This window comes from Cyprinodon tularosa, unplaced genomic scaffold, assembly GCF_016077235.1.
Source record: "Cyprinodon tularosa strain WSP-4 unplaced genomic scaffold, ASM1607723v1 ctg104, whole genome shotgun sequence".
Taxonomy (NCBI): Eukaryota; Metazoa; Chordata; class Actinopteri; order Cyprinodontiformes; family Cyprinodontidae; genus Cyprinodon; species Cyprinodon tularosa.
In genome coordinates, this window is record NW_024037827.1 from 1,361,205 (window position 1) to 1,501,627 (window position 140,423).

Below are 140,423 nucleotides of genomic sequence, written 5' to 3' on the forward strand. Positions count from 1 at the left end.
AAATCTAATCTAATGGATTTAATGGTTTCCAGAGAGTAGCGGCGTAAGAAGTGAAAAAAAAAATCTACAGTTTAGAAAACACCAAATTAAAAGTAATATAAAAACATATATATTAAAGCGGTATAGAGATAGGACTTTTTTGTGCCCAGTACAAGAATCAATGTTCCTGGTCTTATTTTGCTGAATTAAATGTGGAATTTTCAAGTATCCATTAAAAACACATGATTATTTTAAGAAAAACTGCAGACTGGTTAATAATTAATTGTTCACTCATTCACTGTAGGTCAACTGCATGGTGGTTCGACTCAAATCCTAATATAATTCAGCTAGAAGATTTCTAATTAGTGTGCAGAGCATGTGATTCATGGAAATAGAGTAAGAATATCAGCAGCCATTGTATGCAGAGGTCAGGATTTTTCAGCTAATGCTAAGGTTAGCATTTTGATCGACAGAGTTCACAAAGACCGCCATCACAACCTTAATTTGAAAAAAAAAAATAAAATAAAAATGATTTTGTTCAAAAGCTTTTAATTTTAGTAATCAAAAATGGTCATCATTAGGTCACAATTTAACAAATATATATGAAGAAGCTACCTATACTAAGAATTTGTTTCATTTTTTCCTTGATCCCACATAAAAAAAAAACAACAACTTTTAAATAAATATATTAGTAATAATCTATTTATTTATTATAAAATACTAAGATATAGATGTTATCCTCTTGTATTTAGTTTTAGCTTTTAAACAGGAGCTTTTTTGTTATTTTCAGTATTTAAGACGGTAATAACTAATGAATTAAAAGAAAAGGAGCATTTAATTTAGCTTGAGCGAAACCATTTAATTAAAATAAACATAGGTGCATATTTTGACAACATATACTTTCTAAATGCTGCTAACCTATACTCTGTCAATGGGCCGCTAACTAAATCAGATGCCAGCTTTAGCATTAGCTTGGCAATGATAGCATTAGCATGTTTTTGCTAATAAATCATTAAACATTTAATGTTTGTGGTAGTTTTGATAACTTTTGTAGAAATTAAATAATAGAAACAGAAATAATAGTGTCATTAGCATGTTAGCTGCTAATAGTATGAGCTAACAGTAGTGTCTAGATATTGCTAGCCTTAATGTAGCTACATATTCAGGCTAAGTGACTGAAACTTTACGATGAAAGTCTTTAAACAAGAATATTTTGAATAAATATTAAATACAGCCAGATTTACTCAAAAATAGTTAGCATTTGGTTTAGGGGGAGTGGCGGCCTAGTGGTTAGGGCATTGCGCTTAGGCCCCAGAGGTTTTAAGTTCGAGCCCCACACCCACAGACTGCCACTGTGGGTCTCTGAGCAAGACCCTTAACCCCAATCTGCTCCCCAAGCAACGCCCAATGGCAGCCCACTGCTCCCCAAAGAGATGGGTTAAATGCAGACTGAATTTCATTGCTTTGTAGTTGTGACAGTATAATGACAACAACATTGAATTATTTTCTTTCTATTCTCTATATAAACAGTAAAACTAACTTAAAATACCACTACTTTAACTCAATGTTGAGCAAAAACAGCTCATTTGTAAAGAAAATATGTTTAATTTTGAACAACCTATATTACTCAACATAAAAAAGGACCAGAGTATCCTTACTATAGTGTCAAAGAACGTCCTTGACCCATTTTGACTTTATTTGCTTAAAGAACTTTTACTAAAACCAAACCCAGTACCATTTTTAAAAAACAATACAACTATCCTGTTGAATCACAAATTACTGGACTTCGCCACAACAGTTCAGTTTGCAACCCAAATCTGTCGAACCAAGAAGACACCAGAAGAGAACGAGTCTGAGAACACAAAGGATCTCGAAAAAGTAACTCGTGAGGTTCCTGATCTATAGAAATTGATGAAGAGATCAGAAACTCAGTTTTTGACATCTCTCAGTCCGGGTTAAAAGTCTTCTGAAAATGGCCCTAGCCAAGTCACTTGTAAGGCCTTTGGTGTTGGAGTAAGACCAAATCATCAATTTATGCACAAGTTCCAAAAAGACATTAGCAAAAACATTTAAAGCTCCTCTGGCATCACTTGTCTCAGATAAAAGGAGTTTGTGATTCAACAAGAAGAAAAAGAGATGAAGCAAAAATAACTTCTGTAAAAGAGATTCAAGACCAAAACCACTGATTTTTATTTATCGTCTACCAGTCCTCAAAGAACACAAAGGCCTGTCTCACATTTTCTAAAAGACATCTTGGCAAATCAGGATTTCTGGGAAAATGTTTCGAGTACAGACGAGAGAGAGTGGAGCTTCTCGGAGGGTTTGTTTCCTGTTATATCTGGCAGAAGGCTAGCACAACGTAAAATAAACTATGTCATACCAACAAACATGTTGCTGGCGATGTAATGGTTAAAACAAAAAGGTTTTGCCGTGGCCTAGTCAAAGCCCACCCCTGTGGATCGACATGCAAATTACAATTTCTCCAATTTGACGCTGCAGTACACATTTCCAAACATATGCGACTTGTATGTGATCTCCTGTGTGAACTGGAGTCATAAAACGCAAGTGTCCCGCATGTGCAGTAGAGGAAGCAATGACATCACAGGCCAGCGTGCTCTGTGTTTATGGAAGTAAACATGGATGGTAGTGTCGGAGCGCATCTAGCGATCTTTTCCAAATAAAAACTCAATCTTTTCAAGATGGTTAAACATAAATACTGCTCTCCGCATCATCATCTGCCATGGTTGTTGTTTTTCTTGCCGCTTCTTTATAGCAAGAACCAGAATAGTGACCTTTGTCGGGTATTAATGGCGTTCAGGTCGGATGAATGCGACCTCGCTGTTCAGACACAGATCGCATTTGAAAAGATCGGATTCGTATTGGATTCAGGACCACATAGCCAAGTGGCCTGGGTCGAATGAAAAAAAAAAAAAATCGGATCTGTGTTGTTCAGACAGCCATGAAAAGATAAAGATTCAGGTCACATATGGGTCAAAAAAAGTAAATAAATCGGATTTATGTCACTTAACGTTGCAGTGTGAACGTAGCCTTAGATGCATCCAACATTCTCTTTGTTATATAGTTTGTCTGATGTCATCACCAGACTTAATCATTGCAGTCTGGCAAAATTTAATTACCGTACATCATGTTTATATGTACCTTAGTTGTATCTGACTTTAGATTATAAACTATATAGTATAAAAGTAGAACAAAACAGAAACATAAAAATCCAAATTAGTACATTTATTTAAAACATCCAAAGTCAACAAAATGAGTTGCCAGATGCAGCATGAGAAGTCGTTATTCATCAAGGAAAGGTTGGTACTAAACTTTTGCACTTAACAGTTTAGTAGACTTTATAATCAGGGAGAGAAAAAAGGCAGTTTGTCTTTTTCTTTGTTAAATAAAATTCAATCGAGGGTAACCCAGAAGTGCAAATGAGCTGATGGTTCGGGTAGCGCTACCGGAACAAATAGGGTACTAGTGACACAAATGTTAGCGTTAGCTGAGCTGGAAACCAGCTGACAAAGAGTATGCAATGAAAGCAGGTGAGGTACGAGTGCGCCCCTCACTGGCCAGGAGGAGTTAAACTTGAAGCTATCACCTTTAGGTAGTCCTACATGTAGCGACATTACAAGATTGGCATTGACAGTGAATGAGTGATGATTAAAAAAAAAACTGCATCTGATTCAGGTCTAATTTTTCTAATTATGATTTTTTAGAATCCAAAACAAAGTAAAACGACTAAAATCTTTACTCTAAAACAGCTCATTTAGCTATAAACAAAAGGAAAAAAAAGGCAGAAACATTCTATCACTTCATCTACACCCCGACTCTTTGATATTATAACAACAATCCAACAAAGCGTGCTGGACTTAATCTGAACGTGGAAAAAATAAAACACAATGGGATGAAAACATGCAAGAAAAGCTGCTTTGATTTCACCTTGTACCAAATGTTTGCACCACCCAAAAACACCACAGGAATGTGAGCGGGAATAAACCAAGCTGGGCTAAAAATGACAACTTCAGTTTGTTTACACAGCACACCAGTGGAAAGCTGAGGTTTACCCACACCCCAAATAACACAAACCTAACAAACACTTCTTCTGCTTAGTTAGTTAGTTGCACACTGAAAACCACAGAGTTAGAGCTTTTAAAGTGCACGGCCCCATCACACTGAGGGCTACAGATCTGTTAGGTCAAATTATCAGAGAAAGGTTTGAATGTTAGTCTTATGCCATTCAGAACAGGTCTGCTGTTTCTATGCAGACTTGCAACCATTTGCCAAAAGTCAATTAAAATATTTGGAGCACATCTGCTTCTGGCACAAGCCCACTCAGACCAATGGGGTGTTTAGGCCTGGATTAGTGCAGAACAGCAGGACCAACTCCCTCCATACCAAAGTGTCAGGTGGAAAGAAAGAGATGAGTGCTGTTGGTGCTGAAGCAAAAGAGGTTTGGCTTACTTGGGTGAGCTCCAGACAGGTTTATCTGAAACCCTAGAGGTGAAAAGAAAGCTTTTACTTTTTTTTTTTTTTTTTTTTTTATAATCCTCAGGAGACTTCTTGGTCGGTTAGACATCAGAGTCCGTTGCTTTAAATTTGCCTGTTTGTTTCTACAACTAATGGTTAAAAAACACAGTTACAGAAATCCGTCTTGCTTTGTGGCATTAATCAAGCTTCTGGAGGATCAGGATGCATAACTGATATGCATTTACATGCATTTATCAGACGGATACAAACACTTGACCACAAGGTAAACAACAAAAAAAAAGGACGAAAAAGGGGAAAATAAAGAATAATCTTTAAAGATGATTCGACAGGAAGAAAAAAAATAAAGAGTAACAAGCATTTTGTTTTAACTTTAGACAGCTCACCATCAGACAGCATCGCATCAGGAGTTAGGAAGCAATAATTAAGCAGCATTAAGGTAAGAAATCAAATACAGTCAGGTGATTATCAATAAAAAAACTACACATCTGTATTATTTGTTAAATAACTGAAATAAATCACAGTTTCTAAATGGTTTGATTATGACTATTAAAAAACAGCTGCAGCCATTGTTCTAATAGAGCATCCTGGTTTTAATTTCAAACCAACAGGTTAAAGACGTGTGCAGCTACCTGTTTCACTCTGACATCTCCAGCAGGTGTTGGACTCTGAAAGTAAAAAAATGAGACAATGTTTGCATAGAAATACAGAACAATTCAGCATGAAAAGCGGAATTTGATTTCATGTTGAGTCAAATGTGAACCATTTTGTTAAGTTTGCAATCTTAACAACCAAAACTAGGCTCTAAATTCTGTCAAGTCCAACTTTATTGTGTTTAGATGATCAGATTAACTTACCATGATCAACTCTATCAGCACCTCAATGATTCACTATAACAAAACCTTATATAAAAAAACAAAAACCCAAGATCATTCATGAATAAAACACAATGCAATACTTTTAAAGATGTAGTTCAATATATATTTAGTTGCAATTCCTAAAAAATGTAACATCATGGAATGCAACAACGGGAATAAATCCAATTTCTATCCGATTAGACAGAGCCCAAAGTAATGCATTAATCCAGTTCAACACAGTCCTTTTAAAACAAGTTAGAAAAACAGAAAACTTACAATCTAAATTAAATAAAGTTAGTTAATTACAGTCGACTTTAATCTAACGAGTCAAATTTTAACTAAAAAGCTAAAACAGACGATCCAAAACTGATTGCATTTAAATCAAACTCAATTACGTCTAGTTTACTTTTAGATCAGGGCTTCCCAATCATTTCAACCCGACTGAATACTCCCTAAAAATACAAAAAAATTACTTTACTCTATATTCTAAATATATATAAAGTGAAATAATGATGTATATTTTAAATTAATGGTTTTAGATGATAGTTAATTCTCCAATTTATCATTTAACATAGATTTTTTTATTAATTAATTATTAGGAAACATGTTTTCATTGGGCATTATTATGAGCATTTTTATAATTTATTTGATAAATAAATGTTACATTTCTTTATTTCAAGAGAAATGTATTCATTTTATGGAAAATTCATAAATTTTGGCCCCCCATGCGCCCCAGGGAGCCACCTCAGGACCCCCGTGTTTGAAACGCATGTTCTACACAGCAGGTTTTAATATATTACATCCTCTTAAACAGATCAATTGATTTAAAGCAATATGATCCAATCTAATATCCAAACGGAGACATTCCTTTGCAGTCCATTTAGATTAAAACATTCTCATTCAATCCTACTTACACATCTCCATCCCATCTTTTTTCTTTTTAGCATAATCAAATTACCTTCCAATTCAACACATTTCAGATCAATTCATTCATGATGAATAATATCAAAACATCCTCATTCAATATCATTTTAACTACATGGAGGATTTAATATATAAATTAAAAAATTTTATATAATTTAATATATGTTTTTATAATATAATTAAATATAAAAAATATATTTCAAAACGGGTTATTTTATTATATTTTATTATTTAAAAATCTGAAATGTTAGAACTGTAAATATACAGTCATATGTTTATTTTACTGTTTTTATATATTTTCTTCTGTATTCAAGGCTCTACTTTAAAAAAAATGAAATTGCCTAGAGAGCTGTTCTTAACTAAATTAATTTTTTTACACTTGTGTAAACAAAATTACAAAATAAATCTATTTAATCTTTTAACGTGTTAATAAAATGCTGTAAATCCAGAGTAGAACATGACAATTAAAGTCCAAATAAACATTATTACCCTTTCTACATCCAATGTAATGATTCAAATGATAAAAAAAGGACATTTTATAAACAAATGTCTATAACCAGGTATTACACAACTGACTGCAAAGTCACAGTGTCAGGGTTCCCCAGCTTCACCCGGTTATTTTATATAATCGATAAGCTTTTAACTCATTGTGTAAAATGTAGCAGCTCGATCATTCCTTTGGGAATCTTTCTCAGTCAGGGAGTAGCCTCCCTGGTGTTAGCCGTGCTAACGTTAACCTTCAGAGGGCTGCCTCACTCACCCTGCATGCCGCTCATGGTGCTAGTGTGCTGGGGCTGAGACTGCTGCGGCTGCTGGTAGTGGTGTGACACAGATCCCATGTTACTGCTGCCTGTCGATGAGCTGTTTGAACCAGGAGACGCCATTGTTGTATGTTTGAATTCCATCAGCACCGCCGGGGGGGCTGCAATGCAGAGAGACTCGGGCAGCAACTTCACTCCCTTTTTCCTTCTTGCTGCTGTAGGGGAAAAATACAGCAGCACTAATGCTAGTTTAGCCCCGCGAAAGCGAACAGACGACGATTGGAGTGGAGTATAAGTCAATGAAAAGGCTAACTGTGCGTTAAACCTTAGGGCTGAGGTGGAAGCAGTCTATTTGATGACAAAAACAAACACGCAACTAAGCTAAGCTAGCTAGAAGGGCTAACAATCAGCTGACATTTCAACACCCACAGACCGCAGCAAGATAGCAGCTGTTAGCCTAGGAGGGACCGGATGTTTTCTACAAGCTCTTTCAAAATAAGACAAACGCTTCTTCTGCCTTTTAATGGATTTTCTTCTACTACTTCTTCTTTTCTATTATGGCGGATCGCAAGCAATTTTAAAGTGCATACCGCCACCTACTGTACATGATTGTATAGCAACATTACTTTAAATCTAATTCTAATTTGTAATTTTCTATTCTGTAGATTAATAAATAATGCTTTCCTTTTTTTTTTTAATCTTTGAATATTCTTTATATTTCCTTCGGTTCCCAATATTCATTTAAGACTCCATTCATTCGTCCTTCCAACCATCCTTTTATGGATTTAGGAAAGCAACTTACTGGAATGGAGTGTGGATCGGGAGGCTACATATAATATTCTAACACATTTAAAAAATAATATTAGTGATAAATAAACAATAATCACAATGAAAGAAACAAAATTTATATCATATCAATTTCGTTTTCTTAAGGTCATTCATTACATAACAAAAACATTTAAAGGTAGACATTTTGTCCAAAATATCTTGTATATTTAACTTTCATTTCTTTTATTGTAATCGAGATACTAATTCAATTCTCTCAACTGAATACTTGGAACAGAACAACAAAATATTTTTTACAAAGCGGTTTAGTGTGTCTGAAACCCAAAACAACCATCGTCCATGAGGGAATCAGCAACAGGTAATCAAACGGATGACCCTAGATCAAAAATTCCGGCTAAAAAACAAACGGTATCAGAAATTTTAAACTTAATAAAAAATATATATATAAAAAATGAAGGGATAGAAATGTGGCTTTTAGCTGTGTGGTCAATGATAGTATCACAAACCAGGGGGCCAGACGCCCTCTAGCGGTTCAGACCCCTCATTACACCGTGGTAAGGGACATCCACCATTTTCGCCACAAACCTCAAAACTACTGGATGCTGGAAACATCCTGCGTTGCTGTGCTGTTGTCGTCCGCCAGAGGGCGCTTGAGAAACATTTAACTTATGTAACGAAAATGTTCAGAACTGAAAGGCTGTACAAGAAATAAACAAATAAACCTTAAATAAATAGGACTACCTAAAAATAGCTTCTGTTAGATTTTTTTTTCTTTTACTAGATTTTGTTCTTCATAAAGCTGAAGTAGAACTCTCATGTTTTTCTTGTGGATAATAAAAGGAAATTTGTTAAAGTTTTTAAAGTTTCTTAAAAGTAGGATTTCCTTGTCAATTTTTCTTTCAGGTTTCTCAACTTTCCAGCAGTCTTTGATACGATCATGAAACCAACTACAGACAGAAAGATCTTAATCATTTAGTCAAACATTTCAGTTAAATAGATCAACATAATAACGGAAAAGACAAAACTAAAATACAAATAAATTCGTGCACCCTTTTAAAGAAAATGTAAAAAAAAAATGCTATTAATTGTAAATTGTCCTATTTTATTTTTCTTTCTCTGTTTTCCACCTTCATCCTGAGCTATTTGCTTTCCTTTGCCTTTCACTTTCCTATTGAGGCAGGTGCATTTCCCCACTGAGGTGAAGCAGAGGTCATTTCTGTTCCAGTCTAGATTGGTGGATAAGTAAGGGACTGTCCCAGGTGTTTCTGTATGCAAATAATGTCCTGATTTTGTAGCATGTTATTGTTGCTCAGTGGCGGTACAAATAGTTTCACTTTATGCAAAAATATTCGACTATTTTGTTTTGCATAGTGTGATATATCTATCATGAATAAGCTGTGGTTGATCAAAAACAAGCTGCTGCTTTAGCAAAGTATCAGAGCTGAGCAGCTGAGGTTAAGGGAGGCAGACTGCAGAGATGGTTGTGCTGAATAACCTTTCATTTACAAAACAAGCATTTCCACTGATTCATCTGATGCTTCTTGATGTTTATTTGATGCTTAAAACCAAATCTCATATGTAATGATCAGAGTCATTACTAGTGAATGGCACAAACCCTAGGGAGTGCCGGCCTAGCGGTTAGGGCATTGCACTAGGAATCGGTCTTTGTCAGACACGTGACTGACACGCCCCCTAGCGCCATTTTTGTGGTGAGCGGAAGAAAAACAAAACAGCAGAAAACAAGAGGAGAGCGCTGCCAGCCAGCAGCGAGGATTATCAGTTAAATGGAAAAGAACAAGAAAACTGAACGGATAACCTACCCAGACAAACTTTCTAAAGCTGCTAGGGAACGATATTATATATTATTATTACAGTGACAAGGCAGATGTTGTGGGCAGTTGCACAGATCGCTGCAGTTATTAGAGCAGTTTGTGCTGCTCATCAGACTGAACGAAAAAACTTGTCAGAATTTTTGCACATTGATAAGTTGCACGCTGTATTTGCTGTTCACTTTACCCAGGCCTGTTTCCACTGGGATCTGCAGTCTTCTTCACAGATATCACCTGTTAGGTCATATCTCTACGGAAGACCACAGACCACAGTGAAAACAAGTCCAGGGAAAATGAAAATCGTCTAATTTAATCTAAAGAGCAATCTGCTGTATACGAGGGAGGAAGACAAAGTAAAACATTTGAAGCTTTGCACTGTTCTGCATTACTTATGTATTTGAGATTTTGTATTGCATTTTCATAAATTCTCTGCTTGATTGAAAAGATAATAACAACGCTTGTTTCAAATTTCAAATCCACTCTTTATTGTACACACATTTTTACAACTTCAGAAACATTGTTAATATTTGAAGTGATGGTGAAACTTATATTTGTTTTGCTGTTATTTTTCAAAAGTAACTTTAAAAAATGCAAAATTCTATTTGTGTGAAAAGAAGAATAAAAAAAGAAGAAGAAAGTTGAAACAGTACTTGATCTGGCATTCATTTATTAGCTGGTTTCTCTGTGAAAATTTCAAAACAGTCACTAATCACTGTGACTCTATGTCCAAAGGCCTCCACAAACAGATGAGGCATCATTTTGTGCAAAGTGTCCCTATCTGGCCACACAATTGCACGCTTTAGATTTGCATATAAAAATGACAGCATTTCATTGAATGTTCTGTACACTGTCTTTGGTGAAACACGGAAGAGATAAGCAAGGTGTTGTGAGGGCAGATCCAATCTCAGACGCATGAAGGTTAACAGAAGCATTTGAAATGGACTGAGAATTTTATTTTGAGCAGACAGTAGAGGCAGCAGAAAATTAAACAAAGCCATAAAGGTCACCAAGTTTGGCAGACCCGTATAGTACTGGACTTTTTCATTAGTGTCTCCAAAGAAGCAATCAGAGATCCGCAGCTCATCAAGTTCACGCCGCAGCTCTCTGTTTTCTTCCAAAAGATGGTTCATCTCTGCACACCTGAGCACACACAGGTTACATTCTGTCTGTCCTTCCTGACGACCACCTTCTGTGTCATCCTTGGTGTTTGGCCGGCCAACGTTTTCAGCAGCCTTCTGCGTGTCAGTCTGTTGCTGGTTAGGGTTCTCTGTCGCCTCATGTGTTACTTCATCCTGTTGCTCAAGGATTTCATCAGCCCGATGGAGCCCCGTTTCAGTTGCTTGCAGGGCATTCTTTTTCAGCTGTTCCCGATAACCACGTCTTAAAGAGCGGTCTGTGTCTGTTGGTTTGATGTCAGTGTAGCCCAGATGCAGGGATGGAGCCCAGTCTGGGTCAGTCTCCATCATCTCATATGCGGGTTGACCTGCAAAGTAGATGAAAGGTTGAGTGTTTTACACATCTATTCAAAACACTATATAAAGCACCTAAATAACAGAGCCCATTAGATTAGATGAGTTATAAATTAAGATAACCTTATGTTTCCCACAGTGGGGAAATTTGCTATACCGAAACAGCACAAGTACATCGGACTAGTAAGGCCAGAGGTAAATAAATAAACTGAAAAGCTTACAGACGAACAAAGGATTATAATATACTTAAGTGGATTGCACAGGATGAATAAATGCAGTGAGTTGGCTGACGAGTGGGTATGTACAGTGTTTTTATATGTACACTGACACACTAATACTATATATTTATTCATAAAAAAAATATATTTGTATTGCAGATTGTGTAAATGATTATATACAGAGAATGCATTATTTATTAAATTTTAGCGGTCTAAAAAAGAAATAAAACAAACATCACTTTCCGCTTCTCTTCCACAGCATGTTTCAGTAGGTTTACATGAACTCCTGCAACTTTATAAGCAAACCATTTCAGCGTGTTGATTTCTATTAGTGTATATTTATAAGGATTTACCTTTGTGAAAATGCCGAGAGCAAACACGAGCATGAGGAGATATTTTATGAAACGTGATGTCTTTCCTTCTTACAGCAGCGACCCATGCAGCCCGACGCCTCTTTGTTAAGTCCTCTGTCTGCGCTCCGTATTTTTTTTTCCAAGTGGGGAATACGAAAACCGTAAGGCCCCATCTGCTGTTTTCTGTTTAGAATTACTGTTGCATCCTTTGACGCAGCACCAGTGTCCCATTATTTCCAACGGAAGCAACTAGAACACGTCTGCTCTCTGTTAGTTTTCTGTTGTTAGTTGCTGCTGTCTCTTCACCACAGAAATGGCGCTAACTACCCTAAATGAATTGCGCTTTTGCGGAAGTGACGTACACTGTCACAGACCGATTCAGAGGTTCTGAGTTCAGGCCCCACTCCCACAGACTGCCACTCTGGGTCCCTGAGCAAAGACCCTTGACACCACACTACTGCACAATGGCAGCCCACTGCATCCCTGAGGGGATGGGTTAAATGCAGAGAGTGAATTTTGTTGCCCTGTACTTGTGACAGTGACAATAAAATGCTAGAAAAACAAATGGTTTATTTTGTGTCATGAAAACAATCAATTTTCACTCTGTGATCTTGTAGCGCAACATTTCTGACATCTTAATGAGTAACTTAAAACCAGCCTTGCAGAGAAACAACTCATACGTCAGCCATGTATGGTATGAAGCTGCAAGAGGAACCAGGAAGAAAAAAAACTACATCTGCTTTCTAAAGTTCACGTCTTTCAGGTTCTCACTCTAAACATTTAGATTTACTCCAATGTTTTAGTTTGTAAAAGGTTCTGAATGATTCAGACAGTATAAATGTTCCTGAAACTGGGCGACTTTGAACCAAGGTCAGCACATTTGTGGGAGAAAGGATCTGTGATGATTAGGGGTGTGCAAAATAATCGTCATGATGATGCATCGTGATTCTAATTTTCATGATCTACTGCATCGATTCTTGACGCCAAGTATCGATTATTAATTTAAAAAAATGAGTAAATAAAATTGCATGAATGGTTGGCGAACATCAGCCAAAAACAAGTGTAATATAACTTCCAGTCCAGTAGATGTCGCTGCGGATGTGTTAATGCACACTGCCTTGTGTCACAAGCATTTCTACTGCGCCGAGTCATTCAAAAACAAAACATGGAGGAGAAAATATTGCAATGCATCGCAATAATTCAAGTATCGTGATGCATCGCGATAGAATCGCATCGTGGCCTGTGAATCGTGATTCGAATCGAATCGTGACTTCTTTGGCAATACCCACCCCTAGTGATGATGTTCCTTTGTGTATCTAGCAGGCAGCAGTCAGTCACTGGTGGACTTCTCCTGTTCGCTGGGATCAGTGGTGTCAAAAGTTCACACATTTATTACTTAAGTAGAAGTATAGATACTGCAGTTTAAAAACCCTCTGGTAAAAGTTAAAGTATCAACTTGACCTTTTTATTCAAGTAAAAGTGAAAAAGTATGAGCTCCAAAAACTACTAAAGTATAAAATTATAAAGTAACCTTTAAAAAAAAAAAACAGCCAGATGCCACTGTATGAAATGAAAGCTCAATTTTTCGACTACTTCTAAATATTCTCTGAGATAGGGCCCAGGATGAGGGAGGTCCTGTTGGTCTCCGTCTCCCGATACGCTCTCGCCTGTGTCCGACCTTTAAACATCTTTTTCTGAATCCGACATTTGAAGAACACCTGCTGGCTTCTGATGATTTCCTTTAGCTAACCAATGAGTGTTTGCGTTCTATGACTCATCCAATCACACTAGTTTTCACTAGATGTGGGTGGAGCCAATGATCTGCATTGGATGGAGCACATGACGGGAAATAAAGATTTATAAACATTAAACAGAAGCCAAGAGTAACGAGTAACTTTTCATTTTATGTAATAGAAAGTACAGATACTTGTGTGAAAATGTAATGAGTGGAAGTCATAAGTTTAGGTATCTATACAAGTATAGATACCTAAACCGTGTACTCAAGTACAGTAATGAAGTATTTGTACTTTGTTATTTGACACCTCTGGGTGGGATACATCCTCCAACAGTCTCTTCTTATTAAATCCCCTTAAACATGTTTACATTTGGTTGCATTACAACTACAACATTTTTCATATTAGACTTAGTGCTGCCCTGAAAGGTCAAATATATTGTTTTAATGTGAAGTTTCCATCTTAGTTTTCTCACATGAAAGAATAATTTTATTTTTTTTATTTTTACATCTGATGGACTCATTTTCTTTTAGTACTTTTTGGTCTTTCAGTCAATTCATAAATGTTTTACATTTTATGCATAGTGTATTTTTTTACTCATTTGAATTTTTCCTTTATTTTTGTTTTTTAACACTCAAGGATGCATTAATAGGCATGTGTTTTATGCATTAATAAAGTTTTAATAAACATTCTTTAAATGCACCAACATGTATTTTCATGAGATTTCTGATAAATCAACTTGAACTTGTGCCAAATGACACCAACATGACTCATGGCTTTCCAATAAAGATCTGAGAAAGTTATGATTTGGACAGATTCAATCACTGCTGGTTAAAAGTCGTTTCCCTCGAGGGTCGTCTCCACTGAATATTTTAGAGAAAAACTATAAGTTAGGTTTTCTGCTGAGAGTTTAGCTCTCAGCCAGCTAACAAGGGAAAAACGTGACATTGGCTTAAAAGAATTGTGGAATAAAACCAGAATCTTGCAAACACTGAAAGGACTTTCTGGCAGATTAGTTTTGGTCAAAAGGTTTACAGCAGAACCCAACCATGTAAAAAAAGCAACAACAAAAAAAAAAATATATATATATATTTAAAAAGACATCAATGGTTTAAAATCAAACTTTATTCATTGCTGGGATCTCTTAAGAAGACGATGAAAAAAGACCAGAAAGGAGATCAAAGACATAAATAAAAAGTATGACAGGACAGAGGACAGTCTTACACACAGAGATCCCCCCCCATCAGCGGAGCCGTTTTCAGCCAGCAGAGACAGCAGCAGCTCCATCTTCAGGCAGTTTAACACCTGATTAGCTCAGCTTTAAATCCAGTTAGTTTTCAGCATTGTGTTCAAATACAACAAAAGCAACAATAAGCAAACATAAAACATTTTATATTCTGCTAAACTAACCCAGATAGAAAGAAAGAATTACTGTGAATAAACAGGTTAAAATAGGCAGCAATGCTTGAACTGCTCAGTAGTCACCATCTAATCCGAGGGAATGGCTTAAAGCATTGCTGACACCCTAAAACAAAACATGGCTGAGCTGTGAAACGAAAGTTTTTCACAATTGATTAAAGTCATGTGGTGCCTGGTGAAGAGGGGATGAGCTTTAAATGTCACATGGTGGGAGGTGTGAAGAAATAAAACTTATCCAATGTGTGAAAACAAAAAGTGCTTTCTGCTCAGAGACAAACTTCTGGTTTTCTGTTGCTTTCCTTTCGACAAACTTTGCTCTCTCCTTCACTCCTCTCTCTTGCTTACTTCCTCTACTCGTTCTTCTTCTCCTTTTGCTTGAGCAGCTTGTTGATCTCTCTCTTGGCCATGGCTGTGTACTTGGAGATGACGCCGTGCCTGTTCAGACCCGGCAGCAGCAAAAGAAAGCTCACTGCAGAGAAATCACAACCAAAGACATTCAATTTGTTACATTTTAAAACCCTCTTTAAAAATAATCAGTCTTGATTTAAACATTTCTAATTTACCTCCTGTAAACAGGATACTACGACAGAGTATTAGAGCCAGGCTAGAGATTTAAAAACTTTTTTTTTTTTCGAGATTTTTAAAAACATTTTTTTTCGAGAATACAGTGGTAACAGTACGAGAACAAAGTCATAACATAATGAGAATAAAGTGGTAACATTATGAGCATCAAGTTGTATTCTCCTAGAAAAAGCACTTTCTTCCCTAAAATGAGGAACGTCGAGCATCATGTGAAGTTATACAGGTGCTGGTCATAAAATTAGAATATCATGAAAAAGTAGATTGATTTCAGTAATTCCATTTAAAAAGTGAAACTTGTATATTATATTCATACATTACATACAAACTCATATATTTCAGATGTTTATTTTGTTTAATTTTGATGATTACAAATGACAACAAATGAAAATCTCAAATTCATCATATCAGAAAATTAGAATATTACTGAAGACCAATAAAAACAAAGGATTTATAGAAATGTTGGCCAACTGAAAAGTATGAACATGAAAAGTATGAGCATGTACAGCACTCAGTATTTAGTTGGGCCTCCTTTGGCCTGTATTACTGCAGCAATGCGGCGTGGCATGGAGTCGATCAGTCTGTGGCACTGCTCAGGTGTTATGATAGCCCAGGTTGCTCTAATAGTGGCTTTTAGCTCTTCTGAATTGTTGGGTCTGGTGTATTGCATCTTCTTCTTCACAATACCCCATAGATTTTCTATGGGGTTAAGGTCAGGAGAGTTTGCTGGCCAATTAAGAACAGGGATACCATGGTCCTTCAACCAGGTACTGGTAGCTTTGGCACTGTGTGCAGGTGCCAAGTCCTGTTGGAAAATGAAATCTGCATCTCCAAAAAGTTGGTCAGCTGCAGGAAGCATGAAGTGCTCTAAAACTTCCTGGTATGTGGCTGCGTTGACCCTGGACCTCAGAAAACACAATGGACCAACACCAGCAGATGACATGGCACCCCAAACCATCACTGACTGTGGAAACTTTACACTGGACTTCAAGCAACGTGGATGAAGTGCCTCTCTTCTTTTCCTCCAGACTCTGGGACCTTGATTTCCAAAGGAAATGCAAAATTTACTTTCATCAGAGAACATGACTTTGGACCACTCACCAGCAGTCCAGTCCTGTTTCTCTTTAGCCCAGGCAAGACGCTTCTGACGCTGTCTGTGGTTCAAGAGTGGCTTGACACAAGGAATGCGACAGCAGAAACCCATGTCTTTCATACGTCTGTGTGTGGTGGTTCTTGAAGCACTCACTCCAGCTGCAGTCCACTCTTTGTGAATCTCCCCCACATTTTTGAAGGGGTTTTGTTTCACAATCCTCTCCAGGGTGCGGTTATCTCTCTTGCTTGTACACTTTTTTCGACCACATCTTTTCCTTCCCTTCGCCTCTCTATTAATGTGCTTGGACACTGAGCTCTGTGAACAGCCAGCCTCTTTAGCGATGACCTTTTGTGTCTTGCCCTCCTTGTGCAAGGTGTCGATGGTCGTCTTTTGGACAACTGTCAAGTCAGCAGTCTTCCCCATGATTGTGTAGCCTATAGAACTAGACTGAAAGACCATTTAAAGGCTTTTGCAGGTGGTTTGAGTTAATTAGCTGATTAGAGTGTGGCACCAGGGGCCATCAATTTTGAACCTTTTCACAATATTCTAATTTTCTGATATGATGAATTTGAGATTTTCATTTGTTGTCATTTGTAATCATCAAAATTAAACAAAATAAACATCTGAAATATATGAGTTTGTATGTAATGTATGAATATAATATACAAGTTTCACTTTTTAAATGGAATTACTGAAATCAATCTACTTTTTCATGATATTCTAATTTTATGACCAGCACCTGTAGATCACCCAAAAGAAGGCAGACGACCAACAAGATTAAAACACCTCTGGACTCATGAGGAGTGCCTCATCTTTGATGTGCTGCACCAGCGTGGTGTTAATGTAGTCATCTGTGAGAGAACTGGTTTCCACTGCATCGGAATCTGATCCTTCTACATCTTTCTTTCCATTTTAACACATACCTGCCTTCTTTCCTCCTACATCTGGACTCACTGCAGATCATTTTATTTCCAGAGCTATAAATAATTCCTTAGTTTTTTTTTTTAATCACATTTAGGATTTGTTTTATGATGAAACCCACTAACTTAATGACAGAAACAACTCTAGTCATTCATGTTTCATGAAAGTGAATTTCCACATTCAGATGCTCAGCCTACCGCCGCACTGCAGTCAGAACCAGATTTCAAAATAAACACCTAACTGCTGCACTCATGTATTTGAAAATCTGAAAGAGCGTTTCCGTTCAGAATGTAGCAGTAAACTGACATCCAAGAGGGGAAAGGGAGTCGTTGGAGGGGCGGGAGTCTGGGAGTCTATCCAATATAACAGGAGAACCACTGCAAAAACCAACATGCCTGAACTTATGGAGCTGATGGCTGCACCCTCAGAGACGCCATGCTTTCCTGAAAGGCGTGTTCGCCTTTCAGGAAAGCATGTTGATTCATAGCGGTTTAAGCTGCAGTTCTGAGTCACAGAAGCCTGGCAGGTAATAAGATGGAGGAACGATTATTTTCTACAAAGTAACAGAAAACGCTGTAAGAAAAGCCTGACAAAATAAGCTTTTTACATCAGTCGATATTGATCATTATTGATTAGTGTTTTAGTTTCCTGTTTGAAATAAGGAGCAGCGGATAAACGTCAGATATTTAAATATAAGCCTAACCTAATTTAAATGTAACCCTTAGCTTTGCTACCTACCTCGCTAAGCTTAACTGTGGAGGTTGAGGGGCTAAATCCTTTCCTCTGACTTCAAATAAAATTTATTTCTGGATGGAATTTGTTGGAATTATGTGAAGTTTTAGCTGACGAATTTTATATAATGACATTGATCAAGTTTCAGATACAGATTTATTGGTCAGCTTTAGGTCCTCCAAAGTCTGTCAGATTTTTTAAAAGGCATGAAAGTCACATCTCAGACCGGAAATTAAAAAATTGATCAAGAAGCCTTCAAAGTTTGAGAAGAGTGTAGACTGACGGAATGGGGACAGAAACAGCCTTACCGATTAGGTAGGTGAGGAGCAGGTTGTGGACCTGCTGTCCGATCCAGGCCACTGCCAGCAGGCCGCTGATCACTGAGGCAAAGTACTGCAGGGAGTAGAAAGGACACATTACACTAAAACCAATCAAATCAATTCAGTTTTAAATCCAATTGTGTTTATTTCTGTAGCGCCAATTTACACGTAATCTCGAGGCACTTTACAGTTCACCAAATCATCCAGTCAAATTGACTCAAAAGTGTTCTATCCAAGGAAAACCAGTTTTCCTCATTGACTCGAATGTAATCCCTCACACCAATCATGCTTGTAGCGAAAGTGGAGAGGAAAAACTCCCTTTGAACAGGAAGAAACCTCCAGCAGAACCAGGCTCAGTGTGAGCGGCCATCTGCTGAGGCCCACTGGGGTTCAAGGAGACAGAAGCAGACATAGAAAAAGAAGCATAGATACAAAAAGCAGCTGTAAAAGGCGGCCCCATTCAGGAAACCCATCAAAAAGGTTCAACAATAGTCTGAAAGTGATGGTAGAGGTTAAAGTTAAAGGTCCCTCATCATGCAAAAACTTACTTTGGACTTAAGTCCAAATTATAACAAAGTCCATAACTTGGTTATAATTCTAATATTTCATCAAAATCATCTCAAACTTGTATTTCATAGATGTCTAAATGATCCTCGGGAGAGATTCTGCTCTCTGAGGAAAAGCTCGTTCCTGTCCCTGAAAACCAGTGGACGTAACCTTCTTTTTAGCTGTTTCAGTGGTTAAAATTGTTTTTTTTTGCGGCAAAGAAAGGTTTAGGACTTTTTAGCCTTCTGAAAAAAGGGTCTGATCACCAGAAGCTGTGTGATAACATGCTGCAGTCGCTCCAGGGGGGACAGCTTTAAATGGGTGACTCCCTCACAGGGAAAGGTGGCGTCACAGTGAAGGCACGTTGGAAAACTACCAATATTTTATAACAAATGAATACTCCATAGTGCTAAAGGTAACATTTCATCAAATATATGCCAATAGTTGAATTTAGAAGGGTTAAAAAAGCATGGCCTTTAATTAACCCAGTTCCTGCAGCGTGTAACCCAGTTAGAGCTCTGTTAAGTAGAGCAGCTGAGCCCAGTCAGCTGATATTTTTATCTGAAACCCAGAAAAAGATCCCCATTGTGCTGCAGAAGTGCATAAAGCTCAGGGTGAAAACTGTGAGTTTGGGGTTACATATGGAAGTAGAAAACAAAAACATACCACTTTAGGCTTCTCCTCTTTCAGAGAGCAGAGACGCTTCCACCAGCCGACGACCCGACGCTCAGTCTTCACCAGGTTACTGCAGATCTCATGGAAACGCTGCTGCTGCTCGGTGGTCCTGAAGACAAACGGGGGAAAAGGTGGAGGAACCTAAATCATCAGATTCCTAAAAGAAGTTTAAAACCAAACATAATGAACTTTGTTTCCACAAACTGATATAAAGATGTAGACTGACTCAGTATATAAACGCCCAGTTTGATTTAACAAGGGATTTTCTTAAATGAGAAAACAGATGAACTTTTCATGTAAGAAATGAGTCAAACCCAAAACAAAAATCAGACAGTTTGTGTTGACCTGACATTAAGTTCCCATCTCACAGCTCTAAGGTCAGAGAGAAAAGCTCAGCCGGGTGATGAAGAGCTCTTTATTTTTGCTTAGCCATCTGTGCTATTTCAGTTCTTGTAAATGAGCCCAGAGGAACCGTGACGGACGGCTCCGTTTTCCCACCAGTGCTCCATGCACTCTGAGCAAGTAAGATGCGACTCCGAGCTTGATTTATTTCAGTAGTTCAATTTGAAAAGTGAAAACCACAAGTTCACCTCAGAGTAAAAGATCAGAAGCCTTTGATTCTGACTAATAGAATCTGGTTCTCAGAAATGTTGATTCTGAGAGAATTGGTTTTATGAAGTGCTGACCCGACAGTTCTCCAACAAAAAGGTCATTGGTCAAGAAGCTCGCTATTCAGACACTGCTGTGTCCAATTGTTCTGATAGAAAGTTTAGTGAAGTGGGAAAAAACATGGCAGAACAGTTATCAGAAAGGATGGATAACAGCTGAAGCATCCAAGTCACGGATTACAACTGTTCTATTCATCATGTTTAACCACACAGTTGGTCAAGGAGGAAAAACAACGTGACTGTTGCTCAGTCCAAAGTCATCTTTTTACAAAAGAAAAAAAATCATTTGAAATCTTATTTTTAAAAATAAGGCAGGGGGTCTGTTGGAAGAGGGACGATACAGAATTCATTCTAGTGTTGAGTTTTATCAAGACTACAGCCAACACAAACATTTAAAGATTGAAGCTGCAACTAATGATTATTTTGCAAAACAATTAATCTGTAAATAATCTGTTGCATTGTATGACAACTCTTAGAAGAAGCACTTTCTTCCCTAAAATGAGGAACGTCGAGCATCATGTGAAGTTATATAATCTGCAAAGATTCCTTACAGAAGATTTTTTACTAAATTAAACCAGGCGAAACTCAAATTTTTCCACTTGAGGAATTTTGGATAGAGCATATTAACATAATTTGTTTTTATCTTAAATGTTTATATTGTTTTTTTTTTTTTTTTTATCCTTTTATAATTCCTGCTAGAGATGTCCCGATCCAGGTTTTTGCACTTCCGATCCGATCCCGATATTGTTTTTGGACTTCCGATCCGATACCGATACTGGGCGATACCAGCCTATCCGAGCATGTATTTAAGTTTAAGTTAAAGTATTTAGCCTTAGTTGTAAGACTCATGTTGAAAAGGGTTTTAGTACTCTTGATAACATCTAGCCAGCTGAATTAGGTGAGATTGAATAAAACACAATGCTTGGTAACAACAAACTTACCTGTTTATTAAGAGATAAACACAAACTGGACAAAATTACGAATAGCAATCTAATATTGCACAGTGAACAGTAAAACCGTAAACAATTAAAGGTGCAAGTATTACTGTAAGTTTTAATAAAAATGCAAAACAGGGAAACACTGGCGCAAAATAGTGGAATGGATCGTTTCAATCGGCGAAACTGGAAAATACGGACCGGATTTTTTTTTTTAAACTGGATCGGCAGTCTGGATCGGCATTTTACATGCTTTGCCGATACGCATTTTTTTGCCAATATCGGCGTCCCGATCCGATACGTGGATCGGATCGGGACAAGCCTAATTCCTGCTCCAAGTGGGTCACGGTCAGCTACAGGCATGTTTTAGAGTCTCTATACCCCAGTTAACGATTATTGATTTTTAAATTAGTTGATGTTTTTTTAAACAATCGATTAATCCCATTAATTGTTTTAGACCTAACCAAGAGCAGTTCATGTTTCCCTCCACTAAAAAAGATCCATGTAAAAACTGATTAAATTTTCCCAGTATAACTTGGTCCCAGTCTACAGTATCAAAAGCTGCTTTTATTAAAATGGTGTCACTGTGCTCAGCAGACCAACTAGCAGGTCTGACCAGAACCTCACTGAGAATCTAAGACGTAAAGCAAAACGTCAGTCATTTCAATGGACGTCTGCATTTTATTGCCCCACCACTGAAACAAACACCATCATTAGAGAACATTCTATTCAGAAATGTATTACTTTGAGCATTTAGAGGATAGATTACAGCTGAACTCATTCTAAGGAACAATTTTATTCTGTATTAGGTTCCTGATAAGGGACCACATGTCTGCTGCTGCAGGTCACGCTCTGCTGATGGAGGGCTAAATATCAACAGGCTAGAGACGACAGCTGAAGGATGAATGTCCAGGAGATTGAAACTCTATCCTCTCTTGGGTGACTTGGTTTTCATCCTTTAATGCACACACAGCTAAACGGCAGCTCAGTACCAACAGTACCGACAAGCAGAGATGCTGTACAGGGCTGATTTAATGTGAAAATATTAAATAGAGATAAACTGATCAAATACCTGGATCGGATATCAGCTGATATCGGCTAATTAGCTGGATCAGATATTGGTTTGATATTTGATGGAGATCCAATCCAGTGCACTTTACATGGAACTGTTATTTCATTTTGATGCTTATTTGTTACTAAATAATATAAAGTACACATACATCTGTGTAATTTGTTACAGTTTTTTAACAGTGTTTATGTTAAGGCTAAAGCCTACACTCACATGGCAAGATGTACGGTTTATTCATTCGCAGTCGGATCGGATTTTATCGGCTGATATGCTCAGCCCAGGTATTGGACTGGAAAAAACTGGATCAGTGCACCCCTATTAAATACGGCAGACATTCCTACTGCAACTCTTCCCTTCTGTCGTAGTTTATTTGGTCATCAGTCCAACTTAGCGGGTGAAAATTAACAGTAAACATTTTAGTCTTCCTCGAACAGTGGGCCACTTCAACCCTAAAAAGGGAATCTTAGAAATTCTTTTACAAACTATAGAGAACACCTAACCTTTACTCAAAGAAATCCCTGCTGATCCTTCAAGCTCTTACCACTTATTGGAGCCAAACACTTTTAAAGCGAGGGTGGGTACAAAGTAATCAGCCAGGCAGACTAGCATGACGGTGCAGGAGACTCCAGTCAGCACGGAGGGGTCCAGGTAGTAAATCAGCCTGAGGAGCAAACAGGTAGTGATTAACAGGAATATCAGCACACCCTGAAAAGGCATAAATGGAACCAGTGCATCAGTTTAACATCAATGCAACTCAAAAGAAAACTGAAAGCGAGCCAACAATAGGCAGACATACCGCTGCCTGTTATCAGATAGACTTTCCCCCCTTATTCTTTTACCCTTTCCGGATTAGCATTCCAATACACACTTTCTGCATGGTGAAAAAAAATGAACATTTGCAACCTAAAGGGCCAGAATGTGTCTTAGTCTTGTTAAATTGTCATGTAACCAAAACTAGTTATAACCACTTGCATTTGAAACCTGACAGTTTAACTAAACACTAAATGTTCAGTTGTTTTAATTGTTCTTAGATTGATTATTGGTAAAGTGTTGCTTATGACAGGGAAAAATTGTCATAACTTGAAAATGTTTTAATTTCTTTCAACATCCTCATAGCGACTAAGAAACCACAAGTAATGACTGAAAAAGAGAACTAGTCAGCAGGAATGTCTGCAGAGCACACGGACTAACTGAAAGCCAATAAAGAAAAAACAATCAACCGGAGTTCTGAAAACCCCAAAAACAGGAGAAATAAAGATTTTCTCTATGGAGCCAACTGTGCCAGACACGTTTTTATGACAGAGCTACAGCTGCTCAGGGATCACTCTGAAGTTTACCGCTTAGCTCTGCAGTTATAGAGGAAGAGATAGACCGGTACATCGGCCAGCCAAAATGTAGGTTCTCTTTTCTTTTTTTACGCTTTACCCGATACGTACATTTATTAACTGATTCATTAGCACATTCAGCAGCTGTATCTAAAGATCGCTTATGGCACACGCGTTTGCAGCCCAGTTTTTTCTTGGTGCTTTCTTTGATTTTTTTTAAGGTTTCCTTTTTTTTAATTAACACTTCTGCATTTGACTTGGGGCTGTAACAAACAATTATTTTACTGATAGATTATTCTATAGATTATTCTCACGATTTAAAAAAAAATAAAAAAAAATCCTTCTGCAGATTGTTTACTTATTGCTAAGGCTTCATATATGAATATCTGGAATACATAAATAATAAAATAAAAGATGGCTCTGTAGTGAAAATGGCCAGACAGAACATTTGCCTGAAAGGATTTTCACTGGAAAAACAATCTAGAAATAAGTGAAAATTCCTTAAATTAAGTGCATTTACCCTTAATTTGAGTAGGTAAATTAGATAGTTTGCCAATGGAATGAGTATTTTTACTCTTAAAATAAGATAATTAGATAACATGCACTTGAAATAAGACAATGCAATTGTCTTTTCTTATTTTAAGTGTAGATTGCCTTGTTCCATTGACAAAATGTCTCTCTTACCTCCTTAATCCAAGAACAATTGCACTTATTTTAAGAAAAAAAACGACTTATCTAGATTTAGATTTTTTTCCAGTGCAAATGGACGTCCTCCAATCAGTCAAAATATCGTTACAGCGCTACTTACGTTGATGTCAAAATAATCAGCATTGGCCTTAAAAAATAGCTATTAAGGTTAAAAGAAGGTGATGGAAACAGAAAAAATATCTCAACTTTACAAAGTAACAACCTCCTCTATAGCTAAATGAACATCATGCCTTAAATTCCAACTAAACATGTAGATATTAAAGACTTCTTAAAAATATAGTATCTAAATATCAGACATGTTCTATTAAATGTTAAACATGTGAAACCGTCTATCCGCTGGACTCACAGGAAGATCAAAGTGGAGGCACCAATCAGGGCTCCAGGGAACCAGAGCTGCTCCCAGCGCAGGACCCGATCTCCGGCTAGGATCACTTCCCTCCAACCCTGCAGTTGCTCTTCCAGCTGGGCCGTTTCCTGAGCCTAAATACAAACATTAAAACATTTTTACTTTCATTTAACCCACATATTATAAATACACACTTTTAAATAACATGACCTAACTTAAAAACAAGCGATGCAGATAGAAGATGCAATATCCACTAGGAGAAAAAAAAATTAATCGGATAGATTACAAAAATAACTGTTGTGGGTTTAGGTCATGGTAGTTCGCAAAGCAATCAAGCATAGTAATACAATGCTGATTAAAGCAGGAGGTGTTTGCAGGTACATAGTTACAGCTGAAGCTAATTTCCATCAAACATCTATGTGGGCTTTCTACATAGCTCTAACCTGAAGCTTTGGAAATGTCTGTTAAACTACTGGAAAGGTTTGGCTCCATGTCGTTTTATTCCTGTTGCACTTTCTACCCCACTTTTCCCTTCCACTCAGCTTTGCAGGGCTTTCACAACCATTTCCTCAGCAATGACCTTTTGCCTTGTGGAAGGCATCAGTGGTTTTCTACAAGCCAAGAGTCACGGCAACAATCATCCCCAAATGTAATGTTTTTTTTTTTTTTTGTGGTGATGCAATATTAAAAACAGACCTTTGGTCCTTATAGCTGTAAGCCAAAACAATCAGATAAAAACTAAATATTTGAAATGCATCACTGCATAAAATGACCAGACATGTTTTTTTTTCCAAATTTGTAAAGAGACTTGGTGAATAATATAATTTAAAATTACCGTAGTTGTCAAACGCATTCTGAGACCACATCTAAATCCAGAGTTTCTAACAAGCTACTAATCAATTTGTAAACGATTCTTTATCAGCTGCTTTCAGTTGTTAAAAGACAACATTTGAAAACATTCAGCCATTTTCATCATAAAAGCAAGACAAACAGCCCTATTCGGGGTTACATGATCTTAGCAGTTTAGATTGCAAAGAAGTTCCTATTTCTGAGGCCTCTAACCCATAGGGACTAGTCCTTTCATTTCTGCATTTGCTGTCCTTGCACTGACTCATTGGAAGAAGGGTCTTATAGGTTTGTTGATGGAACACAGTTCAGCTTCCTGAATATTAGCAATCGGATGCAATCAAGTTTCATTTTGACCCAACAGTTAAACAGATACGCCAATTTTTGCCCGAATGAGAACTGGAGCAAGACGGCACAAGTTTCTTGGCAAAAAATACTCCAAAAAACTGTGTAATGGAAAGCCAGGGATTGTGTTGGAAAAACGGTGTTTGCATTTGAGGGGTTTAATCATTTCCATCTAAAAAAGAAAACCTTAGAAAAACTGATCGGGTGAACTCTTGTTACAGAACGTGCAGTGGCGGTTCTAGACCAAATCTACCAGGGGGCCATCGTGTTTCATGGGGGCAGAGAAAAGCATAAAAAATAACAATAAAATCAGGGCTAGGGATTCAAATATATTGAGAGATGCATGAAGTGAAATTTCTATTCAATTAGGTTTAATTAAAATTATGTGTCTTATTAGGTCAATATACATTCAGAATTTAGGAATTTTACATATTTTTTTACTTAATGTATGTAAAATTACCGTTTTCTATAAACTCTTAATTAAAATGGAAGAAAAAAAAATTATGAATTCAGCTGTAAAAATTAGAGCTATTTGTTTAAAAAAAAAACATTTAGCAGATGCAAACTGGGATCTTATCTCAATCCCACTGAAGCCATCATCTTATTATTTTTAAAATAATTAGTAAAACAGATTTTATAAGGGGAAAAAAAGTAATAGATCCAAATCAGCTATCAGTAACTATGAATGTTCCAGCGCAGATCATCATTAGAATTTCTTTGAGTATTATGTCTTCAGTACAGGGGCCAGGACATAATCTACAGGGGCACTGGCCCCCGTTGGCCCCTGTCTAGAACCGGCCATACGTGGTGTGTGTATTTGTGATAAAAATGGGCTGGAGAGCTGATTATTAGTCTAAAGTTGTGTTCTTGGGTGTGACGCCCTTAAGGGATAACTAAGCAACGATTAAAAAAACACAACAATACATCAAACTAAAACAAAAAGCCTTCACATTTCGAAATCGAACTATAGAAAAGTAAACCTGTAAAACTGAACCAACTCGATATGAATGGTATCAGTAAACTGTGAGTCAGTTTGGTTAGCGAGAGGATGTCTGCTGCTGAAGATAAACCCATCAAGCTGCTGTTAAAAACCACCACAGTACTGCGGCTGATTGCGATAATGATCTAGGCTTATCCTCAAAGAGTCACTGAAAATAAAACACTGTCACAATTTAAGCCAGTTGAAAAAACCTAAGATCAGCTTCCTAAGCGCGAGAACATGATACGCTAGTAGCGGCTAACTGCTAATGCTGTCAGATACAAGAGCCGATTAAAGATAAAGAAAGGAAGCATACTTACTAGAACATTTGCGCTATTGTTGTCGCTTTCAGCCATTGTCACTAAAGTGAGGCGTTCGCGTTTGGGAAGTGAACTTTTTTTAGGTTCTTTTCGAAGGAAACGACCAGCAAGCCCGGGGATTACAACACCCTCCACCTGCTGCAACAGCGTCTCTAACGGTCGAACTGACGCAGAAAAGCTTTATTTGACTGCGTCACACCCTCTTCCCCTTTGCATCATGGGAAATGGTGTTTTATATGTTCGAAAAGGATCAGTTCAATCTCAGCACGTTTTGATCATACAAGGTGAAATAGTACATTATTTAAAATGGGAAAACATCCAACAGGAAATTGTGTATTTTGTTTTCAAGAAGAGACAGTAAAACATGTTTTGTTAGACTGTTCTAAATATTCTGTTGAGAGGAGGGAATTAGTTGTCGATTACAAGAAAATAGATAGATACAAGATATTTTGGATAAACTTTCTACTTCTAAATGTTTATTTATTTTTTTATTTAATGAATTACCTTAAGAAAACGAAATTGAAAGAATATAAGATTTGTTAACTTAATTATTATAATTTTATTATTTTTTGTTTTTTTGTTTTGTGGGAGAATTTATACATAGCATCCCGATCCACATTCCATTCCAGTAGATGGCAGTAATGCACTTCAACGAGTTGTTTGCCAACCACCATGAAAAAAAGAAGAAGAAATTAAAATCTGTGATCAGAAAGCATCAGTTTTTTTTACGTTACTTCGTCTACAACCATAGTCCATGTACGTATAAAACGCCTTTTTCGACATTGTTCTATATTTTTGCCTCAAAATCAAGATAAATACTTTTTTATGACATGTATTATAGATTAATTATTATTATTACATGTATAATGTAGGATTAGGGCAACTGAACAAATAAATAAAGTGAACTGATTTTTAAATTTTATTTCAGTTTAATATGGGAAAACAAGTCAGAATTCTAAGATGAAAGTCAGAATTCTGGGAAAAAAAACTGAAAAAACAAAAACAAAAAACAGTTAACTTTTTTTTCTCCAGTGGCCCTATTCCTCTTTCGTAATAATAAGAATACATTCATATGAATTTTCCGTCTGTGTGAAGATATACAATGGGAATACAATTAACTGGCAAGCTCTTGAATCTAATCTATTAACTTTATGTTCCTTCTGGAAACGTGAAGCTGCAGAAAGATGTAAAAGAAATGATGAACACATCCATTCTTCTAACTGGGCTTATTTTCAGTATGTTCTATCAAGTTTGAATGTGTCAAAATTTGTTTGCTGAATCATTTTTTTTCTTCTTTTTAAACTACAAAATAAAATAAAAAAATGTATTTAAAAAATTCCCTGCTGGGTTGACACAAGAAGTGTTTGAGGCTCGGTGGATGGTCGTTTGGTGCATGGCGCGTGTTTTGAAGCTGCTTATGGAGAAATGTCTTGGGCCGTGAGTAGTGAGGAAACAGGAAGCGATTCTTGTGGGATGGAAGAGGGAAATAGTGACAATGAAGGTTGGAAAATAGCAACATCAAAAAATGAGAAAAAGCGGAAAAAACAGAGATCAGTTCAAGGGGAATCTAGTTCAGAACAATCCAGTGATGATCATTCCATACATTCCACAGCACAACAAAATGAATTCAAAGTCATATTCAAAGTCGTTAATCAGGCAGACTCTTTTACAAATTGGAATCCGGTTCACTTAACAAAAACCATCAATAAACTTGTCGGAGAAGTCAAAGGTGCCAGAATTCTGTACAGTGGAGACCTGCTAATTAACTGCAGAGACAGCGCCCAGCAAGGCAAAGCAATACGTATCAACAAAATTGACGGGATAAGAGTTCAGTGCAGCCTAATGGAGAACAAAAAGATCAGCAGGGGAGTCATTGGAGGAGTTCCTCTAAAAATTTCTGAAAAAGAGATTCTGGAAAACATAAGCGGTGCAAAAGTAAAAGAAGTAAAACGGTTAAAAACAACAAGAAACGGAGAAAGATCTGACAGTTTATCTGTGCTAATTAAATTCGAAGAAGAGCAATTACCAAGCAAAGTATTCATCGGTTACATAAGCTATAATGTCAAAATCTACAATCCTCCACCATTGAGATGTTTCAAATGCCAAAAATTCGGTCACGTTGCAGCAGTTTGTAAAGGGAAACAGAGGTGTGGAAGGTGTGCAGGAGAACATGAGTACGGAAAATGTGGAAAAGAAGCTAAAATAAAATGCTGTAATTGTGGTGGAGAACATACTGCTGCCTATCGCGGCTGTGAAGCAAGCAAAAGGTCTGAGGAAATTAAAAAAATGAAATTTGAGCTCGGAATAACCTACGCTGAAGCTGCAAAAAGGATCCCATCTCAGTCAGAAAAACCCAAACCTACAGTTCAACACACAGCAAATTCCAAACCTCTAGAGAAATCTCCAAAAATTAATGAAGACTCACTTATTGTTAAAAAGACAAATTTTGTTCTTTTCATGGTAGAAGTAATTAATTGTACTGCACAGACAACAAAAAAAACGGAAAAAATCAAAATAATAGTGAAAGCTGCAGAAAAATATCTGGACATTAAAGATTTGAACTGGGAGATGGTTGGAAGTATGATGGGAGGACCGATGGGACCATCAGAAACTGGCAGAGTTAAGATGACCTAGAGTAAATTAAAATTATATGGGCAAATGTGATTTAGTATTATGTTGGTTTAAGTTACACAGGTTTTTTTTTTTTTTTTTTTTTTTTTTTTTTTTTTTTTTTTTTTTTTTTTTTTTTTTTGGGGGGGGGGTGAATCGTTTCCTGTTATCTTGCTTTACTCCATATCAGTTGGTGGCGGTAATGCACAATTCACAAGTCTGCCAACCGCCATAAAATCCCATAAGAAGAAGAAGAAGAAAAAATTCCCTCCGCACCTGAACGCCGCAGTTTGAACGCGCAATCTTACGTCTGACGTAAGCAGGTTTCATCGTGTAGATGCAAAGCGGAGCTGTTAGCTGAAGCTAGCAGCGGTTTCTTTAATTTTTCAACACTTTTGAAGAAACGGTTGTTGTTGAGTCATTTTTTGGGGTTCGTTTGTACGAGAAGTAATCAAATATCTGACAGTAAACCAACCCGTTTTATTCGTTCTCCTGGAGAAAGAGCGCTGGTACGTAATGATTACGTTAGCTAGCTTAGGTGGTAATAATAGTTTCTAGGGCCTGTTTCTTAATTTACCAAAATCCAGGTTAAACGTAAACGTCTGTTGGCTGTTTAGATAATTGTTCGACAAGGATGATAAATATGAGTTTAAGGTCAATTTCGTTTTGAGTGAGATAACTTTTATCAACGTTATTCACTAAAACCAACTCCGACAGGCCTGATTTGTCGCACGTGTTAAAGAGCTACAAATAGCTCTGTTTTTCTGACATAAATTTGAATTAGTGGTTAGATTGTCCGTTGGGAACAATAAGATGGAATGAAATGTCATTAGATGCTTGAAATGTTAAGGACCACACCACACAAAGGAAACCGTCAAACAAAATGTCTCCCGGAGTTATTGGCACCTGGGTTGGTGGAGATGTCGTTTCACTCTTTTATTAGTTCTGAACCTTAATCAGCAAAAGTCTTTGAACTAAAGTTTATGATGGAAGGGTGGGGAAGGTTTTCTATGGATACTGTGTACGGTGTATCGCATAGCTTTGTGTTGAGGACATTATTTGTCAAAATGCTTGATTTCTTCTTGATGTTTGCCGTTTAAAAAATAGCCCTTGTGAGAATTTATGTGACTTTTGTATTGTGTGTATTTTGAATAAGTAGAAATTTATTTGAATAAATCAAAGTATGTTGAGTCCAAATACAAACAAATGGCGTGAAGACGGGTTGTAAAGGAATAAAACTTCCTGGGTTTGGCAAAAACTTGAGCAGCAACATTTTCAAATGGGAAATAAAAGCTATTAAATCTGAAAGTTACACAATGGGTTATACGATAATCTAAAACCATGCATTGTTAGTCCTGGAGGTATTATTACATAGGTATATTTGTCGTATTTTTTAAAGATATTTGGATTAATCAAAAAACTAAATAATAAAACTAGCATCTCCTAATTGCAATGACCATAAGTTTTTTTAAGTCTCCATTAGTGTTAACCTTTGGCAACAAGTCTCATAATCTTTTAATTTACTAAACATGTTAGTTTAAATTTAAAGATTAATTCCATGGAGAAAAAGGGAAATGGTAATTTTGGTGTTAACTGTATGCTGATGGTGAATTAATGTGACCAAAACTTTATTATAAACTTTATTTACTGAAATAAAATTTTGTAGGCGTTTCAGTTAAACATTCAACAGATGACATTTGATTAATATTTTCATTGCCCCTTTTGTTCGGTCTAAAAAAAGATCACATGGATCACAGCTTTTAAAACTGTGACAAAGACTTTTCAACATTCAAATGAAAAATGGTTTATTTTTTAAAGTAGAGATTAGAAGGGATGCATTTCTTACTAGAAAGATTTTTTTTTTTTTTTATGGAAATCAGGCCTTGACCATGTTAAGTATTGATCTTGTGTATTAGACCAATTAATTTTCATTATACAGATACCTGAAATCATTAGCAATATGCCATCGGGTTGATTTTTTTCCTTGTTTTAAAGTCGTCAAATTTTACTTCTGGTTTTAATGGTAAGCTGTAACTTTGTTGTTAACTGTAATTTTTAAAAACAAAGAAGGAACAAATGTTGTTTTAAATTTCTTATAAGAAACTCCGCAAACTGAAACCTGCAATAGCAAAAGAAACGTTTGAGGGTCTTGCGCCTCAGAATTTGAAGGAAAAAAAAGTTTGCTTTTGACTTAATTACAGTGACATTCCTGTTCATAGACTAAAATAGATTTGCATTGACGTTCTTACTTGACTGGAATATAATAAATAAGAGCTTGACATAGAATACATTTCTAATGGGTTGAGACCAGTTAGTTTTGATGAACTATGATAGAACTTAAATAAAACCAAATGTCTTCTTGTTGTTTATGTATGTTCTTAATTGAAATCATGGAACCACATCTGATAATAGCAGATTTGATGTAAAAACAATACATAACTGGTTAACATTTTTTCTTTTTTGTTACATTTTTCTTTCTCCATTTAAATCCAGAGCCATGTACAATGGTATTGGCCTGACAACTCCCCGGGGCAGCGGCACCAATGGCTACGTGCAGCGCAACCTGTCGAGCCTGCGGGTCAAGAGGCCACGAGATGAGCGTGGAGGCGAGCGGGATGAGAAGGACCGTGAGCGACTGGAGAGTCAGCTCAATCGGCAGCCCAACGCCGACATCCTGGAGCACCAGCGCAAGAGACAGCTGGAGGTCAAATGTGCCGAACTGCAGGACATGATGGAGGAGCAAGGGTAAAAGATAAAACAGAAAAGCTTTCACCCACAATGAACATATCCTGTTTTAACACCTTTCATTGATTTCATGTTCAATGGGGAGTAAATTCAGATTTGTGTATCTTCTGCTGTTCAGATATTCTGCTGAGGAGATTGAGGAGAAGGTGAACAGTTTCCGCATGATGCTGAAGGAGAAGGAGGAACCGTCTCCTGCCGCTGCTCAGAAACCGACGTAAGTATGACACTATTTATGTACACAACCTTTATTTATGTAGTCTCCCTGTAAAAAAGGAAAATAATAATACTAAAAATAATAATGTTGGCTTGGATTCATGTTAAAGCCATGTCGTACAAAGTACTTTTTAACTTTTTAAACTTTTTAAACAGCATCAGCGACCAGAGGTTGCGTGCAACAGGACTGTTTTGTTCACTTGCAGTCAGTTTCTGTGAATGAACTGGGTCAGTTTCTGCAGGGATGTGTTTTCATGTATAATATTGTCATTATGTATAGAAATATGCAAGAAAGATAAACAGTTTCAGTAGGTTTTCCTCCTTTAATGTGATCCAGAATTCTGATGACTCTATTAAGAACGTATTTAAATCTCTTAGAGCAGGGGTCTACAACCCAAACTGTTTAAAGAGCCATTTTGGACCAAAACATTTCACATACCTGCATCAGAGCGCTACCTGTTTGATCTGTGGACGGTTTTTTCATGCTTGAAACAGAAGTTCTGCAATCGTATTCTTTCTCTCTCTCACACACAACTTTGTGATCAGCGGCATATTTTTAACTTCCCTGGAAATGCCTTTACAAATTACAATTTTTATTATTTTTACAAAATTTTGTGCCAAAGGAAAAATGCAGACAATCCTTCCGCATTGATAATGAAAGCAAATAATTTGGTCCATTCTTCTAGGAATCCTCTGTTCTCATCGGTTACCTTCCTTTTTTTTTCGCTTTGAGATCCATGGCCCAGGACACGCCTGTTGTTTTCTTTACCTGGTACCGTGCCATGCTGGGTCATGTTGCAGGCTTTCACCACTGATCTCTATGGCAATGACACACATTTTTGTTGAAATAAATGTTTACATATATTGTTTAAATGTATTTATAATCCAAATGTTTACAGCATTGGAAAACACAACGAATGTCTGTTTGACCTCCTGCACACCATATTAAAATAAATCAAAAAATTAATTTTTTAAAGACCTCCAGGGAGCCGCAATTAGGGCGCTAAAGAGCCACAGGGACTGAATGGTTTACTGACATATAAGATTAAAGTGTGTACATTGATAAATCCAGATTATTTTAGAGTTTCATTTATTGTTTACTCCCTAACAGACTTTTTATTATGTTGGAAGTATTAATTTAGAAAATTCAAAACTTTTTGTCTTGGTCTCGTTTGTTTTTAATAAAAGTTCCAGTGTTTAAACAGTGATGTGTAGATCAAAATTAAATTAGATTGCAATTTTTTTTGTCTCAGGCAGAGGGACGCCGAACCTTATTTGCTCATCAATCTATTTTGTCCCATTTCAGTGTGACAGAGACGCACGCCCTAGCTGCAGCCAACCAGCAGAAGAACGACCGTCTTCGTGCTGCCTTTGGTATTTCCAGCGATTACGTGGATGGCTCGTCTTTCCACGCCGACCGCAAGGAGAAGGAGAAGGAAAAGAGAGAGCAGGAACGTCTGGAGAGGGAACGGCAGCAGCAGCAGAAATATACGTGAGCAAGACCTATGGATCTTAACTGCTAAACGGGTCCCCCATTTTTACCACCGGGTTATAATGTCTCTGTGTTCGGCAGCTTGGTGGAAGTTTCTGATGACTCCGATTCTCCTCCAAAGAAGCGCAGTCGGAAGAAGAAAAAGAAAAACAAGAACAGAGACAGGTGAGTTAATAACACTGATTTAATAAAAGGGAATGGATACTTATGAAGGGGCCATCTGACATCGTTTGGATTGATTTTAAAGCAGCTCAGACAGTTCGTCCCCATCTCCTCGCAAAGAGAAGAAGAAATCCAAAAAGAAGAAAAAGAAACGGTAATCCTTTACCACATTTCCTGTATAGATTTTATATTTCTCCTGCTGTACGTAATTATCTGGCGATACTTAATCTGACTCTCTTTGTTCCAGGGAGGTATCTGAAGACGAAGATGACAGGTTTGTGTTTTTGAGCTAATAAACATCTATTATATCAATTATGTTCATCGGGTTTATCTTTGAATTTGTGCTTAATGTTCCATCCTTTGAATTTTAGTTCCTCGGATGAGAAGCAGAAAGTCTCAAAGAAGAAAAGAAAAAACAGTGGAAGTTCTAGTTCTGCGAAAGCCAAAACTGGGCGAGGCAGAAGCGTCTCCTCTAGCTCAGATCGGAGGTAATCTCAAATATCTTCAGGACCACATCTTGGCGCGAGACACTTTAAAACAATATCACTTTTGTTATTACATCGAAGGCTCTTGATAATGAAAAGTTTGTTTTAGTTGACACACATTTAGCATAATTTTTTTCTCCATCTAAAAGTTTTCATTAAAAAGCATTTTATTTACTCAGGAAGTTTGAAAAGGGAAAGTCTTATAGATTAATTACATATTACATTATTCCTTTTTATAGTCATAAAAAGAAAATTTACATTAAATAAGAGCAGTAAAAAATTATCTGAGAATAATCATTACAGTTAGCAAAAAAAGGCTTAAATCGATCGATGTTTTCTAAGTGTTGTAATTAATCAAGAGGCACCTCTGTTGATAAAGAGCATCCTGAAATATAAGAATGTCTGACTTTTCTACAGACAAGACGATAAACTACCCAAATAGTAGATAAATATTGTTGAATATGTGTATATAAAATATATTTATATTTTTTTTAACTCTTAGCAGCAGTCAGTCTCCACCATCAAGAGGTCATCTAAAAGACCAAGCTGCAAAAAATGCTGAACGTAGGAAGGAGAGGTCACCAGTCAGGAGGCGACAAGAGTCTGAGGACCGCAGCCCCCAGAGGAGGCAGCAGGTTTGCAAGGAGCCCAGCCCCCAGAGGAGGCGGCGAGGGTCTGTGGAGCCCAGCCCCCAGAGGAGGCGGCGGGGTTCCGAGGAGCCCAGCCCCCAGAGGAAGCGGCGAGGGTCTGTGGAGCCCAGCCCCCAGAGGAGGCGGCGGGGTTCTGAGGAGCCTGGCCCCCAGAGGAGGCGCCAGGGTTCTGAAGAACGCAGCCCCCAGAGGAGGCGGCGTGGGTCTGAGGGGCGCAGCCCCCAGAGGAGGCGGCGAGGGTCTGAGGAGCGCAGCCCCCAGAGGAGGCGGCGGGGGTCTGAGGAGCGCAGCCCCCCACGTCGAGTAGAAGAAGGGGTGAGCCTGCATTCACTGGTACAATAGTAATCATTCACTTTCAGATAGCCTGTTTCTATTGTACTGCCTTGAATCCTTCAATTGAATCACTTTGTCTCCACCATCTCCACTGAGCTGTCGTCTGCTTCAGTAAACCAAAATTTTAGATTGTGGAGGATTTGAGGCATGCTGCCACATGCTGTGTCTCATATGGGGTGTTAAAATGTCTGAACACACGAGGCAGAAGATCAGCGCAGTGTTTGAGGGTGGATGGGGAAATATGGAAAGGTCCAGCTGCTCTGCAAGGTTTCTGCCTCTTTAAGAGCTTAACTTCTCTTTTAAATGGCGAAGGGAGGGGGTAGAGTGGGCTAACTGAGGATGGGGGTTGTGGTTGGACTGGAGCTCGCTGGAGGAGACACAGAAGATGGTGAATAGATGACTCAAACCAGTGGTAGAACTGGTTTAACTCGTGCGGGTGATTGCATGAAGTGGCTTGTACCTTGTATTCTGTATGAACCCCAGCCAGACAGATGTGGTGTGCAGCCTGTTGTAACATCCTTGCTAAACCTCTATTTTAATTACCTGGACAAGTCTCTGAAAATAAGGAGGCTGCAGCCGATCACAAAAATCAGCATCTACCAATCGCAGCATCAAATGCATAAATTCTTCATTATTAGGTATCCACATTATATATAAAAGTTTTATGTATTGACCACTATTCTATGATGGAGGCAGCAGAGATGTAACCTGGCACAAATCAGATTGATACATGTAGTTCATTTTGAATTCTACTAAAGGGAGGGGCGACGAATTGTACTGAAATATTTGTGGTACGTCTCGCATGTCGAACTGTTAGCCAATCACAACAGCAGTAGCAGCTGTGACTTTTCACATTCTTGATTTGGTTCACAACTAGCTGAGTTAACTGATAAATCAAATTCTTACCAAATCCAGTCAAGAGGGAAGTGCAAAAATCATTCCCATCCACAAAGGCAAAAATGGCATCTTTTAATAATTTTTCAAAAAGAAATCGTAGGTATTTTATGAAGCAATATAAGTGCCTTGTGCCCTGTTTGAGCACGCAGGAACCAATCTGCTCAACTCACTGTCCTCGCCCTCCGTTCCATCTCTGCGAGCGCTCGACCTGCTCTTTCCGCTTCATAGCTGCACGCTCGGCTGTTTTTCTGCTTGTTCGACTCCGTCTCTGTGCTTGCGACTACATAAATGTATGTAAGTGAACCATACCATCAGCCAGTCACGCTCAGCTTCTTTTCATCCAATTAAAGTATTCGTTCCAAATACTACATCTGGTTTGATGAAAATTTGCCCGATAGGAGGATGGGTGGTGTCCGCTGTCGAATATAACGCTAAACTAGAATCAGAGCAAAGTAAACTTCTCAATGGAAGGCTATCGGTCACACAACAGAACATAGCAATAGAGCTGCTGAGAGAGAATTCAACAGTATTAAATCGATGGTACGGAAATGGAGGAAGCAAGAAAATGACCAGCACCAATCATTGGCAGTATGCCTTATAATCCAGTGCGTCCAATAGTGCAGATGATGTGGTACCTAGAACTGATCAAAACAGAAGTCTTTGATTAAAAATCTATAACAATAAAATGAAAAGGTGGATACTTTAGTGAAGTTTAAACTGGAATAATTAAAATATGATGTTTGGGATATTCGTCCAAATAGAAATCCTATGCAGGGCTCAATGTTAACCATTGCCCGTAGCAAGTAGTTTTACTTTTCAGGAGAGTACAAATTTCATTGCATTTGCCCGCAAGTGCAAATGCAATGAATGCATTTGCCCGCAAGTGCAATGATCGCAAAAAAAAAAAAAATTATCACTCAAAATTACTTTAAAATCACCGACATTCACTGAAAACGACCCACAAGCGTTGCCGGCGCCATCTTTGATGTTTTGTACACATTCTCGCGTGATTTGAAAAAGCCGCATGATTTTCCACTAGAATTCTGCAGAGCAGCAGCTGGATGATGAATTTAATCTATACTATAATACACGCCAGATTAAAAATGATCAGTCAGGGATTAGGATAATAATATAATAATAATAATAGAAATATTTACATGGTGTGCATACAATTATTATTATTATCATATGGCAGTCTTCTGTACAGTGGTCATACATTAAAAAATGTCATTACAATTTTTCTCTTAGACATTTGAGTGGTGCATTTAAATGTTATAGAGCTAAACATGTTAAATTGGTGAGTAGTAGTAGTGTAAGTTTTTAACCTGCTTTTTTTTAGATTTTTAAAATTACAATTTATATTTTTCCAAGCACAGAACAGTTTAAAGTTTAGTTTGAAATGAATGTGCAGGAAGGATTGAAAAGCATGTTAACACGGTAATGTAGGCTGGAGTTCATTATCTGACGCATGCAGATACACACCAGGAACTTTTAAACTTACTGAATTATAAAAAACATTTAAAAAACAAACATGTTTCATTGATATATATACAAAAATGAATATTAGGAACTATATTTATCAAACATTATACTGGGCAAGTAAAAATTGTTTCTGGGCAAATGAAATGTGAAAGTAGGGCAAGTGGTAAAAATCCTTAACGTCATTCCCTGCTATGTACTTTACCCCCAAAAAGTATCACTCGGGTACAAGGAAAATCTAAGCTCTTACCTCTTCATTAGGGTCTTGTTCTACCCAGAGGATCTGCTTTTCTCATGTAACATTTAGTGAGGATTTATTTGGCTGCTTATGACTCAAACTCTCCTGGGAATTACCAAAGTGAAAACATAGCTAATTTCCTAGTTTTGCAACATGTAGGGTAAAAATGTTTGGAAGGATGATTTCAAAACATTTGAAAGTTCTTTTTTTTTTCTTCTTTTTTTTACACAGAGGAGGCCTAATTCTGAAAGGGAAAAGGAGCAACGTAGGGAGACGGAAAAGACCAAACGGAGACATGACTCCTCATCCCCCTCTCCTTCTCCAGAAAAAGAGAAAAACATTGATGGAGGGAGAGAAAGAAGATCTAGAAGCAAACAAAGGGAACGGGACAAGGGCCAGACTAGGAACATGGAGATGGATACAAGAAAGCAGTCCAAAAATGCAGAGTTGGACAAGAGGAGGCGATCCAGGAGTGTAGAGATGGATAAACGTGAACCAAATAGAAGCAGTGACTCTGAGAAAGGGAGGCGGTCAAGGAGTATAGAGATTAGGAACAAAGGAAAGGAGAGCCCCTTTCAGAGGATTAGGCGGGACCCCTCTTCATCATCTCCTTCTCCTCCACCTCAAAAAGACACAAGGGGGGAAAGAAGCAGAATCCCTGAGCGTGAAAAAGACAGAAACAAACTGCAAAGAACAGCAAGACACGACTTTTCATCTCCTTCCCCTTCTCCTGAAAAGGAGAGGACAAGGAAAGGAAGGAGTAGAGATAAAGAACGTGCAACTGAAAAAGACATTCAGTCAACGTTGCGCACACGAAGTGAAAGAGACATTAAAGAGGCTGAAAATCTGGATAGACGACCCTCTCCTCCCCAGGAGCGAGGCGACATAAGGGGCGGCCATCTGGCTCGTGACTCCCCATCGCCCAAGCGCTGTCAGTCCTTTACCAATGGAAGCCAGCTTGAGAGGGAGCATGAGCGAAGACAAACAAACAAGGAAAGATCAACAGATAGGTACTTAAATAAACAGAGGGAAGAAAGTGGAGAAAAAAGGAGAAAGGAAGCTCAGGTCCAGTCATCAGTAGAGGATAGGAGAGACGGGTCAAAGCCTTCGGAAAGATCACGGAGCGATCCACAGGAGAAGTTGAAAAGCCCAGTGAAAGAGAAAAGGCGAGAGGACAAAATAAAACAACCCGAGAAACGACGCGAAAGCAGCAGCAGTGGCAGCAGCAGCAGTAGCAGTGACAGTGACAGCTCATCATCATCCTCCTCTTCGTCTTCATCATCCTCTTCTTCATCATCTTCTTCTGAAGATGAAGGCAACTCCAATAAAGTTGCGTCACAGGAGCGGGAAAGAGATGTTCCCAGGAAAAGCACTGCATCTGCCATAGGAGCTGCTGTTGAACGGTTTCTGGCCAACGGGAAGAAGGAAGGCTCTCTCTCAGCTTCGGAAGTTGATGGAGCCAGACGTCCCCTCAGAGACCGGGAACCAGAATGGGACAAACCTGAACGTGAAAGACCTCCTCTCAAAGAACCCACAGAAGATGGTTCTCCACAGGGAAAGGGAAAAGAGCGTTACAGTCCCACTCAGGTAGAGAGCCGCAGCCCATCCCCCTCCCCACCCAGCAGACCAGAAAACAACAGAGGCAGAAGGTACTCTCCTGAGACCAAAACTAGTGACAGGGAAAGGGCAAAAGACGAGGATGCCACCAAGAAGACCACAAGATCTAGCCCCACTGAAAGTTCACCGTTTCCTCCACAGAGGACCTCCACTGTCCCACCAGCCACCAGAACACCACCAAGGCAGTATCAAGAACCCCCACCACGGTCCAGAAGACCGTCCCCTCCTTTAGCCCCGAGAGAATGGGAGAGGGGAGGGAGAAGGAGCAGGTCCAGAAGTGCCAGGAGGCGCAGCAGGAGCCCGAGGAGACGCAGTGGATCTAGGCCTACAAGTCTAAGGAGGCGTAGCGGGTCTAGACCCAGAAGTCCCAGGAGGCGTAGCCGGTCTAGACCCAGAAGTCCTAGAAGGCGTAGTGGGTCTAGGCCCAGAAGTCCGAGAAGACGCAGCCGGTCTAGGCCCAGAAGTCCCAGGAGGCGAAGCGGTTCTCGCCCCAGAAATCTGAGGAGACGCAGCGGTTCTCGTCCCAGGAGGCGCAGCGGTTCTCGTCCTAGAAGTCCAAGAAGGCGCAGCGGTTCTCGTCCCAGGAGGCGCAGCGGTTCTCGTCCCAGAAGTCCCAGGAGGCGCAGCGGATCTAGGTCGAGAAATCTGAGAAGGCGCAGTGGGTCCAGGCCCATATCCAGACCTAAAAGTCCAAGAAGGCGCACAAGATCAAGGTCCAGGAGTCCAAGGAAGCGCAGCGGATCCACTTCAAGAATCCTCAGAAGGCCAAGTCCCCCCAGCAGGTAATAGAGGAATGTCATCAACATGTTGTCTATACTTTATATGTTGTTATGAATGAAAATCAACTCTCATATTATTAAACTTGGATTTTATATTAATATCTATATTGTAGCAACAAAACTAAGCAATATAAGTTTTGGTGATGACCGTACAAAGGCTCTGTCATTGTGAGCAAATTGTAAAACCATTCTGTAACCGTTTTTATGCTCTTACCATATAGACCTTCTATGTTCCAACTGAACAGCCAGGCCACATACTCCACAGTCTGCAATCAGATGTCCTTAATGCATTTTTCTGAATGTAGCACCAAGCTAACCATAACCAAAAGCTGGCAGCAGCCACTCCTAAGCACCCACAGTGGCTCGGCTGCTCCTTCCACTTCACTTACTGCTGTGTGAAGAATCAACTTAAAGGCTGACTCATTTTCTTATATTTTTGTAAAGCTAGGAGGCAAACTCATCTGATGATGTCAGAGCAGTTTGGGAAATGAAGGCATTTGTCGCAGGAAATGCCCAGAAACGTGCAATACGTCCATTATGCACACAGTCCGCTCAAGTCAGCTAGCATAGGCTGTTCAGCACAACTAAGGCCATTTCCCCGATAGGAACTGAAGGAAACCAGAACCGACGAAATAAAACAAATATGACATTTTAAGGAAGGATAATGCAATTTTAGATTGCGGTTGAAGAACAGGGTCTGGAGGAAAAATGTAATGCTAGTCCTGGAATTGGGACTTTCTCTTAGAATTGCATTTATGTCAAATTCTTGTCATTCGGATTCATTGAGACGGCACTTAAGTAAGATAGTGTTCTCTGCATACTTATGGCAATGAAATAGCTTTTGTAACAAAGTCTCTTTTCATTTGTATAATAGTACTTGATTTGAATCATAAGTATGACTCCACTTGCCCATTTCAAAAGCTAAACCACAAATGGGAAGTTAATCATTCCTGCGTATAATCTGTGGTAATTAATACATTGAAAGGATGAAGCTGAAATTGTTAACTTCGTTTTCGTCTCCAGGCTTCGTCAATCTCCGTCTCCACTGAGACGAAGGAGGAGCAGTCGCTCCCTCTCTACAGAGAGGCAAAGGGAGCGTGACAGAGGCCGGCAGAGGGACGAGCAACAGCCTGCAAAGGCAGTCTCCCCACCCCAAAGATCATCCTCATCTTCATCTTCCTCTAGCTCCTCCTCCTCCTCATCTTCCGCCTCTCCCTCACCACCTAGAGCGGTGAAAGATGCAAAAGCTGCTGCAGAGAGGGACCAGAGTCCGGTTCAGGACGAAGGAAAGCCAAAGAGCCGTCCTTCCTCATCACAGGCCCCATCCAGGGACTCCTCCCATGCTGCAGCGTCAGGCAGGAGAAGCTCGCCATCAGATTCACAACGATCTGATGAAATCCCCTCAAGGTCCTCAGCTGTCAGCCAATCAGATGGCAGGCGGGCGCCTCAGGGTCCGACCAGAACCTCGTCGTCACCAACTGCCCACCAGGAGGCGGAGAAAGCTGTCAGGAAAGAAACCACTGTAAACGGGAAGGAGAAGGCCAGCAGGAGCAGCAGCTCTAGCTCCTCTTCGTCGTCCTCCTCTTCATCATCATCATCCTCCTCGTCTTCATCATCGTCATCCTCATCTTCAGATAGCTCTGACTCTGAAGGGGAGGGAGGAAAAGGGTGAGGAGCGTGGCTGAATGGGTCGTGTGTGAGAGAAAGCTGCTGGGCTTCCTAATGAAACGGTTTCCTTCTTTCCAACAGGAAGGCGGTGAAAGCCCAAAGCTCCAATTCCTCCTCTTCCTCATCCAGTGATGAAAAGGAAACAAAGAAAAAGAGGTAATATTAGAAGTAAAATAATTTTCATAATTGCTGCCTGTTCAGCGTCTGTCATCCATCATCCGTCCCATTTCAATCCAGCCATGTTTGAACTACCTATAAACCATTTCCTTCCTTTGCTTCCTGTCTTGCAAAATGTCATTTTATTGTACTGACCTGGGTTAAAATATGTAGATAATTTTCTGTAGGATGATTTAACATTTAAAAAGAAGTCTATTTTCATGTTTGTTTCTTTATTTAGGGGTGCAGTTGGAGATCTTTTCTGATGCTTTTTTTTTTTAGCATGTGGCTTAAAGATCTTTCCCCACAGCCGCTTAGCGAGCAGTGAAATAGAAGGTCTGGAAGTGAAAATAAAATAAATGGGGGTCGACTGATGGGCCGCTGACTGTACCGGACCTTAGCAGAGAGCCATGAGCTGTCCTCAGCCGGAGGAGGGGGGCTGGGGACCAGTAAGGCAGGCGGGGGAGCCGCTCAGACCCCCGTACATCGGCGATGCGTTGTCACAAGGAATCCCATTCAACAGCAGCCTCTGGCCCGGTCGCCTCTTTGCAGTTTGCCGCTATGGCTGGAAGTCGTTTTTCATGTCCGTAATCCAAACTTCAGGCACCAGTATAATAAAGTGAACATGTTTTGCCGGCAGATTTCTGCATTTTAAGTTAATTTAGGTGTTAGTAAACTGTTTCAGAGGAGTGATCATAGCTCTCTGCATCATCAGTGCTGCCCGTCTCCCTGCCAGCAGCTGCTCAGACGCGCCTCAGACAGTATGTGCGTTTGTGTTTTGAAGGCGTGATTTCGAGGGGTGGTCTGAAGGAAGTGGAATGGTTGTGCATGTTCAAAAATATAGCCTGACTGAGCCGTTTTTCCAAGATCTCCTACTTCACCTTTAAGTCGAATATTTGAGTTGCAATCCAGCAGTAACCTAAAGTGTTGTGTTTTTACTCGCAGCCCTGTGCGGCCTCACCGCGTTCCAGCCGATTCTCTGCGGGATTCACGTTCTCTCAGCTATTCTCCTCCCAGACACATCCGACCTGCTCGCTCCTCACCTACTAGAAGGTGTGTATCAGCTCCTCGTTTTCTTTCAAGCATCCAAAAATGCAGCTTTTTCCTTTTCAGGCTCCAATGAGTGATGTATTTTTCAGCCGTTCAGCTCTGACTCATGACTCACTTAAACATAAAATGTTTCCTACACTACAGAAGAACCTATGTTGTTGAAGTTTATTTTCGTTTAATCTTTAAACTCTTTTTTTTAAATAGCTATCCCCCCATTTTTGTAGTTTAACCTCTTAGAAATCCCAAATAACAGTTTGACAGGAAAATTGGATTTCAGCTCCAACAGGGTGATTTAGACGATACATAAAAAAAAAAAACAAAAAAAAAACATAGCACTAACTAGCTTAAATCTAAATAAAATGCCTCTTTGCTCAGACTCAATAAGGCCTCAGATCTTGTAGGTTTTTAGTCCCTGCTTCAAATTAAAATGCACAGCATTATGTCCTGCATAGATCTATGCATCCATAAAAACAAATGCTGCAAACTTTGCAAAACCAGAGGTTATTTTTCTTCACTGCTTCTTATTATCATTTTTTTTTCCCTAGGGATAATCTTAATGTGAAATGTTGATGCTATAAACGAATAAAGTTAACAACTTGTAGCCCACTAGGAACAGGTCTTTCTATTGGAGAGCAGCTGTAAATTGAGTGCTTCATTATTTTAAGACAAAATTATAAAGTTGACATTTAAAATGGTTTAAGCATCTCATATTAGCAATAAGCATTGCTAACATTGCTAAAATATGCAAATCCATCATGGTCAATGTTGAAATTAAAAGATTACATGAATAACATGGAATATTTCTTGTTTGTTTAGCCTTCATTTTATTTTGAACATTAATGTAGTGGCTGTACAGCACTTTATTGCAGCTGCTATTGTTTTATAAGTTCTTTATAAATAAAGGAGTAGTTCCTGTTATTTACTGAAGGTTTAGTTCTGTCTGTCTTGCATGCAGCCTGAATGAATCACAATAACATTTCCTGGTTTATCCCAGAAAATACTTTTATTTCCTACATTTCTGACTCAATTTAAATCACACCAGTGATGCTAAGAAACAGCTTAAATATCAATCCAAATGGAGGAAGTTTCAATATTAAATGTGTTATCTTAACCTGATAGTCTTTATTATGATGTATTCACTCGCTGATAAACATTTAATTTTTGTGTTTTTTTTGCATTTTGGTTATTAAAATCACCGGCTAAGTTCTCTGCTTCTTTTTCAAAAATAACCAAAGCAGTTTTTTAAAAGGTATTGCCACTGGCTCAATTTTCTTATGAAATTAATATGTGATGAACGTCAAAGCAGTGAGTTGTAAAGGAGAGTGTAAACCAGGCTTAAATAATGTTAGAAGTAGCTGAGTAGTTATTCAATCTGATGTTCCTCTTCAGTTCTGAATGGAAAACAACTTTAAGGTGCTGTTGATACTTAAACCCTGAGATAACTTAGCATCTCTAAAGTAGCTCCTAATGATTTTAATCTGTTTATCCTGGTTCTGATTTAGTTTCACCCGTTGTTTTTATTCTGTATAAAGACATCCTAATTCTACAGTGTCAGGGTGTTCGGTCTCTGCGTTAGCTGGATGCTCGTCTGTAAGTTGGATTGTAGATTTCATTGGTGTGTTTTTTCATCAGGAGCAGAGTGTCACCAAGATCCTCGTCAAGCAGCAGGCGAAGAAAATGATCTGAATATCAGGAACACGTCCCTCCTTCTTCTGCTTTCTTGCTGAAATCCTACGAAAGTCTGGACTTGGATCCAGCAGGCAGTAGATGTGAGATTTTTGGAGAACTCCGGACGCAGTAACATTTTTCTTTTTTTTGGTTTTTGTTTTAAGCCGAGACGTTGCAGGCTGCTCTTTGTATTGATGAGCTGATATAACACTCTGTTCCTGTGCTGAATGTCCTGTCCTTCCTGTAGATATGAGCTGTCCGTATTTCGGTTGTTATTGTGTAACAGGTAAATGATTCCATGCAATGTGAGCAGAAACTGAAACTGGGGTAATTTCTTCGGTGAAAATGATTGATCGTAATAATAAAAGTAATTGTACATTTTATTTGAGTGGTTGTTTGATTTTTCTTTTTTTTTCTATATATACTGAGGAGCATTAAAATTGAATCAGTTATGTTAGGATTCTAAAAAAAAACTCATCTGTCCATGTTGGTTTGAAACTAAAAGCTAAGTCTTTATCTTTAGGTGTCTTTTTAAGAAGAAAAAATCACATCATGCACTCATATCAGACTAAATTGGCTAAAATGATCAGATAAAATGGAAACTTTTGACATGTATTGGTGGACATGGAGGCAAAGCTCTTTGGAAAAAAACATTTCAGAGGTTGCTGACGATAAATTTCAAATTAAGAGAACAGTTGTGGTAAATTCAATTATCACCCAACATCATTAACAGGATCTGCTATATTAGGAGTGTAATTATATTTCTGAAATGACAAATTGTAGGTGTATTGGTATAACAGAAAATCAACAGACATTTCTAACATGCCAGTGATCATGTGAATTTGAGTATTAATGTGTAGTCCAGTGATTGAAGTCATTCATCCTGTCAAACAGGTGAGCCTGATCCATGAACGAAGGAAGTACACTATTATGATGCTGTTTTATAAATGTTTCAATATCATTCAGAAGAACATCACAGTTCTGGTTGGAGAGGAAGAACTGATTCTGGATAAAGCAACAAAATTCAGGAGGAAAAACTGAAACAATTCCTTCCATGGATCAAGAAGCAGCACAGGGAAAAGTATAAGGCTGAAACAAAAGAATCCTGATATATTTTTTATAACCTTTACCTGATTAAGTACGGTAAATTAAATTAATACCTAAAATGCAATTTCCCAGTAGAAAAATATATTTTAGGCACAAATTAAAACATTTTTTGTATGTAGTACATATATTTTTCCACTTTTTGCCATTTACACTTCATATCAAATGCTTAAATGTTTTTTTTTTTTTCAAACTAAAACATTTTTTTTCTATCTAGAAATGTTAATTTACTAAAGTATCTCTTTTTAGGATTATATACAGTGTATAACTGATTGCTAAATGATGGACAGCCGCAGGTCCAAGCACTTAACTACTAGTGATACTGCTACCCATTCCAGTTGATAGAGCGCCTATCTAAATAACACCTGTTTAAAGCAGAGATAAGGCCAAAAAATGGCCCCCTGCTAGAAAGAGACATATTAATGAGATTTTGGTCACTTTTTTAAGCTTGAAAAGAGATGTAGCCATTAAATGGACTGATAAGAGCCATTATACTTTCAGGGACAAAATGTTTTAGAAGTTTAGTCAGAAAACTCCAAAATCCTAAAATTCCTTTAGCACGGTGGCAGAGTCATCATGCTGTGTTGTCAAGCATATTTGTTACAAACCAGGGATCACTAATAAGTTTGACTGCACCAGCATGAAGGGTTCACACTTAGACTGCAAAGGAAATACCCAGGATGATGAAATATGTTTAAACAAAACATTAACCCCTAACTAGTGGATCCCAGAGGGAGCAGGTATGAGAATAAAACAGGACCTATTATGGAGCCTTGAGATATCCCTTATTTAAGAGGCATAACAGATAAGAGCTGTCCCATTTTGGTCAGAGAAACATCTGTTGGATTAAACTATTTAAAAGGTATAGTGGAGGATTTTTGCACATTTTTGAAAAGACCCACCCTCTCCACTTAAAAAAAAAAATGCACATGCACAACCCTGTACCAGCTCCCGAGAGGGAACACTTACCGGTATTAGGCGTGTGCAAAAACGTGCGCGAGCCTTTTTCTCCTTGTGCACGCTCTGTTTAAAAGTTTCTGTTTGCTCTTTTTCTGTATCACTCATACAGGCATACTTTCCAAAAGGTTTACAATTTTTCCACTATGTCTGACTCACTACCAGTAAGTGAAAATGGGGACGAGCGCGTAGGACGACCTTACGTAAACATATCACCAAAATGATTGACAGTTAGGACCACTTAATTTGATGATCCACCTGGAAAAGAACATCCTCCACTATACCTTTAAGACTCTGACATTAATGTTGACGAAGTCATGATCAAGCATGTAGAATCAATATCTGAACTCATAAGTGCAGTTTCAGTACTACAAGACTTAAAACCACATTCTTGGAAAGTTTAGAAAGAAGGTGATTTGAAAATATGCCAAACAATTTCAGAGAGCTCATTCATACCGCACAGAAGAACTGGTTGGACCACAGCGTGTTTAAAAGCTGACGACACCTTGCCAGTAAATTAGTTTCAACAGAAAAATAAAAACCCTTAGACAGCAATCTGAAGACTGACAGGAAGCAACTGGGTGAAGTTGCAGCCAGGAAGCTGATGTCCACATCAGTGTCTGTCATGTCAAATCAGAATGGAGCAACAACCCAGATCAGTGTTAGTTGGAAATTCTACATTTTCTACATTATTTCAAAATCTCACTTTGAAATGTAAACTTTTAATAAAATAAACCAAAATACCTGCTGTGACCTCACGGGTCCTGGGGTTTTGTTTTGTCTGCTGTGAATAGCAGCTTTATATCTGTTTTTGTTCCCCCTTTTCTCAAAAATTGGCTCCCGATTGCTTAGATTTAGGTCTGTACTTTGACTAGACCGTTCTCACACATAAATGTAATGAAATCCATTCCATTGCAGCTCCTGCTATATTTTTAGGCTGTCATCTAAAAGGCTGTCAGGGTGTTAGAACTTTAGTTTGGCTATTTGTGCCTATTTGATTTTAAACTTTTAAGAAAGAGGTGTTTAATAAGATGTTCGTTGTTTTACTCCTTCTGCAAACAAAAATGTGTTCTGGTTTGAAACCACTCTGCAACTTTCTGGATCACCCAACATTTCATACCTGCTTTGACAACCAACAGAGCATATTATTTTTCGCTCATACTGAATAATAACATATGTGTCTATTTGAATTTGATAAATAACATTTACAAGAAAATGTTAGATTGTAGTTACATTGGTTTAACCTGTGGTCATGATCTCTTATATTACTAATATCGATTGGCCTTGGTAGGAAAAATATTCAGCAGAGATGGGAAGTAACGAAGTACAAATACTTCGTTACTGTACTCAAGTAGATTTTTCTGATATTTTTACTTTACTTTACTACTTATTTTTATGGCGACTTTTTACTTCTACTCCTTACATTTTTACACAAATATCTGTACTTTCTACTCCTTACATTTAAAAAAATGGTCTCGTTACTTTAGTTTTTAATCATTTCAATGGAGTTACCGTTATTATTTTTCACGTCATCAATACCAAATTCAATCTAATTGGATGGGAATCTACGTTGCATTTGATGCACCACTACGAGATGAATCGACAGATTCGGTGGTATTCATTGGCGGCAAATCATTGCAGCTTGGTGGCGGTGGCGTTAGCATAGTAGCATGGACGACGAGATGATTGAAAATGAACACAACGGAGATCTAGTCCTATTGGCAGACATTCATTTAAAATGTAGGCAACAGCATGAAAAAAGTGGTTTCTACTTTTACTTTTATACTTTAAGTAAATTTACAAGCCTGTACTTTATTACTTTTACTTGAGTAAAGAAGTTTAATCAGTACTTCCACTTTTACCAGAGTATTTTTCAACACAAGTATCTGTACTTTTACCGGTACTCAAGCAAGGAAAGTGAGTACTTTTGCCATCTCTGATATCCAGATTAGCATAAGATATATATTTAAAAAAATAGCCTGAGAAAAAAAAATCTGTACATTTTCAAAGTGTGGTTTCAAAATTTTTATGATCATCTAAATAATTAATAAAAAAAATTGTTAACTTCAAAGAAAGTAAGAAGTTTGTGGACAAAAAATGCAGCGTTTACAGTATGAAATGAAATTACAAGAGTAAGTCAGTGATTTTTACTAACTTATATCAAGGTTTTAAAAAGAGAAACAGAAAATAAACAAGCAAAAAATAAAGAAATTACTGAAACCAGCCTGAGCAACTTAGACCAGTTAATAGAGATATTATTTTTACAAAAATTGACACAACACCAAGCTATAATTTTCTGCGTCCTTGACAAGATTTTATTATTTTGGGGTGATATTGATCTGGATAATGCAGCGTACGAGCTGACATGAATGCAGCATGGAGATTAAAGACAGTGCAAGTACAGATTAAGTGTATGGCAAGCCTTTAGTGCATTAAATAAGGAATATAGTTCAACGACAGGGTGCAATTTTCTTCTGCTTGCTCGAAAAGAAAGCACCCAAAAAGCCAATATTTAGGATTTATGACTTAACTCATGTAATGACAACATCAAGTTGTTTATTGATGGTAAAGAATTTATGTCAAACCTCCTTGATGGGACAGAGTCCAGATTTCCATATCTCAAGTGGAGTCCAGACCCCTTGGTTTGAACTTGTAAAGACTTTTAAAGCTAAAATAAACCATTTTAACACAGTCCACAGAGGGGCTCTGCAATTTGATCACATGAAAAACAATTTTATTTATCTATTAAATTTGTTACTGAGATTTATTTCAACCAAACCATATAGTTATACATGTTTACAGACAAGTTTTGATAAAAAATGAAACTGAACAATTTTATGTATTGAACTGGTTATTTTCATTCAAGAGAAAAGATTTTTGAGTTGAACATCATTCCTTTTTGAAACATTAAAAATGTATCAAACAGTTTAATTCATTGGTAGATTTTCTAAATTATCACTAAGAATGCACACAGTCACCTTTCTCAAAACAAAGTTATTGCCATTAGACAGATGAATCTTTCCTCCTTGACTCCAGGTTTGCATGGTTTTCCTGAATCTGAATTCCAGTTTATAGACTCCATCTTTGTAGTTCTTTACTGTTAATTAAGGCTGCATGTTTGGATCTGTGGGAACAAAAAATTAACATTTTAACATGTTGGTACAAAAAGTTTTAGCAGCATCAACTTTTCATAGATGTTTTGCTGGTACTTCTACAGCCAGAATACCCAGTACAGCAAAGGTCTTCAACAGGGGGTCCGTGACCCCTAGGGGGTCCATGGAGGTACTGAATGAAGTCGTGAAAGTTTTGGTTTAATTAGACTTTTTTTTACATTCCCCCCTGCAATTTTTTCCACTAATTGAAATGTCTTTAAATCCATATTAACATGAATTCTACATACTGTAGTAAACAGATAAATGAAGGCAGGAGATGTCTTTCAGTCATCAATGCACACATTTAGCAACACACAGGAGCTCTTTCAAGCTGGGCACCGTTTCATTCACAACACCTGTCCCATCAACCAGGAATCAGAATCAGAAATACTTTATTAATCCCAGTGAGAAATTACTTTCCTTGTATGACCTCATCTGTAATAGAGTGACTATAGGAACAGTTTCATATAACACAATTTCATACAAAATATATAATTAGGGGGTCCCTGCCCCATCTTGCCATCAGTTTTGGGGTCCTTGGTCTGGAAAACATTAAAGAACCCTGCTGTACACAGGGGCGGAGCTAGATGGGGGGCCAGGGGTGGCCACGGCCACCTTTAGCCAATCATTGGCCACCCCTTTGGCCACCTCTACCATTTTCCCCCTCTAATACAGATTGTGGCAACAGTAATACTCTGAAGTGGAATATTCAAAACATTTTAATTTTTCACATATTAAAAATTACTTGACAACAAAAACACTGTGGTTAATTATGCACATCAACATACTAACGTTAAAGATGATAAGTAAAGAATTCAAGTAGAAATAGATCTTGTGTTAAATAGGGTAAAGAGAGAATGTGTCTCTGCAAGTCATCTAGGAGCCTTCAGCGAAATCATCGATAAATATCTATTTAAATAAAAAGTTATTAATCAATTTGTGCAGATATTAGTATTTGTAAATATCAATTTTATGCAGAATGATTACTGATAAATGTAGGTAAGTAATGACAATGGAAAAGATCTTCGCCCAAAACTCAAACCTCAAAGAATTTTATCCACTGTATCTTTTATCTAGAAAGCACGGATGTTTGAATATATGCGTCTATTTGTTAGCAAAGGCTGAGGGAAAGTATAGTTTGTCTTTATTTAGAAAATATTGATGTTTTGCTCATTAATTTTCCTGTTGGAACAGTGTAGACTGACCCTGAGGTTCTGCCGCGGCCACCCCTTAGTGTACAATGGTTATTGCCCGGCCACCCTTATAAAAAAAATTATGGCTACGCCTCTGGCTTTACACAGTAATAAAATACAACAAAGTGTTACTTTAACACGTACAGAGTTGAATATAACTTTTTATAACTTATTTCATCCCAAATTAGTGCTAAATTCAACTTCTCTGAGTTAAAATCACTCATTTAGTGACAAAATCTGGCAGACCTTTCAGAGACTGGCGGGAAATCGACAGCATATAGTAAAAGTTACACTGCATGGCTGTCATATATTTAACTATTAACTCCAACACTTGAGCAGATTTACATTCAGTATAGCTATAAATACACTAGAGTGAATTAAGTTGACTGAATTTCTAATAGACTTTTTTTTTTACTACAGCACACCCTTCCTGTTCACAGCCCTAATCTACAAAGTTTTTCGGGAAACCTGCACAATGTTAGTTTCAAAAGCATTTATTTCCTTCCCTTGGAATTCAAAAATTATTATTGGATCGAAATGAAAGTAGAGTAAGATCAAAAGACCAAAAATCCTAATGTATTGGTGAAAGGTCTGAATTGTTTACTTGTTGTTTTAAAGAGTTTCTTTTCTTCTTTTTGTTGTTTTTATACTTTTTAGAATGTGGGAATACTTCTGCATTAATAAAAAGGCAATTAAATTGATAATTTTTGCTGAATGTCATTATTTGAAAGATTAGTGTTTTCAATGATTTTCATTGTAGAAAAAACAATCTCTGCAGTTTGTCCTGCTTCCGTTTTTTCCCACTGCCGTGAACGCAGCATCAGAGAGCAGCTCATCACCAGCCTCCGTCAGGCAGTCAGGTGTGGCCGCCGTGGCTTGGAAGCATTCCGACCGGAGAGAGCGCTGTTCCAACGGGCTCCGACGAGGCTACAACTAGCGTCTGCCGCGGGGCCTGTAAACATGAGCCGCTGCTCGAGCACCGAAGCCACCGGATGACCGAAGTAAGTGTTTAGTGTTACCGCAGCTGCTCCGGAGTTTGTCCGGACAGTTGGAAGTTTCCTTACGTGCCAGATTCAGGCCCGCTCCGTCATTCCAGGCAGGAAAAATAAACCTGGTCGAGTTACTGTCAGTTTCGACACAAGCCTACAAACTCAGTTTAAAACATTTGAATGGTCGTTTAATACTCACAGCGGCCTTGTGCAGTTTTATAACCGTTTGTTGTATTTATTTAGGGAATTTAACGCGGATCAGGAGCGACCTCCCACCGGTTCATAGCTGAAACTTCTGACCGTTGGTCCGAGCAGCACTTTCACTTCCAGGAAACATTAGTAAATTGAGAAATAGTTTCACTACAAGTTACTCATTTCAATTTGAGACAAAGGAAACGATGCAGCGAAGTAAAGAAATACAAATAAAAAATATACATTTGTGGTTTTGAACCGTTTTAGGTTCCACTATCATGGCATCGAGTCCGTCATTGTTTTTATTTTATTGAGATTTACATAAACTATTCATGAACGAGTAAATATTCCCCAATGTTTCTAATGTGCTGATAACTCGTTTCATAGGTCATTAAAATGTAAAATTAATTGTTTAAAGTGAATTTGTTTCAACCAAAAAGTTCCTGCTTCAATTCCTTGGGAAATGACTTTAAAGTCCAAATGTCCTCATAGTTTAAAGCCCCCAAAAATATATTATAATTATAAAAAAGATTTATAATCTTTCATTTTCTTTTCCTCCCAATACAGTCATAGGTACTTTTTGGAAACAGCATATAAGAGTTACACCCTTCCAAACCGGAAATGCACTTCCATATAAGGACAACAGCATCTCTCGTCATCAAAACCGTTCACTGTAATAGCAGAAAAACCTGTTATCTATATATATAAAAAAAAATGTTCTTTAGGGGTTTAGTAGATTAGGTTTTTAACTACTTTATGGTGACAGAAAATTATTTAGTGAGCAGTTTTGTGTTTATGGTTAAGTTAATGGTATGACAGATCTTACTCTCTAAATCTTTTTTTTTTTTTTTACACTATGTTGTTTTGGTGCAGTTACACCTGAACAGGTATCTTATTTGGAGAAAAAGTAGGACAGGGTTAATAAAAGGTATGATTCCAATTTTGGGAATTTGGGAGTTGCTATGTCAGTTCAATTATAGTTAATGATACTGGTCAGAAGTATGGCAAAAGTTGAGGTTAAATGCTGGGAGAATGAAGTTTCTAAAAATAATCATTTAGTTTTTTTTCATTAGTGTTCATTCACCAATGGGAGTAGTTGCAGGTGGTCTGAGCTCACCACACTGTGCTTTTAAATCCTTCCACATGTTCATCTTTTTCCTAAAAGCCCAAACACAACTGAAAATGAAACTTGAAAATAAGATGTCCTATAACCAGCATGTCACTGCTGCTGGTAAAATAGATCCTAACTTTTGATTAGTTAGTCAATTTAAAATAAATTAGATTAAAATTCATGCCTAGCTAGTCTTTTGACGGCAGTAATATTAACAGATAAAATTAATTCTTGAGCTGCAGCATGCTAACAAAAAATAATTTTCAAATCGTTTTCCAACTCAAATAAGTATTTACTTCTGTTTTAATAATTAAACTCATGTGAGATTAAAAAATAATAATGAAAAGTAAAGTAATTGTAACTGTAAGAGCCATATTTTAAAGTCTCTGTTAAATTAGTGTCTTTTATACCTATAAAAAAAAGACCAAAAACCATTTGCTAAAGATAAAGTAAAGTTATAAACACCAACTTTCGATCCTGATAGTTTTGTAGTTGTTTTTGAGCTTAAATTGAATTATAGCAGCAGGTTCAATGAGAAGAGGTATTGATTAAAGTGATAATTATGGTCTAAATCGGAGGTCTTCAACAGGGGGTCCGCGAAGGTACTGCATGGGGGTTGTGAACGTTTTGTTGATTACGGTAAACTAGTTTTCTATTCACCACTGCTATTTTTTCCACGAATTGAAATGTCTTTAAATCCACATTAACGTTAATTCAACAAACTATAGTAAACAGATAAATGGAGGCAGAAGATGTCTTTCAGTCATCAATGCACACATTCAGCGACACACTCTCTCTTTAAAGCTGGGCACAGTTTCATTCACAACACCTGTCCCATCAACCAGGAATCAGAATCAGAAATACTTTAATAATCCCAGGGTGAAATTACTTTTGTTACATTACTCCATCTGTAATAGAGTAACTATTGGACCAGTTTGATACAACACAATTTCATACTATATATAATGTGTGTATGTGTATATATATATATATATATATATATATATATATATATATAATAAGGGGTCCCCGCTCCATCTTGCCATCAGTTTGGGGGCCCTTAGCCTCAAAATCGTTGAAGACCCTTGGTCTAAAACTCCTTGGATGTTTGTAAATTCTCAGTCTTCATGGTTATGCCAACCACAAAACAGGGCTGATTCAGAGGGTAAATGGGCACAAGAACTACTATTAATGGTACATCATGAATTGGTAATCCTTCAGAAAAACTTTGTATGCAGCCAAACTGAGCTACTGGCATGTAAAAAAAAAAACAATGAAAAAAAAACAAAAAAACACAGATAACAGGACTCTGTCCCTTTAAATTTCTCCACTGTGAGATCAATAAAGCCAATCAATCAATTTAAACCAAATGTCTTGATTTAAATTCTTGGAGAGTTATGTTTATATCTGAATCTTTGGTTGACCCACAGCACCATGCTGATGCTCAGTTAATGGACACTAGCATGAAATGTGGTTCTAATCTGCCTACGTTTAAAATATGTTAAGAATTGAGAATCTTTATTTAATGTTGCGAACATACTGTAATGATGTTTTTTTAAAGACATTCCTTCAGAATGAAATTGGTAAACTCTCCACCCTGGGAGAAAAAAAACCTCTAAGATCATTATGAAATATTAAAGAGTCTTAAACTAGGAATGAAATTAGAAACATTTATAGAAGACATAAACATCCCTGAAAGGAAAACATCTGTGGAAATTTAGTCTTTAGAAAAAGTGCAGCTTGGGCCTGAGAAGTCCATGCATTTGGCTGGTTGTCTAATTGATAATGAACTGGAGTGTTCAATGCATGTGAAATAATTTGTGTGTGCTTCTGTTTTAGCATCAGTGATGACAATTCTTCTCATTTTACCATGAAGTGAGGAGTATTTGTACCAAAGAGAGGATATTTTGCTGGTTCATCCTTTATTTTTTGCTCATGGTTAAGGACTAAATTGAATTTAGGGCTGGCTATACACTCGTAATGGTTAGGCCTGGTATTACTGTCAGGGTCAGGGCATAGAAAGGGTTAAAAAAGGACTGACAATCAACATCTGGTCCTCAATGCATATAGCAAAATGGCATAAGAAAGAAAGTGTGTAGGATGGGGAACAATTGCCTTCAGAGCTTTAGGAAACAAACTATTTTAGTCAGTTTGCTTTGGATTTGAGGATCCTGTTTTGTATTTTGTGATTGAAATGGTCAACTGGTGGATTTCCCAGGTGGATGTGATCTGTGGTTATACATCTGGCCCTTTTCTGGACTCTTATGCTGAGTCCAGAATCATATTTTTTAAAAGACATCCCACAATGTGCTGTTTTCTAAGCTTTTTGTATCCCAGCCTATTAATGGAAAGTTGAACATAAAGGAAAAAAAAGTGCCCAACCCACTGGGAGAACCGCAGCCTGGAGAGGATGTGAAGTAGATTCTATTCAAGAGGTTCTGGGAGCTCCACCAGGTGTGGATGGACGGACAGACATGTCCCATCTCAGCCGGGACTGTTGCTCAGTGGTCCAGAGTTTCTTTTCAGAAATTAAGATCCTGCAGCCTGAAGGAAGAGAACTTGAGGTTACTTGAGGTTGATTGTTACAGTTTCACGTTTAGTGTTATCTCCTGGTTTCTTTTTTTCTCATGCAAATTTTGAGTTTTTTTAGCAGATATGTTATGCCACACCGACCTTTTCAAGTTTACTTTACCCTTGGCCAGTTGAGAAAGGCAGACCACGTACTATCATACTGATGCATTTTACCAAGAAGACTGTATGTCACTTTCTCATAACAAGCCAATTTAACCATAGTCGTCAGCCGTTCATAAGGAGGAGGGTTCTTTTTCATCCAGTACCTTAACAGGATCCTTTTTGCTGTGGTCAGAGCCAGAACCAGCCACCTCTTGTCAAAAAGTGAGAAATATGAGTCCGGGAGTTCTGCTGTGAAAAATAATATACTCAAACATATTTTCATATGCTGATATCAAATAGATTTTTAAAAACGCGGTATCGATCTATTTTACTTTTAGAATCTGGTGAAATTTCATCGTTCTGTTACAAACTCTCGTGATATTTTGCAAATTCTTGTGAGATTTTGTTAGTAAAATAGATCGATTCCGCGTCAATATATCAACATATAAAAATATGGCAAAAGTTTGTGAATTTTCGGGGGATTTCGTAGCATAACGATGACATATAGCAATATTTCATTAGTAAAAGAGATTGATATGGTGTTTTTAAATGGCAATATATCAGCATATGAAGATATTGGGATATTTTAATGGATCAATACTAGACACTAGACAGTTCTGCGCATGTTGTAATGATTTTAATTGATCTAACGCTTGGTGATGTTTACACACCTCATCATCGGATAATTTTATTTGGTGTTCATGTAAACAGAGATTTTGAACTTCCAATCAACCAAGATTTATATTGAATCAGAGAAGTGTTGTGCATTTTAAACGTAGCCTTCCTTTTTTCCCCTACTGATTGAATTTATCAATTTTTTTCCCTCACTTAAGTTTCATATTTAAAGAAAAAAATACAATCACATGACTTTCAAAACCAAGCTTTTATTTCAATCATCCCCAATTTTTTTAATGGAATTTATAAAATAGTTTTGTGTTTTGAAAGCAAACCAATGTAAAAAACAAAAACAAAAAATGAAACGTAAATTCAGAAATGTTTGCAAAATGAATAGGCCTCTATATGAATTTATCAATCATTTGATGAATATATAATATTTTCATTATTAGGCTTTTTACCTCTGGAGTGTGACCCTCGGAAGAACATGAATAAAATGTGGAAAGTTTATATTTTCTTATCTGTTATTGGTTTTCCACACATTTTTAAACATATGTTGGTATTTTCGTGACCCATTTCTACGCTGCCAGCTCTTCTTGCCGGTGTCGGCATTTCAGGTCGTGTTCCGGTGAAGTCTGAGGGCTGAGAGGAAGAGGAAGATGAGGAAGTTATATTTAGTGACTCAGCTGCTGTTTGAGGGGCAGCCTGGGAGAGGACAGGAGGGACACAGGCTGTAAGAATCAACTAATAATCGCACTGATCTGTCCAACTGTGTTTTTATTTCAGGTTCTCTGGATCGTCCCTCTATAGAAGTGAGATTTTTGTTCGTGCCAAGAAACGGGGAACAAGGTGACTTCACCTGACCACTTGGGAAAGTGAAGTGAAATAAAGGGATCGAATACAGGAACAGAAAGAGGAACTCCAGCTGCTTTAAAGAAACGTGGCTGCATTGCTGATTGAATTGATCCCCAAAGAGAACTAGAGAATGCCTCGGCAAAGGAGTAAGTGTGGATGCAGAAGTGCTGCTCTGACTCGGGTGTGAATTCCCCCACAGCAGGGGTGAGCTGCATCCTAACGTGGACACATGCTGCTGGTGGCGGCTGTCGAGCATGAGTCATAAACATTGCAGCCCGGTCGGATTGCCAAACGGAGCCGCGGTTTCACTCTGAAACCAAACAGATGATGTGAAACTGGAGCCCAGCTGAACGACAAGTGCAGCAGATTCAACTGGAAATGTCCCCCCACTGGAGCGGGTGACGTCAGGAGGCGGAAGGAAACACAAACTGCATGTGCACCTGAAGAGGGCAGAGGTCACCTCCTCATATGAAACTGGTTTTACTGGGAAAGTCGACAAGAGGCCATCGAGATGGCTGGGAAAGACTACAATCATCTCTTTAAGCTGCTGATCATTGGAGACTCCAGTTAGTATGTTTAGACTGCTTTAAATCACATCTGGAAATGATGTGGAAACAAAACGCCTAATCATTCATTTCTGATTCCTTTCAGCAACATTTGTGTCTGACTCAGGGTTTCCTCCCTAAACTGGGAAGTTTAATCTCCTTAAGCACAGAGAGCTCACAGATGGACAGAATAGAAACTTTACTAGATCCTTCCTTTGGTCTAAAACAAGAATGAACTTTTATCTCCCATCTGCAGCTGGTGGGTCATCATAGTGAGGAGGAGGAGGACGACAGGTCAGGGTTAATCGGCTGCTAATAAAGCATAGATGCTGCATTAAAATAGTATAGAATATATATATATTATGTATATATATTTTTTTATTATATGAGAAAAAAGACCCAGCTGTTGCTGGTTTTCTGTGTTTTAGGTGATATGATCTCAGTTTCAGATTTTCCATAGACACAAGAAAAAGAAATACAAATTTTAAATGTTTGAGCTTCACGATTATTGTGCTGCTGTTTGATAAATTTGTGCTTTACTAGATTTACAGTTTTTTCAAACAAATTTTTTTCCCTTTAGTTAAGTGGTTGTTGGAATGTTATTTTTTACACGCATGAGATGGCCATCTAACAGGTTGCTTTGACATGACGTCACTAAACAGGAGGAGGGCAGAAAATACAGTGGCTATAGATCTGCTTTATGTATATATATATATATATATATATATATATATATATATATATATATATATATATATATATATATATATACACTATATTGCCAAAAGTATTTGCTCACCTGCCTTGACTCACATATGAGCTTAAGTGACATCCCGTTCCTAATCCTTAGGGTTCAATATGACGTCGGTCCACCCTTTGCAGCTAGAACAGCTTCAACTCTTCTGGGAAGGCTGTCCACAAGGTTTAGGAGTGTGTTTATGGGAATTTTTGACCATTCTTCCAGAAGCGCATTTGTGAGGTCGCACACTGATGTTGGACGAGAAGGCCTGGCTCTCAGTCTCCGCTCTAATTCATCCCAAAGGTGTTCTATCGGGTTGAGGTCAGGACTCTGTGCAGGCCAGTCAAGTTCATCCACACCAGACTCTGTCATCCATGTCTTTATGGACCTTGCTTTGTGCACTGGTGCACAGTCATGTTGGAAGAGGAAGGGGCCAGCTCCAAACTGTTCCCACAAAGTTGGGAGCATGGAATTGTCCAAAATGTCTTGGTATGCTGAAGCATTCAGAGTTCCTTTCACTGGAACTAAGGGGCCAAGCCCAGCTCCTGAAAAACAACCCCACACCATAATCCCCCCTCCACCAAACTTTACACTTGGCACAATGCAGTCAGACAAGTACCGTTCTCCTGGCAACCGCCAAACCCAGACCCGTCCATCAGATTGCCAGATGGAGAAGCGCGATTCGTCACTCCAGAGAACGCGTCTCCACTGCTCTAGAGTCCAGTGGCGGCGTGCTTTACACCACCGCATCCGACGCTTTGCATTGCACTTGGTGATGTATGGCTTGGATGCAGCTGCTCGACCATGGAAACCCATTCCATGAAGCTCTCTGCGCACTGTTCTTGAGCTAATCTGAAGGCCACATGAAGTTTGGAGGTCTGTAGTGATTGACTCTGCAGAAAGTTGGCGACCTCTTCGCACTATGCGCGTCAGCATCCGCTGACCCCGCTCCGTCAGTTTACGTGGCCTACCACTTCGTGGCTGAGTTGCTGTCGTTCCCAAACACTTCCATTTTCTTATAATACAGCTGACAGTTGACTGTGGAATATTTAGGAGCGAGGAAATTTCACGACTGGATTTGTTGCACAGGTGGCATCCTATCACAGTTCCACGCTGGAATTCACTGAGCTCCTGAGAGCGACCCATTCTTTCACAAATGTTTGTAAAAACAGTCTGCATGCCTAGGTGCTTGAATTTATACACCTGTGGCCATGGAAGTGATTGGAACACCTGATTCCAATAATTTGGATGGGTGAGCAAATACTTTTGGCAATATAGTGTATATATATATTAGTGCTGTCAGACTATTAAGAATTTTAATCACGATTAATTGCATAATATCAACAGTTAACTCAAGATTAATCCCAAATGAATCGCATATTTTATCTTTTTATTTTATTTATTTTATTTGGGCATTTTAAAAAATACAAATGTGCAATAATGTAAAAAAAAAAAAACTTTCTTATACAGTAAGTTTTTTTTTATTATTATTTTTTAAAGCACTTTTAAAAAACTAGAATAAAAATATCCTGGTTTAAATTCCGGCCAATAATTATTCAAAAATTGTAAAAAAATTACAAAACTACAGAACAGTAAACAGTACTTCAAAGAACTCCATAAAATTAAGTTTTTTCTCAAACGTAGGACAAAAATAAAGATGTACTGTTAAAATAAAGTGCACATTCCGTTATGAAATTCAGACTTAATTCAAATAAAATGAAGTTACTCACAAAATAATAAATAAATCAAACAAATTTACAATAACTGGGCTTTGCAGTCATCTCAACAACATAACATTTTACATGTAGAACATTTTCAAAATGCTTTAATATTCCTTTGGTCTGAACAGGAATTGCAGCAGCAGTGCATTCCACATGACTTCATTTATTTTTTTGTCTTGTTGGCACTAAGCCAGTGAGACGCTCGTTTCTTCTGGACGACATAGACATAGGACTCAGGTTTTGTCAAGACAGCCTTCTGGGATAACTTTAAAATGAAACTTATCATTCAGGATACCTTGTCTGCTGGCCATTTTTGCTCATTCAAAGCACGGGTCTGTTATGCTGCGGTCTCTCCCAAAACTTAGCGTTCCTGAAGCTACGGAAAGCGCCGAGGGTAAAACAAACAGTACAGCGAGCACTGCGGAAAAATAAAGAACAAAAGCGCACGGTGCGTTCGTTTTGATGCGCGATTAACTTGCGTTAAAAAAAATGTCGCCGTTATAGTCTAAAGCAGTTAACGCGTTAATAAGCCCATTTTATGTAATTTATGGCTGCTTGATGTTTCGAGCTTAGAACATGTTCCAACTGTCAAACATGGTGGTGGCAGGATGATGCTGCTGGGTTGCTTTACTGTAGGATGTAGAGCGGAGGGAGGACGACCTTCACATCCTTATAACTTCTCTTTAGGTCAACGACTAGATGGTAAAAACTTCAATTCAGTTGGAGTATCAGCAGAACCATGATCCAGAACTTGGAGGCTAGATCCTGCTAACGTTTAGCTTCATGGATTATTTTTAAAAGGCAGGTTTGATGCAGGGAACCAGCCTATCCAGGCAGAATTATGCCGACTAGCCTAATGTGGGTGTGTATGCATTTATTTGAGCCTCTGCTTAAAAATAAGAGCCTTTTTGGGTCAGATAGTTTCAACAATATGGCTTTTTTTATTTTTTTTATTATAATTAGAGATGTTAGTTGTATAGTTATTTCACCCTAGTAAAGTATTGAAAGCCCCCAAATAATTATTGAATGCTGAGTATTTTACATTTTGAACGGTTTGAACCAGAAATGGATCTACTAGAGATAAAATACTGACAACTCTTAACGACTCCAGTGAACCACTATTAGAAACAAGCTTATATCTGTTTAAGATTTAAGGACAGGTGAATAATCAGCAGCTATAAAATGATCTGACAGCAGCTTCTACTTGAAAAACGTTGCTTTTCTGTGCTTTAAATATTTAAATTCAAATGATTAATAGAATTAGTCAGTTACAGTAGTTCCTGGGACAATTTATCTTTTTTGATAAAATAAATCACAGCTGCCGACTGGGCCTGTTGTTGTTGTTTTAGAATCTGTTAATGAAGCAGTGTTTTGGTTTTGGTGACAGAAGCTATTTTCGGTGCCGCTGTTGGAGCTGAGTCACAGTAGGTCAGCTTCCTTCCTTATTGCCTCTGTCTCATCTGCAGCTGAGCTCCATGTCAGGACGGAAACCAGGCTTTGGAAGCAGATTCCTAAAATCAGAACATGGTTTCAGTTTGATTGCAGAAAAATGGTCATTTTCCTGAAACGGGCGTCTATGTTTCACTCTCATTGTGTTGCATTGCGTTTTAAGTTTTTGGGGAGATACTTGCCAATAGTCTTTCACACCAACATGTCCTATTTTTACAAACTAATGTGCGTTTCAGTGAATGAGAACAAGAACTAAAAGTAATTTTCATAACCAAAGATTTATTACACATAAAAATATGGATTTAAAGCATTTCTGGTATTTTTATTATTTAAACAACAAATAAAACCTCAGTCTAATTCTATGCTCTAAACCAGCTATTTTTAACTTCTTAAAGAAAACTGCTCTAGAACTGAGCGGACCAATCACAGCGCTGGAGGCAAGGGTTTACACATGTGCCAGAATTACCCATAATGCAACAGCAATCTTCTGTAACCAAAACTCAACAGTATAGCATCAGGGGAGCTATGTTTTTTATGATATATATATATATATATATATATATATATATATATATATATATATACAGGTGCTGGTCATAAAATTAGAATATCATGAAAAAGTAGATTGATTTCAGTAATTCCATTTAAAAAGTGAAACTTGTATATTATATTCATACATTACATACAAACTCATATATTTCAGATGTTTATTTTGTTTAATTTTGATGATTACAAATGACAACAAATGAAAATCTCAAATTCATCATATCAGAAAATTAGAATATTACTGAAGACCAATAAAAACAAAGGATTTATAGAAATGTTGGCCAACTGAAAAGTATGAACATGAAAAGTATGAGCATGTACAGCACTCAGTATTTAGTTGGGCCTCCTTTGGCCTGTATTACTGCAGCAATGCGGCGTGGCATGGAGTCGATCAGTCTGTGGCACTGCTCAGGTGTTATGATAGCCCAGGTATCTCTAATAGTGGCTTTTAGCTCTTCTGAATTGTTGGGTCTGGTGTATTGCATCTTCTTCTTCACAATACCCCATAGATTTTCTATGGGGTTAAGGTCAGGAGAGTTTGCTGGCCAATTAAGAACAGGGATACCATGGTCCTTCAACCAGGTACTGGTAGCTTTGGCACTGTGTGCAGGTGCCAAGTCCTGTTGGAAAATGAAATCTGCATCTCCAAAAAGTTGGTCAGCTGCAGGAAGCATGAAGTGCTCTAAAACTTCCTGGTATGTGGCTGCGTTGACCCTGGACCTCAGAAAACACAATGGACCAACACCAGCAGATGACATGGCACCCCAAACCATCACTGACTGTGGAAACTTTACACTGGACTTCAAGCAACGTGGATGAAGTGCCTCTCTTCTTTTCCTCCAGACTCTGGGACCTTGATTTCCAAAGGAAATGCAAAATTTACTTTCATCAGAGAACATGACTTTGGACCACTCACCAGCAGTCCAGTCCTGTTTCTCTTTAGCCCAGGCAAGACGCTTCTGACGCTGTCTGTGGTTCAAGAGTGGCTTGACACAAGGAATGCGACAGCAGAAACCCATGTCTTTCATACGTCTGTGTGTGGTGGTTCTTGAAGCACTCACTCCAGCTGCAGTCCACTCTTTGTGAATCTCCCCCACATTTTTGAATGGGTTTTGTTTCACAATCCTCTCCAGGGTGCGGTTATCTCTCTTGCTTGTACACTTTTTTCGACCACATCTTTTCCTTCCCTTCGCCGCTCTATTAATGTGCTTGGACACTGAGCTCTGTGAACAGCCAGCCTCTTTAGCGATGACCTTTTGTGTCTTGCCCTCCTTGTGCAAGGTGTCGATGGTCGTCTTTTGGACAACTGTCAAGTCAGCAGTCTTCCCCATGATTGTGTAGCCTATAGAACTAGACTGAAAGACCATTTAAAGGCTTTTGCAGGTGGCTTGAGTTAAATAGCTGATTAGAGTGTGGCACCAGGGGCCATCAATTTTGAACCTTTTCACAATATTCTAATTTTCTGATATGATGAATTTGAGATTTTCATTTGTTGTCATTTGTAATCATCACAATTAAACAAAATAAACATCTGAAATATATGAGTTTGTATGTAATGTATGAATATAATATACAAGTTTCACTTTTTAAATGGAATTACTGAAATCAATCTACTTTTTCATGATATTCTAATTTTATGACCAGCACCTGTATATATATATATAGTTTTTTGCATCTCATCCACAGTTAGCTGATTGGTTCTGACCGGTTTCTGTATGGTCTTTGAAATCTCTATGGCGCTCAGTCTTAGCGACCGGCCTTACATATAAACTAATCGAACAAACTGGTTTATTGCTCTTTAATCGAGAACATAAAGTTAAATCTTTCGTTCTTAGATTTATAAGATTATCCTAAATATTATTCAATATTGGAGGTGAGTGTCAGAGCAGAGGTACCTACCATCAGTATTTCGCTGTGTTCCTCCATGTATTTCTTTTGTGTTTTGTCTGAAGCAGCATGAAGCAACCAGTGAAGCAGAGATCTTTTAGTTTTAGGTCCCTAACCAGCTCCACATCAGTTAATTTGATCATATTTACCTTTAAAATGACTGATCTGTGGATTTTGTCAGAGCGCTAGTGGGACATGGTGGTTCTCCAGCAGAGGGTCCTGGTTTCTCTTCACATGGAGGACGAGCCACATAGACTTGGTCAAAGAAGCTGTTCAGCTATATTAAAGCATATTAAGGGAACGTTTAGTGGAAGGTAACATTAGCTCAAACCTTAAGATGATTACAGTAGTAAGTTAACTTCTGATGACGTTCTAGTTGAGATAACGCTGAAGCTTTACTCCAGTTGCATCTCTGGTTCACTTCTGTATCTGTTTGGTTTTACTGGAAACAGGCCGCCACTGAGGCATGAGGAGGCCGACCAATCTGGTCTTTCTGGAGACTGGTTTTACTAACCTGCTAATCTGATCTCTGATCTGTTCCTCCCTCAGATGTGGGGAAAAGCAGCCTCCTGCTGCGCTTCGCAGACAACTCCTTCTCCGGTGAGTTGCTACAACTTCTACTTTCAGCTTAAAGGCAGAAACATTGAATCAAGTTCAGACATCTTTGGGAGGTTTTTTTTTTGTCTCAACATGTCTGAAGCTGAGTGAGGGTAAGAAGGTATGAGGAACACTGGAAATTAGTCATGCATACAAAAATGATCTCCTTGAGCAGTTCTGGAACACATAGATCTACAATGCTCTTTATTTAGCCCTCATTTAATTCTAAACTGCAAAAAAGTATTTAGTATTTACTCTTAAAGGTATACTATGCAACCGGTGTTGATTTTCCAGCGAGGCTCCCCCCAGAGGGCGAAAGTAAAAGTGCACTGTCATAAATATGCACAGCTGTTCTCCTGGTTTCTCCGTCAAGCCAGGCGCGGTTGTTTTGAGCTTAGACAGGCGAACGCAACAAATGACTAAGCATCTGACGCGCCACAAACGCGCTGCTGCTCGAGATGGAAAAATTGAATTTTTGCTGCTCGACGCGCCGTGTCAACCAATCAGAGAAGCTGATCTGGGAGCTGGCAGGGAGAGAGACACAGCACTGATGATCAGAGCGCTATGATCACTCCTCTTAAACAGTTTATTGACGCCTAAATTAACTTAAAATGCAGAAATCTGCCGGCAGAATATGTTGGCTTTTATTATCCTAGTGCCTGCAGTTTGGATTATTTAGATGAAAAACACCTACCAGCCACCGCGGTGAACCGCGAGGAGGCGACCTGGCCAGAGGCTGCTGTTGGAGGGATTCCTAATGTCGGCGCACCGCTGGTATGTCGGGGTCTGAGCGGCTCCGACAGAAAAAATATTGAAGGCAGGATTATAATCTGAATGAACTGACGGCACTGATTACGTTTTCAGGTGTATTTTCTCATTTAAACACATATTAAAACTAGTGTTGTACCGATACCAGTATCGGACAGGGCCCCGATACTGCCCTAAAATGGTGGTATCGGTATCGGCGAGTACCAACCAATAGGGCACCGATACCATTTTGAGAGCCATAAGTTTCTTCAACTATTGCCACCCATTCCTGGTAGGCAATAAAAAGTTCTACTGGATTCACTTTGTATTAGATTTTTTCCTGCTTCACAAAGGAAGGCAGCAGCTTGACAAAGCCATGATGGCAATTATTTTACATTATTATGGTATCGGTATCGGCCGATACTGCACAGCCAGGTATCGGTATCGGTATCGGGGCCAAAAAATGGCATCGGCGCAACACTAATTAAAACTACTTTATTCCCACTGATCACAGCAAATATAGCTGCAAGGCAGAGAAAGGATAGTGAAGCTCCGCCCAACGCGCGTCAGACACACTTTTGCAGCCAGAGCAGCAAAGCTGCTTCAGCCGCGCGTCAGAACTAACTCGTACAAGCAGTAAAAATGAAGCAGCAGACGCGATTTTGCTGCGTCCGGTGTGAAAGCAGCACTGCACAAAGATCGCCACTGTGCTGGCAACGAGCATGCCTTTAACTGGGGGTTGTAGCAGTTCTCGCCGTAAAGCAAGACCGACTCTCGCGACACTGTGGGTGCGGGTCGGTGCTCCTGCAATTGCAAGTGCGGTATTTCCCCCACAGACCACCAGGGCGGCCGAGAATACCTTTGTTCAACCTGAAATGACTCATTTAATCATCCAAAACGTTATGGAACACATTAATTAACTGAAAAATGTTGCATAGTGTTCCTTTAATTTGAATAGGTAAATAGAATATAATTTTTCACTCTTAAAATAAGATAATGAGCTATGCACCTGAAATAATACAATGCAATAGTTTTTTTCTTATTTTAAATGTAAATTGTCTTTTTCCATTGGCAGTTTCTGACTTCCCTCTTCAATTCAAGAAAAAAATGCACTTATTTTAAGAAAAAAATATTTAATTTTTTTTTGCAGAGTATACCTTAACCCTTTGGGTTTCTCATGTTGTGTTTTACTTTACACTCACCAGAAATATATATTTAAAAAATGAAAGGCAAATATGATCATAATATAATCATAATAATGATTTTTAACAAAACCTTTGTTATGAATGTCATTTTCATCAATCATCACAATGAAACGGATATTTGGGAATAATCTGAATCATTTTGAGAGAATATGCTTCTTAAAAAAACTGCCAATAAAATGTTATGTATCAAAATAGAATTAAAGTATTTGAACACTTCTGAAACCCCAGTATTTTCTTTAGTATTAACAATGTAAAAAATATTATTTTCATTATTTTAATGTTTAGAAAGGTTTCCAAAGTGAAGGTCATGAGCCACCAAGTGGGCGGAGTTACGAGATGGTTTTCACAATCATTGTGATCCCAGAGGTATATGGAATATTCCTTCAAATATATAGATGTAACTTTTATTTATTATTCTAGAATATTAAAAATACAATAAAATGTTAAAAGGCTTAATTAAATCAAATGTTTTTTCCAAACATTTCAGCCCTTGACCCCAAAAATACCACTATTACAGACTGGAGACCTCCTAAAAGTTGATCTTAACTTAATTGCATTGTATTTATTTACATTAAAATAAAGTAAAAAAAATATATTTCCATTTATATTAAATATTTTAGATTACTTTTAAATTACTTACTTTAATTATTACTTAATCCATTATTTTTACATCTACTTATTTCATATTACATTTATATTCATGGGACGTTCCACATGAATCGGGGATCAAATCACAATGGCTGTAAAACCATCCCATGACCCCCAACCTGAGAATTACAGAAGAGGGTTAGGGCCACTGGAAAAAAAAAAAAAAGTTAACTGATTTTAAATTTTTATTTTAATTTAGTATTCTGTAGTATCTCTAGTATTAATTCTGACTTTAATCTCAGAATTTTGGATCTTAATGTAGATGGGCACCATGAAGGAAAAGATGTGGAGCACTCAGCTTCACTGACAAAGATTCAGAGTTGTTTGAGGTGGCCAGTGACACATTGGTGGAAAATGAGGGAATTATGCAACTTTTTACGTGCCAGAGGGGTCCCCTCATTAATGGAGGAGCAGAAGGTCATTAAAACAAGAGAGCTAGTCTCTAAAACATACATGGCTATGGCTGGATGCTAACATGTTTGTTATTTGGCAGAATTCTGAGATTAAAGTCCGAATTCTGACTTTTTTCCCATACTAAACTGAAATAAAATTTAAAAATCAGTAAACTTTTTTTTTTTCCAGTGGCCCTAATCCTCTTCTGTAGAGAATCCCTGAATTTAATAATTAAATGGTCAATCATTTTTAAAAACATCAGAAATGATCCATTCGGTGTCACAAAAATAAACCGACCTAAAAATTAAAATTTATCGGCGTGCACAAATATGTAATCTAGAGTGATGGAATTATTTGAATATGTATTTTCAGAGGGTTCCCAGTTTGTTGTTATTTCAGGAGTCACTGGCTGAAATGTTTTCAAACTGCTGGTTTAAAGCAAACAAACCCATTAAAGGCTGGTTTAACAAATGGGCTCTTTTAGTATTAAATCTTTAGTTTTCCAGTGTATGCAAATTATGTTTTTTTTTTTATTTCTTTATTTAAAAGGCACTATGCATTTACATAGTCTACCTATAATCTGAAGAGATGCTAAAAAAATACAGGATTATATCCCAGACTGATTTCCATCCTCTGTTCCCTGCTGGGACCAGCCGAGCTACTCCACTTTAATTATTCCTTTGTTTTTGGAAGCAGCTGTGAGCAAATTAAACCTTAAAGCTCGGTGCATTAATCATAATTGTTTATTAACTCCCTGCAGGCAGCTACATCACCACCATCGGAGTGGACTTCAAGATCCGAACGGTGGACATGGAGGGAGAGCGGGTAAAGCTGCAGATCTGGGACACGGCAGGGCAGGAGAGATTCAGAACCATCACCTCAACGTAACGGAGAGACCTTTTCAGATATTCCGCTCGGCCTCCTGCAGAGCTTTCATGTTTGTTCTACCTACAGGTACTACAGGAACACCCACGGCGTCATCATTGTTTACGACGTGACAAATCCAGAGTCGTTTGTGAATGTGAAGAGGTGGCTGAACGAAATCTCCGACAACTGTGACAACGTCTGCAAGATCCTGGGTAGGTCGGCCTAAAGAACACATCGGGGCTCTGCAGACGTGATCACATGCCATCCTGATGCAGCACAGAACCAGATGTAATTTACTGGGATTTTATGTGACTGACTAACACAGCACCTTACTGTGATCATACTGTGACTAGACTTAGACAGATTTATTTTGTCATTTTGTATACACACGTGTAAACAAAAAGAAATTTGTTAAGAACAGCTCTCTAGACTAAACGACAAACTGAGCACATCCCTCTGAACACAGCCTCTCTAACATGAAGCATAGCAGTAGTAGCATTATACTGTGGGACATTTTTCCTCATCGTTGGTCAAAGTTGACGGAGACGTGTCTGGAGTTAAATCCAGGACATTCCTGACAGCAGCAGACTGGAGACTTGGAGAAAGGTCTACCATCTATGTTTTTTCTTAATTTATAGCTACGTATCAGTTTGTTACATTAAACACATTTCAGTTTGACCTTTATACTCACACAAAAAATTGTCCCAACGCTGCTTTAGATCTAACTGTTTGAGCTAATTTAACATCTCTTGTTGTTCCATGCAGACCTTTGCCATCAACACCTTAGTTTATAGATGTTTGAGATCTGCCTCTTTTTCAGTGTAGTCCTGTTTCTCTGACTGACTAACTGGATGTGCTCTCTTTGTCCTCTGACATGGAGGTTGGCTCTGAGCTCGTCTGCCTGGCTGTGTGTTTCCTGGATGGGGACGCCTGTGGAGCTGGTTGATGCTTACCTTTTGTATCTGTGCCTCTTTCTGTATGTCAACTACTATTTCCTTGAACCCCAGTCTGCCTCGGCAGATGGCTGCTCACACTGAGCCTGGTTCTGCTGGAGGTTTCTTCCTGTTCAAAGGGAGTTTTCCTCTCCACTGTCGCTACAAGAATGCTTGGTGTGAGGGATTGGCTTCTATGCAATGCAATCAAATGGTTTTCCTTAGATCGAAAACCTTTAATCAATTGACTGGATGATCTGGTTGAATTGTATCTCACTGTTTTGTGAATGGGCGCTATATAAATAAACTGAATTGAATTAAATAAACATTCTGTCTGCACAGAGGAAAATTCAGCCTCCTGGGCCCACAGACTGCTTGGAGTCTGATTTCTGATTCATTTGGCTAATTTAATGACCACTTACAAACTCCATGTAGAGCTTTGATTACCAGATGTGAGGAAAATAATTAGAAAATGTGGATCAAACCTGATTCACCAGCACATTTTAAAGCATTCATCCTAATAATAATGAATCATAAAAGTTGATGTTTTTAAAAGAATATATTTCACCTCTTTATACATCAACCCAATGACACTCCTCGGATATGTAAACATTAATGGTCAGAAGTTAAACCAGGTGCTCAGAGGTTTGTTCTTCGACACAATGTGATTTATAGAAAGAATAATTTATTCTTTGGGTTTCTAAGGTTTCACAGCAGAATAAGTGATTGTTCTTGTATTTCTAATTTTTCTGTTTTTCCTCAGTGGGAAACAAAAACGACGACCCAGCCAAGAAGAAGGTGGACACCCAGGATGCTGTGAGGTTCGGGGAGTCGGTGGGAGTTCGAGTTTTTGAGACAAGTGCCAAAGAAAATATAAATGTAGAAGAGGTGAGGTTTCCTTTTTATTGTTATTATGGTGCTTTCTTTAGACATTATTACCCATTCAGAGACTCGGATACTTTCTCCCTTACAAACTGTTAATGTTTGGAAGTTTTACTTGGTTAGAAAACCTAAAGCAGCATGTTTAATTGAATAATAATAATAATAATAATACATTTTATTTGTAATGCACTTTACATAAAAAAAAATTATCAAAGTGCTACAGGTAAAATCATCATAGAAGGGTAAACAACCTAATGTAAAACTAAACATCATGAAGTACAAAATAGTCCTCTGGAGATCAGACCTCCTTAAAACTGCTGTAAAAGATTAAAAGAAACGAATGATAACTGGATAAATTTTCAGGCGCTACCAGGAAACACTTGTTTTTGGAGGAATGAAGAAAAAAAAATTACATTTTTGTAGATTAGAAATATATTTTGTTGGAACCCAAGCACATACAAAATTTATACTTTTAATCTAACTAAAATAAAAATGGAAAACATTGATTGTAAAATAGAACCCTAACTGCATGTTCCTTAAATGGAAACATGGACACAACAGAAAGTAAGATAACTGGGTCATGAACAACTTTAATGGAAGAAAAAAAAACATTAATAAAGTATCTTAATATAAATTTTGTTTTGTTATAAAGAACAAAATAAGCCTCTTTATTTCATTTCCTTCTTTTCTTTAATGTATTAAAAAACATAAGTAATAAAACAGGATCTCTAGCTTCAAAACCAGCATTACTGTGAGGACAAACGTTTAAGCTTCATAAAGTCACCTTTTTGCAAGTAATAGTACAATTTTCTTTTTTTTGTAATTAAGGTTTCAGTTTGGCAACAGCAGAACAAAAACTCCAAATGTTTACTTTGAATTTTATACTTTTTGACTTGACAGAAAATCTGAACTCTTAACTCTATCATACATGATCATAACATAGGGTGACCATATTTTCATTTGGGAAAACCAGGACACCTTGGAGCGGGGGGGTGGGGGGGGGGGGGGGATCTCTGTTTCCATGCATAGAGATGTCTGTGGCATGCACTCACTTAACATAGGCCTACATAATCCTACGATAACATGATATTTACAGTTGATTTATTAAAAGCGCTTTTCAGTTAAAGTCAATAACAAATGATAATTTTATTCAAAATGCATTTATTAAAAATGCTTAACGATTCCTGTAATGACTGAATAGCACAATGAAAGAAATAATGTCTCATCTAAACATCCCTCACTTAACAATAAAAGTTAAAAATAACTCTCAACTCCCAATAATAGATGATACTCAGCCTTAGTAATGAACGAAAAAATTTCTTTTCTGTAGGCTATTGGAAAAAATAAATTAACAAATGAGCTAATTAACAAAAAAATACCTCTTGTGTAGCAAAAATAATTCAAAATGTACCAAAAACTAACTAACATATCAATAGACTATCATTACTTTCGGAGTCCAGGTGGCTTTCAGATCCTTGCACCTCCATTGGACACCGAGACATATGTGCCTGCTTTGCACACTGTGCACAAGGCCTCCCATGTATCTCGACCCGGTCTGAAAGCGGGGAAACTCTTTTGTAAATCGTCGGTAAACATACATTTGCGCTTTGGCATGTTGTTGGTGTACTGACAGCCACGCAATCTATCTTCTGATTAAGAACAGGGCTGGGCTCAGGGATTACGTCACATGCAGCGCCGTGCCCTAGTGCCTGTAAATTTAATGGTCCAATGAAGGTAATTTAAAAAACATTTCCTCACTTTCTAAAAAAAAAAAAAAAAAACGGGACAGGACGTGAAATACGGACGTTTGATCACCCTATATAACACCCAGATAAAATAGGTTTGCCAATATTGGTATGCTTTGAAAAAAGTATTTTTGGTGTGTTTTGATTTTTAAAAAATGCTTTCAGGTTCTTTGTGGGTTCTTTAAGGGGAGGAAATTCTGTGTGGTTTTCAAAAAATGAGGCAGGGGATGTTTACTGTTGTATCCCATATTTAAAAATTAACAGCCAACAGCTTCCTGTTTTTTGTACAAATGAACAGTTTCCTTTTTTGTTTTCTTAGATGTTTATGGCTTTTACTCGCATGGTGCTCCGAGCCAAGAAGCAGAGTCAGGACAGAGCTGAAAGGGAACGGGAGCGGGAGAAAGACACGGTCAACATGAACGCCCAGAGAGACCGCGACCGCCGGAAGAGAGGGAAGAAATGCTGCTGAGACGGAGAGCCGTCATACGGGACACTGTCTGGGTCATTATTCCTGGTTTAACCTGATGGATTCACAGTCTGCAGCACTGACCGCACGTCCACGCCCCCGAGTACCTAAAGGAGCATTCTGGTGTTTTTTTTTTTTAAAGGTTTTTCTGGGTTCTGATGCATAAAACTTTATTTGTACTGAAGGTGAACGTTTCTGAGAACTGCAGTCATTGTTCCTCTGAGCTCTGCCCTTATAGACTTCCAGATGTTTGAGGAAATATAAAACGATGCCTCTGAAGAGCCTCAGTCTGCTGATCTGATCCTATTAATTCATCTCTCCCCAAATTAAAAGACAGAAATCTGAAATATTGTGTGGTTTAATGAGACGAAGAAACTGGACATAGATGATCGGTGTCGTTCATCTTGATGAAATCAGTCTCGGCTTCTTTCTTACCCGAAGCTGCAAAAATTAACCATTGCAATTTTGTTTAGTTTTTTCAAATTTTCAGCTTTATTTTAGTGAAAACAGTGAAACTCCCAGCCACCTTCAAATAATTTGATTTTTATTGTTAAATACTGAAATTGGCAGATTCTTATAAACCATTCCTCTGTAAAAGGAGCATAATGGTTTGGAGGGATGCCAGCACAATCAGACGCTCATTTCAAACTGTCATTATCAGATAAAAACACCAGTTTGTTCCTTTAACTTCACTTTTCAACCAGTTTTTCAAAATACGTAACAAATGTCCTTCAAAAGGGAACCGTTTGTGACTAAATCGTAATGTTTTAAGGTGTGAAGAGTTCAGTAATTTACTTATTTCTGTCTAAATGATAAATCTTCACTGGACTCTTAATGTTTTACTGTCTACCATGAAGATGTGTTCAAAGCAAAATAAAGCAATAAATCTAGTAGTTTCTCTGTGTAACAGTGACTGAACTATTACAGCTCTAACAGGAAATAGCCTTAATGTCTTCCATCACGTTCTGCCTGGAATGATCTAAAAATGTTTATCTGCTGCTGTTTGTGATGCTTTAAAAACAAAATAAACCATTTAAGAAGTTTTTCTTCTAGAGTTTTGATGGTTCAGTGGAAACTTTGACTGAATACTATTCTGTTCCCTCAAAATATTCCCTCCACAATCATTAAAGGAAAAACATTTAATGAACCAGAGACAAAGTTTAGGGACAAAGAACAAAAATGTTTGAAGATCTGAAAATAATGAAAGTTGTTAAAATGTGTTTAGAGCTTTATCTGGAACAATGATTTAAAGTTTGACATGCTCTTTTTTTTTTAGCAACACCTTAACCAAATTATTGGCTTAATTTAAATATATTTAATGATTTTTAATGTGAATATTCAGGTCTTGGTGGGTATCTACTCTCCATGCAGGCTGCTCTTCTCCAAAACACGCCTAAAAGTCTGATCCGTCACTGAATGCGTCACGTGACCCAAATCTGCAGCAACTGTGTGATGCCATCATGTCAATATGGACCAAACTCCCTGAGGAATGCTTCCAGCACCTTGTTGAATCTATGCCACCAAGAATTGAGGCAGTTCTAAAGGCAAAAGGGGGTCCAACCCGTTACTAGCATGGGGTACCTAATAAAGTGGCCGGTGAGTGTATATATATATATATATATATAAAACTTGAGGGTTCTGTGCAGTATCTTTCCTGTTCCTAGAACTGCACTTTTCTGGATCTGCTGTAACCACACATCAAGTTAGGGGGCCCTGCCCCGAGTGGTCCAATGGCCATGGGCACCACTGATGCCTTGACCTTCCAGCTCCTCTCTGAGATCCTGGTATTTCTCTAGTTTCTCGTGTTCCATTTTCCTGATGGTGCAGTCACTTGGTATCACTATGTCAACCACAACAGCTTCCCTCCGCTTTTTTGTCTACCACCACAAGGTCTGGTTGGTTTGCCATATATATATATCTTAAAAAAAAAAGGGGGGCACTCAAACAACACAATATATCCTCAATCAAATAAATCATCTTCATCTGTGAAATCAAACTGTCCACTTAGGAAGCAACTGATTGACAATCAATTCCACCGGCTGTGATGCAAATCGAATAGACAACAGGTGGAAATTATTTTTTATTTTAGATTTCTGGATTATTTACACATTAAAAGAATAATACCTTAAACTAGCTTGTTGACAGATCATGTTAACTTACCTGGGTTTATTTTGCATTTGCAGTTAATGAACCATTTATGGTTCTATTAAGAAAGCACCTTTGTTGAAATTGAAAAGGTCGTTTTTTCGATCATATTTTTTTATGCCTTTAATTTTCAGGTATAAAAAAAATGTCAAGTTTTTTTCTAGTTTTACATTTTAGTGTTGTGAAAACCCTGAAAAATAATCTGAAAGTATTTGTTTCCAGTTAATGTAGATGTTATAGATTGATTTATGAAATAACTAAGTAAATCTTAAGGTTACCTTAATGTTGAAGAAGCGATGTAGATCGTCAGACTGCTGGTAAAGGATGAAAGCGATAAACTCAGGAAGCTTCTTAGACCAACACATTGGTTTATGTGGCACAGAAATTAGGAAGGAAACCAAAAGGTGGGACGTATCGACACCTGATCACCACATCCTCGCTCCGTTTGACTCCGATGTCATCTTATAAAAACTTTTAATAAGTTTAAAACTTCAGTAGTCAGAGATGACAAACTTGAAATGAATGATTGGTTTAATAACAGAATACAAACTTTAACTCTAAAGACTTTATTTTCCTGCTGCCTTCATGTCCCAGAAGGACAATGCATCAAACTGGAAAGTTTTCATGTATTTATTTTCTCTTATAAAACTGGTCTTTTTACAATCAGCCCCTCAGAGTCCCTGTTATGCAGTCTTTTTTCTTCCAGTTCTGTAATTTCCTTGCTGACCCAAACGCACCGTCTGGTCCTCCATCAGTTGGTTTTGGGGAGTCTGTAAATGTCCGCGGACACAATCAGCTGGTGATCCCTGACCTTCCTCTGCAGGAAGGCCTCCAGCTCGTTGATGTCCATCTCCGTGACGACGGGCCCCGTGGCGACAAACATCCGCAGCATGGAGTGGATGCGCTCCAGAGTCATGCTGTCCAAGTTGGTCAGCATTGCTTGGATGTAGGCCCAGAACAGCTGTGGAAACAACCAGATGTTAGTCAGCGAGGAGCAGTTCAGCTCATTCATCCGCCTCCATTTTATTCATTTAACAAACACATTTTTTAAATCAGCTTCATAAATATTTCTCTCACAGTTTTGGAGGAAGGATGCCACCATTTTTTACCAACAATGCCCAAGGTTCACACGGACGGAGTCCCCTAGGGGACATGGGGAATTTTTTTTTTCTTTTGCGTTCCCTCGCAAAAGTATTGCGTTACCTCGCATATTTTGCGTTACCTCGCAAAACCTTTTGCGAAAGTTTTGCGTTCCCACGCAAAACTTTTGCGTGGGAACGCAAAACCTTACTTCTGTCAAGTTAGAAAGATATTCACAGATTCGGACTTCCGGGATCAATATCTCTCGTTGTTGAAACACAAATGGCTCATCTTTCATGTCCTGATAGCACAGACTACGTATTACAAGAATCAAAAAGCGTTATTTTCGAGAAAAACGAGCCGTTCTCCCAGCTGGATGTATTACATTGATCTCTATGCACAGGCAATGGCCAGGCCAGTGGTTAGGGGCCGTCTGCAAATGGTAAAACAACAGCAAAATGTTGCAAAGAAAAATCAATAACTCCACTGCCATAAAGTGCAGAGACTTCAAAATTACCACACACACCAAGGGGCTCTTGGTGATCATACTACAACAGCTGGTTTGGAAAAATACACCTTTACTTTTTATTTTTTTATTTTAGACAGTCCCGAAAACAAAATTGGTTGCAATGGGAATTTAATGAAGCCATAAATCTACTAATGTTCAGGTTCCTCATAAACCAATATGAGACAAGATAAACCAAAGACGTTTAATTAATATTAAGTGTTCACTTCCAAAACTTCTGGCTTTTAGTTGTTTTCTCTGCATTTAAAAGAACTTTATTACCAGGAATAAAGACGATCAACTGAATAAAAAAGTGTGAATTAAAACTTTGAACTGCCTGGTTTTAAAATAAAATAATTTTGCAAAAAAATAAAAATAAAAAATAAAATTCTGCAGAATTACCCGACTTCTGGTATGTATTATAAAAATGGTGACGCCTAGCCCCTCCCCCCCTATAATTTCTCAAACTGGTTTCTAGTTTCCTTTACAATTCTAAAAAAATTAAACCTAACGTTCGATCTTCTTCTATTCAGTTAAAAAGGTTAGAAGAGTGGAGACCATCAATGAGTAATTTTTTTTTTACTGTAAATAAGTGTTTTTGTAAAAGTTGAATAGAATGAAGATGTGTGTAGAGAGGTGTGCATAAGTACATATGTTTATATTAACAGAAGTCAATTTATTTGCTCACTTAATAGACTTTTGGACTAAATCTGAATCATATGTTAAATAGGAATCAAAAAAAGTTTGTTGATAATGTTTGTATGAGTTAAACTTTACTGGATTGCCTGCAAACGTTACTTTGAAGTGTCATTAGATCAGTAGGTCTGTTTCTGCTGAGTTTTACCAACAGAGAACAGATATTAAAACAAGTTTGAAGTGATTAGCTCTCTAGAGCTGATTCTAAATAAATGTTGTTCAAAGAAATAAGCAGAAATCCACTGATTGTTTCTTTTCTAAACATTAAGGTCATGTCATAGAAACAGAGTTTAATGTTTTCTAATGTCACTAAAACGTTCCTGATCTTCATAAAACCAGTGAATGTTGATGCATTTCTCAGATGTTCTGCATAAAAAGGTGTGCAGACCTGCAGCTTCTCCTCCCTCTGCTCAGACTGGGTGGTGGTGTTGGAGTCCCTCTCCTCGTCGCTGTCGATCAGCATCACCCCTCTGTCCACCTTCTCCCGGGAGGAGCCCGTCTCCTGCACGGAGTAGCGCCCGGCAGCCTCCTCCCTCAGAACGCCGTGCTGCTGCCACAGAGCCAGCTTCCTGTGCACCAGCTCCTTCGGGGCGCCCAGCTTGGAGCTCAGCTCCTCCAGCGTCCAAGAACCTGACAAAATAAAATGGTGTTAGCTTTAGTCGAAGGGGGTAAAATCTGCAGAGAGGTCTGAACAGAAAGGTCAGAGTTCGTTTTCAGTCCCTCTCAGTCTTTCTTCTGCTAAAGCCCCAGATCTTTGACGGTGTGACGCTACCAGCAGAAACAGGCTGGGTGGAGAGCTCCTGCATCAGCTCCTTTCATAAATTAAATTAGGAGCTGAGCTTTGACTAGGCCATTCTAACCCATGACTATGCTTTGATCATTTATTTCACCGCTAGCCTAGTTTAGCTCCACCCATCTTCTCATAACCTCAACCAGCTTCCTCGATGCTGAAAAGTATCGCCACAGCAAGATGTAAGCACTGCCATGTTGCACCAGGATGACGGTGTGTTCAGGGTCATTTTCACTGCCGGTTTTTAGGTTTTCCAACTCCAGTTATAAGAATCAATCTTTAGGAATTAATGAGAAGACTGTTTAAAAAAAAAAAATGCATTTTCCACTGTACTTACAGCTGCTAATAACTACCGTATTAATTTTCTGGTGCATGCATGTGTGATAAAATATCAATACTTTACACAATTACACAGTCATGCTATTCAGGTTTCACACCGTCGCTGTTTTGGCATGAGAAAAGCGCCCAATGCCTCGACTTGGACGCTTGTGCACAGTGAACTCAGATGTATGTAAAACAGTGTGCAGACACGTCTGACCTGATCGTTGATCACTAAATAAAATGGAAGATTCATTTTTATTTGCTGAAATGAGACGGGGAAAAAAAAACTGTTTTAAGATGTTTGACAATTTAAAAAAAATGACACCTCAAAATGTCAACTGTGCCTCCAGGTTAGCAGGATTGTGATCCAACCTTTAAATATTACACTGGAAAAAAATCAAAATCTAGATAAGTAATTTTTTCTTAAAATAAGTGCATTTGTTCTTGGATTGAGGAAGTAAAAGAGACATTTTGCCAATAGAACAAGACAATTTACATTTGAAATAAGAAAACACAATTGCATTGTCTTATTTCAAGTGCATATTATCCAATTATCTTATTTTAAGAGTAAAAATACTCATTCCATTGGCAAACTGTCTCATTTACTTACTGAAAATAAGGTTAAATAAACTAAATTGAAGACATTTTTGATTGTTTTTCCAGTGTATGCTGTTTCCCACTATATTTTCCCACTATACTGCTTTATAACTATATGCTGCGCTTGTTGCCTCGTTTTAGCCTGTTGAAATCTTTTGTCTTGGTAATGCTTCATTGACACCGGATGCGCTTTGAACAGCAGAAACAGCCGGTTTACATGCAAAGTCTATGGTTAACACCAAGGGCGTAGGAATATGTTTACAATTGGGGGGGACACATGTCGGAAATCTGAGATTCGTAAATATTCAACAGAAACATATCTTAAGTACGCTACTTAAAAAAAGGCTATTTAATCTTTTACTTTATTCCTTTATAAATGTGTTTGCAAAAATAATGCATTTAAAATTTACATAATGCATTTGTTCATAAGATGTGAGCATATCACCAAACAAAATGACTGGAGTCTTTTATTAAGCAAAGGGAGGTGTCTTTCAAGGGCTTCAGCCCTTGGCATATTTAGTGTCCGCATACGCACTAGAAAATCAAAACAATTCAGTAGGCCACACAAGTGCAAAGTTTGATATGTTTTATTTTGTCAAACTTGCAATAATGGTCAAAAATGAATTTATATAGGTTGACTGACAGAGGGAGCTGACAGTGTGTTGAAGAATTATGGACAGGGTGCTTTGAAGCATCTGGTTCAAAAATGCATTATCAACCTTTGGTAGAAATCCATCCATCCTTCCATTTTCTGTACACCCTGTCCCTTAGTGGGGTCGGGAGGTGCTGGTGCGGGGTCCACCCTAGACAGGTGGCCAGTCTGTCCAGACCTTTGGTAGAAGCCTTTAATTCCAATTTGCAGTACAGAACAGAGAAAACTACAGAGTTGTCAATGTTGTGTTAATCTGTTTATAGTGTAAAAAGAGGAGCCAGCAGTTTATTTGAGGAAATAAAGATGCAGAAGTTAATTAGTTGGTTAATTAGTGGTTGTGCAGCAGTCCGCTGCTAAGAATTAAAATTAATTCTCCCTGTGGTTTTAACTAACGATCAGGAGCGCAGCAGGTATAACATCTGTCCATTTTGGCGAATCAAAATCATGCAAAAAATAAAAAATCCTCGTAAAACGCACGCCCAGACCGGGCTAATTTCAACACAAGTTGTGTTAGGTGACTGTTACTCACACTGACGTTTCTCTTTTTTAAAAATCTGAGTAAGTCCTACTGCTGTTTCAGCCTTTTAGTTGGTGGTGGCATTGTACTGAAATGAGATATATATAAAAAAAAAACATTTTGGCTAGCGTGGCAAACGTCTACAGAAAGTTAGCAGTTAAATATTGGATGAGTGATCAGCCCAAGACTACGGAAGAGGATTAGGGCCACTGAAAAAAAAAAAAAAGTTAACTGATTTTAAAATTTTATTTCAGTTTAATATGGGAAAAAAGTCAGAATTCTGACTTTTATTTTCAGAATTAAGACTTTTTTCCTCAGAATTCTGACTTTAATCTCAGAATTTTGGATCCTAATGTAGATGGGCACCATGAAGGCAGAGCACTCAGCTTCACTGACAAAGATGTGAGTTGTTTGAGGTGGCCAGTGACACATTGGTGGAAAATGACAGAATTAGGCAACTTTTTACGTGCCCGAGGGGTCCCCTCATTAATGGAGGAGCAGAAGGTCATTAAACAAGAGAGCTAGTCTCTAAAAGAGACATGCCTGTGGCTGGATGCTAACATGTTTGTTGTTAAACATACTTTTGTTATATTACATTTGTGTTGTGTTTTCCAAATAGTGTAGAAAATGAAAGGTGGGTTTATAATGTTTACCTTTTATGAGCAGGACAGGAAGCAGAGAAGTGTAGCATTACCTCCAACTAGTTAAACTCATAATTATGAAGTTATTCAACAAATTCCTCAAGTAAAAAAGTGCAACTTTTATTTTTTATTTATTTATTTTTTACCAGATTTGTTGATTAATTTCAAAATTATGTATTCCTTCCAAATTTCCAAATCTGAAGAATTTTTTAAACCAATATCTACATTATTTAACATTTAGTTTATGTTTTAGCAGTACTTCCTGTTATATTTCTTTATACGTATATTTTACATTTTCTTGCACAGCAAGCTCAGCAGATTTGAAATTGTGTGCTTGTGTAAACAAACATATATTCTGGTTATTTTTTAGTTAGACCTTCTTGTTTTTATATATCTGTATAAGTACCCCCCCCCCCCCCCCCCCCCAACCACCAAAAAAAAAAAACTGTAAATTGATTAGAAATATTAATGATCTGTCAGATATCTGAGAAAAAAGTCAGAATTCTGAGATTAAAGTCAGAATTCTGACTTTTCCCCCCATGTTAAACTAAAAAAAAATGTAAAAATCAGTTAACTTTTTTCAGTGGCCCTAATCCTCTTCCTACAAGACTAAGATGCCTAAACCAAAAAGATTCAGTTTCTATATATGAAAGTGAACTGACAACAAGACGTTATAAGTAAGCACTATTCATAGCAGCATCCCGACAGACCATTTTACCTCATTCACAAGTTTCTGACTTTCTGTATCGCTGTTTCCCTCTGAGTGCTCAAACACTCAACAGTTCACAGAGGGGAGGGGGGGTACAGTGACGTAACGCTATGTTGCGCCTTCAAAATAAAAGCACGATAGTTAAAAAATTGTCAAAATCTAATATTTTGCGGTACAATTTTTGGGGGGGACATATCCACCTGGCTTTTATATTGGGGGGGACATGTCCCCCCCGTTTCCTACGCCGCTGGTTAACACACATCAAAAGGTCCTGCAACGCGTCTCGATCAGCAGAAGCGACGCATCTTGAGCATCTGAGGCGTGGGAAGCGCTTCACAAGCAGATGCTAACTTTTGCTGCTCGACGCGTCAGATCAACCAATAAGAGAAGCATCAGACGCATCTGGGCACACTTTACTGGATGCGCTTCAGAAGCATCAAAGATGAGGCGCGTCTGACCTTAATGTGGACAAGCATCAAAAATGAAGAAGCTGTCCTTGTTTTGCAGCTTCAATCACGTGTGAAATTAGCATTAATTTTCCTCTGTGACAGATAACAAATGGTTATCTTCTTTGGAAGTGTTTACACTATAATTGGAGCAAAATGAGTTTAAATATTTTTAAAGATTCAAATTTTTTTTATTTACTGCAGGTGATTTCAAAACATTCATATTGAACAGCAACACAGTAACTTCCTGTTTGTTTCTCTATTTCCCAGATTCTTTTTATTTCCAGGTGGTTTTTAGTGTTCAGGGCCCCTAAACGGCTATCTCCGCCCCTGATCTTAACTTTTATCTGAAAATACGTTACAGGCGTTTTTGTCAGCGCCGGGTTCTCCTTGGATGCGCTAATGCTAGCTTGCAGTCAGACCTCTGAGTGAAGAACTGCTGGTATCATTCGACTGCTGCGGTTTGTTTGAGCGCTTTTGGAGGCAGGTAAACAACACAGCCATGATCATTTCCGTCGCTCAGCAGCAACATCAATGTGCAGAAAATGTTTAGCGCCAAAGCAAAGGGTGCCATTTAACATCATGTGGGTAAAATTTAGAAGTAAAGCTTTACTAGAATGGACCAATTCAGAGCACTGGTTTTACCCCAGTCCATTAAGAAAATATCACAGTGGAGTGAACAGAGGAGTGCTGCAACTAACGATTATTTTGCTAATCAATTAATCTGTCAACTATATTGTTACTATAGTGTTTTCACAGAACCAAGAACAGGTAAAATTTTTCCACTTTATAATGTTGGTATAATTTAGGGCTGAAACAATTAATCAGGATTACTCAATTATTGAAATAATTGTCAACTAATTTAGTAATCGATCAATCGTTTACTGGAATGTAGAGACTCTAAAACATGCCTTTAGCTGACAGAGCGACCCACCTTGAGAGGCAATTATACCAAAATAAAAAAAATTTAAAATATGTGCAAACACTTTTGAATTTGAGATAAAAATATTTTTTGTCTGTCAATATGCTCTTTCCAGAACTCCTCAAGTGGAAAAGCTTAATTTTTTTACCTGGTATAATTTTTTAAAGTCTTCTATAAGGAACTTTTTGCTGTCAATTATTAATCGATATTAAAAAGAGATTAATCGATTTGCAAAATAATCGTTAGCTGCAGCACTAATATAATTACTGCGCTTAGATGGATACTCTTTCATTAATTCGTTAATCTGTTTAATTGTTTCAGCCATAGATCGGAGAACACTCACCTTTTCTTGTACATGAATAAATATGCTCCCACACCTTTTTCATGTAAACCTGGTGGATTGTAACCCTATATGCATATTTTAGTAGTTTAAAGCTGACTGGAAGACAGATAACGCTTCGAATGCAGTCAGCTTCCGGATCAGCTTCTCTGACTGATTGATGCTTTAAAGCTGTTAAAGTTCATATTTTCAAACTCCAGCCACTGATTTAATTTTAGGGACAGAGCATGACAGGATAACGGACCCCGATTTGCAATGGAAGCAGTCCTGACGTTCTTGAAGGCAGAACCGATTCAGGACCTTTCAGAAGGTCAAGATCAGGGCAAAAATCTGTGCCATTATTGCTACGTTCACATTGCAGCCTGAAGTGACCCAAATCCAATGTTTTGGTCCATATGCGACCTGGATCTGATCTTTACATTGGCTGTCTGAACAACACAGATCCGATTTTTTTCCCGCTGCGACCCAGACTACTTGGCTATGTTGTCCTAGCCTGGTGAGACCATCCTGATCTCGCGAGCTTTCAAGGTTTCACTCGCTAGTCAGTCTGGAGACTCTCCGTTAAAGAAAATTTGGAGCCGTTCACCAAACGAACGTCCAATCAGCGTTGGCTTTGAGGCGGGTTGAGGTGTGACGCAACGAGAAGCGCGACAGTTCAGTCTAAAGAACATGGCGGCTTCAGCCGATGAAACTAGCCTTAGCGTGGCTATCGAGCAAGTTTTATTGGAATTACAGAGTATTTCTTCACTGAAAGAAGAGCAAAACACTGCTCTGGAGGCTTTTCTCAGAGGAAAAGATGTTTTTGCTCTTCTCCCGACTGGTTTCGGCAAGAGTTTGATCTATCAATTGGCTCCTCTTCGTCGTCGCTCTGTTAGTACGTCATATGCTTCGTTGATCTGATTGGTTTATTTGGCCCGTCTATCACCAACATAGGCCAATCAGCTAACCAGTATTTTCGCCCCTTCCCAAAATTACTTCAACGGAAGGTTTCCTGATGGATATGCGGAGCAAATCCATCTGGCGGAGTCAGGTTAGTGTGGTCCTGAATCCGATACGAATCTGATCTTTTCAAATGCGACCTGAGTCTGAACAGCCAGGTCGCATTTATCCGACCTGACTGTTCCGACAAAGGTCACTATTCTGGGTCTTGCTATGAAGAAGTGGCAAGAAAATCAACAACCATGGCAGACGATGATGCGGAGCAGTATTTATGTTTAACCATCTTGAAAAGATTGTGTTTTTATGGTTGGAAAAGATCACTAGATGTTCTCCCACACTACCATCCATGTTTACTTCCATAAACACAGAGCATGCAGGCTTGTGATGTCATTGCGTCCTCTACTGTGCATTCGGGACAGTTGCGTTGCATGACTGCAGTTCACACAGAAGATCACATACAAGTATATTTGGAAATGTGAACAGTGAGGCAAAAAAAATTAATCGGATTTCACACAAAAATTAGAATTGAGCATCAAGGCCAGCAGTGTGAACGTAGCCTATGCAATGTGAACACTAGCTTAACGAATAGTGTTGTTAAGCTGGTGATTTGTTCCACACTAGAGGCTGAAATCAGAGATCGTACTTTTTTCCTGGAAGTGTAGGATGATGGCGGCGTGGATGGGGGACACGGTGAGGTTAGTGAGGGTCCTGTCCTCCAGCTCCAGGTCCAGAGTGACGGAGCCCAGGTGAGGCTTCCAGCTCAGCGTCCTCATGGCCTTAAAAACACCCAGAAAGCTTCAGTCACAAACCAAAGACAGACTTTTCTTATTGGTTCCCGTAGAAGAGGGCTCTGCAACCTGTGGCTCTTTGGACCCTCTAAAATGGCTCTTAATAAATAAAAATAAATAAATGACAAAATAATTAATAATAAGATTTGATTCAAGTTTTAGACACTTTTGTGGGTTTCATAAGAAAATATCTGAAAGGACCAGAAATATTATGAAATATGAGAGCTATTTTTCCTTTAATTAAAATGGGAAAACATGGTGTTTTATTATTAACCCTATAATGCCTAATGTATCATATTTGATACAAACGGTTTCTGAAATGTTTTGACACCTTTTGCAGAATTTAATGGTAACTTTGCTCAAAATCCTATTTTACACAATCAGATATACCTGATAACAGCCAGTAGAAGACTACACAAAAATAATCTTGACTTATCGCATAGTAATAAACTATTAATATAAAAAATTTATTTTTGTTTTTTCTTTTTACATATTTTGTTAAAAGGGCAAATAAGGACTTCAAACCAAAAAAAGTAATTTTCTATTTTGTTTTATTCTTGGATCGGGCTTTAAAGGGTTTACTTTTTTTTTTTCATCAATTAATACTCTACAGAAAAAAATCCATGTTTCAGTTATATGAATTGTTTTATGTTTTTCATTATTTGAAAAGAATCCAAATGAGTTCTTGGTCATTTGAAATGACAACAGATTTCTATATTTAATAAAAATAATAGGTTGTTTTTTTTTATGGACCCAAATCAGTCGCAATTTTCACAAACACACATATAATATCATGTAATATTTTGCAGCTCTAAAGGAGTTTTAATTAGCTGGACTCAGAGCAAATTGGTTCTTTGCACATGAAAGCTTGCAGACCCCTGCTGTAGCACATAAAACTTAAATGATATAAAATGAAATGGTTTGATGGTTGTGATTTAGCAGAGAACTCTACCTTCAGCTTCTCGTAGCGATGGGTGTAGGCCTCCATGGCCTGGCATATGACAGCAGGGAGCTCCAGCTTCTCCTCCTTTAGCGTGGGCCAGAACTCAGACGACAGGATGATGGCGGACAGAGCGAGCGGCGGCTGCTCTTCCTGGCTCAGCTTTGACTCCTCCTCACGGATGTGGCTGTTAATCCTGCGAGAGTCCGCCATGTCCTGCAACCCGACGCAGACACATGAAAGTAGAGGGAGGAACATCTTCTGAGGCGGCTGGTGGACGGAAATCGTACCTTCAGCATGACTTCGCAGTAATGCATGTGAGACTCTCCGAACCGCAGCTTCAGCAGCTCCACGTTCCGGATCTCCCTGAATAGAAACAGGTCAGAGGTCAGAGGGACCTGGCACTGATGTCAGTCAGAGGTTCTGCTGGGTCCACACCTGGCCGTGTTGTAGTTGAGTTGGTGCAGCAGTCTGTCGGCCAGCACGGCTCTGTACTCGTCGATGAAGATGTCTTTGCTGCCGTAGATGCTGACCAGCAGGCTGATGATGTCAGACGAGCGGCGGCTGGAGCCCAGTTTATCTGGAAAGCGTAAACAATGACATGGGTTGGTGTAGTCTGTCCAACAGCTCCGCAGGTAGAGACAGGTGCGTTCACTGACCAGGCACAGCGTCGGTCGGATCCGGAGTCCAGTCTTCGGGGTCGTTGCCTTCGTCGTCGCTGTCCTGCATCTCCAGAGTCACCGGGTCTCCTCTGGAGAGCTCCGAGGCCAAGTCGTTACAGGCTTCAGCGTCACCCGTCAGCCCGGCGATGATCTGCCTCACCGTGTCCTCCCGGGTCCTGAAACATAGAAGGAAACCACACTTCAGTTCCTGCGGATCCAGGACCCATCCGCTCACGGGAAAAACTATTCCATAGAGGTCTCAGTTCGAGATGTAAACAAATAAACAACTTATGATTAATTATCAATTAATGGTTCATTAGATTCTAATTTTTTCCATCTGGTTAATTGATAAAATTTTGCTTTCTTTCAACGTTGCAGTTTTCCTGCCATCCAGTACAGGATTAGTTGTTCTTAAGCAGACCCTCACTGGTATTTATCAGAGTAGTACTGGCAGAGCGATCGTGCTGAACTTTACGTGGTTCTTTTCATAAATATAAACTCCTTAACTGCACCTAAATAGCTCCCATTTAGCCATGCTGCATGACAGAGCGACATCGACTTCTCTGGTGTTCTTTCAAGCACACCAGAGAAGACTTGGAATGTAATAAAAAAATGCATGCTAGCAATTAGCGCATTAGGCGATAAAGACTTATGATTTAAAACAGTCTGACAGTTTGTTAGAGTCTTTAAATCAGGGTTCCTACAGCATAAGGAAAGTTAAATTCAAGACTATTTAAGACTTCTTAATGCCGCTTGAAATAAAAATTTAAGACAAAATTCACAAGAAACACAAGAAAAACCTGCTTGTGACAACTTAACCCAAAGGTTTATTTTAACATAAACCACTGCACTAATGTTTCAAATGTTGAAAAGCTTCCCATACAGGAAGAAAGCTAAAAACACACAAATGACAGATATATTTGAACAATTATTGAACTGAATTCACAAACTTTGTTTTAGCAGGGAACAAAACAAATCAGTTTTAAAGCCCCAACATAACCAGTGCTAAGTCTTTTAGCAGCTATTTTTCGTTGTATGGTTTTCTTAGTATGTTTGATTTGGTGATAAGTGGAGGCGTTGCAGAGACAAGGGTGGAACTAAACTGAGAAATACCGGCTGTTTCTCTCTAACTCCATTTTGACGCTTTGTGTTTCGTGCTTCGCATGTGCGACTCCACTGCCTTAATTCCCATCGTTCTGAGCTTGAATGACTTCTTGCACTAAATCCACTGAGCCTCATGGATGTTCCCTGGTTTTAGCCATGGAGGAAACTCTTTTGGTTACATTTACACTTGCTCATATTTTCCAGACAAAAAGTTAATGGCGCATCTCCCAAATGTCCCGGCCAAAACAACGCTTTATTGGTTCCGCTATCAGGACAGAACCAATAATGGAGAGACTTTTTTTTTTTAATAACAAAAAAAAATTGTCAATTTTAACATTTTATTCAGATTACAAAAATAAATCGTAATAAATATAATCCTATTTATGTTTTAAAAATTAAGACCTATGAAAGACTGATTTAAGACATTTTAATACTAATTAAGGCCTTAGTTTTATTTTTAAGCATTCAATGCCTTTTAAGACTTTTTAAGGACCTGTGGGAACCCTGTAAATTGTTTAAAATGTTAAAAAAAAATATATAATTTTCTTAACATCTATTCACGGCTAATTCCTTCAAAAAAATTTGACCAATTTCTGCAGGAATGTCTTTACTTGCCGAATTTATGATGTATTATTTAAGTAATTTTGGGAAATTGCCAACATCTGAAAACCCACTGAAGGTCTGATCTAGCCAGGAAAACTCCTGCCCACGGATCCATGCTGTGGGAGGTCTGTGGGAGGTCTGGGGGAGGTCTGTGGGAGGTGGACCGGACTCACCGCAGGTACTTCCGGATGGGCTGGCAGGCCACCTGCAGGATCACCATGGATGGATCCAGCTCCCTCAGAGCTTTGATGGCCGAGATGTAAACTGTGATGATATCCGACGTGTGAACACCTGAAGAGGAACAACAAAGTGTGAATAAAAAGCTGTGCAGCGCTACATGAAGTTTTAAACACTCCAGTTCTGATGTTTCTCCCCAGGTTTAACCTCAGACTGGGCTTTCAGACACAGTTTTGCATTTGGTTTAAAGTTAAACTGGATTTGTAAAAGTTTAGTTTCTGCTTCCAGCTGGTTTGTAAAATCCCTGCTGAGGTGAACTGGGCCGGGCTTCATGTCGACACTGACCTGGGTGTAGGAGTCGGCTTTCAAAGGCTGATTTGAGTGAAGTGAGGAGCTGCTGCCGCTGGTTGGTTCGTTCCAGGCAAAACTTCAGATCTTCAATTGCAGGTTTGGATTCTGGGAAATCTGGGAGAATTTTTTTTTAAAGGACAGATATGTTCAGAAAAACATGCATGAGGTCACGCCCCACCTGTACATCTTTCACTCCAACATCAGGTGACCGAAGCTGCAAGATGAAGATGGCGTAATGGTGTCTGCATTCAGATGCAGAGCAACTCAAACCATTAAACCAAATTTCAAATAGTTCTAAATTATTGCAAAACTTTATTTCTTGGTTTAGATCTGGCTGCAGTTTTCTGGCTGCAGTAGAGCTACTGTTCAGCCCTGCAATAATCCAACCAACTGAAAATAAAGGCCTGTAGCAGCTTATTTTGTGCAGGTATAAACCTAATTCTTTATTCTAACGATGTTTTAGCAAATTAGGCTGAGTCAATCAGTGTCTGGGTTTCTTGCATGCTCTGTTGATGCATTTGAACGTTCATTTCTACTCTTGTTTTTTTTATTTTTTATTTACTTCTGTCTGCCTTACTTTACCCTGTATATTTTCTAGGCCTGCAAGTAACGATTATTTTGCAAACCGATTAATCTGTCTGTACCAGAAAGATGAAACCAGGTGAAACTAAAACTTTTTTCAACTTGAGGATTTCTGGCATATTGAAAAAAGAAAAGGTAAATCGTCAGAAAAGGTAAACTTACAAATGTTCAATATATATTTTTTAACAATTTTGGTTTATTGCTGGTCTAAGTGGGTCGCTCTGTCAGCTAAAAACACATTTTTACAGTCTCTATACTCCAGTTAACGATTAATCGATTACTAAATTGCTTTAAGATTATTTCAATAATCGATTAATCACAAATAGCCCCATTAATTATTTCAGCCCTAATATTTACCCTCTTTAACTCCTGGTATTTTGGAGACTAGAGATGTTCTGATGAGATATTGCTATAAGAAATCTGTCTTAATAAAGTAAAATCAGAATATATCAGCCTGCATCTAAAATCTCTAATATTAAAAAGCTGACAGAAAGTTTTTTGTAACCTGTTGGTTAATAATAAATGGGTCATTTCTATTGCTGTCAATTATTATTATTATTTTCTAATATGCCACACTACAAAATAGGGATGGAACGATTTATGAAAACCATCCGAACCGTTCGGTTCGCGTGTGTTGCGTTCGGTTCATGCGCTGCTCCTTTTTCTTATAGGCGAAGCGTTTACACTCCAGAGCAGAAGGTGGCGCTACTGCGACCAAAGCCAACCACCAGTAGTAAACAAGAAGAAGAAGAAGCGAAGCAGCGTAGCCGGGTGTAGCAGTATCAGCTGTTGTGGAGAATTGTGTGGGTATGGCGAGTGGGAAAGAACAGGAGTTGGAAGACGCGCCAGCAGCACTTTATAGGTCTGCTGTATGGGACCACTTTGCATTTAGAGTGACCTACGATGACGGCGGAAAGAAAGCTGTGGATAAAAGTGCAACAGTGTGCAAGCATTGTGCAACACGTTTTGTTTATGCTAACAGCAACATGACCAACATGTCATGCTAACCCCGAAATCCCTCATACTCCGTCAGCGCCCCGCCCCCCCAGACCGGCTGCTCAAAGCAAAGCCTGCAGCCTCAACTGTGGCTCCCGTCCGCTCCGCTCTGAGTTCCTTGGAGATGGTAGAGGGCATGCGCCAGATGATTACATTCAAAGCAGCAAAACATACGGAAATGATCCAGGGTTTCAGCGGATCATTAAAAATAATTACAATTCATAGTTTTATTTTATTTTTTTCATTAATTTCATAAATTTTTATGGGATTTCAGGGTAACAATCAACATATACTGAATAAAAAACACAATAATTAATACAAATATGAATGATGCTGATATTGTATCAGGTTAGCATTTATATCAGTCAATATTTAAAGCTTCCTTATTGGTATCGTATCTGAAATGAAAAACTTAAATGAGGACATCTCTACTGGGACCTGTGGCTGTGATGGGATGAAGAGATCTTGTTACAAAGTAATATGAAGATGTCATCAGCATAGAGTCTGTGACAGATTGCTGCCATGCTCCCTAATCTGAACTAGCGCCTCATGTAGATGTTGGATTAAAGTGGCACAAGAAGGGAACCTTGAGGTACGCCACATTTTTAGAACTTTAAATGACGCAGAGTAATAATCTGATTCTGCAAAATAAGATCGGAACCAGATCTGTTAATAAAGACGCTATGAAAACTGATTTAAAGGCAGCAGATCCACTGAAACTAGAGCAGAATAAAAACCCGGCTGGCAGGATTGTTCTGACTGTGGAAGGAGAAACGCTACTGCTGAAGCATCCTCCCTGGTGGCGTTTCATTAGTTGGACACTTACCTCTGATGATACTGAAAAGCTCCTCAATCCTCATGTTGACGTAGATCCTGCAGAAGAACTGGTGCATGTGGCACCTCCACTGCTTCAGAACTGAACTGGCGGGCTGGCTGCTTCGGACGCTGGGAGAACTGGGAGCTGGCGGGACCTCGGCGTCCCTGTCCCCGTTGCTGTCAAAAACCTTCCCCAGCCATCCCAGAACCAGTTCCAGCCACTGATCCAACCACAGAAACAAACGGATTCAGAACCAGAGGCTGGGGAAGGAGGCGGCGGTTCTCGGCGTAAAACTCTCTCACCTCCTGGAACTCCAGCAGGAAGGAGCGTTCGTACTCGCCCCTGCAGTGCTGCTCCATGCGCTGCTCGATGAGCCTGTGCAGGATGGAGGTGACGGCGTCGGAGCTGACCCACTCCAGCAGCTGCAGCCGGGATCTGGAGCCCCACAGAAAGGAAACGGCGAGTCAAACACCAGCAGGAACAAACTGCAGCACTGGATTCAGGAATGGGTCCGATCTGCTCACAGAATGAGGCTGAGGTCCTGCAGCTGCTCCAGAGCCTCCTGGCACCAGCAGTGCTGAGTCAGGACCCCGCAGCCTGGGCAGGCCCCTCCGTCGGGGCCATCCGGCGCCTCGGATCCATCCTCTCCCCCCTCCCGGTTCATATAGACAGAGAAGGTCCGGCTGTAAAATTCCAGCACTCGCTCCTGCAGAACAGCAGGTGGGGAGAAGAGCAGGAGGGCCCTGATGGTGGTGTAAGCCCGCTCCTGGAGGGCCCTGGGGCCCGGACCAGACAGACCATGGCGGCCCTCTTCCTGCCACAGCCCCAGTTTCTCCAATCCACCTGTTAGAGAGGAGATTGGATGTTTAGAGCAAAGTACGGACAGATCTGGATAAAGTTCAGGAAGTCTGGCTTCCTGGATAAAGAATAAAGGGAAATAAGGACCCGATCAGCTTATTTGGACAAAAATGTTTGTTCTACTTGCTCAGGAAAGGCTCCAGGCGGTCCAGCAGAGTTCTGAACGCCGTTAGTAGAACGCCGGCCCTGTCTCGTTCTTCCAGTTCGTTCTCTGGCTGTTTCAGTCCGCACCAGAATTCTGGAACCACGGAGGAGGACAGACGCAGCTGCAGCGTCTCCAGCAGCCAGACGCCGAGCAGCCGACCCAAACCATGATGGCAGAGAAGAGCCACGGCGTCCGAGAGGTCCTGCTCCGACAGCGAGCCGCCTTCAGAAACCTGCAGGCCGTCCCAAAAACAGAAAAATCTATATTTGGGTCCTTTTCTTCTGCTCGCTCTTTAGAACTTCAAACATATAAAGTATTTTTAGTTTATTAAGGCATCCAGGAAATAATGAACACCGGAACAATTTAAATAATGTTTATTGTGGAGGAATTAAGATGAGCGGCAGGACAATTTACACTTAAAATAAGAAAACACAATTGCATTGTCTTATTTCAAGTGCCTTTTATCTAAATATCTAATTTTAAAAGTAAAAATACTCATTCCATTGGCAAATTATCTCATTTACCTACTCACAATATTACAGCTTTTATTGATTTATTTCAAATCTGAAACATTGTCTAGACTGTAAGGTAAAAAAAAAAAAATAAATAAAAAAAGGCCCAATTAATCAAATCGTATCGCGTTGTATTCTTGAGTATCAAAAATAATCGAATCGTTGTGTCAGGAAATCGATACCGAATCGAATCGCCATGATGGATGTGATTTACACCCCTGATGGAGTCTCAACTTTCCATCCAGAATGTGGGGCCTTGATTTTCAGATAAAATGCAGACTTTTCCTTAACCTGAAAAGAGCCCAGATAAGATGCTTCTGATATCATCTTTCCTACAGTAGTTTGTTAAAAACAGGGAATATTAAATTTCTAGTCCAAATCCTAGCAGCAGGTTATCTGTCCGGCCTGTAATATTTTTTTCTGTCCACTAAACTTTCTGTTCAAATTTAATAATTTCTTGTAAAGGATGTCAGACTGACTGCTGGAAAACTGCAGCCTCAATCCTCTCTGATAATATGGTAAACAAGCTTTCTGATTTTGAGTTTAAATCCCACTTTTTGGACTAAATCATTTAAACAAAACCATCTTCAGTATTTTGCATGGGGTTCTTTGAAGTGTAAACTTTTACTTTAGACAGGCAGCCTCTAATTTCTCTAATTAAGTAAAACAGCAAGCATGATAAAAATGAAACATATACGCCGAATTAAGCGCCAAGTTCCAGTGGATGAGACTGGAAGCAGTCTTTGTGTCTTATTGCTAATAATCTGCCTCTTTTAGGGGTAGAAACCTTAAACTTGTATTTATTTAAATGGAGTTCTGAGAGAACTATTCGCTCCGTTCTTAAACGCCCCAATCCGGGGTTCGGCTTCACTCACCAAAGCAGCTGTGACCGATTCCCACGCACCGGCGACCAGCTGGTTTGAGTCGGGTCCAGAACTTTCCTTTGGGTCCGATTCCACCATCATTTCCTCCATTCTCTGATTCCCTTTTTACCAAAACCAAAATCTACTGATGTTAGCTTAACATTTAAGCTTCGGCTAGGTGTCTAACGTAGTCAATGCGCATGTAAAAACACACATCCCTTCTTAGCTAAAACTAAATTAATATTTTCAATAATAATTCCAATATATGCCAAAAAAACTGTATTTAATAACAAATCTAATCTAAACCTAATCAATTCACATGGCGGGTTTGCAGCCTTTGGTTCTTCTTCTGTTAATTGATAACTGAATCGCTGACTGTCGCCCCCTGCTGTAATTACATAGGAAACACACGTTTGACACATTTTAGGGCGTGAAAGACATTTTTTTTTAACCATTATAGCCTTCTAAAAGATACTGTTTTCCTACAGGAAAATTAAGATATCATTTACATTTACAAACATCATTCAAAGCAACTTAAAATCCTGCTTCTTTCATATCATTTTGTAAACATAGGAGCACAAAAGCGGCTTTTAAAACATTTACTCCAGTATTATTTTGCTTTTGCTCTTTTTGAGATTCTGCTATGCTCTTACTTATTTTTTTATCCTTAAAATGAATTTAGAAAAAAAGCAATATGCCGTGAGTCCTCCTAGATAAGTCACTCTAAATAATAAACAAATAAAGTATATACTGCCCTCCTCTGGATTATTGTGGAACTGCGCTCAAAGTTAACAATTTTAACCCTAACCCTCATTTAAAGTATCAAGTTCACCAAAAAAACAAAACAAAAAAGGATACAGACTTTAAATTAATTTATTTTAAAAAAGCATTTCTCCACTGAAGCAGAACAAACATCAATTTCTTTTCTTACTATTGTTTGGAACGTGTACAATCAGAAAAACAGATTGGCCAGGTCGCAAAATACGTCATCAAGCAAATGGATGTGTGAGTAGGAGGGGTCTGCCAACACCACAACATCAACGCAGCCTGGAGGGACCGTGGAGGGGGGGGATTTGACAGAAACAAAAGAAGAAGAGGAGCAGGGGGAAATGAAAGACATTTAATCAAGTGCAGCTCTGGTCTCTTTTTTTTGTTAATGACTTCTCTGTGGTCGGATACATGCAGGGGTGAAAACCCGGAACTACACATGGAGATCTGTGCAAGTATTGAAATATGAAGGAATATCAAAACAACAGGGAGGGGAGGGGGGACAGAAGAAAGTTTACCAAAAACTGTTACACCGTTTTCACCAAACAAATGAAAAGTTCACGTAAAAAGTTCTCTAACTTAGTTTCTGAAATGTCAGCGCTTTGAAAGCTTCCTTTAATTTATAATTTTTCTAGTTAAGTGTAAATACATTAAAAAAACTGCTATAATCCACATCTTGAACAACAGAATACTGCATATCTACGTACAGCTGCGGTTAAGGAGGGTCAGTAATGTGAGAGGCTAGCTGCCTGGAATTACAGATTGGCTCCAAGTTGATCCCTTTGACTTTATTTATTAGTTAGGAATAGAAAAACTGAGAATATTAATTGCTGAATGCTCGTCGTACTCGTCGCTCGGTTGGTCACGCGTCCCGATCGGTTGTGACGGGTCGGGGCGGGGGTAGGGGGCGGCGTTTCCTGCTGGCTGCTCCGATCTGCTCTGAGGTAGATGCGACAGAAAGGCGGCGTCCAGCCTGAACGACTCCGGGCCTCCTCCGCTTGGTCGAAGCCCGGCTCGTTTAAGGGTTTGCTGTTGCTAAAGGTTTCCTGTTTCTGGCTTCAGTCACAGCGCACACAGAAAACCTTCAGGTTTCTTTGTTCCTCACATTCCTGTTTTTCAATGGTGGCCATTTGTTGTTCTTTTAAAGGAAAACCGAACTGAAAGGGAAAAAGGTCTTCTCCGTTTGGCACCGTGGTTCTGAGCTGCAGGAGGAGGAGAAACAAAAACGACGGGGACGAGATAAAGAGAGGCGGTGGGTGAGGGGGGGGCGTGGTGGGGTTCTGTGTTGAGAGGTCGAACGGACTAATTTGGTTGGTCGTTGGCTGCCGGCGAGTCCGTCTCTGCCGCGGCGGTCGGTGCCGACTCCTCCTCGGTTTTCACGCGCTTGGCGTCCGGCTGCTCGCTCGCCGTCTGGTCTCCGTTCAGCCGCTTGGTGGGGAGGGAGGCGGAGGCAGAGGCGTGGGTCGCCAGCAGGTGGAGGGGGCTCGCTGCGGCAGGGAGAAGAGAGAAGAGTTAACAGCAGACTGCAGCCGGAGGAGAGCGGACCCTGGCTCCTGAGGGCCTCACCTTGGCTGGAAGGAGCCTGGAGGGCGGTGGTGATGCTGTGGCCGTTCTGTGTGATGGCCTTAATGGGCAGCTGGTGCTGACCCACGGGGGCCTGCTGCACGATGGTTACCGTCTGCAGGGGCGTGGCCGACTGGGAGCTCTGGATGATGCGACTGGAGGCGCCGACAGCACTGATGGCTGAAACAGTCTCTACTTTGACTGAAACCAGCAGAAAATACAAATCAGGTATAAAAATATAAACAACAGTTTTTAATTCTATCAATTTTTATTTTCTGAAAACAAACTGGATAAAATAAGGTTTCTGTAGATTTTAGATATTAGAACCATATAAAAAGTCTGATCCTTCTTCTGCTTGTTAAATGATCCATTAAACAGAATGAAATGTCTAAAGCCTTTTTCCTGGATTTCTGATAAATATTGCTCAGATATTCAGAGTTTTAGAACATTTTAAACAGTAATATCAGGTTTCTGATTGCTTTGCTGAGGCTATTTTGCGATAGTTACTGCATCTCTGCAGCGTAGCATGGAGGAGATTAGCATGCGGATCTGCTGATGTTTCCAGGAAGCCCAGTTTCCTTTGAAAACAACCTGCAGGTCATCTGCATTGCTCCGAAACCAGCGGAGCAACAGCAGCAGAAAACACGGCGCCAAGAACCGTCGCAGGTTCTGGAAACTTCTGATCCAAAACAAGCTTCCAGAAACATTGATTTCTAAATTAAATGAAAATCTTCATTTTCATCAGAGACGACGACTTTGGTCCGATGAACAACAGTTTGAATGGCCCTGATTACGCCGGCGTTAGAAAAAAAGATATATAAAGGAATTTAAATTATTCAGTTTAAAGTGGAATTTTACGAGAATTAATATAAAACATTCAAATATAGTATAGTATAAAAGTAGCAAACAAATAAGAAAAAAGAAGCACATTTAGGAGGAAAAAAAGTATCAAATTTGTGAGATTTAAACATTTACATTTGCAGTATATTGCAATATTAGGATACACGTTAACGTAGGCTACATAAAGCATTAATCAGGAAGCTTTAGTGATGGAAACAGATGGTACAATGGCCTCCTCATGGTAGTTTCTAAAGTTAAAATGAATGATAGATTAAATTTGTATTTTTTTCTCTCGTAATTTTGAGTTTGTCTGGTAAATTTTCTACTTTTCCCCTTTAAATTTGAATCTTTATAATCCAGAAAATGTGATTGTTCTCTTATTAACCTGCCTATTTATTCTCGTACATTTTCAACTCATTTCCTTTTAAATTTGCATGTTGATAATCTTGTAAAGGGAAGGAAGGAAGGAAGGAAGGAAGGAAGGAAGGAAGGAAGGAAGGAAGGAAGGAAAGACAGAGACAGAAAGACAGGAAGGAAGGAAGGAAGGAAGGAAGGAAGGAAGGACAGAGACAGAAAGACAGGAAGGAAGGAAGGAAGGAAGGAAGGAAGGAAGGAAGGAAGGAAGGAAGGAAGGAAGGAAGGAAGGAAGGAAGGAAGGAAGGAAAGACAGAGACAGAAAGGAAGGAAGGAAGGAAGGAAGGAAGGAAGGAAGGAAGGAAGGAAGGAAGGAAGGAAGGAAAGACAGAGACAGAAAGACAGGAAGGAAGGAAGGAAGGAAGGAAGGAAGGAAGGAAGGAAGGAAGGAAGGAAGGAAGGAAGGAAGGAAGGAAGGAAGGAAAGACAGAGACAGAAAGACAGGAAGGAAGGAAGGAAGGAAGGAAGGAAGGAAGGAAGGAAGGAAGGAAGGAAGGAAGGAAGGAAGGAAGGAAGGAAGGAAAGACAGAGACAGAAAGACAATAAGGAAGGAAAGACAGATAGACAAAGACAGACAGAAATAAAGACAGACAGACAGAAAGACACGACAGGAAGAATAGGAGAAAGAAAAGGAATGAAAGACAAAGAATTGGGGAGAAAAAAAAGAAAAGAAACATGGAAAAAGAGACAGACAGAAAGACAAAGGAAGAAACAAACTTTTCCCCTGACCTATTCCCCCCCCCCCGGTGAGAAAAGAAAGGAACCGACTTTCTTCACAGTTAGCATCTTTACCTTTGACCTCCGTGTGCTCCCCGTTCTCCTGCGGCTCGCTCTTGATGATGGTGGCGGGCTGGGCGATGACCGTGGACCCGGCTGGGATCTGCTGCAGGACGTGGACAGTCTGGACAGCGGGCTGGGAGCTGCTGGTGCTCACTGGGGAGGCCATGGTGTAAGTCACTGGCTTAATGGTTTGAGGTAACTGACGCTGGACTGCTATGAGTACCGGCTGGTTGCTAACAGGCGAGCCTGAAGGATTGATATGCAGATCAATATCACTGATGACGTCACAAAGTGACATAAAACTACCTGGATAAGACTGATGCAAGAAGCAGAATGATGCGTAATAAGGGGTCCTACCTGGTGTGTTTTGTGCAAAGCGTGCTTCCTGGATCACAGCCAGTTTGGGCTGGACTGTGGTGGTGGAAACCGGGGGGGGAGCGGAAGAAGTATCTGGTTCAAGGGGAACAGGGGAGCCCTCTCGAGATAGACTGTCTGGGGTCTGGACCCCGCTGGAGTGAGCTGAGAGAACCCCTGAATGATTGGGAGAAGCTGGGGCGCTCCTAAATAATCAACAACAGAAATTAAAGACATCAGTTCATCTTCATCCCCACAGATTACATATATTCAGCTACACTCTTACTGGATTAGAAATCCCATAAAGTGAACACAGAAAGAAGTGCAAGGTTTGCCCCCTGCAGGTCATTAGGCAGACTGCAGATCCTACTAGTTTTATTATTTTGATTAAAACATTTTTATTGGTCTAAAAGTGTGACAGTCAACATTTATATTTCCTTAAAAACTTTTAAAGGTTGTGACTTTATATTGAAACATGTATTTATTATGCTCTGCATGAGCTTTAAGCAAAAGCTACATTTTAAAAAGGAATATCTTTACACATTTCAGGCGATAAACCAACACAAAGTGGAGCCTGATTGTGCAGCAGAAGAAAAATAAAACAGCAATTTATTTAGTTAATCATTTTTACATAAATAATGTAAACAGTGGTCAGTCACCCCCACCTCAGTCAGTATTTTATCTTCTCTGGGCTTCAAGTTTTAGGTCTTTTGGAGCTGTTCCAGCTCTGAACTTCTACTTTTTCTCCACATTCTTGTTTGCAAAGAGATTCAAACTTAAACTGGATTGGCAGGCTCCCCACATCATGCTTGTGCCACCACCATGTCTGACGGTGGGGTGATGTGCAGTCTTAGTTTCCTCATGGTGAACATTAGCTCAGCTGTTTTATTCTCATCTGAACAGATCCTCTTCCTTCTCGTGTTCTTCTCAACATATTTTATAAAAGCTTGATTGAATATAATCTTCCACTGGAGTTGTGGCTCCTTCAGAGTCACGTAGCGTCTCTGAATAATGCTCCACTTCCCAGGCAGTCAATCTGGACCTCTACAGGTGCTGGTCATAAAATTAGAATATCATGAAAAAGTAGATTGATTTCAGTAATTCCATTTAAAAAGTGAAACTTGTATATTATATTCATACATTACATACAAACTCATATATTTCAGATGTTTATTTTGTTTAATTTTGATGATTACAAATGACAACAAATGAAAATCTCAAATTCATCATATCAGAAAATTAGAATATTGTGAAAAGGTTCAAAATTGATGGCCCCTGGTGCCACACTCTAATCAGCTAATTAACTCAAACCACCTGCAAAAGCCTTTAAATGGTCTTTCAGTCTAGTTCTATAGGCTACACAATCATGGGGAAGACTGCTGACTTGACAGTTGTCCAAAAGACGACCATCGACACCTTGCACAAGGAGGGCAAGACACAAAAGGTCATCGCTAAAGAGGCTGGCTGTTCACAGAGCTCAGTGTCCAAGCACATTAATAGAGAGGCGAAGGGAAGGAAAAGATGTGGTGGAAAAAAGTGTACAAGCAAGAGAGATAACCGCACCCTGGAGAGGATTGTGAAACAAAACCCCTTCAAAAATGTGGGGGAGATTCACAAAGAGTGGACTGCAGCTGGAGTGAGTGCTTCAAGAACCACCACACACAGACGTATGAAAGACATGGGTTTCTGCTGTCGCATTCCTTGTGTCAAGCCACTCTTGAACCACAGACAGCGTCAGAAGCGTCTTGCCTGGGCTAAAGAGAAACAGGACTGGACTGCTGGTGAGTGGTCCAAAGTCATGTTCTCTGATGAAAGTAAATTTTGCATTTCCTTTGGAAATCAAGGTCCCAGAGTCTGGAGGAAAAGAAGAGAGGCACTTCATCCACGTTGCTTGAAGTCCAGTGTAAAGTTTCCACAGTCAGTGATGGTTTGGGGTGCCATGTCATCTGCTGGTGTTGGTCCATTGTGTTTTCTGAGGTCCAGGGTCAACGCAGCCACATACCAGGAAGTTTTAGAGCACTTCATGCTTCCTGCAGCTGACCAACTTTTTGGAGATGCAGATTTCATTTTCCAACAGGACTTGGCACCTGCACACAGTGCCAAAGCTACCAGTACCTGGTTGAAGGACCATGGTATCCCTGTTTTTATTGGCCAGCAAACTCTCCTGACCTTAACCCCATAGAAAATCTATGGGGTATTGTGAAGAAGAAGATGCAATACACCAGACCCAACAATTCAGAAGAGCTAAAAGCCACTATTAGAGCAACCTGGGCTATCATAACACCTGAGCAGTGCCACAGACTGATCGACTCCATGCCACGCCGCATTGCTGCAGTAATACAGGCCAAAGGAGGCCCAACTAAATACTGAGTGCTGTACATGCTCATACTTTTCATGTTCATACTTTTCAGTTGGCCAACATTTCTATAAATCCTTTGTTTTTATTGGTCTTCAGTAATATTCTAATTTTCTGATATGATGAATTTGAGATTTTCATTTGTTGTCATTTGTAATCATCAAAATTAAACAAAATAAACATCTGAAATATATGAGTTTGTATGTAATGTATGAATATAATATACAAGTTTCACTTTTTAAATGGAATCACTGAAATCAATCTACTTTTTCATGATATTCTAATTTTATGACCAGCACCTGTAAGTCTTGGTAGGACTGCAGTTGCTCCATCCTTTCCACGTTCAGATGATCGATTTAAGTAGATGTGGGAGATGTTGGGGTTTTGTTTTAGGACCTAACCCTGCTTTAAGTTGAACCTGAACTCATCCCAGATCCATCATCTGGGCTCCTTGAGCTTCTTAAAGCTGGTTGTTCTCCAAAAAACCTCAGAGGCCAGAAACAGAAAGGCTCCATTTATGTGACGACTTTTGAAGGTAACTTGTTACAGTTTTATTTAATGGTATCAGAGTAAAGATGGCTGAAAACCAGACTCTACTAATCATGGATTCTAATGATTCAGTGATTTTCTTTGCTCTAAACAGAGTTCCTACAACATAAGGCAAGTCAAATTCAAGACTTTTTAAGACTGTGTCCCTTCAAATAAAACTTTAAGACCAACTTTACAATAAACACAAGAAACAACAACAAACAAACAAACAAACACAAAAACACCTGGTTGAGACAGATTTATATTTTAACATAAACCTCAACATTTATATTTTCTGGCCCAGTAGAAATGTTTACAATTTTGAAAAACTTTCCATATAGGATAAAGCTAAAAACACACTAATAACAGATGGATTATTATTATTAATTGGATAGATTTTAACAACTACACTGGAAAAAAACCTAAATCTAGATAAGTCATTTTTTCTTAAAATAAGTGTGTTTGTTCTTGGATTGAGGAGGTAAAAGACATTTTGCCAATAGAACAAGACAATTTACACTTAAAATAAGAAAACACAGTTGCTTTGTCTTATTTCAAGTGCATATTATCTATTATTTAAGAGTAAAAATACTCATTCTATTGGCAAACTATCTAATTAACCTACTCAAATTAAGGGTAAATACACCTAATTTATGACATTTTTTACTTATTTCGAGATCGTTGATCCCATAATAGCTAATTGTAGGTGAACCACCAAATGTTATCCGGAGATTTGGTGCTACTGGTGCTGTTTTTGACGTCTGAGATGCTGTAGAGGCTTTGCAGAGACAAGGGTTGGACAGAAGTGAGAAACAGCTGCTGCTTCACTGTAACCTGATTTTTGGTGCTTTGTTTTTCCCTCTTCACATGTCTGACTCCACAGCTTTGATTCCGATCGTTCAGAGCTTAAATGACTTCTCGCTCAAAATACGCCATTCCTCATATACATTACCTGGTAATGTTTTTAGCCATGCAGAAAACTCTCGGCTGGATAGCCAATTTTCATTGAATTTACACTTCCCCATATTGTTCAGATAAAAATTTATCGGCGCATCGGCCCAAGGTCTGTTTGCAACATCGTTTTCATTGGTTGAGCTGTGAGGATGGAACTAATAATGGTTACAGCGAAGCCGCTCGGTAAATGTAAAAAAATTTTTGATATGAACTACAAAATAAAATCCTATTTATGACTTGGTAACAATTTCAAGACCTATGAAAGACCGATTTCAGAGATTTTAATACCAATTAAGGCCTTATTTTTATATTGAAGAATTCAACCTGAGTGAAGTTGGCCCCCCCACCTTCTTGAAATCAGACAAAATTAGTGTCAAACGTTTGTGCAGCAAAAATTTTCGTTTGTGCCACTATCATTTTAAAGATATAAAGAAAGATTTCTAGAGGTCATCAAAGGTCAACCAGCCCCCCCACCTTTTTCAAATCAGACGAAATAGGTGTCAATCAACTCAGCTCCATTTGTGCAGCAAAAATTTTCATTTGTGCTGCTTTGGCTTTGAAGATTTGAAGAAGGTCGGGGGGCTGGTTGACCTTTGATGACCTTTAGAAACATCTCTTTATACCTTTAAAATGAAAGCGGCACAAACTAAAATTTTTGCTGCACAAACGTTTGACACCAATTCTGTCTAATTTGAAGAAGGTGGGGGGCTGGTTGACCTTTTGACCTTTACATTTTCATTAATATCTTCAAAGCCAAAGCAGCACAAACAACAATTTTTGCTGCACAAACGTTTGACACTAATTTTGTCTGATTTCAAGAAGGTGGGGGGGCCAAGTTCACTCAGGTAAGAATTCAATGCCTTTTAAGACTTTTTAAGGAGGATCTGTGGGAACCCTGTCTAAAGCCAACATAATGAACTGAGGTTGAAGTGTGTGAAAGTGTAAATAGTTTTTTCTTCTTTTAATGTGACAGACCTGGAGGAGAGGGGTCCATGTGGGGTTCTGAAGCAGGGCACCCCCCGGGGCCTTCGTTTCCTGAAAGCCTGCTCAATGAGCTTGGCCTCTGAGGAAGGGTCTATCCTCCAGAAGGAACCTTTTCCCGGTTCCTCCTGTGACCTCGCCACTTTGATGAAATAACGGTTCAGAGACAGGTTGTGACGGATCGAGTTCTGCAACAATAAAAAGAGACATCAGGAAACCGAAGCGTCGCACGGCGCAGATTACCCAAAACCAGGAAGTCCAAACTAACCTGCCAGCCCTTGTCTGCCGTCCTGTAGTACGGGTAGTTCTTGGTGATGTGATTGTAGATACCGTTTAGTGTGAGCTGCTTGTCCGGAGCCAGAGTTATGGCCTGGACTATCAGCTGTGCATAGGAGTACGGTGGTTTGGAGTCGTCCTGCAGAGCAGAGAAAACACCCAGCAGTCAATAACACTTCATTTAAGAGCAGTTAAACCAGAGAATGTAAACGCTAATAACTCATGAACTTTAGTTTCTTAACTAAATTTGACTGCAGTATCATTAAAGGTCGTAGGTACAATTTCTTCCATCAAAACGATACATTTTTTAAGCAAACTAAATCCACAGAACACAAAGGGTTTCGCAGAAAGAAAGTAGCGCAATTTTCGGACTATAAGCCGCAGAAGCTAAATTGCATGATTTGTACATATACAAGCCGCACGTTTTTTTATGTTTAATTACTATATGGTTCATGCACAGAGACGATCGTCTGGAAAGAGGCAACTGTTTGGGGAAGCTCCTATTTATTAACATTTCAACACAATTGAGTTGAGACAGTTCTTCCTGCTGGCGTCTCCGTCTCACATTGACTCGTTGTTTCCAAGGTTACGAGCAGCGGTTCCATTTCCTTCGTTTACTGCCAAATTGACTGCCTTTAACTTAAAAGCTGCATCATATGCTTTTAAACGATTGTTTTCCATAATGAGGGTCTCACACAAACTGTCTTGCACTCGCAATGTCCGTCTTTTTTCGGAGTCTGCTTCCGGAGGACGTCCTCATTCCCGCGGCGTGGCTACTTGTGTGTTGTAGCAAATGTGACGTCAACATGGTGGATGGTAAAATCCATAGATTTAGGTACCGTATTACCTTAGTGGCCGTTAGCTGTACAAGTCCATAGATGAGCCACAAGGTCGAAAAATAGGGAAAAAGTTGCGGCTTATAGTCCTAAAATTACGGTACTTATTTTACTGAAGAACAAAGTACGTAAAGTATGCAAATATTTTTGTGATAAATTTTTACTCCTGATTACGATGTCAAACTCAACCTAAACAGATTCTATTTTAAATCTTTAGTAACTCATAAGAGAGATGAAAAAGTGCTTTTTCAATAAGAAGCATAATGACGGTGGACTCTGTTCAAGTTTCTAAGCTTTGGAGCCGACTTGAGGAAGCAAAGAGGCTCAGAGGGCCTCAAAGGATGTTGATTCCTTAACTAACTGGTAAGCTAAATGTTGAATATGGTTAGCATTAGAAGAAGGGTGTGTGTGTGCGCAACTAACTGGCAGGCAGGAGTTAAAACTTGTAGCTATCGCCTTTAAGATCAAACCAGGAAGTGATGGCAGCAAAACAAAATGATTAACTTTAGCTTTAAAAAAAACACAAACAAACCCGGTTGGGTGTGAAATTAGCCAAACTTTGAAGACTTTCTCTAATTTAGTTCTAAGTTTAGTGATGAGAAACCGAAGCACTCATGGATTACAGATCGCAATTTTTTATTTGTTAAAAGACAAGGTTGATGCCCCCTCTGAGTATTTATATGAACACTTATCAGTAACTAAGCATCAGGTACATTAAAACAGCTAAAATATATATCATTTTGTCGACCTTATTCCGTTGGTTCTGATATTTCAGTTATTGAGACGCTAAAGTTGTCGTTTCTGGACTTGAAAGGAGTTAAAATTAAAAAAATGAAAATACAGATGGAGTGATTTATGTAATTTAAAAGAAATGATTGCTGTTCAGCGTTATTCATATAAAAAATAAAATAAAAAATAAAGATGAGTTGGAAATATTTTTCCGAGACTAATAGCGGGCCTGGCATGTAGCCTTGAGGGACGCCTTTTTTCTCTTTGGCCCATTTAGAATGAAGTTACCTTAATCTAAAAGTCTTAAACTCGGCCTGTTAGAGGATTTTCAAACCAAACAACCAATAAAAAACAAGAATCTAAGAGACGTTTGATAATTTTGTAATGATCAATGACATTTATCTTTAAAGAAAAGGCCAGAGAGCTTTGTCTCAGTTTTTATTTATAGGCGCAATGACCAACTTACTCCCCCCCCCACTGATGTAATGAAGCAGAGTGGGCCACCCCTCACCTTGGGACTGTCTCCTCCAGAGGCATCTTTGTCGTTCTCAGGCTGGGAGTTGTCATTAATAAGCTGCAGCTCCACAGAGCCGACCATGCGACTACCCATCCTGTAGCCTGAGGAGCCCGCCCCCCGCGGGCTGGAGGGGCAGGAGTTAGCAGCGCTGTCGATAGGAAACAAGACGGAACCAAATCAGGACAAAACGACAGGATTCGGAGCTTAAAATAAAACAAAGGGCCTGGTTTGCTCATCTGCAGTCTGTGCTGCAGTGACACGCTTTTCACTGGCATCTATGCAAATTAGCCCACCTCCCTGGCTGTGTGGGAACGCTGCAATCACTTAAGCAGCAACGGGATGAGACGTGCTGATGGAAAAGATGATTTCCATAAATGAATGTATTTTCTCAGATTAATGCAGAATGTGAGGATAGGAGACTGTTATCCCTTTAACGCAGGAATAGGCCACTTTAGGTCCCATGAGCTGGGGTCCTGCAACAGGTTTTGGCCAAACAGGTTTTGGCAGTCGTGGGTGAGCGGTTAGGGTGTCAGACTTGGATCCCAAAGGTTACCGGTTCGACTCCCGACCCGCCAGGTTGGTGGGGGGAGTAATTAACCAGCGCTCTCCCCCATCCTCCTCCATGACTGAGGTACCCTGAGCATGGTACCGTCCCGCCACACTGCTCCCTTGGGGCGCCATTGAGGGCTGCCCCCTTGCACGGGTGAGGCATAAATGCAATTTCATGGTGTGCAGTGTTCACTTGTGTGTGCTGTGTCACAATGACAATGGGAGTTGGAGGAGTTTCCCAAAGGGGCTTTCACTTTCACTCAAACACATTTGAATCAATAGCTGAAATACCTCCTTAATGTGCAGTCAGGTTCCTCTAGAGCTCTGCTTTTAATCTCATCCCTTAATTTAAGGTGATCTGGAAGAGGGGCACGTCTAAAAGTTGCAGGACACGGCCCCTCAGGGACAGGAGACGTCCATCCCGGCTGTAAGTCTGATCATTTGCAAAATAACCTCAGATTTAAAGCTAATAGGACTGGACCGTGAGTCCTTTCAGGGTGAAGGTACCTGATGGTGCCAGTGGGCGATGGCAGGGGGCTCATTAGGTGAGCAATGTTGTCTGGAATGTTGATGGTAAGGGGGGAGATCTGAGGCTGAACTGGTTTCACTGGGGACTCTGGTGCCTCTCGCTTGGCTTTCTTCCAGCTGGACAGGGCTGTGAAGTTGATCTTAATGTTTGTGCTGGGAAACCTGAAAGTGCACCTGCAGAAAAGAGAGACAGGGAAAGTTAAACTTAAACGAAACAAGTCTGACAAACAAGAACAGAAGGAAAGTATATTTAGTGTATTCCTTTTTTTCCCTTTTAAAATTCATACAGCGTGCAATACGTTTTTTTTCTGAATTCCATACGTTTATTTAGAAACGGTAATCCACTGAGAATACTTTTTCTAATTGATCAAAAAAATTGTCCATAAATTAATTAATACCTAAAAGAATCTTTATCTGTAACCTCAGCTCTATAAAAACCTGAACCAATCCAGGTTCAGGGTTCCCAAACGGCTGTCTGTCTGAACCGTTTACTCTCTCCTTCTTGTACCCAATGAAACGCTGCATCACTGCTGCCCCACCCCACCCACAGGTGGATCAGCTCAAAGTCTCACTTGGTTGATCCGATAGTTTGCATATGAACGCCGCCTCCCAATAGAGAAAGAAATGGGTGTGGGCAAAACAGAAAGAAAACATGGGTGCAACAGCAACGATAAACACTCTTTGTGCTTTAGCGCTCTATATATGCAGAAATAAGTTAGTCGTCAGCGTATTACTTTATTTAGACGCAGTTTTTAGACGCAAAACACTGTAAAACTGTTATTGTAATTTCTATGATTTTAATATTAGCTGCAGTGAGAAACTGTTTTCTGGATGAGGAGTAAATAGTTTACATATCTAAAAAAAAGTTAAATTTGTTCTACTTTTCAATGTGGTGATCAGAGCAAAATAGTGCGACTGGTTATTCACTTGATAAAAGGGGCCAAAAAAGGAGATTTAATCACTGATAATCATTTATGTATACAACTTGACATAAATGGATTGAAAAGCCCAGAAAACAATCATATGTTCATTAAAAATGTCCTGGAAGGAAAGGAAAAGATGCGTGATTCTGAACACCATGAAATATTCTGATGGTTAGCTTCAGACGTTAACAGGGATGAAAAAAGACAAACTGTTGGTGGAAGTCTGGTTCTTTGGAAACAGCTGAATGGAAAGAAAGATCCCTGTTGGGTTTAAGCTGCTTGGCACCCTGGAGACGGCGCAGGAACACACAAAAAGCTGGGTTTCCATTCAGCTGAAGTCTGCAAGGAAAGGCGTTTTAGTCTTCTTGTGCCAGGCTTTCACAAAGCCAGCATTAGCTGCAAGTACAGTATCTGTGCCACCTTCATCTAAAAAAGCTCTGCTGCTCACAGGAGGGGCCCAAAGCACTTCCTACAGTCAGATGTTTTCATCAAATCTGTAGAACCTCAGGAGGGTCGAATCTTCTCAGATAAAAATAACATCAGACTCATCCAACGACTGTCAGAACAATGAAATCTAAATATACATCAATAAGGTGTCAGCTTCTTTATGCTACTGTGCTAATAATGAAGGCAAAACACTGGAATAAAGAAATACTCAGCTTTGCATTCTGCAGTTTGGTGGAACAAAGACAGAGAAAGGTCTGCTTGAAATTCAAACATATCTGAATAGAATGGTTTATATTATAAAATCAACTTAAGTTTAATAGATCAGTAATAGGTTGGGGTGTAAATAATAGTCGCTTTGTATCGATGCATCGATCCAACAGTCAACGATCCGATGCATCGACACGTCCGCAAGAGAATCGATTCATGTTTTTTTTCCTCCGGTCTATTTTTATCCATTTGCTCCTGGACGTAATTCTCCCTCCCGTGCTTCGGTGGCGCTAAACCTATTTTGCCCTCCTACCTCGCTTCCTGGTTCTACTCTTACAGCAGTGTGTTGCAGTGAGCTTGATGCAGACATTTTTGATTTATGCTCAGTATTTAAGCGTGGTCTGCGCTACACGCTGTGGGTCTAGATACGGCCGAGGCGGAGAGGAAGTGGGGGCGAGTTTAGTCCGACGACGGAGGGACATGAGGGCCAAAAAGAGCAGAGATCCAGGGTTAATTTTTTTCAGTGAATGAGGTTTTAATAGTAATAGGTAGAGTGTAACTTCTCTACTTCTGTTATTTTCTGTAGTTTCTCAAAAAAGAAAGTATAGCCTGTAAGGTGTAAAAAAAAAAGAACCAGTTAATCGAATCGTATCGTGGTGTATCCTTGAGTATCGAAAATAATCGAATCATTGGGTCAGGAAATCGATACTGAATCGCATCTCTAAATGAAATATTGTAGTATCAAACACAATCCAGTTTTTCTTAACCCCAAATTGGTACATACAAGTCGCATTCAAAAGAAATTACATGAAATGTTCAGAAAAGCAGATAAAAACTGGACTAAGAGCTGATTCCTCTCAGAAACTATGACCCAGGAGAAATGAGTGATGGAATATTTCTCCCCATATTGACCATATTTAGGCAAACTGCCCTGTTTGGGTTTTAAATAGGCCTCTTAAGCAGTGCAAAGTAGGGGTGTGAAATGGCAAGAAGTTGGTGAAACATTTATCATGATACATATTTCACAACATGATATATCCCAATATATCCTGATACATTAAATTCTATAAATTAAAATGTTTATAATACTATAGCTATGGAAAACCTCATATTGTTTTTGTTCTGTTGCAGCTGATGCAGAGCAGGTGAATAATAAACGTCCATCCCCGTGAACACTGGGACGGAACTCAATGGGAAAGGAAAGGATTCTGGTTTCAACCGTTGCGTATATTAGCTGCGACACATGAATCAAGATGCTATGACCAAAAAAAAATTTTTTGATTGACAGATGACCGTTGATATATGATTGGATGAATTTAGGTGTAAAAGATGATGTATAAATAACTGGCCTGCATAAGATAACGAAAAAAAAAACAAACAAAAAAAACACAGATTTTAAGACAGGACTTTTTTAAAATAGAATTGTTTTAACTTTTGGGACAATATCGTCTGATAAATAGTACATTTATATACATGTTTAACCCAGAATGATTTGACATTTAAATATGACTTCACTATGACTTTGAGTGATTCAACCAAGCAACTCGCTTTTAAAGGAAAACAAAAATATAAAAAATCTATAAATAAAATGCTAACGCACTTATTTTTAATACTGTAATGTTAGGCTGATTAAAACAAAATAATTCCCCTAGGCTTATCTAAAGAGGCAACAGAGATGTTCTGAGTTTCAACACCAGATAAAAAAAAAAAAAATCTGGAAGAAAACAGTTAATCTGTCAAAAAACTAAAACGATCCAAACAGAACAGATATTACTAAATGGTCCTGCAGCATCAGACTGGTTTTTCTTTTTTTCCCGCATAAACACTAACAAGATGCATTAATGAAACAGGCTCTGGCCAATAAACAAATAAAACTATTAAAGTCGCTCTTTGTTTCCTATTAAACTACATCAGGTAACAAGGTTTTGAAATTTAACATTAAATCTCATTCAAGTTAAGCTTTAAATGTTGTTAACCTGATATTTCACACATGCATTCCTTGTGAAATGATCTTAAACTGATGTTTAATTGTAAAAAAAAAAATAAATTAATAAATTAAACAGAGCTCATTGGACAGTTTTCATTTCAAAACTTTTTTTACCTCCTTGCAATAATATGAATGAGAATTTAACCTGTGTGTGCTATAGCGTTAGCAAACATTAGCAGTTAGCCATGGTTTGGTTACCATTGTTTTTTTTTGCAGGCGCAGCAATGAGGTCCCGCCTGCAGCTCAGTTCCTGATTGATGGAAACCAGAACTTTTGGTGAAATAGAGACGAGAAAAAGCGATAGCAAGGTGGGCTAATGTTAGCATGATTTCAGGTACCATGACTCTCGGATTGTTTTAACTAAAGCCAAACACCAACACACACATAGTGGCCGTTTCTCAATTCACTAGAACGTGAGTACCCACTTGTTTCCTCGCCAACTATGTTCTTGAGAAGATCACAGGAAAGTCTGGACTTGGTGAGAACGGGAGCATGGCGCATAAATATGGGTCAATTGGAACAGAAGCGTACTGATGACATCACCACACGCTCGGCTCGTCTAAAGCTGCATTTCACCTCCTTTTATTAATCGTCTAGATAATAATAAATTATTACTTTTTTCATTTAGTGGGGGAATAATGATGGACACAGTCAGATAAACACAAATCAAATGAACAGTTTGCCAAAAAAATTGCCATCAGACCCAGCGGTACTTCACACACGGCTACGCTGAGAGAGGGCTGCTGCAGAGGAGCTAACGTAAGCCTCGGAGCGCCGCTGGTTGCCACGGTCCTCTCAACTTCGGAAATTGTTTTTTTAATTACACATTAAATCGGTAAATGGACCATATAGTGATGCTTTAAAGTATAATATTATCACCTCAAATTATCTTAAAACGTACTTTTATTGAACAACAGCAACAGAAAAGAGAACTTTCAACGGAGCGCTCGATTGAAAGCTGCTGCTACCGCAGTGCATGCTGGGACAGCTGTCAATCTCAAGAACGGACAAGTCTGCTCTGATGCATGCTGGGTAAAGAGGGAGGGGCCAAAACAAAATCCAGGGACTATCTTTGTTCTCGGTCTGCTGTTCATGTGAATTGGAACAGTACTAGGGCTGAGGCTGATGATCTTTAACGAGCACATGAGAACGCACAAACACACATATTGAGAAACGGCCAGTGACAAGTGATGCGCAGATGCCATTTTTGGCCCCGATACCTGGCTGTGCAGTATTGGCCAATACCGATACCATACGGATACCATCTGTATGAAAGTGATGTGTGTGTATATATGAAGAACTGCAAACTACGTAGATGTAAAATAATCATGGCTTCAAGCTGCTGCCTTCCTTTGCAGGCAAAATAATAATAGAAAGTGAATCCAGTAGAACTTTTTATTGTCTACCTGGAATGAGTGACAATAGTTGAATAAACTTTTGGCTCTCAAAATAGTATTGGTGCCCTATTTATCAGTACTTACTGATACCGATACCATCATTTTAGTGGTGGATCAAGGCCCTGCCCGATACTGGTATCTGTGCAACACAAACTGTGACAATCAAAAAAATCTTAATCTCCGGGCGATGACTCCTTTAAATAAGTTGAGAAAATGTCATATATGGGTGTCCTGATCGGTTATTGAAAACTGGCCCCAAAATGAATATTGGAATAAATCGCCCTGATTCTAAAACCTCCGCTGACAGAAACACTCTGCTTCTGTTTAAAGTTTAACCCACTAGTTATTAATAACTGGGTCGGTAGTTCTCATATCTATTTTAGTTGACTTTTGTTCTTTTTTTGAAAAATATCACTTGACAAAAACTCTTAACATTTCACGCTACAAAATGCTTGATAAAACATGCGTGATTTGTGCCATTAATGTGGGTCAATAATCAAAGCCAGACGTCCCTCAGTTCAGTTGTTTTGGACTCCAATCGCAGATGTGAAAATCCTGAACATTAAGAAAAAAAGCTGGAAGAAGTTTTAAATAATTAGCTTTTTTCTTTAAAAAGCAAAAAACCAAAAGGGTAAATATAAAGTCTGCATATGAAACTAGATGCTGTAAGCTTTAGAAAACTGCCGGTCTGGAGGAATGTTGTGGTTTTTAATTCCTGCCTGTGGATCTCCGCGTGTGGATGAAGACCACAGACGCAGAATCAAAGTGAGTTCAGTATGTCATTGAACACCCCCTCCCCTCCTGCACTATACAGAACCCTTTTTATAACCCCATTTTTCTCACACAAGAACAATGAGCCACAAACTATGAAAAAAAAAATGACGAAAACACAGTTGCTACGCTGCAAAGCCGCGACGACGGCAACAAACAAAGCTGGTTCAGCTGAAAGCTTTCACTTGAATTTCACCCCCACCCACCGCGCTGCAGAGAATGTAAACAAAAGAGGACAGACACAGAGGAAGAGCAGCAGCTTGGAGAGGAATTGTGGGTGTGGGAGAGGACAGAGGGTTGAGGGAGGAAGGGAATCGGGGGAAAAGGGTCGTTCCTCTATGCCGACTGAATCTTACATCATCGGAGAGGAATCTGAGGAATACCAGCAACCTGAACCACAGCTCCACAAGTTCCCTCATGCTACCAGTCTGCTTCTTAACACAGTTGATGCTATTTTCCTTAATATGAAATGTCTGAAAAGGCCCAAGTTGGATTAATAAATGACTCTATAAGTCACTCATTTTACTTTACAGTTTAGGACGCATGCATGTGAATTGCAACCCTACAGAGGATTCAAAGAAAACTGTAATCTTTCAAACTGGCAGGAAAACATTCACCGGGGACGGAAACTGCATCAAGTCAAAACAAGTCGCTGTTTTTCTCACTGTTAGAAAATGGTTTCATGTTGGGAGATTGTGCAACATGTGAGCACAGTGAGCAAATTCTGAACAGAGCTGGCAGGAGCTGCAGGCTTTGTTTACATTGCAGGACACTTCTGTGAATAAACTGCAACCATTATTTTGGCACGACCAGATTCCAAACAAATCTGTCTGAGGAAAATGTAAACAACTCTGGCTGTTGGAACCAGAAGAAAACCGTCAGGAAAATCTGCAAAAACTCAGCTAAAAAAAGAAACACTGACTAAATGCAATAGCTGCATGTTGAGCCATATTAGAAACTCTCAGGATGCATTCATACAGCTGCCATTTTTAGGAGGGAATTTAAATTCAAATTAAATCCATTCATCTTAAGTTTAGTTTTATCATTTAAATGTTAGGATTAAATTTTGCATTAGGTGGAGGGGATAAAACCCTGTTACAAAGTAGCTTCATGTAACAAGCCCATTGACCTCAAGTTGAGGTTTATTCAAAACTTATTTTATGACAGAACTTTATTGAAAAAAAAATACAGACATGCAAATTAACAAAGAAAGGAAATAGAAAAGAAATTAAGAGCATAAATCAAAACTTTAAATTGGCTTTAGGTTCTAAATAAAACCACCAAGTCAGTTGCCGGTTGGTTGGTTTTCTCTCTTTCAAACATCTTTAGATCACGTCAAGCAACAGATTGTTCTTTAAGGCAGGATGGTGCTGATTTGGAAGAAGAAATACTGTTGCTACTGTAAATGTAGCTGTGCGCCGCGATACTTTTAAGACGCATCCTCTGTTCCTTCATTCCATGCAATGGTCCAATGAAAGCGGACTGTTCTGGGGTCCTGATAAACTATGCAGACTGGCTAATTTAACCGTGCCAGGGTAGAGCTCCCAGGTCTCTGTATGGGTCATGGTTTGAGTTCATAAAGACTGAGGGAAAAAAAAGAAATGGATAAAATCAAGAAGATCCTGCCCAAAAACATCTAATTTAATGGAAATACAGTTCCAATGAAATCAGAGCAGGTAAATAGTTTTTAACATTTTTTTATCCTTTTATCCTTTTTTATCCACCTTAATACCACTCAGATCTTCTAGTTCAAGCCTACTTTGTGCACCCAGAACTAGAACCAAGCACAGAGAGGCAGCATTTAGTTCCTATGCTCAAACATTGCCTCAGATTGTAATGCAGGTAGTTTGACTGTAATCTTTAGTTTTACTCACTAGAGGAAGTGGAAAAGGCCAAATAAACAAAGGCCTTCTGTTAGAAAAATATCATACGGCTTCCCAAGCTTTAGGCTTAAGCTGTGACTGACAAGTTAATCTCAAAACACACAAACGGTTTAAGCTAAAAAACACCAATTCAAGTTTGGCAAGTCTTGCGATTTTTATGACCGTTTTCCAAATAGGCGACATACAGAGCTCTACTTTATCAGTTTTCTGAATTTTGCAATGTAGAACAGAGACCCCCCCCACCCCCCCGGAAAAACCAGATCCAGGCCTTAACTCTGAAATCTGTGAAGAAAACTCCTTTAATAGGAAGGAAATGATGGAAGGCACAAAGCAGAGAGTTAAATAATTAAATGATGCAACTTCTTACAAGAGCGGTGCTTTTTTTTAAGATGAAGAAAAACAAAGATCGTTATTTTTGCTGCAACATAAAGCATCATCTCTACCACCAGATGGACATTTTCTTCCCACAGTAACAACCGAGGATTTTAAAGGAGTCATAACCTGGTTCAGGGTTCAGTTAAGTTCCTTCTGAAATTGTCCTGAAATTCAAATAAATCAATTTTAGAAGAAAAAAATAAATAAATAAATAAATGGAGCTCAATCTGGCCCATTACTATAATAATAATAATTTGGCTTTGGTGTATGTGCTATAAAGTTTATGTAGTGCTAACGATGTTAGCAGTTAGCCATGTTTGTTTACTGTAGTTTTCTGGTCTCTTACAGACAAAGAAATAGGGGTGGTAATAGCAAGCCAGGCTAATGTTAGCATCATAAATTGCAAGTCAATGTGGAGAATCAAAATCTTCCATTTAAACGAAAAATCCCTCAAAAAAAAAAATATAAGTAAAAAAACCAACAAGCTTTCACACCCTGGATAGCCCAATAGTTATACACAGAGGCTCAAAAGTCTAATTTTCAGTTGATGACTTATTCAAATCATTTTCTATGGATCTACTTTATAAAAGTGTGGTTTTATTAACCCAAAAAAGGTCACAAAATATAAAGAGGTTATAGCCTCTTTATATTACCCTTTTGAAACCGTGCCCAGATCGGTCCGTGTTAAGTGTAAATGGCACGCACAACTGAACCGGACCGTGCCAGACACAACCGATCCGCGCTAACATGGTACTAGCTCATCAGTAGGTCTCGCCGCGGTTCAGTTCTGGCTCAATTCTCAGATAACAAAGAGTGCTGTCATTTCCTGCATCTGTAAGCCCTGATGAGATTATCGTTTGTCGTATCCGCTTCCCAAAAGTTAAGTAAATTCACCAAAGGTTGCCTTCTTCGTCTGGCTCTCTACAAACGTGATTTGCTTGTTTACCACTAGAGAGCAGTAGTACCGTAGATCGCCGCTAGGAGGCGAGGAACCGTGCTAGCGTGGTGTGTAAACGGTCATAAGGAACCGAGCTTGGCACCGTTAAATGATCCAAGTTCTGCACAGAACCGTTTTCAGATGTTAGTGGAAATGGGGCTTATATATCAATTACAGCTACAGTGTGAGGCTTTTGCTTTTTTTCCAGTCATTGTTGGCTAATATATTCCAAGTGGAGATGAATTGATACAGGTTTATTGTTTAGAAATTTGCTCCCAGTATTGTTTTTCTCTGCTTTGTTTTATATTATAAGAACAAAACAATAATAAATGTTACATAAATTGACAATCCATCAGCTTCACGTAATGGGAAGACTGCCAAATGCACCAAAGAACTGGCCAGCGTGTGCGTGAATCAGCCGATGCAAGTAAGAAAAATGCTAACCAAAGGTTATGAATTTGCATTTTGCCTGCTAATACAATGTTTAGCCAGTTGGATATAGTCCCAAAGCAGCAGAAAGTTGCATCAGATACTTTTAACATTCCCCAAAAGGCCAAAGGTCACAGAGTGACGGAAGCAAAGATTCAAAAGGCACAAAAATGGGCAATTAATCGCAACTAATATATTGTCATAACGTCTGCTGTAATCACTGCCAGTTTTTTCATAACTGATACAGAATGTTCTGTAGAGTTGGGTTAATAGGCGACACCAAACTCGGCTATTTGGGAACAGTAAGGTTTTTCAAAAAGGAATGTAAAATCAGAATTTTGTGTCAGGATTACAGACGTAAACACAAGAAATCGACTCACAGTAATGTTACCGTTGTCCACTAGAGGGTGCAACAGTTCATTCCTAAACAGAGCTTCACTGGTATTTGCAATAGAAGTAATGTCAGAACAGATGCTAAAGCGGAAACATCAATGGATCCAGATTCCGATCAGGAATTATTTACATTTTAATGGCGACAAGAATGCAGAATGGACTTAATTATGTTCTTCTGTAAATATAAACACTCGATAAACTCCCTAAGTTATTACCTAAACTGTGCCCATTTAGCTGAGCTTTATGGTGGAGCAGCGCAGCTTCTCTGCTGTGCTGGGAAGGTGAGGACGTATTTAAAGTGGAGGGAATTATGCAAAGTGTTTGTTACAGAATAGTAATAACATGTTCGTCATAAGCGTGTGGAAAGGCTTTTTATGTTGATGGACTTCATGAAGCCGTCTCCTGCGAGCAACCAGAACACACCCCCAATTTATAAGAACTGCTAGCAGCAAAGTCTCTCTGGGCACTACAGGCTGGATTACACTAAAAACAGAAAGCTATATCACAGTTAGCGTCCACTTCTTGACACAAAGTGGCAAACAGAGAGTCTTTAGTTTTGGATCTCTATACATTAGAAATCAGAAGCGTTTCACATATTGTACTCATCTTTTCTAATTCAGTCCATTTGTTTTTTTCTCTATCCAGTCAGAAATGAATAGAGCTGGCACAATAAACCGTTAAAATATAATGTACTTTGTCTTTTGACTCAGTATATTGGAAAGAAGGAAAATAAATCCTTTTTATGTTAAGGAAAGATCCTCTTAATAAAAGAGAAAACTCAGCTTTTAAAGATTCTAAAATTTAATAATATTTAATAATTAGTTGATCAATACGATATTTGTACTTTAAAATAATTTAGGGCAGCTATCGCTTAATAATCAGATAGCAAAAGGCTCATTAAAGTAGATTTAATGAGTGGATAAAGTGGTGGAGTTCTGGATAAAGTATGTTGACAGACTAAAAAGTGTTTTATTTTAAATGGAAAATATTTATATATATTTGGTAAAATTACTGTTTTAAGTGGGTAGCTCTGTCAGCTTAAGACCAAAAGTCTCTAAACTCCATTAACGATTAATCACTAAATTATTTGACCAAGTAGCACTAAATTGGTGACTTAGAAACGACGCTGTCAAGGAACGCTATGGACAGAGGAAACATGCAAGAGGAGGAGAGTTTAGTGTCGGAGGTCGTGGATGAGTCTCCTCCGTCATCCATTTTTTATTTAGAGGAGGAAAGCGGGGACGAAGATGTTGTGGAAGAGGACGCCAGGGCGGCAGAAGCTTGGTTTGGTGTAGAAGGCTTCCAGCCGTACATGTTTGAGCCCTTGCCTCGCAACGCTGCCAGTTCTGTTAGCTCTACGCCTGCCGAAGACACAGACGTCCATCCCCGTGAACACTGGGACGCAACTCAATGGGAAAGGAAAGGATTCTGATTTCAACCGTTGCGTATATTAGCTGTGACACATGAATCAAGATGCTATGACCGAAAACATTTGATTGATAGGTGACCGTTGATAAGCAGAGGTGTCAAGTAAAGTACGAATGCTTCTTTACTGTACTTAAGTACACTTTTTAGGTATCTATACTTTACTCCATTACTTATTTCTCTTCTTACTTCTGACTCAATACATTTTCACACAAGTATCTTTACTTTCTATTCCTTACATTTTTAAAACAGACGTTACTCGTTCCTCTGGGCTTCGGTTTAACGTTTATAAATCTTTATTTCCCGTCATGTGCTCCATCCAATGCAGATCATTGGCTCCGCCCACATCTAGTGAAAACTAGTGTGATTGGATGAGTCATAGAACGCAAACACTCATTGGTTAGCTAAAGGAAATCGTCAGAAGCAAGCACTGCTAACGTGAATTGTCTATGCCATGCTACAATGTCGGATTCAGAAAAAGACGTCGAAATGTCTGAAAGGTCGGACACAGGTAAGAGTGTGTCCATTTTTTTCTAAACAGTCGAAGAATTGAGCTTTCAATTCATATAGCGGCATCTGGCTGATTTTTTTAAAGGTTACTTTAAACTTTTATACTTTAAGTAGTTTTTGGAGCACATACTTTTTCCCTTTTACTTGAATAAGGAGGTCAAGTTGATACTTCAACTTTTAACAGAGTGTTTTTAAACCGCAGTATCTATACTTCTACTTAAGTAACAAATGTGTGAACTTTTGAAACCACTGCTGATATATGATTGGCTGAATTTAGTTGTACAAGCTGATGTATAACTAACTGGCCTGCATAACAAAACGAAAAAAAAAAAAAGATTTTAAGACAGGATTTTTTTTTTTATAAAAATGTTCTACATTTTGGGACCACATATTCTTGTAAAGAGTATATTTATATACATGTTTAAGCCACAATAGTTTGACATTTAAATATGACTTTCATAGACTTCATAAACACATATCAGGAGATATAAAAATTATTTTAATGCTAACCAAAAATAAATTATGTTTTGCCTATTTACCTTTGACTACAATAGGTTTAAAAAAAAAGTTTAAATCCACTGGTAAGCTGAGGGGAACCAGATTGTAAATTCGTTTAAACTAAATAATATTCAGAATTGCTGATAAAGTGCATGGCAGAGTTTTTAATGCATGCATGAGGGTTGAACTCCTGTTTACCAGCCAGAGGAGTCTTGAGTGTGAATCTGATCTAGTGAACTGGAGGTCACGGCTTGTGTTAGTGTTGCTCTGCAGGGCGGAGATCTGCTGGTTTGTTTACGTTCTAAAGGTCCAGAGGAGTTTCATTCACAACTTAATACCCAGTAGGAAACACCCACAGAGTCTGGAGATAACTGCATCAACCAACACGTTTCTGACTGGAAGGGTGTGAAAATAACCAAAACATCAACGATTGCCGCATTAAGCTGAGAAGTTTAACCGACTGGCGTTAATAACTGCGCAGTGGGGGAGAAATCCGAAGCTGGTCCACGGGTGGGCTGTGGAATGTGAGTGGAATGACGGCGGGAGGGTTGCTAGTAGGAATGTCAACAAAGAGAATGGCTTTAGGAAACAGGATGCGGACTTCTTGCTAACATGCTAAAACACGTGGTCCTCTCGACCCTTCTTCGAAAATATAAACCTAATGTTGTTCAATGTTAATGTTAGACTTTCTGTTGGTCCGGCTACTTTCCCCTGGTTTCCCCGGGGGCGGCGGTGCTGGAGGGGGCACTTACATTCGCGGTAGCTGCAGAGGAGGGGCACCCCGTCTGAGGAACACTCCGTCCACAAACACCCCGTTTTTACCAAGGCACCGCAGGTAGAAATCCCCGCTGCCGGTGCCGTCGTCGCTGGCCGTGAATATCTCCAGGTGCCGCCGAGAGATGAAGCTCGAGTGGCCCATGCTCACGTCTACGGATCCCTGAGAGGAGTTCCGGCCGATGGTCACCGAGCGCTTCTTCATCATGTATTCGAATTCACGGCCCTCGAGCCGGGCAATCGGCCCAGACGATCCGCTGACAGACATGTTCGGGGTTGTAGCCTCGAAACGCCTCAAAATAAAACGGTTGGGGCAACTTTAGTCCACTGCACGGACGCCCGACTGTGGCCCTTCAAAGGCGTTCAAATGAGGCACATCTACAAGAGGGGGTATCAAACTGAAAGCAGGAATCCAGAGGGAAACATGCGAGGCCAGGGACAGCGGCACCGACCCACCGCCGAGAGAAAGGGGGGCCGCTGAGAGCCAATCAAATGAGGCCAGAGGCGGACATGGGTTAAGTGACAGGGGTTCCTCCAATGAGAATGCAGGAAGGTGATGGAGCTCCGAAGCTACAGCCAATAAGGTGTGAGAAGTAATCAGAGGACAGCTTCAAGGTCGGTTGGTGTCCGTGTGTAGCTTAGGCTAGCTGTACGTGCATACGCTGTTATTACAACATAGACAAACTCCACATAGATGTCCCGCCTGCTTGGTATCCCAGCACAAACGGTTCGTCAGCATGTCCGCCATATTGCTAGTGGCAAGCCCTAAAAAAGTTGACCACAATAAACAGCAATGGTTGGTTCCAAACCAAATTTATAGAGGTTAGGCCATATGTTTTTCATAGGGGTACCAAAAAAACAAAAACAAATAAATATTGAAAAACAAACATTGGGACAATAGTAAATCCTTCCATATTTTTAAGGGGAAAAAGAGCCACTTGCAGGTTTGCAAATTGCAAGATCATTGATAGTTCAGAGGGAAACTGGGACCCTAATGCTAAAGTGCAACACCTTAATTTGAAAAGGAGCCACAAGTTATACTATCTATCTATCTATCTATCTATCTATCTATCTATCTATCTATCTATCTATCTATCTATCTATCTATCTATCTATCTATCTATCTATCTATCTATCTATCTATCTATCATTATAAAAAATGATTAGGTATTCATTTTTCTTCAGTACAGGGGCCAACAGGGGCCAGGCACACTGGCCCCTGTTGGCCCCTGTCTAGAAATAAAGTTCATTTGATGGTGGTGAGTTTTGACAGCAAAACGTTGAGATTATTACTGTTAAAATAACAAAAAAGACAATTAATTAGATTCTAATGAAAAAATATAAATTTTTCAGTCCCTCGTTATACTACTATATAACTATAATATACAACTACTTCTAACAATAATAATAATAATAATAAATAATAATAATATAATAACAACAATAATAATAATATATAACTATAATTTAGGCCTATTTATATAATTATTATTATTGTTAATAGTAGTAGTAGTAGTATATTATGTTATAGCCAAACTATAATATAGGCCTACTACTACTAACAATAATAATAATAATAATAATAATAATAATAATAATAATAATAATAATAACAATAATAATAATAATAATAATAATAATAATAATAATAATAATAAAATGGAAATTCTAACCTGTTTGTTTGAAATTAGAGAAAAAGGTAAAAAATTGTGTGGCATAAGGATGAACGCCTTTCTTACACAGCATCTATTCTCATATTTCTATGCTCTTGGCTGTGCTAAGAGGCGGACTGTAGCGCAGTGGATCAATACATGAACACATGCTGTCTTTACACGTGAAGATAACCGTTCACCCTGAGCACTAACCGGGCACCAGCCGCATTCTCTCTCTGCTCTCCTGTTATGAACTGCGTGAAAATGTAGGAGTGTGAATGAAAAGGTTCTCCTCGTGTTTCACACCACGGCATTGTGAGGCCACGATGCATGACGCCATACCACGACACGATCCGTGTCTGGTTTTACTCTTTGCAGACACATTTTTACTGTCAATTAGATGGTTATACATATTTTAAAAATGGCCTAAAAAGCAAGAAAAGTTACTTTTACTTTTATAGCGAATTTCGACTTAAAGTGGAAAAATAATATTTACCCACATTACCCACACATTTAACATTTTTATTGTATTTACACTTATAATAACACAGTCTCTAAGGACTGCTTTGGTAAAGTCATTATATTTTAACTATCAGGCATGAACTCTGTATATCTGTAATATATCACAGCAGATGGATGGGTTTGAATTGGCCTTCATGTCTGCACCAGATGCATCTTTATTGAATGAGATGCTTAAAATGATCGATAGTGGCGGAGATGCTGTGTAATGGAAACGAAAGAAAGGCATCATGGGAAGGACTGACATACTTCACAGGTCTGTACAAAACACAATACTCTGTCCTATCAGACAGAGCATCATTTCAAATGCTAGAAAATGTAATTTTCAAATGAATGTTTGTGAGGAACCATCAGTCTCCAATTGATGAGACCTTTCATCAAGTTTACAGCCGACAGATCATTTTATAAATCTGGTATAGTATGGATATCTGGTATCAACATGGCCTCAGTTGAACATCTACAGTCCACAGCTGCATGGTGATCACTATGGAATGAGGAAACAGACACCACACATGTGAAATAAAAACTGGATGTTAAAGGTATAGTGGAAGATTTTCTCAATTTTTTTAAAAGACCTGCAGTCTCCACTTTAAGAAAAAATGCACATGCACAACCCTGTACCCGCTTCTGAGAAGGATCCCCTATTAAATGTGTGTGAGAGCGTGCACGAGCCTTTATCTCCTCGTGCACGCTCTGTTTAAAAACTGCTGTTCTCTTATAGCTCATACAAGCGTACTTGTCCGAAATTCTGGTCTAACCCCTAAATCCCTCAATCACTGATTAGAGCGGGGACTATATAGTGGATAGTGAACTCAGTTGGCCGTTTGGACAGATTGCTTTTCACTCCCCGTTGGCCACGTAACTCCTCCTCCACAGATGCCTGCACCATCTTTGTTATTAGTCACTGCTGTGGGGTAGTGACAGCCTATGGCGACAGTGAGCCGCTGATATAGCAAATCCCATAATGCTTTGCGAGGAGAGCCTTCTGGGATATATCTGCCTCTTCTGAGGCCTTTCTTGTAGAAACTTTTTATCTTACGACAGTCGGCCATTTTCAAAGAACCGCGGTGAGAAAGGTGAGCTTCAATGACTGTCTGAAACCAGCTCACCACATAAATACGCCTGAAAGTGCTCATGTGCAGAAAGAGATGGCTAACAGAAGGAGCGTGTAGGACGGCCTTACGTAAACATATCACCAGAATGATTGACAGTTAGGAGGACCACTTATTTTGATGATCCACCCGGAAAAAGAACATCCTCCACTATACCTTTGATCGGGCCCAGTTCCACTCACTGGACCGACACCAATATGCTTCAAAATGATTGGCCGATACTTATGTCAATATACCCTGCATCCTTAGTTATAACCTATACAGAAAGTTTATTAAAATACATCTAGAAAGATAAAAACACTAATTTAGACTTTCTGTTTTTTGATAGAAGTTAGATTTTAGCTTTGATGTTTCACACAGAGTTGATCTCATTAAGTTCTACGTTGTACTTTAGCGCAAAAGTGAAATGAAGTGTTTGCCTACAATTATACTTAATACTTTTAAAAGCTACTCTTAAAAAATAGGTCTATGCACATAAAATTGATTAATTTTCTTTTGCTCACTGTGGTGGAAGAGAGAACAAAAAACTAACTCTAGTTTTGCTCTACATAAAAATTTCAGACCGGATGATATAGACTGAACTGAAGTTTAGTTACTAACTAAGATGTAGAAGGTACAGATATTTAAGTTTAAATGTGGTGAGTAAAAGTGAAAAGCCTTCAGAAAAATACATACTCGCATAAAGTACACAAGAAAAAGCAGCTTAAATACAGAAGCTATATATTTATGCTTACTTGACGTTTCTGGTTTTGGATTTATTTTGTTGCTAAAATGCGAGATGTTGAATGATGCAAATACTTTAGTAAGACAGTGTATATCTAGTTAACAGGCTTGTTGTCTTTGTTTATTGTTTTATTTATTTCCTCTGAGCAGAATATGAACTTTAAAGTGAACCTTTATGCACTCAAAGACCAGCAGACAGGCCTTAACCTCTAATTAAATAACTCAATACTTCTTTATTTACTGGCTCTATGTTTATGAACTGGACACAACATGGAAAACAGCATGCAGCCATAAAAATGGAAAACACTGACAGACTTTCAAAGGTTATACCCATAAAAAATAAAAACAGAGTCAGTAATAATTTTTATTTTTTTATTTTCTGTATGTTATAAATTTGATTCTATTTTACTGCTAATTTGTCGAGTCACAATAAGTTTCCGTAGGCGGTTAATTTTTACATGAACAGTCAGGTCTTAAAACCCATTAACCGGACATCCTGGGTAAAACTAAGCTAACAGTAGATGATTCATTGAAGGATGAAGCATCAATCTGCCCCTTTGATCTGGAAAATCTGATGTGGAAATTTCACTGGGGGAGGCAGAAATCATCTGGATGAACACAAGCATGCACACCTACAGTCATCTCTATGGGCTGGGAGTCATAACCTGTCTTTTTATACCATCATAAGAAGCGGGAGAAACCCAGAGAGAACATTAAAAAACAAAGGTGCAGAGATTGGGACTCAGAACAGTCTGCTAATGCTACTGCTTCTATCTATTGGCTGATTAATAATATAAATGTGAAATAAGTGTTTCAATATCAATATATTTAACTTTCCTGGATAGTTGATGTTGGTTCTTGACTGCATAAATGACCAGACAATTTAAACCTTTTAATGAAAAACATTTAATGTCCTCCTGGGCAGAGCAGAGCTACAGGTTCCTTAGCTTCTTAAGTGATTTTATCCCTTAAAGGAACTAAGCGCATAGAAAATATTTATATGTTATTTGTTTATATCTTTTCTACCTGAATTTACACACACAAAAAAAAAAACTTACACTAAAAATGTTGGATTAAAAACAACTCCATTGGGTAGTTTAAGCTCTGCTTAAATATTGGACAGAACACACATTGGCTTTCATTTAACCCAACAGTTTGGGTTGGTTCCCTTAATGCAATAATTGGGTTGCTTATATAATCCAGTTAAGGCTCACATTGACTACTGTGCTGGATACTTTTAACCCAACATGTTTGATCGTTAATATATAACTATTATATCACAATCATGATAATTATTTTAATATTATTATTACTTATTACTAATTGATATTTCATTTCTAATTGTTAATTATTTTTCTTGATGAAATATATTCTCACACCAATATTTAGCGATTGGTCTAGCCTCGATCAATGCCCCAGGCCCTGGAACTGGCGGGCCAATCACAACGCAGAGATGTGTTTTGAATTTCTGGATGCAAAGCGGGCGGGGTTTTTAAGGCGGGACAACAAAGCTGCACGACGCTGGAGAAAGCACAACAAGGAAGATGGCAGCAACTATTGATCAGTTTTGGAAGGATTAGACTTGGGATTTTCGTTGAAACGTGAGCAGGAAGAGGCTCTACGCTCATTCATTTTTAAGAAGGTCGTATTCTGTGTTTTACCAACAGGTTGTTTGTTTACACCCCCCCACCAGCTTCCTGTCACTCTTACTACGTCACAGTCAGTTGCGCTCATTGGTCAGAGCGTCGGCCAATAGGCACAGACATGGTTTGAAAAACAACGGGTTGTTCTCATCAACAATCTTCCGATGTCTCATTTATCGGGGCCAGACTAAATTACATATTTAATCTCACATTTAGTCTGGTTTATCAGGCTAAACAATAATGTCACAATAAAGTTTTAATTAAATACATAATTTACGAAACACAAAAACATTTGTAAACATAAACTCCTGTGTATGATGTAAGTGGAAAAGTAAAACCTTTTTAAGGAAATATCAACAGCTTTCTTTGTGGGGTTCCATTAAGTCGGGCATACACTGTGCGATATTTTCAATCGTTGCACACAAAAGTTCACAACTCAAGATGTATGTTCTCTCACTGTGCGGCCCGACGCTCTGATGCAACCTTGTGACGGCCTACTGAATTTAAAACATGTTTGAATTTCTCCTGACTTATGATTGCTGATCGGGAGGTGGTCGTGAGAGGCTGATCGCTCCTTGTTACCCCCTTTATACTACAGGACACGCTATGAGGCCTAAAGTCGGGCTTGATAGAAAAATTCTCGCACCAGTCGGCCCAAAAAAGGGCAAACAATGGCAGAGTATGCCTGGATTTAGTGCCAAAAATATGTTAATGTCATGCATATGTTTTTGTGTATGTGTTTGCAGCATTCGCTGCAGGAACAGCAGGTTCTGCAACAGCTTTTTCTCCGCTTCCATCAGTGTGTTGAACTGGTAAAACTCTAATCAAGTCTCAGCATCACACTTGAAAACATCATGTTGCACTACCAACGTGGCTGATTTTTTTCAAAATCCCATCAAATCCACAACTCAGTGTTCTATTGCATTTTGCACCATGCTTATTTATTTGTGCTGCACTGAATATTTCCATATTGAGGCCTTCTGCACCTTGACTTTAAACTGGCTTTCCTTTTCTCCTACACTGTTTACATTCTGATCACTGCTGCACTTTAAAAATGGAAAAATGTTAATTTCACTGCTGTAAGCTGCTCATTTTACTTCACTTTCACTTTATTTTTGGCAAATTATCCAACATTAAACACAGGAAACAGTAAAAGAAACCACAATAAACAATCAAACAAACCCACAATTTACCACAAAAAGGAATAGACTGAAGCAAAGCTTATTCTTGCCTACCCTCCATTCCTGCTCATTCACTGTTGAAAAGCTCCATGCGTCGAAATGTAATTTTGTATATACTCTGCCTAAACAAAATGACGGTAAAGTCAATGCCTTTGCACTTATGTTCACGTAGGGTGTATATGTTATGTCTTAAGATTTTGAAGGAGTGGATCTGAACCCCTCTATAAAAAATACAAACAGAAGGTAAAGAGGAAAAACAGAACCGTGGTAACGTGTTGCCTTGGCAAAGATAGTCCAATCAGTAGTTTCTCTCCTTTTTACTTACAATTTTAACAGTTATAAAAGTAAACAAACAACACAATTCTTTCCACTGTGCTCTGGGACCAGAGGGGTCACAGACAAGGTAAATGGAGATGGTAAAGAAAAAAAAACTAAATACAACTTCAAGAAGGGTTTGAAAAATAAATTGGAAATGAAATAAGGAATATTTGATGTATGATTAGGAAAAGTTTTTTATAATCAGATTTATGAATTCTGTTTTTGAAATTTCCATTTGAAATTAGGATTTGAAAATACATCCTCTTTACTCATTCATTTAAATGTACAATTATAAAAGTGTTTTTCAAACTGCATTTCAAAGTGAATGATTTAAATGTTAAATTTGAAATGTTTGGTTTTCTTTTTCAGTGACTCTCTGTGTGCTCCATAGGATATAGCATATTAACCGTTTATATATATATATATCAAGAAATAACAGTGTAGGCAGTAAAGACCAGTAGACAGATGAGTAAAAGCATGAATTCTGCACGGAAATGCAGTCATGCTATGCTCCAAAAACCAGTAATACTGGGGAAAATAATGTAGCCTTCAGCTGAAACACTGATTTCAATTTTTAACCGTTGAAGGTAATTCAGATCAATTTGGTTTGGACAGCCAAGCGATTTAAATACCTCCAGGTAGCACACATATGAAACATTTTCACTCCACAAATATGGCGGCGACGTGGTTACGCTGTTCAGCAGTGACTGAGGCGTCTACATATTAAAGTCTAGGCTCTAGCTTACCAATCAATTCCTGAAGCTAGTACTCTACAGTGCCTCACAAACTTAGATATTAACAACTTAATGAAGTTTTAATGTAATAATATAAAATTAAATATGAGGTAAGAAAAAAAGCTGAGTATCTTTCTTCGTGCTGAACTGAGTCTGATCGCTTTGGTCCCCATAGATGTTGTTGAGGTCTACATCCACATGCTGGAACATCAACCGCAGGTGTTAGGTAGCACACAATAAACCAACATTATAGAAATTACAACCCAACAGCTTATAACTTCATGCCCAGCAGATATAACTTAGAGAATTGGGTTATCAGAATATCCAATAAAAGAAAATAACTCAATTCAATTACCCATACCATACCATACCATACCAACTTTATTTATGAAGCACTTTATACACCGAACAGGACCAAAGTGCTGTACACAATCATAAAATACAATAAAATTATAAAATAGAGAAAAAAACGAGTGTAAAATACATATTAGTATACAAAAAGAATAAAACAAAGTCAAACCTCTCAAATTGTGTCAAAAGCCAAGGAAAAAAGATGAGTCTTAAGAAGGGACTTAAAAGCAGTAAGAGAAGAGGCCTGTCTTCTGCTCAGAGGCAGATCGTTCCACAGCTTAGGAGCTGCCACAGAAAAAGCACGGTCTCCTCTGAGCTGCATTTTGTCTTTGGGACCCTCAGAAGCAACTGATCAGCTGACCTGAGGGAACGGGAGGGTGTATAAGAATGTAACAGCTCAGACAGATAAGAAGGAGCAAGGCCATTAAGAGTTTTAAAAACAAATACAAGAATTTTAAAATTAATCCTAAAATGTACTGGCAGCCAGTGTAAGGAAGCTAAAACAGGGGAAATGTGGTCGAATTTTCGTGTACCTGTTAAAAGACGTGCAGCAGCATTTTGAACCCTCTGAAGATGAGAAATATACAAGTCGCTGACCCCTGTATAAAGTGAGTTACAGTAATCCAGCCGTGTCGTCACAAATGCATGGATCACTGTTTCGAAATGCTGTCTGGGAAGAATAGGTTTTACTTTTGCTAGCTGCCTTAAGTGGAAAAAGCTGGACTTTATAACGGCTCTGATGTGCGCTTCCATTTTAAGACCAGCATCCATCTTAACCCCTAAATTTGTAATAACCGGCTTAACGTACTGAGCCAAGGAGCCAAGACTAGTCACGGAATCAGCAGTGGATCTGCCAAAGATCATTACGTCCGTCTTGTCCTCATTGAGTTTTAAAAAATTTAGGGCCACCCAGGCCTTCACATCTTCAAGACATAAAAACAGAGACCGAAGAGAGGTGGAGTATATATTCTTTAGCGGTAAATATATCTGTGTGTCATCTGCATAGCAGTGAAAGGCAATCCCATGTTTTCTAAAAATAGAGCCGAGCGGAAGAAGGTAAAGTGAGAAAAGGAGCGGGCCTAGAACTGAGCCCTGTGGGACACCACAGCATAGTGGAGCAGAGGGGGACCTATGGCCATCAAGACAGACACAAAAAGTACGTTCAGCCAAATATGATCTAAACCAATCTAGAGCTATGTGACCGACGCCCACCCACTGTTCCAGACGGGAAAGTAAAATGACATGATCAACTGTGTCAAAAGCAGATGATAAATCCAACAGCACCAAAACAACAACGTCACCTGAATCAGTTGCTAAAAGTATATCATTAAAAACTTTTAAAAGGGCTGACTCTGTGCTATGAAATGGTTTAAAACCAGACTGAAAAACCTCTAATACATTATGTCCATTAAGATAGGCCATTAGCTGATTACAGACTACCTTCTCAAGAATTTTTGAAATAAAAGGCAATTTAGAGATAGGTCGATAATTTGCCAGAACAGTAGGATCCAAAGCTGGTTTCTTAAGTAGAGGCTGCAGAACTGCATGCTTCAGAGCGTTAGGAACAATGCCTGAGGACAAGCTACTATTTACAAGAGCAAGGACAGAAGGACCTATAGCAGAGAAAGCTTCTTTAAATAATTGGGGCGAAATAACATCATCTGGAGAACCAGTTGGCCTTAAGTGATTAACCACCTCCTGCAATAATTGCAAGTTCACACATTCAAAGCTGTGGAAAACACCAGAACAAGGCACCACAACTGAAGGATCATAAGAAGAGGGGATAATCTGGGCCCTAATAGAAGCAACTTTCTTATCAAAAAAGTGTAAGAAGTTTTCACATGCAGCAGGTGAGGTCTCCATAAAGCCACTATGTGAATCATTTAGAACAGAGTTAATAATTTTAAATAGGATAGCAGGATTCTGACTATTTGATACAATCAAACCCGACAGGTATTTTCTTTGGCTGCCTTTTGCAATCCTTTGATAACGGCGCCAACATTCCTTTAATGTTTGGAGAGACACCTGTAATTTGTCCTTTCTCCATTTGCGTTCTGCTCTGCGGCAGTCTCTCCTGGCAGCCCGAGTGACCTCATTTAACCCGAGTGACCTCATTCAACCCAACATGCAGATGGGTTGAAAAACAACCCAGCATTTCTTAGAGGGTTGTAAATACAGACTGTCCGTCCATCCATCCATCCATCCATCCATCCATCCATCCATCCATCCATCCATCCATCCATCCATCCATCCATCCATCCATCATCCATCCATCCATCCATCCATCCATCCATCCATCCATCCATCCATCATCCATCCATCCATCCATCCATCCATCCATCCATCCATCCATCCATCCATCCATCCATCCATCCATCCATGAATTAAATTTGAAGGCTCCTCAGGCTTTTCTTTGTTGTGACAGAAAGAAAGAAAAACACATTTTACAGTTGGCCTTTCTTATTTAAACTGACAACATTTATCTTCCTTTTTTTTTTACATTTGAAGTTGAGAAAAAGGTCCATTCTAAGTTGCAAACATTAACCACTAGAGGGAGACATTTATCTGTCCTCAACCTCTGAGGCTTTATGATGATATGATGAAGTCAGCATATTTTAAAGCTTTTAGGCTGAATTAGAGAAGGTGTAGAAAAAAAAAGGTTTCAGAACTTGGAGCTGAAATGTTCAATTATAATCTTAATAAAGTATGTAGGTTATGTGAGCTAGCTTCATTGCCAACTGCTTTTAGATTTAAACACAGGAATTAGTCGATAAGATAGCAATCATTAAGTAAGAAGGGACATTAAGAGTAGTTCTGTTACTTCAAAGAGAAATACCCCTCCCAAAAAAATTATACTAATTTCATTTTGTTGTTCATTTCTTTTTCACCCTGCCGCTTGGTGACAGCTAATCTAATTTCCCTCCTAGTCCAGGAAGAGTGGCCACCACTAATTGCTCTCTCCCCCGTTAGTGCAAACCTCTCCCCGACCACACCACTGGGATCCGGCAAGTATATGCTTCATCATGCTTTGCCAACAGGGCGGTGTGGAAATTGGAGCCTCATTGTTTGCAGAGAAGCCTCTTGTGATCTGAGTCTCTCACGAGAGCGGCAGTTGTGTACAGTTGTGATTAAGATTTGCAACGACACATAGAATCAATGCAAGCTCAGAGGGAGGGACATCCTGTGGGAGACGATGGACTGAACAGCAGGGAGAAGGAGCTCTCTGCATAGAGAGGTCCATTATTCCTCTTCTAAACTTCCTCTCTCAGGAGAAGGAACCAAATGGATGCATTAATAATACTTCCCCCATCTGTGGAGGAGCTAATGGAGCCTTGAGTGCTGATTAAGGCTGGGAAGATCTCAGCATGGAGGAGGAGTATCAGTTTCAGTCTCCCTGTTGACTTTCATGGTGCTCACACTGAACCACTTCTCTTAGTGGTGCTTAATTGGCCAAACCCTTCAGTTAGATGCTGGATTGTCTTTATTCTCTCCTTATAAACACAATATTCCTGTCAGACGTTTAGATGCACTCATCGTTGAATGTCGTATTAATTTAAAAGCCTTTTATTATAGATCTGAGGTCTTCCTTTTCTCTGTTGGAACGATTTAATGAAACATGCATTCTATGATTTCTAAAAAAACAGGAACTGGAGGCAATAATTTTTTTGACCAATACAGGTTTAAAGTTATATTAACATATGCTAGCAAGCTGCTCCTCACCATGCTGAAAAAATGTAACCAAAGTAAGTCATTTTTTCTTAAAATAAGTGCATTTTGTCTTGAATTGAGGAGGTAAGCGAGCCCATTTCCAATAAATTTAAACTTAAGATAAGGAATAACAATTGCATTGTCTTATTCGAAGTGCATATTATCTAATTATGTTATTTTAATAGTATAAATAATAATTCAAATGGAAAATCATCTTATTTACTTTCTTAAATTAAGGGTAAATATACTTAATTTAAGAATTCTTTTTACTTATTTCCAGGTTGTTTTTGCAGTGCGTATGATTTTCAAGCTAACAAAATCTCTAATTTAAAGAGCTTATGGTGTTATCTAACTATACTGAAAGAAAATCAGACATGGTTGTAGCTTTGGGAAGGTAATCCTACAGGTTCAATGTGTGTTGTGGTCAATATACTGTTTTTACACCAATCTGTGTCCAACTTTCAACCCTCTGATTAAAGGGGTTGATTTAAAAAAGAAAACACAGAAACTGCAAAGCCTTTAAGCTGCTATGAAAGAAACGCTGAAGTCAGATTTATATCTAAAATGGTGAAAAACAAGAAATAAACTCAGAATGCTAAATCTTGTGTCGTTGTGTTGTGTCGTCGGCAGGCATGGGGTCAACTTCCATTGCTATGCTGACGACACACAACTTTACATTAAAATGACTCCTCCCAGCTCCCCCGCCAACTCTGTCACCCGCCTCAGCTCCTGCCTGGAGGATATAAAGGCGTGGATGAGTCAAAACTTCCTGCAGCTTAATGCCTCAAAAACAGAGGCCATCCAAACTGGTACTCCTCATCAACTCCGTTCCTCTCCTCTCACCTCTGTTTCATTCTGTGGTCATACCATTCCCCTCTCTCCCTCTGTTACAAGCCTTGGGGTCAAGCTTGACCCCCACCTCTCCTTTGACAATCATGTCACCTCCATCTGCAAAACGTCCTTCTTTCCCCTCCGTAATATTTCCAAACTCCGTCCCTCCCTATCCCTCCCTGCTGCAGAGAAGCTCGTCCACGCCTTCGTCTCCTCCAGGCTGGATTACTGCAACGCTCTCCTCGTCGGGATCTCTGGCAGGAGCCTTCAGAAGCTCCAGTATGTACAGAACAGCGCTGCCAGGGTCCTGATGAGGGTGAGGAAACACCAGCACATCACTCCCATCCTTCACACTTTACACTGGCTGCCCATTCACGCCCGTACAAGATTCTTCTGCACACCCATCACTGTGTGCACGGTGCGGCCCCCATGTATCTCACTGAACTGCTCACACCACACACCTCTTCCCGGACCCGGTCAGGCCAACAGCACCGTCTGGCCCCACCCAGGACACGGCTAAAAACAATGGGCGACAGGGCCTTCGAAGCCGCAGCTCCCCGTCTGTGGAATGCCCTCCCAGACCACCTTAGGGCCCCACAGACGGTGGATTGTTTTAAGAAAGGACTAAAAACTTTCCTTTTTAGAAATTCCTACAAATGTTGATTTTAGATTTTTTTTAATAGGCTACGTATGCCTTTTAATGTATTGATTTTAATGACTGTCTTTTTACTCTGTTTTTAATGTTATGGTCTTTTAAACTTGTTTTGTAGCACTTTGAGATTTGAAATCAAATGTAAAGTGCATGATAAATAAAATTCATTATTATTATTATTAATCTGGACTGAAATATGCAGCTACCAACATAGACAAGACGTGTTATGGTACGACGAGGCTAGAATGAGCTGCTTGGCTGCTGCAACAAGATGGATAGTCAAGATGAGGCCCTTAAATACATTTTTTTTATTTTCTAGAAGTATGGATTCCATATTTAAGAGGAGCTAGCATCAAATTCAACAATAAAATAAGCAGCTTGGTGAATAAGATCTGGACACACTTGGTTGCATCTCAAACACAAATCAAAACCAGTTTGTAGAACAAAGCAGGCAAACATCGAGCTTCTGGAAAAACCTGATCTAACTAGTTTTTTTTTTATTTTTTTTAAAGTGTTTTAATTTAACTCAACCATTTCTTCCTTTAAAGGGAAACGGATTTACAGACAGAGTCAGGTTAGATGCAATCTTTCTTTTTTCTTCTTTTTGTCATTTGAGAAAATATGAAATAAATTAAAACTTCTGCTCCTTGTTAGAAGAAAAACATCTCTATATATGTAAGCTGAATATAATTTAACAGAGCAACAAAAACAGCAAATAAATAATTTTAAGGTCAAATAAAATGAGATGCTCAGAGGGTGTTAATTTGATCTGTACCTACGTAGATCTAAATGCTCTCTGACGTGTTCGTCTTACTAAAACAAGCTCAACAAAAGAAGCTACGGATCCGGTTCGGCCTGTTTAGTTTGAGAAAAGCATCAAGAAGAAGACAGAAGTCATTTTAAAAGCATTTTTAGTTCCCTATTTCAGAAGATTGTCCTTCATACATTAACGTGCAAAGATGTGCTGACATTTAAATATAAATTCACAACATTTGGATCAAAATGACAGAATTTATCATCCAGTTCACATCAGTTCTTTAAAGCTTCTTCAAGTAAAAGTGCAATGAAAGTCATTTCCTCTCCACCAGTGTCTGAGAATCACAGCGGTCCAGTTTCAGGCCGACTAGTAGCGGCTCCTCCGGGGGTTTATCACACATCCTGTAATGAGGCTGCAGGAAGATGGCATTCAGGGTGCCTCATTATGATCCATCGATCCTCTCCTCATCATGAGGTGGCAGGCTTTTAAAGCAACCCCGATTTGACCCAATCTTCCCTCATCCAAACTGGGACCATCCAGGGTCATCACAATATGTCCGGTTTGCGGAGGTTGAGCTCCTCCTCCGACACAGTGAGATTCCCAAGGTACCAGAATATCCACAGAACCAGGCTGAGGAAGATAAGCAGCGGCCCAGAGAGAACAAAAAAGTCCCAGTAAGGCAGCGGAGCAAAGATCCCGATGAGGAGCAGGAGGAGGCCCACAATGTCCAAAAAGATGGCCAGACCTATGAAGAAACTGGTGCACTTTCCCTGCTCCATGGTGGGCCTGGTGGCTCAGACGGCTGGATGTCGGATGGCGGAGCGACAAGACTGAGAGCCGGTCTCTTGAGAAAAATGCTTTTCCGGTCTTAAGGAACATTGTTATTCATTGAAAGCACGCCTTACATTTCTCTCATAGCTGAGGTCTGGGTGGTAGGACCGGTAGGGAACCTGCCACATCTATGGGTTGTACTTCCCAGCTGAAAGTCCAGTTTCATTCCTGCAGGCCAGACTTGTTTTTCATCTCTTAATGTCATCGTTGTAAACCAACGACCCATTGTCTGAGAGAAGAGGAACAGATTTATGCACATTTGTTTAGGCTAATTTAGTTCCAGCTCCGGAATGTGCAATTAATCTAAACAGGGCATATAAAAAAAAACAAAAACCTGAAAATATTCTCTTTTGGGGAGAATTAACTTCCTGTCAATAAATGTGATTTAGTTTGAGACTTTTTAATTAGTCACTATCAGTTCATCCCAGTAGTATGGATGCCTGCTGCTTGGAGGACATCAGAAAGAGGAAATGAACCAAATGGTAGGTTATCCGCCGTTGTTTGGCCAGTCCAACCGCCACTATCCATCCTCAGGCCTTTTTTACTAATACTTCTGTTATAGGAAGTGACATATCAGAGATGAACGAGGGTATATTTACTGCAACAAGGGCGTTGGACTGAAAATATGACTTTTCAGAGAAGAAAAGAGCTGATATTTGCCTTCAGTCAGAAGTTTTTTTTTTCTTTTTACAGTTTTTTTCCCTTTATGTACACACCTCAACTCTTAGCTGTTGTTTCATAGATTACCCCCCCCCCCCCCCCCCCCATACGGTCAGCAGGACTCAGTGGAGGATTTTTATACCACAACAAACAAAAGTGCTCTGAGAAGTCAAACCAGTTGGACCAGAGTGTCTGTTGCTGCGACCAAACAGGAAACATGACTTGCCTTTTCTGTGTCATGTAACACCCACCCATTGAAAACAAGACTGCTTTTAAAATTAAACGTCAGACTTTATATTTAGTAAATAGAATTTCATTCTATCAATTTGACAACATACTATTACAGAGTTCGAACCACTTCTTTTACCCTTTCCGTCTAAATAAAACCATTATTTTATGTTTACAGCCGAACCACACAATCTGTACCCGTACATTACCAGAATAAGAAAGCAGCTTACAGAGAAATAAAACAATCACATCTTTCACCTGAAATGAAATGTCAATGCTAAAATAACAAAACAAAAAAATAGAATAAATAATAAAAAATAAATCACAAAACTGCTTGAAATGAAATGTCTAGTTTATCTAAATTTGACCATTTAACCAAAAATTTCCTTCACTCGACCAATTTACATTCGATGCTCATCCAAGATGTTTATTTCTGAGCTGAACGATCATAAAATCATCTAAAAGGCATATTAATTTAGGACAGAAAAACTCTTCTTGTTTACATTTTCACAGTAATACGTCCTTTTCTATTATTTTAAATTAATGACAGAACAGAATTGGAATCAGCCTTCTTTAATCGCTGTCCTGCTTTGTGCACATTTCTACTGGTCTTTAGTCTTAGAGATAGCAAAGCCTCCTAACCATCACCTTAATCTTTTGTAGGCTGAGTCACTTTAAATAAAGCTGCAAAGTTACATCTTCAGTCTTTCTGTCTGTTTAACTTTAACAGGGTTTTTAAAGCAACATGCAAAAGTGCAACAAACATAATCTTCGATGAGAAAAGCCTGCACCAATATCAGGTTCACCATCATAAGTGATTAAATAACATGAAAAAAACTATATATATATATATATATATATATATATTACTTTATCCTATAAAAGTTCAAGTGAGATTTCCTTTTAAAGGATTATTTGAAATAATGAACCAAAACTGCACATTTTCTCCTATTTCTGTTAAACATGAGACATTGATGAAACCTTGGACACCTTTAAGCTTCATGAATATAATCATAGACATGCATGCTTGACTTAGAGACCATCTTCAGTCATTTTCTAAGAAATGCATCTTATAAAGTCAACATATATTAGTTGAATCCAACGCTTCTTCCTTCATATGAAGCTGAGGATAGATCCTATAAGAGCAGCTAAATGCAAACATGGAAGCAGAGTGTTTTGGTCTGTCAGTCCACCGACTGCTCTACAGAGGGGGGGTCCGTGGAGTCTGGAGTGGGGGGGTCCATGTAGCTGTCATAGCCCTCGTTGGAATAGGCCGTGGATTTCCCCCACGTCACCCTGCCAGGTTTCAGTGGAGGAGTCCCCATCTGGCTGAGGTTCTCATCCTCCACGACGCACTTGACGCAGTCCTCCCCTTTCAGCTTCTGGCTCAACCTCTCCGATATTTTCCTGGCCAGCTCCACGATGCTGGTCCTCCTCTCCCCGTCATACTCCGACACCCGAATGTTGCCCACGTACCACATGAGCCAACAGGCCAGGCTGGCGAAGATGATCAGGGAGCCCGTGTAGATCAAGAAGTCGCCATAGAAGGTCCCCTCAAGCCGCAGGTCGCCGAAGATCCCGACGAAAAGCAGAACCAGGCCAAGGATGTCAAAGGCCACGGCGAGGAGGAAAAAGGGCAGGCAGGTTCCGATGAGCTTGATCGGGTCCATGGTGGGATTATCGGAGCGGAAAGAGGCTTCAGGATCCAGCGGGACGCTTCATCCTTTGTACCTGAGCGGATCGGGGCTGCGCACCTGGACAGAAACGCCCCACCTTAAGATAAACAGACGAACCCGCACCGAGGAAAAGGCAGCTCCTTTATTTTCCACAACACCACTGAAGCCTGAGAACAAGCAAAGCAGCCGTCAGCTGCAGGATTTCCAGGATGCAAACAGGAGCGGCGCCCAGATTAACATATTATTTGCTTGTCAAATTTATGATGCACAAGGAACTAAACGCCTTCTGACATGTTTTCTTTCCAAAAAGCAACACACAAAATCTGTTTTCTCTTCCCTATGGAAGAGGGTTAGGGCCACTGAAAAAATAAATAAATAAATTAATTTATTTTTAAATTTTATTTCAGTTTAATATGGGAAAAGGTCAGAATTCAGAGAAAAAAAGTCAGAATTCTAAGAGAAAAAGTCAGAATTTTGAGAAAAAAGTCAAAATTCTGAGATTAAAATCAGAATTCTAAGAGAAAAAAGTCAGAATTCTGAGAAAAAAGTCAGAATTCTGAGATTAAAGTCAGAATTCTAAGAGAAAAAGTCAGAATTCTGAGAAAAAAGTCAAAATTCTGAGATTAAAATCAGAATTCTAAGAGAAAAAGTCAGAATTCTGAGAAAAAAGTCAGAATTCTGAGATTAAAGTCAGAATTCTAAGAGAAAAAGTCAGAATTTTGAGAAAAAAGTCAAAATTCTGAGATTAAAATCAGAATTCTAAGAGAAAAAGTCAGAATTTTGAGAAAAAAGTCAAAATTCTGAGATTAAAATCAGAATTCTAAGAGAAAAAAGTCAGAATTCTGAGATTAAAGACAGAATTCTGAGATTAAAGTCAGAATTCTAAGAGAAAAAGTCAGAATTTTGAGAAAAAAGTCAAAATTCTGAGATTAAAATCAGAATTCTAAGAGAAAAAGTCAGAATTTTGAGAAAAAAGTCAAAATTCTGAGATTAAAATCAGAATTCTAAGAGAAAAAGTCAGAATTTTGAGGAAAAAAGTCAAAATTCTGAGATTAAAATCGAAATTCTGAGAAAAAAGTCAGAATTCTAAGAGAAAAGGTCAGAATTCTGAGAAAAAAGTCAGAATTCTGAGATTAAAGTCAGAATTCTAAGAGAAAAAGTCAGAATTTTGAGAAAAAAGTCAAAATTCTGAGATTAAAATCAGAATTCTAAGAGAAAAAGTCAGAATTTTGAGAAAAAAGTCAAAATTCTGAGATTAAAATCAGAATTCTAAGAGAAAAAAGTCAGAATTCTGAGATTAAAGACAGAATTTTGAGATTAAAGTCAGAATTCTAAGAGAAAAAGTCAGAATTTTAAAAAAAAAGTCAAAATTCTGAGATTAAAATCAGAATTCTAAAAGAAAAAAGTCAGAATTCTGAGAAAAAAGTTTACACACATTTAATCTGTTTTCTCTGTTTACACACATTTAATCTGTTTTCTCTGCCCAATCTTACGGAAGAGGGTTAGGGCCACTGAAAAAATAAATAAATAAATTAATTTATTTTTAAATTTTATTTCAGTTTAATATGGGAAAATGTCAGAATTCAGAGAAAAAAAGTCAGAATTCTAAGAGAAAAAGTCAGAATTCTGAGAAAAAAGTCAAAATTCTTAGATTAAAATCAGAATTCTAAGAGAAAAAAGTCAGAATTCTGAGATTAAAGTCAGAATTCTGAGATTAAAGTCAGAATTCTAAGAGAAAAAGTCAGAATTAAAAAAAAAGTCAAAATTCTGAGATTAAAATCAGAATTCTAAGAGAAAAAGTCAGAATTTTGAGAAAAAAGTCAAAATTCTGAGATTAAAATCAGAATTCTAAGAGAAAAAGTCAGAATTTTGAGAAAAAAGTCAAAATTCTGAGATTAAAATCAGAATTCTAAGAGAAAAAGTCAGAATTTTGAGAAAAAAGTCAAAATTCTGAGATTAAAATCAGAATTCTAAGAGAAAAAAGTCAGAATTCTGAGATTAAAGACAGAATTCTGAGATTAAAGTCAGAATTCTAAGAGAAAAAGTCAGAATTTTGAGAAAAAAGTCAAAATTCTGAGATTAAAATCAGAATTCTAAGAGAAAAAGTCAGAATTTTGAGAAAAAAGTCAAAATTCTGAGATTAAAATCAGAATTCTAAGAGAAAAAGTCAGAATTCTAAGAGAAAAAAGTCAGAATTCTGAGATTAAAGTCAGAATTCTGAGATTAAAGTCAGAATTCTAAGAGAAAAAGTCAGAATTTTGAGAAAAAAGTCAAAATTCTGAGATTAAAATCAGAATTCTAAGAGAAAAAGTCAGAATTCTGAGAAAAAAGTCAGAATTCTGAGATTAAAGTCAGAATTCTAAGAGAAAAAGTCAGAATTTTGAGGAAAAAAGTCAAAATTCTGAGATTAAAATCGAAATTCTGAGAAAAAAGTCAGAATTCTAAGAGAAAAGGTCAGAATTCTGAGAAAAAAGTCAGAATTCTGAGATTAAAGTCAGAATTCTAAGAGAAAAAGTCAGAATTTTGAGAAAAAAGTCAAAAT

At 38.7% G+C, this 140,423-nt stretch overlaps 6 protein-coding genes and 1 long non-coding RNA gene across 15 annotated transcripts in view; 2 read left to right on the plus strand and 5 right to left on the minus strand.

Annotated features, from left to right (window-relative positions):
- The window catches only part of LOC119781970 (dual specificity mitogen-activated protein kinase kinase 4-like), a 16,172-nt gene extending 8,671 nt beyond the window's left edge, over positions 1-7,501 (minus strand). For 2 of the 3 annotated variants that reach the window (XM_038282650.1, XM_038282643.1), the window contains exons 1-2: positions 7,012-7,501; positions 5,103-5,138 (exon numbers count right to left, since the gene is read on the minus strand). In XM_038282650.1, the coding sequence (XP_038138578.1) occupies positions 5,103-5,138; positions 7,012-7,156 (181 nt within the window). In that variant the 5' untranslated portion in view covers positions 7,157-7,501. Of the gene's footprint in view, positions 1-4,446; positions 4,480-5,102; positions 5,139-7,011 lie in introns of all 3 variants that reach the window. The other variant, XM_038282637.1, reaches the window with a different exon arrangement.
- A 3,249-nt stretch (positions 7,502-10,750) lies between these two features.
- LOC119781604 lies at positions 10,751-11,808 on the minus strand. The gene is made up of 2 exons (XR_005280593.1): positions 11,668-11,808; positions 10,751-11,110 (listed from the first exon to the last, which is right to left on the minus strand). It is a non-coding gene; the product is annotated as an uncharacterized LOC119781604 (long non-coding RNA).
- Positions 11,809-14,507: 2,699 nt separating this feature from the next.
- Positions 14,508-27,394, minus strand: arl6ip1 (ADP-ribosylation factor-like 6 interacting protein 1). Its single transcript, XM_038282663.1, has 6 exons — positions 27,227-27,394; positions 24,737-24,870; positions 22,899-23,018; positions 19,677-19,794; positions 18,453-18,537; positions 14,508-15,288 (listed from the first exon to the last, which is right to left on the minus strand). Exons 1-6 carry the CDS (start codon positions 27,260-27,262, stop codon positions 15,170-15,172), a joined length of 612 nt encoding a protein of 203 aa, XP_038138591.1. The 5' UTR covers positions 27,263-27,394; the 3' UTR covers positions 14,508-15,169.
- A 2,746-nt stretch (positions 27,395-30,140) lies between these two features.
- On the plus strand, positions 30,141-45,524 carry srrm2 (serine/arginine repetitive matrix 2). 7 transcript variants are annotated; one of them, XM_038282724.1, is made up of 15 exons: positions 30,141-30,345; positions 32,330-32,581; positions 32,700-32,795; positions 34,101-34,286; positions 34,368-34,451; positions 34,534-34,602; positions 34,696-34,722; positions 34,820-34,936; positions 35,436-35,916; positions 38,762-40,734; positions 40,768-40,929; positions 41,950-42,594; positions 42,676-42,750; positions 43,696-43,803; positions 45,433-45,524. In XM_038282724.1, the coding sequence occupies exons 2-15, from the start codon at positions 32,334-32,336 to the stop codon at positions 45,479-45,481; spliced, it is 4,320 nt and encodes a 1,439-aa protein (XP_038138652.1). In that variant the 5' UTR covers positions 30,141-30,345; positions 32,330-32,333; the 3' UTR covers positions 45,482-45,524. The 7 variants fall into 7 exon arrangements, with proteins under 7 accessions (XP_038138652.1, XP_038138662.1, XP_038138604.1 ...); XM_038282734.1 differs by having other exon boundaries at positions 38,762-39,266; positions 39,303-40,929; XM_038282676.1 differs by having other exon boundaries at positions 38,762-40,929.
- Positions 45,525-52,711: 7,187 nt separating this feature from the next.
- On the plus strand, positions 52,712-73,971 carry si:dkey-16l2.16 (ras-related protein Rab-35). Its single transcript, XM_038282747.1, has 7 exons — positions 52,712-52,875; positions 58,241-58,875; positions 65,746-65,796; positions 69,547-69,670; positions 69,741-69,865; positions 71,349-71,473; positions 73,532-73,971. The coding sequence occupies exons 2-7, from the start codon at positions 58,821-58,823 to the stop codon at positions 73,679-73,681; spliced, it is 630 nt and encodes a 209-aa protein (XP_038138675.1). The 5' UTR covers positions 52,712-52,875; positions 58,241-58,820; the 3' UTR covers positions 73,682-73,971.
- A 2,365-nt stretch (positions 73,972-76,336) lies between these two features.
- Positions 76,337-94,744, minus strand: anapc2 (anaphase promoting complex subunit 2). Its single transcript, XM_038282760.1, has 14 exons — positions 94,389-94,744; positions 92,984-93,233; positions 92,523-92,841; positions 92,301-92,433; positions 92,008-92,218; positions 89,598-89,717; positions 89,249-89,366; positions 87,366-87,544; positions 87,145-87,286; positions 86,997-87,072; positions 86,719-86,922; positions 85,622-85,754; positions 78,493-78,734; positions 76,337-76,784 (listed from the first exon to the last, which is right to left on the minus strand). Exons 1-14 carry the CDS (start codon positions 94,485-94,487, stop codon positions 76,575-76,577), a joined length of 2,436 nt encoding a protein of 811 aa, XP_038138688.1. The 5' UTR covers positions 94,488-94,744; the 3' UTR covers positions 76,337-76,574.
- A 487-nt stretch (positions 94,745-95,231) lies between these two features.
- On the minus strand, positions 95,232-120,779 carry LOC119782031 (forkhead box protein K2-like). Its single transcript, XM_038282774.1, has 9 exons — positions 120,284-120,779; positions 107,329-107,523; positions 106,267-106,420; positions 104,183-104,329; positions 103,909-104,102; positions 99,099-99,301; positions 98,754-98,987; positions 96,711-96,908; positions 95,232-96,631 (listed from the first exon to the last, which is right to left on the minus strand). Exons 1-9 carry the CDS (start codon positions 120,571-120,573, stop codon positions 96,447-96,449), a joined length of 1,800 nt encoding a protein of 599 aa, XP_038138702.1. The 5' UTR covers positions 120,574-120,779; the 3' UTR covers positions 95,232-96,446.
- Positions 120,780-140,423: the final 19,644 nt, after the last annotated feature.

What these genes read in the sequence shown, in the direction of transcription:
- arl6ip1 (XM_038282663.1), bottom strand. Translation starts at nt 27,262, where the DNA reads ATGGCTGAAAGCGACAACAATAGCGCAAATGTTCTA. An exon ending in GTGTTTGGCTCCAATAAGTG is followed by an intron (nt 19,795 to 22,898) that starts GTAAGAGCTTGA and finishes GTTTGTCTTCAG; the next exon opens with GACCACCGAGCAGCAGCAGC. An exon ending in GCTCCTCACCTACCTAATCG is followed by an intron (nt 15,289 to 18,452) that starts GTAAGGCTGTTT and finishes ATTTCTCTGCAG; the next exon opens with TGAGCTTTCTTTTGCTGCTG.
- srrm2 (XM_038282676.1), top strand. Translation starts at nt 32,334, where the DNA reads ATGTACAATGGTATTGGCCTGACAACTCCCCGGGGCAGCGGCACCAAT. An exon ending in CAGCAGCAGCAGAAATATAC is followed by an intron (nt 34,287 to 34,367) that starts GTGAGCAAGACC and finishes TGTGTTCGGCAG; the next exon opens with CTTGGTGGAAGTTTCTGATG. An exon ending in AAGGAAACAAAGAAAAAGAG is followed by an intron (nt 42,751 to 43,695) that starts GTAATATTAGAA and finishes TTTTACTCGCAG; the next exon opens with CCCTGTGCGGCCTCACCGCG.
- si:dkey-16l2.16 (XM_038282747.1), top strand. Translation starts at nt 58,821, where the DNA reads ATGGCTGGGAAAGACTACAATCATCTCTTTAAGCTGCTGATCATTGGA. An exon ending in GCTGATCATTGGAGACTCCA is followed by an intron (nt 58,876 to 65,745) that starts GTTAGTATGTTT and finishes TTCCTCCCTCAG; the next exon opens with ATGTGGGGAAAAGCAGCCTC. An exon ending in TTCAGAACCATCACCTCAAC is followed by an intron (nt 69,671 to 69,740) that starts GTAACGGAGAGA and finishes TTCTACCTACAG; the next exon opens with GTACTACAGGAACACCCACG.
- anapc2 (XM_038282760.1), bottom strand. Translation starts at nt 94,487, where the DNA reads ATGGAGGAAATGATGGTGGAATCGGACCCAAAGGAAAGTTCTGGACCC. An exon ending in TCCTGCTGGAGTTCCAGGAG is followed by an intron (nt 92,219 to 92,300) that starts GTGAGAGAGTTT and finishes TGGTTGGATCAG; the next exon opens with TGGCTGGAACTGGTTCTGGG. An exon ending in ATCGCTACGAGAAGCTGAAG is followed by an intron (nt 85,755 to 86,718) that starts GTAGAGTTCTCT and finishes GGTGTTTTTAAG; the next exon opens with GCCATGAGGACGCTGAGCTG.
- LOC119782031 (XM_038282774.1), bottom strand. Translation starts at nt 120,573, where the DNA reads ATGTCTGTCAGCGGATCGTCTGGGCCGATTGCCCGGCTCGAGGGCCGT. An exon ending in CTTTGCACAAAACACACCAG is followed by an intron (nt 98,988 to 99,098) that starts GTAGGACCCCTT and finishes TCAATCCTTCAG; the next exon opens with GCTCGCCTGTTAGCAACCAG. An exon ending in CCAGGCTCCTTCCAGCCAAG is followed by an intron (nt 96,632 to 96,710) that starts GTGAGGCCCTCA and finishes TCCCTGCCGCAG; the next exon opens with CGAGCCCCCTCCACCTGCTG.